Genomic DNA, 115,301 nt, shown 5'->3' on the forward strand with positions numbered 1-115,301 from the left:
TTTTCTGAGGTGGAACATTTTAAAAATATTTTAAGATCTAAATCGTTTTTCGGATCAGTGTGCTGTTACAATATTATGATACAATACGTAACGAAAAACCTGTATACTATTTTAAGGAATGTGACCATCCATTAAGCGCCGGAGTGTTCGGGAAAAGACATGTGAAGCCACGTGATTTAACAGTTACTTGTTGTATGGAAGACCGTTGTAACCATCTTGCACCACAGACACCAAAACCAATATCACGTAATGTATATTACCCCTAGTTTTCTATTTTCTGTTTGTTGTGTAAATAAAATGTTATATCTCAATCTCTTATTATAATAGTCACTACGTGTTAGTTATGTCGGCTTTAATTGGACATTTTGTATAATCTTTGAAGAACAGCTGTAAACACTTTGACAAATTATGATATATGTGTGTATTAAAGAATGTTTTTTATCACCGTTACCTTATGGTCTGACTTCTATGGATTTACAATTTTATATTTTGTCATATAACCTATTTGTAAACTTAAACTTAGTCAATCCGAAACGCGTATCTAACTTATGTTGTTTTCATTTTATATTTTAAGATTTCAAGCAGTGTTAAGGAATGTGTTTCATTTGCAATAGTATAATTAACATTTACTTTTACTGACAAATGATTACGCAAGTAGGACATTTAGACCCTTGACCCCACGAACCCTTAAGATATTAAGATGACTTCTAGACTCCTTGACACTTAGACGTCATTTTACATGACTTTTTGACCCCTAGTGGGTAAAACATTTCGACCCCTATCTCAATTTTTGTATTATAGAATCAATCATAGATACTTCGAGAAATAATTTAAAGCAAATAGCAAATATTCTAATAATTTTCATAACAGGACCCGATAAGATATTGAAAAGTTAAGGTTAAGCAATAATTAAACATTGTTTTTATTATTCATTTAATGTTATGTTACATTGAACTGTAGGAAAGCTACATAGCAGTTATAATATTTGATTTTGTCAATATAAAATGCTTGGGCATAATACAGACCCAAGACTAAAAGTGAAGGAGTTATGATAATGATAATAACGATTTGTGCATTGCGTGTTCATATATATCTACAATTTCTACAAATTTAAAAAGATTTAGTTTATTTTTCTGTAACAAACACATGTATGTTACATTGGCGATGCATTATTTTACATGTCTACTTAATTTATGTTACATATTGAATAGACTTGTCAAAGTCAAATTTGTCAAATGGTCTCATTTTTATGGTATGCTTCACAATATGAATTAAAAAAACAATCAATAATTAAATGTTTGTAATTTGAAAACGATCTTCTTGATTTCCATTAAACGTATTTCGAGAATTGCATGTACTATATTTTACAACTACAATGTACATTATGATACGTAGAATTGTAGTTATGATAACAAAAATGATATAGTCTAATCTATTTCTTATATAATTTGTAACATGAAAAATTAAGTTAATTTCCTTTACATATATTATATCTCACATTTCATATATGCATTTTCCCTCATATGCTTCAGCAAACACAAGTAAAGAAATTATTAAATTATCTTAAAGTCAATACATGTTCCTCTTCTTGTAAACAAATTTACTTTTTCTGTATTTTCGTCTTTATGCATATTTATTTTTCGAATTGAACGTCTTCACGTACAATGTAGAATAAGGGGTCGAAATGTCCGTATAAGTGTCTTAGGGGTTTAAGTCCCATTGGTCGAGATGTCTTAGGGGTCGAGGTGTTAAGACGTCGAGGTGTCAAGGGGTCGAGATGTCATAGTCATGATTTAAAAAGATCCGAAAATTTCATCCGTTCGTGGTACTTCTCAATGACCGTTTTGAAGTACGGGTGGTATACGACAATTACATTTCACTAAGTAAAGAGTGTTAACCGTCTTATTTCAGACTGTGTCAAAGATTTGGTTTTAGTTGTTGATGATACGTCCAGAATTCAACCCTTTGAAAACGCTGTGCATTCGTTTTTGCAAAATGTTGTTTCTAGTCTCCCTATTAGTACAACAGATATTCACGTGGCTCTCGGGATGTTTTCAAATGACTTCCTACCTATATTTGACTTTAATGATCACCCCTCGAAAGCAGACACACTCCATGCTATATCAACGCAAGTGTTTAGAGGTGACCAGCGCGGAGATACTAAAGAAGCGCTTAATTACATCATCAATCATGCGCTGACACCTACATCCGGTGATAGACCGAACGCACAAAACGTTGTTCTTCTCATAACCAGTCATGATACTGGTCATGATCGAGAGCTATTGTGGAAAGAGAACCAGGTACATATGGCGGCAGATGTCATCTTGGTTCAATTTGGACATGCAGACTTCAAATACCTGGCCTCTGGTAACAATCACAACTTCCACCTTTCTTCTGGGTACCAGATATCGCAAATAGCTCAAAATGTCACTAATTTGATTATGTGTTAGCTCACAATAAACGAATAAAACATAATAAGCGTATGTTTCATTGTTTGAAGTTGAGGGCAATCATACCGGTTTTGTGGTTTATAAACATGTGTAAAATTAATTGGATAACAATAACGTGTTCTGCCTACATGTACTACATTCAGTTGATAATGTATATGGACAGTACGTTTATCACATAAACCGCGCAGGAGTGTAATAAAGCCATTTAATAAATACGATATTACACTACAGCCTGTCCCATTTAAAATGGAAATGAATAATAAACCATTTTTATAAACAAAAAAAAAATGTCACGCTCGAGATTTTCAGGCTTTTTCTCCAAGTGTCTACTTTTGTTGTAAAAGCAAAGTTTGATTTCTCTACGTCAAGTCTCTGTTGTTTATTTTCCGTAGCCATTACCGAAGTACTATTCATTTGAAGATGAACGGGAGAAAGCACGTGTCAGGTTTCTAAAATGACGTTCTCGGGGTCGTTTCGTGATTATTTTACAAAGTTGGATCTACAAGATGTAACAGATTAGTTGCGATGTATGATACAACATAATTATGAATATTAAGCAACAAGAACATCGAGTAGACATTGCACTTATTTTTAAGCGAAATAGAATCCCTATGAATTTCGAAGTAGATCGTTATAAATGTCACGACACGTTCGCATTCGGAAGATTCCTTCATTGCCAGTTTCTATCCAGTTTCGTTGATCACAATTTTTGACTTCAGAAATCCTCTCGATGACTACTACACTTATGAGCTATGATCCTGATTTTCTTTTAATCTTTTAATGATAATCTGTCTCATAATTAAAACATTGTCCAATATGTGGAGTTATCTGGGTTAGCAAATGAAATATGTAAATGAAACACATCATTATAAAGTATGTTTCAAGAACGGCCAATCAACTTCAGTTGTCAAAAAAATGGATTCCTGACGAAAAAATCTTTCAATACGTCAATTGACAATAATTTACGGCAATATCCGGTTATCTCCCTCCCGGGGCAGAAAAAAATCTTATCGACTTTTTATGACAACCTTGTGCTAAACCTCACTGATCTGGATCATTTAGGCGCTTAAAATATATCATACACGCATGCACAGTAAAAATCAAAATATTTACTTATCTTGCGCCTGCTCAGTTCTGTTAAGTACATGTGACAACTGTCGATGTAAATATCTTCTTCTTGAAGGTTAACAGAGAATAGAAACAAATATATATTCCTTATATATTTATAGTATAGCTGACGGGCTAAATCGTTGTACTACTTGGTACATCTATGTAAAGGTCCTTATCTGGGACAAATTACTTCCAGACTTTATTTGGGGTCCTCCTGGGCTCCTTGCCGCTGGCTCTTGTTGCTGGGTCGGGTGGGGGTTGCGTTCATTGAACGCCGCCTTTCCTTGTTAATCTTGTTTATCATATTTTCTACTGAATTTACTGAAAATTGTCATCCGAGGACGTCTACACCAAATAATTGGCTTTCGTGTATGTGTTCGGTTCTTTTATTCTTATAGGACCTTGTTCTTTCCGATTTTGCCGGTGCGTATCCTGGAGGATGTTAAAAATTTTCCGTCTTAAGTTTTCTTCCCTGTACCTGTACTCTTATTTTTACTGGTTCCTGCGACGACTACGGGTGTTCCAGGCGCGTCTCCGATGAACTATCTGGGTATAGGTCCGACAACTATGCAGCTGTTTTTGGCAGAAGATTTGCAGATTCCCTTTGTCGTTGGGCAAAGTTGGAAGATCATAATCAGATGAAATGGTGACGATATCACGTGCAATATGTGTAGAGGCTGAAGGCCTAGATTGCGGAATTGGTGGTGGTCCGGTAAAATTAGATTCAGTGTTGTCGTCTACACTCGAATTTGATTCGCTCCCTGCGTTTGTTAATTCTGGTTCCACTGTCCGGTTTCCCCAGTTTCTCATTTCCAGTTTCCAGCTGTCCCGGGCCAGAAAGGTGGGTCATCTAGAGTATAAATTGATCTCATGAGATCAAAGAATGACACATATGTGTTGCCTTTGACTTCAGCACGCCGCATAATCTCCGCCCTTGTAACCCTTCAATTGACTTGATTTTGTTCCGGACATCTTCCAAAAGTGGTCCTTAGCATGCTTCCAAGCCCCTTCGATTCTATTTGTATGTACCGAAATTATGTCGCATTCTCGGGTAGTGTTCTATCAAGTTTGCTCATATTAATTTGATCAATTAATCAAAAACTAAAAATAGAAATACCTTTAAATGTCTATTTCTACAGAAATAATTGATGGAAGATCACCAAACTTTGTCTGTAGCATTCTTGGGTAGTCTTTTATCAAGTTTGCTCAAATGGACTTGATTCGCCCCTTTAGGCTCTATAGCTAAAAATAGAAATGCCGTTAAATGCCTATTTCTAGAGAACTAATTGATGGATGATCACCAAACTTTGTCTGTAGCATTCTTGGGTAGTCTTTTATCAAGTTTGCTCATATGAATTTGATTGGCCCCTTTAAAGGGCCGCTTAAGCTAAAAATTGAAATACCTTAAAATGTCTATTTCTACAGAACTAATGGATAGACGATCACCAAACTTTGTCTGAAGCATTGTTAGGTAGTCTTTTATCAAGTTTGCTCATATTATTTTGATTGGCCCTTTTAGGGGCCGCCAAAATTAAAAGTAGATATACATTTAAACGTCTGTTGCTACAGAACTAATTGATGGATGATCACCAAACTTTGTCTGTAGCATAATTGGGTAGTCTTTTAGTAAGTTTACTCATATTAATTTGATTAGCCCCTTTTAGGGGCCGCTAAAATTAAAAATAGAAATATGTTTAAACAGCTTCTCCTACAGAACTAATAAATGGATGATCACCAAACTTTGTCTGTAGCACTTTTGGGTAATGTTTTATCAAGTTTACTCATTTTAATTTGGTTTTCCCCTTTTAGGGGCCGCTTAAGCTAAAAATAGAAAAACCTTTAAACGTCTTCTACTTCAGAACCAATTGATGGATGATCACCAAACTTTGAAGCATTCTTGGGTACTCTACTATCAAGTTTACTTATATTAATTTGATTAGCCCCTTTTAGGGGCCGCTAAAGCGAAAAAAAGAAAAAGCCTTCGAAACATCATTTCCCAAATGAAATAAATTTATGGATGTCACCAAAAATTTTTAGCTTCTTAGTTAGTATTTTTCAAAATTTGGGGCATTTAAAAATTTTATTAAACCCCCTTTTTAAACTTTAAAACTTTAAAAGCCCCCGGTATGCATTTCTCCAAAATTTTTGTTTTTTAAAATATTTTATGCTCAAATTTTAAAATTCCCAATATATTGACCCTTCCCAAAACTTTAAAAGAGTTTTTTTTTGGGGGAGCGAATCAGGGCCACCTTGGCCCCTCTTTTTTTTCAAAAATTTTATACATTTATACAGCTAGCTAAAACCTTCCCGTAAAAGTTCTGGGCCGGGGCTGAAAAAAGTTTAAAAAAAATGAAAAGAGTCAAATTAAAAAGGGAAATGATTATATGTTTTGAAATTTTTTAAAGAAAAGAGAAAATATGAAAACCCTAAAAGGGAAACCCAACCCCGGCAAAATTGAAAATTTTTTAATTTTAAAAATCCGCAGGGGTTTTTGTTGGGGTATGGCCCCGGGTTTTCTGGAAACCCTTTAAAGTGAAAACGTAAGTGCCATTCCATGAAAAAAGGGGATATTTGGGCCCCCAAATAAAAAAAAGGGTGCCATAAATCCAAAATAGGGGCCCCTTTTTACCCAAAGGGTTTGTGGAAAAATGGGGGATTATGGATAAGTTTAAACTAGCAAGGTTTTTATTTTTGGCATGTGTTGTTTAAATGAACCTTAAAACAAAACAGTAGGGAAGATTAAAAGAAACAGGTTTTGTTTCTCTTGACCTTGGGGGAAAAGGGGTGAAATTTTTTGGGACGGCAAATCAAAACTCACAATGAGAAACATTTTGTGAAATATAAATTTAAATCCCCCCCAAAGCAATGTAAGAAGTTTGTCCGAAAAAGCGTTTTTTTTAAAAAAAAAGCTCTCCCCGTTAATTTCACCTTTGAATAAGAAAACTTTGGGTTTATGTGGCAAAGGGAAAAACGTTTTTCAAAAGGTGGTGAAAATTCTATAAAAAAAATTTTAACAATTTAAAATTCCTCCTTTCAATTGGTAAAAAAATAAAGGCCTTGGACAAACCAAATTTCCTAAAAATTTAATTTTATTCCAGTTTACCTTACCTTTTGCCCAAATAAAAATTAAAAACCCTTTAAATTTAAAATTTTTCACAAATTTTTGTCCTTGAAAAGGGTTCAAAATTTTGTGAGGGCCCCACAACCCCCAAAAATTTAAATTGATTTTATAGAATGGTCCCCCTTTTAAATTTTTTCCATTTTTTCAAATTTTTAAATGGCCTTAAAACCCTTTGGGCCTCTTAAAAGTTTTTTGGGGGAAAACCCTTGGAAAATTTTGGGTTCGCAAGGGAAAACTGATTTTTGCCTTGCGCCCCTCCGGGGGCCCCAAAAAAATTTGGGTTTTAAGCAAAATTTGTTTTTTGGAAAAGTTTATTATTGGGAAATTCCCCCCTTTTTGAAGGGGAGAAAAAAATTTTGCCTTTCCGGAACCAAACGTTTTTTAAAGGAGGGGGGGTTAAAATTGGTGACCTTGAACCTGGAGGCCTGGAAAAATTGCCAGGTTTGGGAGGGCAAAATTCATTTAACCATGGGTGGGTGAATTCCCCCCCCCTTTAAAATTTAATTTTTAAAAAATTCTTCCCCTAAAAATGTGGAGATTGCTCCAAAACAAAAACTGGAAAATTTTACCCTCTTAGTGACTTTTTTGTTTTTTTGTTTGTTTCATTTTACGGGTTTTTTTAAAAAGTTATTTTCAGTCATATAGGCGGTAGTTTCCTAACCATCGTTCCTGGAGAGTTACACCAGTACTAGACTACCTTCCTCCGCGCTAACTACCAAAGCATCTCCGGGATCGAACCCACGCCAGAGAGGTAACTAGATTAGAAGTCATCGACTCTAACCCCTCGACCCACGGAGGCGGACTATCTTTAGTGACTTGACCTTGCATATATTGACCTAAAGTACATGTTGTCACAGCCGTAGTCATGATAATGACCATTTGTAATTACAATCCCTCAATAAATGATGATTAAATCGTCATATACACATCTTCATATTTTTATCTAAACTTTGACCTCTATGTGTGACCTTGACCTTGGTGGCAGGGACCTGAATTTTGTGCGCGACACTCCGCCTCACAATGGTTAACATTTGTGCCAAGTTATATTGAAATCCCTCTATGCATGTGGAAGTTTTGCTCCGGACAAGCGTTTTTCAATGAGCTCTAAGTGTGACCTTGACCTTTGACCTAGAGACCTAGTTCATGTGCGTGACATGGCTTCTCATAATGGTGAACATTTCTATGAAATTTCATTAAAATCCCTCCTAAGTGTAGGAGATATGCTCCGGACAAAATCTGGATATTTCATCATCTTTAATGACCTTGGCCTTGTATATATTGACCTAAATTATATGTTTCACAGCCATAGTCTTGATAATGACCATTTGTGTTACGATCCCTCAATAAATGATGACTAAATGGTCCATAAACACATCTTCATATTTTTATCTGAACTTTGACCTCTATGTGTGACCTTGACCTTGGCCGCAAGGACCTGAATCTTGCGCGCGACACTCCGCCTTACAATGGTGAACATTTGTGCCAAGTAATATTGAAATCCCTCTATACATGTGGAAGTTTTGCTCCGGACAAGCATTTTTCAATGAGCTCTAAGTGTGACCTTGACCTTTGACATAAAGACCTGGTTTATGTGCGCGACACTGCTCCTCATAGTGGTGAACATTTCTATGAAGTTTCATTAAAATCCCTCCATACATGTAGGAGATATGCTCCGGACAAAATTGGACGCCGCCCGCCCGCCCATACGCCCGCCCGGCCGCCAGGGGCGGGCCCATAATACGTTCCGTTTTTCAAACGGGCGTATAAAAAAATGCGTGTGCCCTAAACGAGAAAACAATGGGCGGAACTAAATAAAATGGAATTTTGAAAGGGAATCAGAGGTTATGAAAATCTGGAAACAAAGTGCTCCATCGGAAGCATAAATCACAACAAAATTACGTGAAAATTGCAGATTCGGTTGTGTCGGGGGCCGCATCCTGTGAACGTTGCCTTTGCCTTGTTGATCTTTATTCTTGTTTTTTGATTGAGTCTGTACATGAGGGATAATGAAAACATGCAACTACCGTCACGCCCACTGGCACCGGCTTGAGCGGAACTCAATTCTCAACACTTAATAGTGCTGGCATCAATGATCCCGAAGGACCAGAGAAATATAACAACACTGAAGTGAAGTACAGGGCACTTTTTTACAGCTGCCACACAGCACTTCACACCTGCTGTTGTGAAGTATAAAAATCTAGAAACAAAGTAATCCCTCGGAAGCATTCATCACAACAAAATTACAGGAAAACTGCAGACTCGGTTTGACTGAATCTGTACATGAGGGATAATGAATACATGCAACATCCCTCACGCCCCCTAGCACCGGCTTGATAACTCATATACAAATCTGGAAGAAGGATGATGCCTCGGAAGCATTGATTACAACAAAATCACATAAAAATTGCAGAATCGGTTTAATGAGGGTTCATTTAAGGCACCTATTGGTCAATATATAGCCCTTGAAAAGTAAGTACAGTTTTCTATGAACAGTGTATACAAATATTGTAACTTTTTTCATTGGTCGTTAAAATCAGTTAAAAAATATTGCGTGCAGCTCGGATACGAGTAATTCCGGTTTATGCTATAGAATACAAGGCAAACCGCTACAATGATATGTTACAAATTAGGGTGTTCCCAAACTTTAAATATAATATCTTTAGTTGGGTTTAACGTCGCACCAGCCCAACAGAGGTGATATTGCGACTTTCAAACCTTACTGGTGGAGGAAGTACTAACAAACATCTACAATATCACAAGTGAAATTTTAATGTCGGGTGCCGTTAGGGAGTTGTAAAAAGTAACCCGGTTCTTCACTTCAGTGTTGTTATATTTTTGTGGTCCACAGATTCAGCACTTTTAAATTACGAAAATTAAGTACATGTACCACTTAAGCCGGTGCTAGGGTGCGTGAGGGATGATGCATCTTATCATTATTGCTCATGTACAGACTTAGTTAAAATTCTCACTGCGGATGATCACGTGACCAAAATCGTACAATGGGCTCATAAAATGGCGGCCAAAATGCTCGGTAAAAGCAGTGAAATTGAGGTAAGCATACAGTTAACGTTAAATTTATATGTAAAACTAGGCCGCACGGAACTTCTGTATAAAAACCACGTACTATTCTGTTTTTGGTTACTTTGTAGCTCTCCCTGTTTAGGCCTGAAAGTCGAAAAAATTATTTTGGGTGATGAGTACAATGGCCGAACAGGTACTAAAATACGTTGTTTTCAGTAAAAGAAACGCATTTTGAGCAAAATTAGCAATGACATCTTGTGCACAATTGGAAATTTGCCCGTCAAGAAAAATTTCCATCCTTTGTAAAGTTGCATAACGAAGTTGTGCATCTTTTTAAAAACTAGTACAATGGCCGAACCAAATTTAATGAGTACAATGGCCGAACGATTTTATTGCCTGTGCTATTTCGTCATATTTTTTTCATTGAATTATGCTTGTTTCTCGCTTCCTGTCTTTGAAATCATACAAATATGATATTGAAAGTGAAAGTTGGGTAGGAAGAAGTATTAAATTAAATGAATTCAGTTTGCTTGCTATACAATGTCATCTTGATAGTATTTTGCTTTGATAACACACGTGTACATCAGCGTAAAAGTATTTAAAATACAAAAATAAAATACAAACATTTTGTTTTTTTTATTTTTTGTATTTCAGACGCAGAAAAAGTGGTTCCTTTAAATGAAAAGCAAGTTTACGTATATCTATGGAATATATACATGTAATGAATATTATATGAGATTTTAAAATTGTGCTTATAGTATCGTTAAATACTTCACCACACCATATTAAGTAATTCAATATCTTCAAAATTCTTATGTATTTATTTGCCGGCATTATGGCAAATCGTATAGAAGACAATCAACTTCATGTCGTCACGAGCAGGTTCACAAGGGGAAGGCACATTGTGGGACATTGTTTCTAAGTTTCGGTAAATTGCAAAAACATAGGTCTGTAAATTACATATCATACAAGAAGTACATAGCTGTCTGATATTTCTACATCTTTGTGTGGCAAAGATGGAAAGAACACAAAGAAATGGTTACATAAAGAACAAGGGTGCCATAGTCACAAAATACGCCCCTTTACGAAAAAGCTTTAGATGGAGATGGGGGCATTATGGATAAGTGTTATCTAGCAAGCAAGTTTTTATTCTTGGCACTGTGTTGTTAAATGAACCTTAAAACAAATCAATAGGGAAGATATGCACAGAATGTGTGACCTTGACCTTGGTTGCAGGGACCTGAATTTTATGCACGGCACTCAGCCTCACAATGATGAACATTTGTGCCAAATTATATTGAAATCCCTCTATGCATGTAGAAGTTTTGCTCCAGACAAGTGTTTTTCTATGAGCTCTAACTGTGACCTTCACCTTTGACCTAGAGACTTGGTTTATGTGCAGGGCACTACGTCTCATGGTGGTGAACAATTCTATAAAAGTAACATTAAAATTCCTCCATGCATGTAGAAAATATGCTCCGGACAACATCTGGATATTTAATCATCTCCAGTGACCTTGACCTTGCAAATATTAACCTAAATTAAATGTGTAACACCTGTAGTCATGATAGTTACCATTTGTGCTACAATCCATCAATAAATGATGACTCAATGGTCCCTATAACCATCTTCAAATTTTTATCTGAACTTTGACCTCTAAGTGTAACCTTGACTTTGGTCGCAGGGATCTGAATTTTGCATGCGACACTCAGCCTCACAATGGTGAACATTTGTGCCAAGTTATATTGAAAACCCCCTATGAATGTAGAAGTTTTGCTCCGGACAAGCGTTTTTCAATGAGCTCTAAGTGTGACCTTGACCTTTGACCTGGAGACCTGGATCATGCATGGAGCAATACATATCATGGTGGTGAACATTTCCATAAAGTATTATAAAAATTCTTCCATACATGTATGAGATATGCTCCAGACAAAATCTGGATATTTCACCATCTTTAGTGACCTTGACCTTGCATATATTGACCTAAAGTACATGTGTCACAGCCGTAGTCATTATAATGACCATTTGTGTTACAATCCCTCAATAAATGATGATTAAATCGTCCCTATACACATCTTCATATTTTTATCTTTTTTTAAACGGGCGTATAAAAAGTACATGTAATTTAATAACTAAAAAATTCTGATTTAAGATTTTATTCTAGGGAAATACATTTCATTACAATTCTTAATCTTTGAATGAGCTGAACTGATATTTACTTGAAAATTAAAATATAATTAAATTTCTATGAGAAAGTATTTACATTTGATAAGGTAATTACTGTATGATCTTTATGAACAAATACCAAGTCTACAGAACACCATAGTTATCACAGTTAAGAATCTTGACCAATGAATGAAACATGTGTAAATAAATGTTACATTCTTTACAACATACTCAAGTCCAAGAAAGAGGATTATTTCATGCCCTTTGATTAAATTCTATTTTTAGATCAAGGGGAGTAATTGTGTAAGTCATTTATGAACAAAGTAATAACTTTGTTGTCTCCCTTTGATTAAATTCTATTTACAAAATCTGGATATTTCATCATCTTTAGTGACCTTGACCTTGTATATATTGACCTAAATTATATGTATCACAGCCATAGTCTTGCTAATGACCATTTGTGTTACAATCCCTCAATTAATGATGACTAAATGGTCCATATACACATCTTCATATTTTTATCTGAACTTTGACCTCTATGTGTGACCTTGACCTTGGCCGCAAGGACCTGAATCTTGCACGCGACACTCCGCCTCACAATGGTGAACATTTGTGCCAAGTAATATTGAAATCCCTCTATACATGTGGAAGTTTTGAAGTAATATTGAAATCCCTCTATACATGTGGAAGTTTTGCTCCGGACAAGCATTTTTCAATGACCTCTAAAAGTGTGACCTTGACCTTTGACCTAGAGACCTGGTTCATGTGCGCGACACTGCTCCTCATAGTGGTGAACATTTATATGAAGTTTCATTAAAATCCCTCCATACATGTAGGAGATATGCTCCGGACAAAATTGGACGCCGCCCGCCCGACCGCCCGCCCGCCCGCCGCCAGGGGCGTTCCCATAATACGTCCCGTTTTTCAAACGGGCGTATAAAAAGTATTAAGAAAACGACATAAGGTAATCCTGGAGCAATATATTGCCCTATTATTTGCAGCGGCATACAATGTACCCTGTGTGTTGAGAAATGAACGCATTACTTATGTTCCTTAAAGGATTCAGTTGAAGTACAAAATTTCTTATGAGATCAAATATTATGAAACCCGGTTATAATAGCTCCAACACCGTTAAACATAACATGGAAGCCATATTTACTTCAATATTATGATGGTATTGTCGCGTGCCGGCAGTACAGGGCTTTAGCAGGAGTTGTTTGTTGATCTATTTTTGGTAGCGCTTTCTTTTGCAATCTTATAGGGATGTTACTGCACTAATGGTTCGAATTAATTAGGCAAAGACTTTGAAGATGAGTCCTCTAATAGCAGTTGAACCAGATATGTATATTAAAAATGTAGAACAAATCAGATGTACACTTCAACAAAATTTATTTTGTGTATAAATAAATTAATGTCAACACACAATATAATATATAAGTTATTATATATAGCAGCAACTGTCACAATTATTCACAGTGAAAAGATGAGCAATGTTCATTTGTAATTAAATACACACAGATATCAGATATTTAGATGTTAATACAACTTATGAGTTTGTTAACTTATGATACTTATGAATAATTTACTTTAGAATAGCACAGGATGCATTTAAATCAAAATTTCGCTGATATAATCGCGTATTAAATTAAGACGTTAACGGCGTTCCATAAAAAATATATGCAAGTCAGTGAACCGTAGCCGCTTATATCATTCATCAATAACAGCAGAAAAATAATGTTCAAAGTCAATAAATATTAATTATATAATGCGAGATAGTAACAAATTATGATGTAAGTTCTTATAAAATGAGTATCTTGTAAATAAATCGTCTTTCTATAAAGAATCTTGCTTACTAAAATTAATGGCGCTAGACCGCAGACGAATTTATACAATAAGTTAAATGGCCGCCAAAATTTCTAATGCTTCAAATTTTCTAAGAGTCAAAGACAGCGTAAAGGGATGCTGCTTCTAAGAAAGACAAAACTAGACTGACTCAAACGGCTGATTTCGCCGTATTTATATGAAAACGCCCAACCACTGCCCAAAAGTGGTTGGAATGGTAGAAAAACGATCAACAACCAAAAATGGTTGACGGCTGTCAGACAAAAATGATCGGAAACGATCATAAACTGATCGGACTTAACTTTACTTTAATGGAGGAAAATTTTAGAATAATAGAGCTATAAGCAAATACAATAATGACTATTTCCAAAAATTCTCTACCTTTTGTGATGTTATTTCTTGCGTACCAAAACGGAACATCTTCTGCCTACTTAGTGTTTACAGAAACTAACCGATGCAACAGCTATAAATAGCCAATAATGCAAAGTACAAAATGGCGGCTTACAGTAAATTTCCAACACATGAAAATTACATTTCAAGGAAAATACAGTGAAATATGTGGAATTTAACAAAGTTACTTGGCAGTTTGTTAGAGAATTACATTCTTCAACTGAGGAAATCAGACTTTACATAAAAATACAAACATTTAAGGAATTATGACAGCTTAAAGTCAAGATTAAAAGGATTGTTTACAAACAATTACAGCTAAAGTGTCACGGATAAGGATTTCTTACACATAAAGTACCAGCAGCTAATATCATTGGTATAACCTGTTTAAATGAGCTAAAGTGTGTTGTTTAAAATGTCAATGCACAGTTCATTTTTCATTTTATGCCTTGTTAAAGTCAACACCTGGTACTGGATTTCACAACCCACTGATAAAGTAAAGTTCATGTAGGTAAGTTTTCTAAATAAATAATTGTTACACAGTTCACAGTTAAATTATTGATTAATGCCTGATACCCGGGACACATCATTACCCCCTGGTTCTTATGGCTAAACTCCTGTTGCCATACATTTAACACAAGTTAAAATTTTAAGATTAACATATTAATTATCACAAGTTGTTCGACACAGAACATTAAAGTCAATAAAATATTTTTTGTAAAAAATATTCAATATGATTACATGCACTTGAAATAATATAAATTCAATAATCTCAAGTGACTAGAATATGTCAACTTTACAGTTAATACTTTTAGAACGTCACTGTATATCACAAAGTTTATATACACTTCCTTTAAATTGTAAGTCTATTTCTCCATAATTGCAACATAACTTTATACCATAATAATCAATGTCTATACAGTCTTCTCTCAAATATTACGTCTAAATGTTCACTTTCAAAACATTAAGTTTATACACAATTTGAAAACGTCACTGTATTATTTTCCAGTTAATATACTCAATATATTGTAGTTTCTGATTGTACGCATTTAAAAACATCACTATAAATATTTAAGTTCATACACATTTGAAATGTCACTGTACATCATAAAGTTCATGCACGTTTGAAACGTCACTGTACATCATAAAGTTCATACACATTTGAAACGTCACTGTACATCATAAAGTTCATACACATTTTCTTCAAGTTAATAACATGTACAGCTTATTTTGTAATTTCTGATAATTCACTTTTGGAGCATCACTGTATTGTCTTAAAGTCAATACAAATTATATGTATTCAACTGTATTTTCATTTGTTCACTTTTGTTAAATCGTAATAAATGTCCATGTTTGTGTTTTAAAATCACATTATAGTATTAAGCAGGTTGATTATTAAAAGTCCATCAAATACATCTTTATTGTTATTGTTCAGTTCACATTTTTTAACTACACTCTTGAATGCTTGTTTCGATTTTTTGTTTTCCTTATTTTCTGAATGTTCATTATGATGAGGTTCCTGTTGTTGATGTTGTTGTTGTTGCATGATCGTGCATACGCGCTCAATTTGAAAAAGCTTCCTCTCCACCCTGACGAGTTCATCTCCAATTTTATGAAGGGCTTTTTCATTACTCTGAACAGCACTTGTATTACAATTTATGGCATCAGCGATGAGTTTGGCGGCATCACTGATGGCCTTCGTTATGTTGGGTGTCGTACCTGCTTCTTGGTCTTCTGTCTGTTGCTCCCTGTCTGTTGTCGTCTTTTGTCGTTTGGTTGGTGGTTCCATTCTAGAGCTGTCAGATTGTAAATCTTCCCGAAATAAGGGGTCGTTGGCATAGTTTTCTTGCACAACTATTTCATCAAGACAGGGTGTGTTAAGTGGACTTCTCCGGTTAATTACGGGTGTGTTCAAAATTTCGTCCATTAAGTTATTGTTGGTGTCTTTCTGGTTAGAATGGAAATCCGTGGTTGTGGTCTGGAATGAAAGCAGGTCGTTACTATTGATGGTGAAGAGCTGACGTTGATGGCTTAATTGTTGATTTTGCTGTGGAGTTCGTCCTTGTTGTGGTAGTTGTTGTGTAGGTCTGTACGACAGTTCAGCTAAGTCGTGCTGAGTTAGCATAGGCAGTGTCTGAAGAGGGGTCCTCACAGTTGGCTTGGTTATAGCTGGAGTGGATGGTGGTGCAGTGGCAGTCTTTCCCAGAACTGTTGTTCCAGCCATCCATTGTGGTAACACCATGCCCCCTGAAACTACCTCCTCGTCCTCTTCATAAAAACAATCGTTGTCATCTGGCCCCTCTTGGATTTGGTTCCTGGCGTGCCATCTAAGGGACTCATCCCTTGACAGCTGTTCCATGTCATCATCCCCAATCTGGTACGGATTACCAGCCATGTGTAAGATCTTTTTGTAATCGGGAGTACCATAGCGACTTTCCTCCTCCCTATGTCTCGTGTATTTGGTTATGTGGTCCATCAAGGCTTGCTTATCCAGACAGCGGAACCCACACAAAGAACATGCAAACGGTACTCTATCAAATGGTACATGATGCTTGAGTATGTGTGCAACCATTCTACCTTTTCGCTGGACCTTAGTGCACCTCTTGCACTTGTATGCTCGCCCTCTGTTACGAAACTGTGACAGAGACATGCCAATCTGAAAGAATAAGAAAGGATTGTTCAAGTGATAGTCACATTATATCAAAGGCGGTGTGGCTCACTGACTCGAACGAAGAAGACTTCTTTTTGTTCTTAGACAACCGTGTCGATGCCCTTCCGTGTTATTTAACGATGGTTGATGTATTAGTCGTCGAAAATCGCAAAGACTCACAAATTCGCAATGACACTTTCGCTCATATGGTATTTACGCGAACTTTATTTTCATGTTTGAACTTTACGACCATGTTACTGACAGCAAACTCGGGCTAAAATGTACGCGTTTCTTAAAAGTAAATTTGACAGTTTATCGTTTGTCTAAAATTTTCTGCACTTTAATGTTACACAGTCATTGTAAACACATATTTATCTTAATGAATTTTTACAAAGAACAAAACGTTTATTTTCATCACATAGTCTAAACTAACGATATACACAAAAAAGTACAAAAAACAAAAGTTTTATTTTTAAGTTATGTAATATATATATACACAATCATATATTCATGTTACACATTAACACAATATTTGATAAAACCGCGTAATCATCTAACATGATTTTAACTTCTTGGCTAACCGATCTGCCCAAAGCGGTGGACTTTTTCCCAGATACAACTTAAGCTTATTATGATGCACAAGTCTTTCTGTCCCCTTTTCATCAACCTGAAGTACAAAGTTGATATCTGACATTTTAGTTTTAATCACAAATGGACCATCATATGCCTTTTCCAGCTTCGGTGTTACGCCAACTTTTCTTGTCTCATGTAAGCACCATACCAAGTCACCGGCTGAATACTTTGTGAAGGACAACTTAGCATCATAGATTTCTTTTTGTCTCTTCGCATTGGCACCTAAATGTCGCCTGGCAACCTCGTGTGCGTGAAGCATTTTATCCTTTAGGCTCTGTACATAATCACCAAGATTTGTGACTGTACCAGCTGTGCCATCCACGTGTTGAAATATAAGGTCAGCAGGTAAACGAATTTCTCGCCCAATAGTCATCAAATTTGGGGTCAACTTGGTTGTTTCATTGGGAGTTGACCTGTATGCACCTGCTAAACAACCAAGGTATAGATCCTTCTCATGTTTGAAGAAAGTATCATCATCCTTCTCAAACGGTCCAATGACTTGTTTTTCCTCTTCTGTCTTATTCCCGGTTGATGTCGTAACCTGAGCTTTTATCTGATCATGTGCTTTGTCTCCGGTTATCAAGTTAAATGGCATTTCTTTAATATCTAACATATTTGCGATATCTACCCTACGCACACTTTTAAGAATTTCACTTACTATTGCATTTTTCTTCTCAATGATGGTATTACCTTCACTTTCTATTTTCTCTGCCTTGCCTATTATAGCATCTTGCCTTAAAGAAACTGGATGTGAAAATGGATTTAAAACTTGAACTTGGAATGTTGTGGCTTTGTTGATGTCAACCGAAGTACTGGCCATCATTAGTTTATAATTTGCAGCAAAACAATCTGTAGGTTCAACAAGATACTCAGCTTCTTTGTCAATGTCATCTTCCTCGACTCTATTGACATACACATCAATAAGCATCTCAGCTTGCCCTGGTATTTCAACATTTTCTGCGACTGATACTTGTCTGGAGCTGCAGCCCTTGCCTACCTGAAAACATGGTATTTCAACTCCCTGAAGAATAAGTACATTTCGACTAAGCAAAAGGTCAGCTGCTTCCCTACCTTTGCCACACAAAACGTCGACCCCTATCAGTACGTCATCTCTGATATCCGCTACAACTGCTTCAGTTTCAAGCTCCAACGACCCTAGTTTCATCGCGAATGTTGCCTTGCCATATTCCTTTATTGGCGCCCCACCTGCACCTCGCAAACATGCTGAGTCCTTCAAAATCGGCTTCTTATCTTTGCTTATCTTGCTGTAAACACGAAATGAAATTACAGACTTAGATGCCCCAGTATCTGCTGGTAAAAACTATCGGTACATCTTCAACAGATCCTTGATATAAATACCATCGCTCATGTTTCTACATTGCCTAACTCTGCTCTTTCCTACAACCTCGAATGGCTCATTGACAGATTCGTCTGCCCCCATGCTAGTTACCTGCCCCTTATCATCAGCTGGCACCTCACTAGCTTCTGCAGACCTGCCAAATCCCTTCGCTCTTTTATCAGAGTACCTTTCCTCTCTAGCCACGGTATCAATATCAATGTTCTCTTGGCCTACTTGCTCTAACAGGACCCCTCTTCGGCCGCAAGAGTTGGTCCCATGAAGTTTAAATTATCCCTAGTGTTGCTATTCAAATCATATTTAGAGGTCTTGTACCTTGGTTCTGGCTCTGCTGCTCTTTCTGGGCATTCTCGTGCAAAATGTCCCAGTTTGTGACAATTGTAGCATTCACTACGCTGTTTTGAATTATGTTTCTGTCTACCTTGACCAAATCTATCTTCGAGCCTTTCTAGTCTTTCTAGAACAGTCTCTAACATTTTACGCTCACTTGTGCCTTCGAGTGTGTTTACAGCACGAGATGAAGATTTCTTAAAATAACTATTTGTTTTATCCTGTTGATTACTGCTGTGCAAGTTGGAATGGTTATTTTCTTTTGGTACAACATCATCTGAGTTTTTATCTGTCCACTGACTTGTTCTTCTAAGGTTTTCCCTGTTTCTTCCCTCTCTATTTCTCCTGGTCTGTATGTAGTTGACCACATGAAAGACAGCTTCGTCTACTGTTTCTGGTTCTTTACCATATTCAACAGCAAACCTTATCTCGTCGTCTCGAAGTCCGTCAAGGAACCTACGCACCAGGTCTTCATCTCTTGTTTTCCTGTCTCGGAACCCGTGCGCCTTATCATATAGGACCTTCAATTCTGCGGCAAATTCTTCAGCAGTCTCACCAACCTTTTGTGATCTTTTGCTGAACTTAGAAGCAAATAGTCTTGGTGTCTCAATAGTTCTGTAGCGGTTGTTAAGTTCAACCTTAAGGTCTCTATAACTATGTAGAAGTGACGGATGTAGCTGTGAAAACACAAAATTCGCTGCGTGTCCTTCGATTCTCGGTAAAAGCTGGTCAAGCATCTCATTCTCGGTCCAACCCCATCTCTGCACAATAGCTTCAAAACGTGTAATCCAAACAACCCAATCTTCATTACCAGTGAATGCTGGAATCTTAACAGGCATGCTGCTATGTGAGGCTCTTGAGTTGTATGGAAGACCATTTGTGTAATTACCTCTATTGTACCAAGTTGGATCAGCATAATAAGACTGATAAGCATTGCTGTCATAAGCATTGTCATTATCAGTGGAGCTGTAAGGGGGTTTGTATCTACCATAAGTTTGTACATGGACTCTGGGTACGAACTCACGATAGTGGGGGTAACTTGGGGTAGTTGTACATTCACGATTACCATTCTGGTTTTGCGTGTCACCTACACTGTCCATTCTAATTTGTCGTGAATCAGCATTATTGTTAACATGCGTGTGTGATTGTGTATTTTCCATGTTGTTGGTACGAGAATTTGAAATAATACTATCAGGTTGATTGTTGCTATTATTTGCCTGCAAAGTCGACTTTCTTAAGTCTTTCAACTCTAGGACTACATCTCTAAGTACACTTGTTACATCATTCATCATGACTGACATCTCTTGTATAACCACATTTTTGTGAATCACCATTACCTGTTGTGATCTCCCTCGATAGATGGATACCAGCATCTGAGTCAACGTCTAAATAATCTGTGTCACAACCATCAGAAGGCTCATCATTACAACTTATATTTTGATTTTCTTTAAAAGAAATAATGCCTTCGCTATCTACACTTCTTGGTTCGGCCATCTTAAAACAAAGATGCTATGGTAAATCTGGATAAATGATTCTATATACTTGGAAGTGTTGGTTCGATCACTGGATCTGACGTGTTTTGAATCAGATCCCACCGCTTTCCACCACGAAATATAGTATGTCGCGTGCCGGCAGTACAGGGCTTTAGCAGGAGTTGTTTGTTGATCTATTTTTGGTAGCGCTTTCTTTTGCAATCTTATAGGGATGTTACTGCACTAATGGTTCGAATTAATTAGGAAAAGACTTTGCAGATGAGTCCTCTAATAGCAGTTGAACCAGATATGTATATTAAAAATGTAGAACAAATCAGATGTACACTTCAACAAAATTTATTTTGTGTATAAATAAATTAATGTCAACACACAATATAATATATAAGTTATTATATATAGCAGCAACTGTCACAATTATTCACAGTGAAAAGATGAGCAATGTTCATTTGTAATTAAATACACACAGATATCAGATATTTAGATGTTAATACAACTTATGAGTTTGTTAACTTATGATACTTATGAATAATTTACTTTAGTATAGCACAGGATGCATTTAAATCAAAATTTCGCTGATATAATCGCGTATTAAATTAAGACGTTAACGGCGTTCCATAAAAATATATGCAAGTCAGTAAAACCGTAGCCGCTTATATCATTCATCAATAACAGCAGAAAAATAATGTTCAAAGTCAATAAATATTAATTATATAATGCGAGATAGTAACAAATTATGATGTAAGTTCTTATAAAATGAGTATCTTGTAAATAAATCGTCTTTCTATAAAGAATCTTGCTTACTAAAATTAATGGCGCTAGACCGCAGACGAATTTATACAATAAGTTAAATGGCCGCCAAAATTTCTAATGCTTCAAATTTTCTAAGAGTCAAAGACAGCGTAAAGGGATGCTGCTTCTAAGAAAGACAAAACTAGACTGACTCAAACGGCTGATTTCGCCGTATTTATATGAAAACGCCCAACCACTGCCCAAAAGTGGTTGGAATGGTAGAAAAACGATCAACAACCAAAAATGGTTGACGGCTGTCAGACAAAAATGATCGGAAACGATCATAAACTGATCGGACTGAACTTAACTTTAATGGAGGAAAATTTTACAATAATAGAGCTATAAGCAAATACAATAACGACTATTTCCAAAAATTCTCTACCTTTTATGATGTTATTTCTTGCGTACCAAAACGGAACATCTTCTGCCTACTTAGTGTTTACAGAAACTAACCGATGGAACAGCTATAAATAGCCAATAATGCAAAGTACAAAATGGCGGCTTACAGTAAATTTCCAACACATGAAAATTACATTTCAAGGAAAATACAGTGAAATATGTGGAATTTAACAAAGTTACTTGGCAGTTTGTTAGAAAATTACATTCTTCAACTGAGGAAATCAGACTTTACATAAAAATACAAACATTTAAGGAATTATGACAGCTTAAAGTCAAGATTAAAAGGATTGTTTACAAACAATTACAGCTAAAGTGTCACGGATGATTTCTTACACATAAAGTACCAGCAGCTAATATCATTGGTATAACCTGTTTAAATGAGCTAAAGTGTGTTGTTTAAAATGTCAATGCACAGTTCATTTTTCATTTTATGCCTTGTTAAAGTCAACACCTGGTACTGGATTTCACAACCCACTGATAAAGTAAAGTTCATGTAGGTAAGTTTTCTAAATAAATAATTGTTACACAGTTCACAGTTAAATTATTGATTAATGCCTGATACCCGGGACACATCAGTATTTCTAAAATTCTAATGTGTTTCAGTTGTTTCAGAGCAAACAACCATGGCGGATCAACACCGTTTCAGGCAGTCTGTTCGCGACAAAATCTGATTAAGCAACACAAATTATTCACTCAATAAACTTTATTGACGTTTCTGCACGTGATAAAAATATGATATCAAAATAAAGTCTGATGACCTAATACAGGTGTAAGAAGCACTTTTGTGACGATGACTAGAACAAACAAAATAGATAAAAACAGAATCCTTAAAGAAAGCCCAACACGGCAAAATTGAAAATGTTGCAGGCTCGGTTTGATTGAGCCTGTTCATGGACGGTATTGGAAAGTGCAAGTTACCGTCCACGCCCCCTAGCACCGGCTTAAGCAGAATTAAACATTTAAACATGAAATAGTAAAATTATGAATTTAGAAACATCCGCAGATGTGTTAATACGGCGGTTATCATGGAACCTTCAATGTGACACTTCCGTGCCATTCCATGAAAAGCGGCGTATGGTCCCCAAGTAATAAAAAGCGTGTGCCCTAAACGAGAAAACAATGGGCGGAACTAAATAACTTCGCACTGATGCAGTTTTGCTCCGCCATGGTTGTTTGCTCTGAAACAAATTAGAATTAGAAATAGTTTATTGATGTAAATATAGCTCTCATGTTGTGTTTAACGGTGTTGGAGCTATGATAATCGGGTTTCATAATATTTGTCCTCATAAAAATGTTGTACTTTAATTGTACCTATTTAGGAACATATATAATGCGTTCTCAACACAAAGGGTACATTGTATGTCGCTGCTTATAGCAGATAATGGGGCAATATATTGCTCCAGGTATATCTAATTTCTTTTTCTTAATAGCTTTTCTTTATTTACATGTAACCATTTCTTTGCGTTCTTTCCATCTTAGACACTCAAGCAGTATGTAGAAATATCAGACATCTATGTACTTCATGTATAATATGCAATTTACAAACCAATGTCTTTGCAATTTGCCGAGACTTAGGCACCATGTCCCACAGCATGTATGGGGTACCTTCCCCTTGTGTACCTGCTCGTGACGACATGAAGCTGATCGTTTTCTATACGATTCGCCATAATGCCGGCAATTAAACACATAAGAAATTTCCAATTCCTGTAAAGATATTGAATTACTTAATATGATGTGATGAAGCATTTAACGATAATATAAGCACAATTTTAAAATCTTATATATACATTACATGTATATATTCCAAAGATAAACGTAAACATGCTTTCCATTTAAAGGAACCACCTTTTCTGCGTCTGAAATAAAACAAAAACAAAAAAAACTGACTTTATTTCCAAAATAATTGAAACATATATTTGCTAGTGAAATAAATTCTATATAATGTACATGTTTGTAGCGAGAAACAAGCATAATTCAATGAAAAATTTGACGAAATAGCACAGGCAATAAAATCGTTCAGCCATTGTACTCATTAAATTTGGTTCGGCCACAATATTGTAATCGTTTTTAAAAAGATGCACAACTTCGTTAAGCAACTTTACAAACAACGTATTTTACTACCTGTTCGGCCATTGTACTTATCACCCAAAACAACTTTTTCGACTTTCAGGCCTAAACAGAGAGAGCTACAAAGTAACCAATAACAAAACAGTACGTGGTTTTTACACACAAGTTCCGTGCGGCCCTAGTTTTACATATAAATTTAACGTTAATTGTATGCTTACCTCAATTTCACTGCTTTTACCGAGCGTTTAGGCCGCCATTTTATGAGCCCATTGTACGATTTTGATCACGTGATCATCCGCAGTGAATTCTGGAAACAACTGATCCCTCGGAAGCATTAATCACAACAAAATTACAAGAGAATTGCATGCTCGGTTTGATTGAGTCTGTACATGAGGGATAATGAATACGTGCAACATCCCTCACGCCCCCTAGCACCGGCTTGAGTGGTACTCAATTCTCAAAATATGATAAACAAGATCAACAAGGAAAGGCGGCGTTCAACGAACGCAACCCCCACACGACCCAGCAACAAAAACCAATGGCAAGGAGCCCAGGCGGACCCCAAACAAAGACAGGACAGGGCAAAGACAGAGCACGGACAGGTTAATCATTAAATGATAAATAATTTGTAACTGATTAGGAATTCAAAGAAAATAATAATAGGCCCACAAAGGGTAAGGGGACAGGAGACCGGGGGAAGGGGGGGGGGGCGTAATCAAAGAAATAAGAACTAGAGGCAATGAGATACTTACCGTAGACAAGAAAACAACAAGGGACACAAGTAAAAGTGTCACCAAAACAGTATGAAACAACATAGACATACATCTGAGGAACACAGTGGGCGCCGCCTTGGAACGGTCAGCAGCATAATAATATCTGCTGGGGAGTTTAAACCGGTTAATGGTGCACCAAACCTCGCTCTTAGCCCCACCATGTTCCTATAAACTAGACAGTGTAAATAAAATGAATCCCCGCCAAGTGAAATTCTCAATGATCCCGAAGGACCAGAAAATATAACAACCCACACGGCATCTGAAATTAAAATTTCACTTGTGATATTGTAGATGTTTGTTAGTACTTCCTCCACCAGTAAGGCTGGAAAGTCGCAATTTCACCTCTGTTTGGCTGGTGCGACGTTAAACCCAACCAAAGATATTATATTTAAAGTTTGGGAACACCCTAATTTGTAACATAGCATTGTAGCGGCTTGCCTTGTATTCTATAGCATTAACCGGAATTACTCGTATCGAGCTGCACGCAATATTTTTTAACTGATTTTAACGACCAATGAAAAAAGTTACAATATTTGTATACACTGTTCATAGAAAACTGTTCTAACTTTTCAAGGACTATATATAGACCAATATGTGCCTTAAAGGATGGAACCCTCATTAAACTTAGACAACAGACATAGTCTCGTATGTTAAGGTGGACAATATTTTTAGAGGTAATTCCTACCGGAAGTATTCTCCGGTTTCCGGTTTCACATACATTGACATAGAGCGGAACGGGGAACCTGATTTAGGAATTGCCGTCTACATGTATATTCTTTCGTAAATTACAATTACTTAGGACTTAAGGCCACTCCTGGAGGATAAAATCATTTAAAAGTATGTAAATTCCAGTTGTTTGTATGTGTGTTTGACTCATTTGATCTTTTTGTTGATGCATTTCAAGAGTATATACTAAGCTTCATTGTACATGTCATGACGGTCTCATCTTTCGGACCTTTTGGGTGATTTCTGACTTTCCGGCTTTACTGCGGTAGTTTGCATGTAAGTTAGGATTTGTTTATAGTCTTTATTCCATGCGAAAATCCGACGATATTTCCATCCGGTGGAAAATTTTGACACCGAGAACGGACATACCAATAATTTTCGTACTTGAATGTTGCGTACGTCTATAACAATATAACAAAAAAATGTTGTTTTTTTTTTCATTTATTTTCCAATATATGGATATTTTTATTGCATAAATAACAACGTTAAACGCATTTTAGGTCAAATCAATGCCACTAGCACCTTTGATTGTTGGTATTTGATGTACACAAAAAAAAACATATTTTTTCACCTGTCCTGAATACATATCTTATTATATTATGTAAGTATGACCTATATATAACAAATTTACAGTTACAAAACCATTATCTATAGATTGTAGAAATCACTTGAACATAGAAGGCGACATGTTGTTTCCTTTCTCTATATGTAAGTGTTTTTTGTTGTTTTTTATCTTTATAAAAATCCGCTTTTGAACAATGTAAAGAATGTCATATAATTATGTAACCGTGATCGTGATGAAATTATGGACTACATAAATCAAAATAGTTTCATAATTCACACCGGTGAGCGACTTAAGAGAAAATTTTAATCCCGCTTTGAAATCCTATTTATTCTAGAAACCTTTATACAGTATTTTATAACAACATTTACATGTTGCCTTAGGCATTAAATGACATAGAATAATGCGAACATTTCGCGTTAAACTAGAAATTACTTTTTTAAACCGCATATAAGTAATTTTGATAAGGTCATATTCCAGCCGCAAGTTCTGTTTGTGTTACAATTGAAGCGTGTGTACTCATGGTTGACCTTGCTGTCTTCAAATAACTTGCTTCTACCGCTGTGGGTTCAAATCCCGTCCGGAATTGTTGGTTCCTCTTTGTACGAAAGCTAGCACACGGAAGGTCGGTGGTTCTACTCATATTCCCGTTCGTGCCTGAAATATGCACGAATGGACATATGAGGTCGTCTTTCTCCACTCAAGCTGGAAAGTCGTTTAATGAACCTTTTTGTGTCGGTGTGACATATAATCTGATTATAAGTGTTGAAATTATTGTGTCACAACTGTTTAGATTATATTCCTGTATGTATTTTTATTGTATATACACATGGAGAATAAAATGCTGTATAATTCATTTATACGGCTGCAGTAAATAGAAACAATTTAAATATTATATGTGTGATATTTTTCCATTTTGAAGGTGCTTTAGTGTGCGCCATCACAGTGTTTGGTTGTAATGATATTGACACGTCAGCTTGTGAACAGATGTTTAAACAGCGACCTAATTTTTGTTCGGACCAAACAATTGCTAAAACTGCGTGTCCTGCTTTTTGTAAACTTTGTCGTAAGATATTGTCTTTTAATGGTTATGTTCTTGCATAAAATCTGCACACGCTGGTATACATTAAAGGAGGACAAAACATGCATTTACGGATCAATTTTCGTAACTGCACGTGTTTTGATATGCGTGACTTGGAGCGCAATGTAAAACAGCCTAATGCAATGACGGTCCCGTAGTTTTACTGTCAAATGACATCGCACAGGAACACAAACAGTTTGGCATAAACACTGATTTCTGCAACGGAATGGGGGAATTAGACGTATATAATATACTTTAATACAAAAAATAGCGCTAATGTACCTTTTTTCGTGCATTTTAATTTGCAGAAGCGGTCGGACTACTTTGGACATGGGCTTTAAATGTACCCTCGTTATTCTGCAAATGTTAATACATTTAAAAGGTTCATTAACCCTCTAGTATTGCAAGAGTTGTTAAAGATATCAATTTGTAAGTGTTATCAACTTCCCACTTACCGCTACATTTATCGTGTATAATGTTAAGTATATTGAACTCGAAGCTGGTGAATAATTAAGTATATATATGTTTGATCTTCGATACCAAGTGAAAGCAGACTCGTATTCTAATTTCACAAAGAGTGGTCGGAGATGTTTCCTAAACTTATTAACAGAAGGTGTGGAACGCTTAAAATCATATTGCCAATTTTACTTTTAGAGCATTATTCTTTAAACCATTGTAACAACAACAATAATAATGATAATGATGTAAGTAATAAAATAATAATTATAATTTACCCGTGATAAATAAAAAATCTTCTAAAAGTGTTGTAATTATTTCAGCTATTGAATGCTATCATTGTAATGGAACAGTACTGGACACGGATCATTGTAAGACAGTAAAAACATGTCCTGAAGGATTCGTAAGTTTATTTTATCCTGCTAAAGTTTTGAAATAGACCAAGCGTTGATTGGTTCGTTGTACATCGGTACATTCCGTCACTTTACGTCAGACGTCTGTATAAATTTTCCCATAGACTTTAATTATAAGAAATAATCACTAAACCAACAGAGTATTGACGCTTCTAGAAAAATGGCATGCTTGACACATTAAACTGATCTTGATATATAAGGTTGACCAGCCAAATATTTTGCTATATGTTTCTAAAGATGAAACACCCACGCCCCTTCTTATTGAAATTTCTGCCGATCGGACAGGACTTCTATATACTTTATGCAAATATCCGAGTGAAGAATTAGTCTAGAGAGACTTGTGAAACAGTTTATTGTTTTAATGAAAACAATACTACATTAGTTTTTTTTTACTAAACTTCACATTGTCAGTCATGCACTTTGTGCAGCCGATCACTGACAATATTACAATGTAGTATTTTTACCTAAAGGACAGACCTAATCTGAAGGGTATTTGACTGTTCAAAAGAAGACAAGGAATTTGCGGTCCTATAGATATTACTTCTATAATTGCCCTTAGATGTACAATGTTTATGTGTCGTTTATGTTCACTATCAAAGCTATAATGATTACATTGTATTACAAATTCTGTATGAAGTTTCAAGTTAAAAGAAATACAAACACTTTCTGTAACACAAATTTTATTATACCAGAACATTAATTCGTATCATATCGCATTGGACAGCTTTCATAAACAGATTTAAAAGCAGGTAATGATGAATTTGTATTCAAAATGTATAAAGATGATGGTACGTAAATTTGGTTTATGATTTGAAGGTGTGCATGAGAAAGGAACTGAAATCTATCTATGACGGACATCACGAATATGAGTTGACATGCGCAGATAAACAGGTGGGTGAGGTTAAATAACTAAACATCAAATAATGTATTATCACACTTTTTAACTTTTAAATTAAAATGAAAAATAATATAATAAAGGAAGACATGAAAAATGTCACTTGAATATTTAAACGGAAATAGTACTTGGAAGGTCCATTAGTGAACCGTGTCTAAATGTGACACACGTTTAAAGTCTGAAGTAAATTCTTCAAGTCATCAAGAAGAGGCAAAGTAAAAGATTATCAATTTTTATATAACATTCTAAGTTTTAATTGAAGATAAACAATTTTGAGACTAAGATGATAGAAAATTTAACTTGAAGGACTATAAGTCTTTATAAGATAAATTTGATATGTTAATTCCCAAAAGCTGTCAGAATTCTGGACACAGACCTTGCGGTTTCTATTTAAACATATCTACAAAGTCTTTGACAAGACCATATCTTCTATGTTTTCTATCAGTTCTGGAACTGTGACTCTGGATATTTCTAGATGTTTCGACAATAAAAAACAACCATGTCGCTTTTCTCTAGCTGAAAGAAAGGAAACATTAATACATTTATTCTCTCCGTGAACTTGATATTAAACCACATCAAAAAGATATAATAACATTCACAAGAACTTCTTGATATATTTCCGAATTTTGTGGCAATAATGTTTGAAACTATGTACAGGTCAAAATTGATAACACAACTTTTCTGAGGTGGAACATTTTTAAGATATTTTTAAGATCTCAATCCGTTTCTGATCTTAAATCCAGCAAGTCTGCTCTTACACTATAATGGTACAATACGTAGCAAAAAACCTGTATACTATTTTAAGGAATGTGACCATCCATTAAGCGCCGGAGTGTTCGGGAAAAGGCATGTGAAGCAACGTGATTTAACAGTTACTTGTTGTATGGAAGACCGTTGTAACCATCTTGCACCACAGACACCAAAACCTATAACACGTAATGTATTTCACCCCTAGTTTTCTCTTATATGTTTGTTGTATAAATAAAATGTTATATGTATGACTTTACAACTGACGTGTCACTCCATCTATTATTACAATTATAGTTACTACGTGTAAGTTATGTTTGCTTTAATTTGACACTTTGTATAATCTATGTAGAACAGCTATAAATCTATGAATTGTCTTTTATTTATTAACAAAACAACAATTCAGCATGATTAATTTGTAAGATAACACTTTGACATATTATTATATATTCGTGTATTAACGAAATTTTTTTATCACCGTTGCCTTCTAAAATTTTACAATTTTATATTTTGCCATATAACCTATTTGTAAACTTAAACTTAGTCAATCCGAAACGTGTATCTAATTTATGTTGTTTTGATAATGATAATAATGAAGTCATTTCATATTTTAAGATTTCAAGCAGTGTTAAAGAATGTGTTTCATTTGCAATAGTATAATTAACATTTACTTTTACTGACAAATGATTACGCAAGTAGACATTTAGACCCCTTGACTTCTCGAACCTCTAAGATATTAAGATAACTTCTAGACCCCTTGACAGTAAAACCTCTTTTTACATGACTCTTTGACCCCTAGTGGGTAAAACATTTCGACCCATATCTCAATTTTTGTACTATAGAATCACAGATACTTCGAGAAATAATTTAAAGCAAATAGGTAATATTCAAAAAAAGGATCCGATAAAATATTGAATACGTAAGGGAAAACAATAATTTAAAATCGTTTTTGTGCCCCCACTATAGAGGGGGGGGGGGGCATTTAGATTTACCCTTGTCCGTCCGTCCTTCCATCCATCCGTCCGTCCGTCCGTTTTCTTTTTGTGCCGCACGTAACTCAAAATGTAATTGACCTAGAGTCATGAAACATGTTGATCAGCATGTGAAGTTGTGCACCTGGGTATTTTCATGTGAATATTTAGTATTTTTAGAGTTATTGCCCTTGACTTAGTAAAATTTGTAATTTTCAACTTGTGTCGCACGTAACTAAAAGAGTATTTGACCTAGAGTCATGAATCCTTACAAGATTGTTGCTCAGCATGTGTAGTTGTGCACCTGGGTATTCCCGTGTGGATATTTTTAGTACTTTTAGAGTTATTGCCCTTGACTTAGTAAACGTTTCCAATTTTCAACTTGAGTCACACGTAACTACAAAAGTATTTGACCTAGAGCCATGAAACCTTAAAAGATTGTTGCTCAGCATGTGTAGTTGTGCACCTGGGTATTTTTGTGTGGATATTTTTAGAGTTATTGCCCTTGACTCAGTAAAATTTTCCAATTTTCAACTTGTCGCAGGTAACTCAAAAAAATATTTGACCTAGAGTCATGAATCCTTACAAAAATGTTGATCAGCATGTGAAGTTGTGCACCTGGGTATTTTTATGTGGATATATTTAGTATTTTTATAGTTATTGCCCTTGAATTAGTAACAATTATCAATTTTTAACTTTTGTCACACGTAACTAAAAAAGTATTTGACCTAGAATCATGAAACATTACAGGAATGTTGCACAGCATGTCTAGTTGTGCACCTGAGTATTTCCGTTTCGATATTTTAGTATTTTTAGAGTTATTGCCCTTGACTTAGTAAAAATTTACAATATTTAACTTGTGTTGCACATAACTCAAAAAGTTTATGACCTGTAGGCCTGAAAGTTTACAGGAATGCTGGTCAGCATGTTTACTTATGCACCTTGGGGTTTTCTTGTTGATTAATTCAGTATTAGTAGTATTTGCCCTTTACTTAACAAAATATTTTTAGTTTTTAACTTTGGCACACCTAGCCAAAAAAAATTTGACATAGAGACTTAAGATTGACAAATCGGTGGAGTGTGGGGGCACCCGTGTCCTATGGACACATTTCTAGTTTATTATTCATTTAATGTTATGTTACAGTGACCTGTACGATGGCTAAATAGCAGTTATAATATATTATTTTGTCAAGCTTTATACAGACCCCAGGCTAAAGGTGAAGGAATTATGATAATGGTAATAAAAAAATGCACGATTTGTGCATTTCGTGTTCATTCATACCTACAATTTCTACAAATTTGTAAAGATTAATGCTACTTTTCTATGATAACAAACACATGTCCATTGTATTGGCGATGAATTATTTTACATGTCTATTTAATTTATATTATACATGTATATTGAATTGACTTCTTAAAGTAGCGGTGATCTCATTTTGTGCCCCCACTATGGGGGGGGGGGCATTTTGATTTACACTTGTCCGTCCGTCCATCCGTCCGTCCGTTCCCTTTTTGTATCGCACGTAGCTCAAAAAGTGATTGACCTAGAGTCATGAAACCTTACAAGAATGTTGCTCAGCATGTGAAGTTGTCCACCTGGGTATTTTCGTGTGGATATTTTAGTGTTTTTAGAGTTACTGCCCTTGACTTAGAAAAAATTTCCAATTTTCAACTTGTATCACTCGTAACTAAAAATATATTTGACCTAGAGTCATGAAACCTACTGGAATGCTGATCAGCATGTGTAGTTGTGCACCTTGGGATGGTATTTTTGTGTGGCTATTTTTAGTTTTTTTAGAATTATTGCCCTTGACTTAGTAAAAATTTACAAAATTTAACTTGTGTTGCACGTAACTCAAAATGTTTATGACCTGAAAGTTTACAAGAGTGCTGGTCAGCATGTGTACTTATGCACCTTTGGGTTTTCTTGTGGACTTATTCAGTATTTGTAGTATTTGTTCTTTACTTGGGCACAAGTAGCCAAAAAAAAATAGACCTAGAGACATAAGATTGACAAATAGGTGGAGCGTGGGGGCACCCGTGTCCTATGGACACATTTCTAGTTATAGTATGTTTTACAATATGAAATAAAAAAAATACCAATCAATAAATAAAGGGTTGTAATTTGAAAACGATCTTCTTGATTTCGATTAAACGTATTTCGAAAATAACACGTACTATATTTTACAACTACAATGTACATTGTGATACGTAGAATTTTCTCTTCCATTTCTTATATAATTTGTAACAAGGAAAATAAAGTTAATTTCAATTACATAATATTAAATTTCACATTTCATATACGCATTTTTTTCCTCATAGTTTGAGTGAAATATTACCATAATATGCTTCAATAGCAAAGTCTTTGGCAGTAACAAGTAAAAAAAATTATTCAATTATCTTAAAATCAATACATGCTCCTTTTCTTGTAACCAAATTACATTTATTTTATATTTAGGTCTTTATGCACATTTTTTTGTTTCGAATTTAACGACTTCAAATACATTATAGTGTAAGGGGTCGAAATGTCCCGTCAATTTAAGAGGTCTAAATGTCTACGGGGTCTAAGTGTCATTGGTCGAGATGTCTTAGGGGTCGAGATGTCTGAGGGGTCGAAGTGTCTGAGTGGTCGAGGTGACATAGAGTCATGATTACTCATCATCGGTAAAAATTCCGACAATTTTATACGTGGTTCTTTTCAATAACCGTTTTTAAGTACGGGTGGTATACGGAAATTACATTGCACTAGGTAAAGAGTGTACATCGTCTTATTTCAGACTGTGTCAAAGATTTGGTGTTAGTTGTTGATGATACGTCACGAATTCAACCCTATGAAAACGCTGTGATTTCGTTTTTGCAAAATGTTGTTTCTAGTCTACCTGTAAGTAAAACAGATATTCACGTGGCTCTCGGGATGTTTTCACATGACTTTCTACCTATATTTGACTTTAATGATCACCCCGCGAAAGCAGACATACTCCATGCTATATCAACGCAAGTGTTTAGAGGTGACCACCGCGGAGATACTATTGAAGCGCTTAATTACGTCATCAAGCATGCGCTGACTCCCACATCCGGTGATAGACCAAACGCACATAACGTTGTTCTTCTAATAACCAGTCGTGGTGCTGATAATAAGCAAGAAATGTTATGGAAAGAGAACCAGGTACATATGGCGGCAGATGTCATCTCCGTTCAATTTGGGCATGCCGACTTCAAATACCTGGCGTCTGGTTACAATTACAACTTCCACCTTTCTTCTGGGTACCATATATCGCAAATAGCTCAAAATGTCACTAATTTGATTATGTGTTGATGATCTGAATTAGCTCACAATAAACGAATAAAAAACATTATAAGCGTATGTTTCATTGCCTGAAGTGAGACGATATTAATAAAATTTCAGGGATATATATAAATGCAGGTTTTGTGGATAAAACAATGTTAAGTCTTGTTTTTTTAAGCATGTGTAAAATTAAATTGATAACAATAACGTTTTCTGCCTACATGTACTACATTTTGTTGATAATGTATATGGACAGTACGTTTATCGCATAAACCGCGGCGCAGGAGTGTAAAAAAACCATTTAATAAATACGATATTACACAATAGTCTGTCCCATTTAAAATGGAAATGAATATCAAACTGTTTTTGTAAACAAAACAAAATATCACGCTCGAGATTTTCAGGATTTTTCTCTAAAGTGTCTACTTTTGTTGTAAAAGCAAAGTTTGATTTCTCGACGGTAAGTCTCTGTTGTTTATATCCGTAGCCATTACCGAAATACTTTTCATTTGAAGATGAACGGGAGAAAGCACCTGTCTTGTTTCTATAATGTCCATGAGGTTCTCGGGATCGTTTCGTGATTATTTTACAAAGCTGGATCTAAAAGATCTAACAGTTTATTTGCGATGTATGATACAAAATATGAATATTAAGCAACAAGAACATTAAGTAGAAATTGCACTTCCTTTTAAGCGGAATAGAATCCCTATGAAAAGATCGTTATAAACGTCACGACACGTTCGCATTCGGAAGATTCCCTCATTGCTAGTTTCTATCCAGTTTCGTGAATAACAATTTTTGACTTCAGAAATCCTCTTGATGACTCCTACCCTTATGAGCTATGATCCAGATTTTCTTTTTAATCTGCCTCATAATTAAAACATTGCCTGCCCCATATGTGGAGTTATCTAGGTTAGCAAATGAAATATGTAAATGAAACACATCATAATTTAATATGTTCCAAATCCATAATTCAAGAACGTCCCTTTCAATTTCATTTGTCAACATAACAATGTTTACAAGAAAAGCATTGATGCAAAGCATCAAAGGGCGTCCAAGTAAGAAAAGCAGCAAGTGAAGATAAACTAGTAGACATATGATGACAAAATATTCTTATACACTTTTCAATGGTTAATTGGTTTTTACCAGAATTGTAAATCACTTATGAATGAGCGTGTTCATTATGAACTTTGATTGGCATGCTAGAGATTAGAATATTACTTTTTATTTTTCTTTATGACCGTGGTTATTAATAGCAACGGATATACATGTATACAATTATTTATAATCCATATGTGTAACGCATGGTGAACACGTACCACACCTTTGTAATTGTCCCTTATTATGTTATCGCTATTAGCGAAGACCCCCTATTAAGGTATCTGTTCATACTTAGTAAAAATATGACACTGGTTATATTAACATGTTGATTATGTTGAGCATAATTGTTTATTATACAATAATTGTAATATCTATAAATTTTAATTAGAAAAATACAAATTTTATGAATATTGTTTTCTTTTCTTTTTTGTGTTTTATGTTCTATTTTAATACTGAGTTTTTATGTTTACGAGCGTACTACTCTTTTTTTTATTAAAATTGTAAAATAAATTTTAAGAATTCAATTGTCATATTAACTGACAATTATAAGTCAAAACTTAACTGGAAAAAGTCAGTAAATGATGGTTTATCTTTCAATATATAATATTGTTTATTCTTAAACCATGTACATGAACATTTGTATTTTTCTTTATCATTTTTTAAATTATCAATCAATTGAATAATTCATAAAATCTTATTTGTATTCCTCGGCATCTTTACTAAACACGGATAACAAATTAAATAAAATGTTTCAAAGTTGATAATGTCATATAAATACCATAAAAATGTACCCTTTTCTAAATTATTGTACATATTTATTGTTTCTATCTCATATAGATAAAATGAAACATGCTATTGTTGTTGTTTTTTTTTTTTTTTTTTTTTTGTTGTTTTTTTTTTTTTTTTTTGTTAATTGTAACGATATCAACCATCTACTCCAAAAACCGGGAGAGACCGGACAATAAACGTGTGGTACTATTCGCCGGTCACTATAGACCGGGAGAGACCGGGAATTACCGATAGGAGTGATAAATAGATATATCTATAAATAGATTTTCGGAATATTTAGGTCATCAACTGATCATTCTAGGATACATGTACAACAACAATAACATACCCTGATAACCCACTGTGTACTACAAAATGATAAATAAAAAATTCTGGAAACAAATGATCCCTCGGAAGCATTAATCACAACAAAATAACATAAGAATTGCAGACTCGGTTTGATTGAGTCTGTACATGAGGGATAATGTAAAAGTGCAACATCCCTCATGCCCCCTAGCACCGGCATGAGCGGTACTCCGAAGAGTGCGATTTATTGACGGAAAAGGTTATTTCATTTGAAAATGTTTGCATTGCGAAATTCTCCAGTTTGCTATTCATTGCAACATATCGCGACATTTAATTCTTAATTAATAATCAAGCACCCTCATACCGATCGGAATTATCGGCTTTTATTATGACCGACTAAAAGGCTCGAGAAGTTGCTGTCACCCTTTCACAAAATCTGATTTCATTCCATAAGAGCGCCGCGCTTCGGCACGGACGCCAATAACTCTCGAAAGTGGATTCCTGACGAAAAAACTTCAATACATCAGTTGACAATAATTTACGACAATATCCGGTTATCTGCCTCTCGGGGCAGAAAATTATAATCGACTTATTATGACAGCCATGTGCTAAACCCCACTGATCTGAATCATTTAGGCGCTTAAAATATATCACACACGCATGCGCAGTAAAAATCAAAATATTAACTTACCTTGCGCCGTTTTGTTAAGTACACGTGACAACTGTCAAAGTAAATTTCATGAAGTAAATATCTTCTTCTTGAAGGTTAACAGAGAATAGAAACAAATACACACTCCTTATATATTAATAGTATAGCTGACTGGCTAAATCGTTGTACTACTTTGTACATCTATGTAAAGGTCCTTATCTGGGACAAATTATCTGCCGACTTTACTGAAAATCGTCATCCGAAGAAGTCCGCACCAAATAATTGGCTTTCGTGTATGGGTTCGGTTTTTTTTTTCTTATGGGACCTTGTTTTTGTCCAATTTTATCGGTGCGTATCCTGGAGGATGGCAAAAATTTTCCGTCTAAGTTTTCCTCCCTGTACCTGAACTCTTATTTTTACTGGTTCCTGCGACGACTACGGGTGTTCCAGGCGCGACTCCGATGAACTGTCTGGGTATGGGTCTGATAATAATGCAACTGTTTCTGGCAGAAGATTTGCAGATTGCCTTTGTCGTTGCGCAGCAGTATGGAAATCATCATCAGATGAAATGGTTCACGTGCAATATGTGTAGGTGCTGAAGGCCTATATTGCGGAATTGGTGGTGGTCCGGTAAAACCAGATTCAGTGTTTTCGTCTACACTCGAATTTGTTTCGCTCCCTGCGTCTGTTAATCCTGGTTCCATTGTCCAGTTTCCTTGTTTCCTGCTGTCCCGGGCCAGGAATCAAACAGTGGGTTGGTGTAAAAATACTGAGGTGGGTCATCTAGAGTATAAATTTATCTCAGAAGATCAAAGAATGCCACATATGTGTGCACGCCACATAATCTCCGCCTTGTGACCCGCCCATTGACCTAACTTTGTTCTGAACATCTTCCGAAAGTGGCCATTACCATGCTTCCAAGCCCCTTCGATTATATTTGTATGTACCGTAATTATGCCCCGGTTACTCTATTTTAAAAGAATATTTGTGTAAGACAGAGAAATGTCTGTATCCTTATTTGTTAAGTTGCAGTACGCAGACCACCCATCGCTGTCAATTGTGCTTCCCTTTTGCACGTGGCGCTCAATTAATAGGATAATTGTTGCATTGGGTCAGTCCTTTACAGGATAAAGTATAAGAGTGTTTGAACTCCTCTCTACCGTACCAAACAACCATACTTATTTCAAAATGATAACATAGTTTTTATTTAATATTGCAATACATGCATTATTAATTTTTCAAAAAGGCAGTATTAACAGTATTAAAATTGATAAATACAGAATCCCTAAAGAAAGCCCAACACGGCAAAATTGAAAATGTTGCAGGCTCGGTTTGATTGAGCCTGTTCATGGACGGTACTGGAAAGTGCAAGTTACCGTCCACGCCCCCTAGCACCGGCTTAAGCAGAATTCAACATTTAAACATGAAATAGTAAAATTTTGAATTAAGAAACATCCGCAGAAGTTATTTAAAGGTGTATACATGAGTTAATTACGCACACATATCAAATTAATGCAAAAAGGCATATTAAATAGTGAATTAGGTACCTAAGTTTTTGTTAACAAATGTATCTGTATAACAGTTATGTAATATTATGCGTTGAAAATATTGAAAGAATTAATATTTCATTGTAAAGACTGCTTACTTTTACTTTTATTAGATTTCCTTGGTAAAATTTCACTCTACCGCCAAAGAGGAAATTTCATCTCGCATTGGGGACCGCAACATATGACAGATATTATTAACTTTATTATTCAACTTCGGCGGTAGGCAAGCGAAGCCTGATATTCCGATCCCTGAATATTTCTCTTATGAAATATGTCCAGTCAATAGCCTTGGTATTGTAGTGCACACCGGCTGAACGAATACGAGCCTGAGTGATAACCCATCAAGGTAGCATTAAAAACACATTAAAATGTCCTCAATACAGAGCTTTGAATTCTCGAAGAAAAAAATCGTCCTGATCGCAACCTCATGGTTTATATTTTTATTACATCGAAGAGTGGCTCCTGAGGGTCTACCGGCCCTTTGGCTTTGCCTCATGCTATCCAAACATCCGTCCTCGCATTGTGAGCAAGGCAGCTACTTAAAAGCAAAGTATTGTCCATAAGTCATTTGTTTAAGGCAGTGTCATCCTGATTCATCAATATGAAAAAATTCTGCATATGATCACATATGTGAATTTCTTCAGAATTTAATATCTTTTTCTGTAATTTCCCGCAGCAATGCTTGAACACGCCATCTATTGGAGAACTGAGGGAAGACTACAACATCAGGTACGAATCAAACCGCGTAGTGAGCCCTGAAAGAATTATTTGTAAATCATGTAGCAAGGGGTTCATAAGTGATTTAAAATGATAAATTAGATAACCTAGTTTAATATAAATTGGAAGAAATTCTATATGCTCTACGGAATGAACTTATAAGTCGGGTAGGGGTTGTGTTCATTGAACGCCGCCTTTCTTTGTTGATCTTGTTTATCATATTTTATACATTTATACAGCTAGCTAAAACAATTCAGTATATGTATCTGGCCCGGGACAGAAAACAGATAAAATATGAAATGAGTCATATAATAGCAAATTATTATATGTATAGAATAGAGAAAATATGAATCTCTAAAGAAAGTCCAACACGGCAAAATTGAAATTTTGAATTTTGAAACATCCCCAGATGTGTTGATATGGCGGTTATCATGGAACCTTAATTGTGACACGTAAGTGTCATTCCATGAAAAGCGGCATATGGTCCCCAAGTAAAAAAATGCGTGTACCCTAAACGAGAAAACAATGGGCGGAACTAAATAAAATAGCATTTTGAAAGGGGATCAGAGGTTATGAAAATCTGGAAACAAAGTGCTCTCTCGGAAGCATAAATTATAACAAAATTACGTGAAAATTGCAGACTCTGTTTTGAGTCTGGACATAGGGGATAATGAATACATGCAACATCCCTCACGCCCACTGGCACCGGCTTGAGCGGAACTCAATTCTCAACACTTAATAGTGCTGGGATCAATGATCCCGAAGGACCAGAAAAATTTAACAACACTGTTCAAAGTGAAGTACGGGGCAATTTTTTACAGCTGCCACACAGCACTTGACACCTGTTGTTGTGAAGTATAAACATCTGAAAACAAAGTGATCCCTCGGAAGCATTAATCACAATAAAATTATGTAGGAGAATTGCAGACTCGATTTGGTTGAGTCTGTACATGAGGGATAATGAATACATGCAACATCCCTTACGTCCCTTGCACCGGCTTCAGCGGTACTTAATTCTCAACACTTAATAGTGCTGGCATCAATGATCCCTTTGAAAGTATCTTTGGAAAATTTCATGCTATTGTTCAATTTATGCTTAATCGATAATTAATATAAAAATCTGGAAGAAGGATGATCCCTCGGAAGCATTAATTACAACAAATTTACATGAAAATTGCAGAATCGGTTTGACTAAGTCTGTACATGAGCGATAATGATAAAGTGCAACATCCCTCACGCACCCTAGCATCGGCTTAAGCGGTACTTAATTTTCAAAAATTAAAAGTGCTGAATCCGTGGACCAGTAAAATATAACAACACTGAAGTGAACAACCGGGTTACTTTTAACAACTCCCACACGGCATCTGACATTAAAATTTCACTTATGTAATGTTGTAGATTGTGTGTACTTTCTCCATCAGTAAGACTGGAAAGTCGCAATATCACCTCTGTTGGGCTGGTGCGACGTTAAACCCAACCAAAGATATTACATTTAAGGTTTGGGAACACCTTAATGTGTTACTTATCATTGTAGCAACTTGCCTTGTATTATATAGCCCCAACCGGAATAACTCGTATCGAGCTGCACGCAATATTTTTTAATGATTATATAACGTTTTTGGAAAAAAGTTACAATATTTGTATACACTGTTCATAGAAAATTCTACTAACTTTTCAAGAGCTAAATATAGCATACTTAGACCAATAGGTGCCTTAAAGGACGGAATCCTTAAACATTGACTTCAGTCTCGTATGTTCAGGTATGTACACAGTGCCAGTGATATAAGTACATACGTCTGAAAACAGTTCTGGTGTTATCATTGTTGGTATTTCATGTACACACAAAGATGACCATATTTTTCACCTGTTTTGAATACATATCTTCTATATTATGTAAGGATGACCTATATATAACACGTTTATAGTTACAAAACCATTATCTTTAGATTGTAGAAATTACTTGTACATAATAGTCGCCATGTTGTTTCCTTTTTGTATTTTCTGATCGCAAGATCAGTAAATACATAGCTAACATCCACGGTCTAACACAAAATTTCCTAACAGACCTAACAACGCAAAGTAGTTCTCACTCAAAACTGCTTAAAAACCAGCAATTTAAAAGACAGATTTTTTAATGTAGGCATTTAACGAATTACAGTGCATTGAAAGTTCAGATTAGTCAATAGAAATATGAGGTTACAATCACAAATTTCGCGGATGAATATCATTTTAATTAATGAAAATGCTATTTTTAGCTATGTCGATTACTGAATACTCCAGGGCGTAGTACACAAATAAATCTGACTGCCGAGTAGTGGAATATATACATGTCGGACTGTTTTGGCGAGAAGAGTTTCGCTAAATTATTTTTATCAGTGTTAAACAGGTTTAGGAAGTAGCCACGATATGCAAGGATAAAGTGTGTCTGTCATAAAAAATGAATTTTGATGCAACTCTAGTCATGCAAAATTCCATATGTATCAATCTCAAACTGTTATAGAAAAAAAATCTTAACGCAGTCGCTGCGTAAGATGAATTATAGTATATAAAAATAAACTTATATAGGAAAATACATACAGATAGTCAGTATGATTTAGATTGCAAAGATCAGAAAATACCACAGAGCTTGCAGCCCTTTGATTTCATATGTAAGTGTTTTTTTATAATTTTATTAGTATAAAATCTATTTTTGACAATGAAAAGAAAGTCATATAATTATGTAATTACGTAACCATGCTTAATCGTGATAAAATAATACTTCAAATTATGGACTAAATAGCATACAGTTAAATTAAAATAATTTTATTACTCACATCGATAAGCGACTTTAGATAAAATTCTAGAAACCTTTATATTTTATAATAACATTTATAATGAAGACAAAGTTACTTGTTGCCTAAACAAACAAAGTAACAAGACAGTTTAACTACATGTATTATTAGTATCTATTTACTTACCTTAATGACATAATGAAACCCTACAAAAAAACGAGAATATTCAAATAACACCTGATCTGTGCACTAATGAATTACAAGAGCGTAGCGGTTGGTATATTTGAATGGCTTCGGAATGCATTCTTATACATGATAAAGTACATAAATGAAAGGTTTCTTGTGATTTATATTGATAAATATTGAGTTATAAATTTGATGTTTGGATAGAAATACAAAAGAGCATGTAGGTAATATAGTTACCGCACTCGGAATAAGTCTGCATTGTATTTACAGACCCGAAGGCCTTTTAAAAACCTCGATCGCTACGCTCTATCGGTCTTCAAATCGCCACCGGGTCTGTAAATACTATGCAGACCTATTCCTCGTACGGTAACTATTACATAACACATTTACATGTGACACAGACATTAAATGACACAGAATAATGCGAACATTTCGCATTTAACTAGAAATTACTTTTTAAAACTCATATAAGTAATTTTAATAAGGTCATATTCCAGCCGCAAGTTCTGTTACTGTTACAATTGTAGCTTGTGTATTCATGGTTGACTGCTGTCTTCAAATTACTTGCCACTACCGCTGCGGGATCGAATTCCGTCCGGATTTGTTGGTTCTTTTACGGAAGCTGGCACACGAAAGGTCGGTTGTTCTACTAATATTTCTGTTCGTGCCGGAAATATGCTCGAATAGACACATGAGATGGTCTTACACCACTAAAACTGGAAAGTCGTTAAATGAACCTTTTTGTCTTAGTGTGACATAAAATTTTGATTATAAGTTTTGAAATTTAAATTTTATTGTGTCACAACTGTTAAGCTTATCTTCCTATATGCATGTTTATTGTATATACACGTATAATTAAATGCTGCTTAATTCATTTATACGGCGACAGTATATAGACACAATTTAAATATTATATGTGTAATATTTTTTTATTTTGAAGGTGCTTTAGTGTGCGCCGTGACAGTGTTTGGTTGTAATGATATAGACACGTCAGCTTGTGAACAGATGTTTAAACAACGACCTAATCTTTGTTCGGACCAAACAATTGCTAAAACTGCGTGTCCTGCTTTTTGTAAACTTTGTCGTAAGTAATTGTCATGCCCCCCCCCCCCCCATTGGAAAAAGAGGGTGTATAATGTTGTGCTAATGTCGGTCGGTCGGTAGGTCTGTCTGTCCGCCGGTAGACCACATGGTTTCCGCTGATTATCTTGAAAACTATTTATCACAAAGTCTTCATATTTCACATACCTAGTGATTGCTCATAACTAGTAGATGACCCCTATTAATTTTTGAATCACTAGGTCAAAGGTCAAGGTGACAGGACCCTTAGATGTCAGAATGGTTTCCTCTGATAATCTTGAAAATATTCATCACAAAGTCTTCATATTTCACGCAGTAATTGGTCATAACTAGAAGATGACTCATATTGAATTTTGGGTCACTAGGTTAAAGGGCAATGTGAAAGGGGCCTTAATTGTCAGAATAGTTTCCGCTTATTATCTTGAAAACTATTCATTACAAAGTCTTCATATTTCACATAGTAATTGGACATAACAAGTAGATAAGCCCTATTGAATTTGCGTCACTAGAAAACAGGGGCCTTAAATGTCGGAATGGTTTTCGCTAATTATCTTCAAAGTCTTCATATTTCACACAGTGATTGGTCAAAACTAGTAGATGACTTATATTGATTTTTAGGGTACTAGGTCAAATGTCAAGGTCACAGAGGCCTTGAATGTTCGAATGGTTTCCGCTCATTATCTTAGAAATTATTCATCACAAAGTATTCACATTTCATTTAGTGATAAGTCTTAACTAGTTGATGACTCCTATTGATTATGGGGTCACTAGGTCAAACGTCAATGTCATAGGGGCCTTAAATGTCAGAATGGTATCCGCTGATTATCTTAAAAGGTATTTATCACAAAGTCTTCATATTTCACATAGTGATTGGTCATAACTAGTAGGTAGATGGCATCTATTGATTTTGGGTAACTAGGTCAAAGGTCACAGGGGCCCTTAAGGTGAGCTTTGGACACTAGGTCAAAGGTCAAGGTCACTCTGGGCCTTGAATTGTAGTATGGTTTCTACTTATTAATTTGAAAGCTATTTATCACAAAAGTCTTCATATTTCACATATTGATTGGTCATAAGATGAAGATGTCCCCTATTGATAGTAAGATCACATTGGCAAAGGTCAAGGTCACAGGTGCCTTAAATATCAGAATGGGTTTTACTCATTATCATGAATAAATATTCATATTTCACATATGGAATAGCCATATGTAGTAGATGACCCCTATTGATTTGGAATCACTAGTTAAAAGATCAAGGTCACAGGAGCCTTAAACGTAAATGTAGTTTCCGCTTATTACGCTGAAAACATTTATCACAAAGTCTTGATATTTGATATATATTTTAGTCATAATGGGATCACTAGTTCAAAGGCCAATAACTGAACACTTCCATGTACCCATTTTTGGCAAGTTTCTATAATAAAATTACAAATATGAGCCAAGTCATAGAAAGGGGGGCATATGTGTCGTTCGACATTTCTTGTTTTATAATGGCTATGTGTTTCATAAACTGCCCACGCAGGTATACATTAACGGAGAACAAAACATGTATAAACGGATAAATTTTCGTTACTACACGTTTTTTGATATGTGTGACTGTGAGCGCAATGTAAAGCAGCTTAATGTAATTGCGGTCCCTGTAGTTTTACTGTTAAATGGCATCGCACTGGAGCACAAAAAGCTTGCAAACGGATGTTTGATCTTCGATAAAAATTGAAAGCAGTGCATTACTCGTATTCTAATTTCACAAAGAGTAGTCGGATATATTTCCAGTTAATAACAGAAGGCTTGGAACGCTTAAAATCATATTGTCATTTTCGAGCTTTATTCATTAAACCATATGATAATAACAACAACAATTATATAATAATATAAATAATAAATAAAAGAAGATACCAATGCTTAAGCAAAATCTTTAAAGAAATAGTTGTTTTTATTTCAGCCATTGTATGTTATCATTGTAATGGAACAGTACTGGACACGGATCATTGTAAGACAGTAAAAACATGTCCAGAAGGATTCGTAAGTGAATTTATCCTGCTGAAGTTTTAAAGTAGATCATGCGTTGATTGGTTTGTAAGATAAAGGAATAACACATTAAAACGATCTTGTTATATAAGGTTGACCGGCCAAATGTTTTGCAAAATGTTCCAAAAGATGATAACCACACGCCCCTTTTCACTAAAATTACTGCTGGTAGTACATGACTGACTTTATTAATGTGTCACATTGAAGTATTGGAAAGCTTTCGTGAACAGTAATGATAAACTTGTTTTCAAAATGACTTAAGATGATGGTACTCTATGGTTTATGATTTGAAGGTGTGCATGAGAAAAGAACTAAAATCTATTTATGACGGACATCATGAATATGAGTTGACATGCGCAGATAAACAGGTAGGTGAGGTTATGTATTTAAAAATCAAATAATACTTTATCAAACTTTTTAACTTGTAAATTTGAAATAAAAAATAACATAATAAAGACAAACAATGAAAAATGTCACGTGCATATTGAAAGGAAAATTATTCCTAGTAGATTCATTAGTGAACCTTGTCATATGTGATGCAGGTGTAAAGTCTGAAGTAAATTCCTTAAGTCGTAAAGAAGAGGCAGAGTTAGAAATAAACAATTTGTATATAAATTCTAAACTATTAGTTTTTTAAGGTGAATTTGATAGGTTAATTCACAAAAGCTTTAAAAATCGGAATTCTGGACACGGACCTCGCGGTGTGTAAGAAAGTTCTCTTTAAATATATTTACAAAGTCTTTAACCAGAACATACCTTCTGTGTTTTCTATCCGTCCTGGAACTATGACTCTTGATATTTCTAAAAGTTTTGAACAATACAAAACAGCCACGTCGCTTTTGCCTAGCTGAAAGATAAGGTCGAAATTAATACATTTAGTATCTCAGTGAACTTGACATTAAACCATAAAAAAAGATATAATTCCCTTCGCAGGAATTTGATATTTTTCCGAATTTTGTGACAATAATGTCTGGTCAAAGTTGATCAGACAAACAACCTTTTCCTGAGGTAGAAAAAATAGCATATTTTCAAGAACTGAATCCGTTTCCTTTTTTAAATCAAGCAAGTCCGTTCTTATAATATTATAACAAATTATGTAACAAAAATCTTGTATACTGTTTTAAGGAATGTGACAATCCATTAATGTTTCGACATTAAAAAAAACAACCATGTCGCTTTTTTTCTAGCTGAAAGACAAGGAAGAAATTAATACATTTAGTCTCTCCACGAACTTGCTATTAAATTCCATTAAAAGATTATAATCTTCTCGGAACTGCCCTTTGATTTATTTTAAAATTTTGTGCATAAATAATGTCTGAAACTTATGGTTACCGGGCCCAAAAATTGATCAAACATATCTATTTTCTGAGGTAGATAAAAAAAATAACATATTTTAAAAAGAACTATAATATTTACGGGGGAAGGAAGTGTTACATGAAAGGATGGATTTTCTTTGATAACTTGTAAAGGAGTTCTTGTGTATAACCTGTTACGGAGTTCGTCGGAAAAACCATCTGTATATACTACAAAAAAAAATCGTTAAAAAATGATAATTTTCATATTTCAAAATGAGTTTTAGGTGCCTAAACTTAAAACCGCAAAAATAATTTAAGCTTGTCTTACAGATTTCTGTTGAATATAGGTTTAAAAAAAATAATTCACAGGGCCATTTTTCATCGCCTCGTTGGCTCCATAAATATAGGAGTTTTCAGTAAAATTCCAAAAATTTTTTGCCAATTCACAAGTATTTGACCGGGTTTTTTTGGTCTTTATCCTTTGGGCCCTAAAATTTCCCAATAATAATGGGAAAAATTTTCAAACATAAAGCAAACCCGGGTAAAGATTTATAAACCCGAAATTTTTTGAAAAGCCCGGGTTCTTGTATAATCTGAAATGCACAAAGTTTTATGATAACTTTTCATTGGGCCCGTTTTGTTTTTGCGCTAAAAACACGGCACCCTTTTAATTTTTTATTTAAATTTAAAGAGATTGTAAAACATTTTAATGAAAGTAGTACGTCTAATCTTTTGGCAAAAAATTTGGTATATAATGTTGGTTTTAACCCCTTTAAATTTTTGTTCAAATGTATTTTTCTTTTCCCCCCCTTTTTTTTTCTATTATTTTTTTTTTGAGGCCAATTTCTTGACTGGGGAAAAGGGGGGTTTTTACTGGTTTTCCTTGCAGTTTCCCGGTTTAGGCAGTTAAAAAAACCCCTTTTGGCCCCCTTTTTCGTTTACCAGGCCCAAAAGACTATTTTTTCCCCAGGAAAACATCTATGTTTCTTGGGATCCCCCTTTAAGAAACATTGTTTTCTATGTAAAAAAAGCAGTTTTTAAAGTTCCCGGATAAAAATTTTCAAATTTTTTCTGTTTTTCAATTACTTAAGGGGAAATTTGGGCCAAATTACAAGCAAAACCCCGGGGGAAATTTTTAGTTTTAATGCCCTGCACAAAAACTGAAATCCCTTCTAAAGGGAAATCATATTTTAAACAATAATTTGCAGATGACAAGGGAAAAATTTTGGGAAGTTTTAAACTTTTTGAAAAAAACAGGGTTTAACTTTTCTTATTTACTGAATTATATTTAAAAATAAGAAAGGTCCGAAAAAAATGCATGAAATTTTTTAATAAATTTTGTGCAAAGGTGTTACATCTCAGGCCTTTATTCCATTAAAATGTAAATTAAAAGAGCAACATTAAAAACATGGTAATGCTGGACAGGTACCTAACTTTGTTCTGTCAAAAGTTTGCACTCTTTGGTAGACAGATTTTTATTTATTTGTTAAAAAGTGCGATTTTGTGTCGGGAACTGCGCTATTTTCTAATGAAACCAGTAGTCGGCATTTATGTACGTGATAAAATGTCTCTTTGAAATACTCAAATATGGTATTTTCATGTATATTTTTCTGCCGATGTTTGATGAGTATTTCCCCTATGTAATCTTAGTGGAGGAAACTCTGCTACTTTTGCTATTATGATATATATGAAAAATATACAGTCAAACTTAGTTCGCTCGAACCTGGAGGGAACAGTTCAAATTTGTTCGAGAGATCGGTTAGTAGTAGAGCAAAACCCCCATTTGAAATTTTTTTCTGGGATCTACTTTTTTAAAAACAAAAGGGGTGGAAAATTTTCCCGGTTATTTTTTAAAGGGATAAAAATAACAAATTACTTAGCCCTTTGGTAAGGGGAAACAAACTTTATTTTCTGTTAAGAAAGGTGGGGCCCTTTAAAACATGGGAAACTGAGAACAAAGTGTCGTTTTTAAAAATTTTTGTTATGTGGTTTACCCATTTACCCGCTGAATATCAGTGGGCCCCTGGGTTCCCAATTTTTTCTGTAGATGATAGCCCCATCCCTATTTTTCCCTTTTCCCACACTTAAGACCCCAAAGTTTTTTTCCACTTTTTGCAAAAGGATGTCGTTAAATGCATTGCAAAAATGATTTTTAAAATTTTTTAAAAAGATAAAAAAAAACGCCAAAAACGTGCCGGGGAAAAAAGCGGCAAGAAACACACTTGGCAATAAACAAAAAAGTTATCGACAGAACTCTGTGATCATCTTCAGCCGATATCACAAAAACTCCGGGACATTTGAAAAATCGGTTATAAATCTGTTATCCGATGCTTTATGTATGAAATTTTGCATTATAATTAGATAATTATGTATGGCAAGGATGAAGACCAGAAATACACAGGTCAAAACTTGTGAATTGGCAAGTAATTTGGATATTTTAATCAAAACTACCAAATTTGAAGCAAGGGGCGATGAAAATGGCCCGTGAATAGGCTTCGACACATAATACAAGATGTAAGACAAGCTTAATTATTGAAGTTTAATTTAGCACCTAAAACTCATTTTTAACGATGAAAATAACCATTTTGACGAGTGTTTTTGTAGTACATTTTTGTATATTCAGATTTTTTCCGACGAACTCCGTGACAGTTATCACAAGAACTCCTGAACAAGTTATCATAAGAACTCCATCCTTCGTGTAACACTTCCTCCCCCGTGTATTGGTTTCCGATTTTAAATCCAGCAAGTCCGCTCTTATACTATTATGATAAAATATGTAACAAAAAACCGGTTTGTTGTTTTAAGGAATGTGACCATCCATTAAACGCCGGAGTGTTCGGGAAAAGACATGTGAAATCACGTGATTTAACAGTTACATGTTGTATGGAAGACCGTTGTAACCATCTTGCACCACAGACACCAAAACCTATAACGCGTAATGTATTTTACCCCTAGTTTTCTCTTCTGATGAATGACTTTACCACTTACGTGTCCCTCCATCTCTTATTATGATAGAAAATATGTGTTAGTTATGTCGGCTTTAATTGGACACTTTGTATAATCTGTAGAACAGCTGTAAATCTATTAATTGGTTATTTTTTTATTTATTAACAAAACAACAATTCAGGATGATTTATTGGTAAAATAACACACTGATATATTATGTATAGGTTAAAGTTTATTAGTACGTATTTACAAAGTTAAATTGGTCAGGTGAGGCTTAGTGTTTTAAATTATTTTCATAAACAGTCAATGTACTAGACTAATTAACAGTTTTATAATATATTTCTGTATGAAAGAATATTTTGTTTGTTACATCACCGTTGCCGTATGCCCTGGCTTGTTTGATTTTACAATTTTTATATTTTGCCATATAACCTATTTGTAATGTTAGGCAACCCAAAACGTTCATCTGTTTAATGTTGTTTTGATAATGATGAGGAACTCATTCAAAAATTTTAATATTTCAAGCAGTGTAATTAAGTGGTACTTTTAAATGACCGTGTTTATGTACAGGTGGTATACGGCAATTACATTTCACAAAGTAAGGAGTGTTAACCGTCTTATTTCAAAGACTTGGTTTTAGTTGTTGATGATACGTCCAGAATTCAACCCTATGAAACCGCTGTGCTTTCGTTTTTGCAAAATGTTGTTGCTAGTCTCCCAGTTAGTAAATCAGATATTCATGTGGCACTCGGGATGTTTTCACATGACTTCCTACCTATATTTGACTTTAATGATCACCCCTCGAAAGCAGACACACTTCATGCTATATCAACGCAAGTGCGCTTAATTACATCATCAAGCATGCGCTGACACCTACATCCGGTGATAGACCGGAAGGACATAACGTTGTTCTTGTAATAACCACTCATAATTCCGTGATGCTAGAGAGATGTTGTTGAAAGAGACTCAGGTGCATATGGTGGCAGATGTCATCTCGGTTCAATTTGGACATGCAAACTTCAATTACCTGGCGTCTGCTTACAATTACAACTTTCATCTTTCTTCTGGGTACCAGATATCGCAAATAGCTCAAAATGTCACTAACTTGATTATGTGTTGATGATCTGAATCAGCTCACAATAAACGAAAAAAAAAATATTATTGTATCTTTAATTGCGTATAAGTAAGACGATATAAACAAGAGCCATGTCAACATGGCCATCCCCAGCCGAATGTGTTTGCTCATTGGAAGAATGTATATGTAGTAAAGCAGAATAATTCCATTTTAAGAGGTCTTTTGGTAATGAAAACTGATGGCTATAGTGATTACAGATTTGAAACCTATGTGAATACTGATGGTTGAAAATAACAAAGGGCAATAACTGAAAAATAATACAGGGTAGGTTATCATTCTTGTGTGCTGCATCGCTCCTCAGTAAAATCTATCCATCTATGAAGTTTCAAGTTGATACCTCAAATACTTTTTGAGAAAAAAATTGAATTGAAAAATTAAGTATGAAAAATAACAAAGGCCAATAACTCAAAAATTATAAAAGGTAGAGTTATCATTCTTGTGCACTGCACACCTCCTGAGTTAGATCTATGTACCTATGAAGTTTCATAATGATATCTCAAAGGCTTTTTGAGTTATGCTCTGGACAAAAATTTATTTTGAAAAATAAAAAAGGGCAATAACTAAACAATTATGCAGGGTAGAGTTATTGTTCTTGTGCACTGCACTTTTCCTCAATGAGATCCATCCACCTATGAAGTTTCAAGTTGATACCTCAAATACTTTTTGAGATAAGCTCTGGACAAAATAGTATGAAAAAGAACAAAGGGCAATAATTAAAAAATTGTACAGGGAAGAGTTATCATTCTTTTGCACAGCATTCTTCCTCAATACAATCTATCCACCTATGACATTTCATGTTGACATCTCAAACACTTTTTGAGTTATGCTCCACTCGGGTGAAAAATTATGTATGAAAAATAACAAAGGGCACTAACTCAAAAATTATGAAAGGTAGAGTTATCATTCTTGTGCAGTGCACACCTCCTGAGTGAGACCTATGCACCTATGAAGTTTCATTTTGATATCTCAAAGGCTTTTTGAGTTATGCTCTGGACTTAAATTAATTTTGAAAATAACAAAGGGCAATAACTCAAAAATAATGCAGGGTAGAGTTATCATTCTTAAGCACTGCACTCCTCCTCAAAGAGATCCATCCACCTTTGAAGTTTCAAGTTGATACCTCAAATACTTTTTGAGATAAGCTCTGGACAAAATAGCATGAAAAAGAACAAAGGGCAATAACTCAAAAATTGTATAGGGAAGAGTTGTCATTCTTGCGCACAACATTCCTCCTCAATAAGATCTATCCACCTATGACATTTCATGTTGACATCTCAAACACTTTTGAGTTATGCTCCACTCGGGTGAAAAATTATGTATGAAAAATAACAAAGGGCAATAACTCAAAAATTATGAAAGGAAGAGTTATCATTCTTGTGCACTGCACACCTCCTGAGTGAGATCTATGCACCTATGAAGTTTCATGTTGATATCTCATAGGCTTTTGGAGTTATGCTCTGGACAAAAATCAATTTTGAAAAATAACAAAGGGCAATTACTCATAAATCATGCAAGGTAGAGTTATCATTCTTATGCACTGCACTCCTCCTCAATGAGGTCTATCCACCTATGAAGTTTCAAGTTGATAACTCAAATACTTTTAGAGATATGCTCCGGACAAAAATGTCGGACGGAAGGACGGAAGGTCGGACGGACGGAGACTATTTCTATATCCCCCGCCGCCTTTTCGGCGGGGGATAATAAATATGGTTAGAGATGCATATGGAGATTATGCACGGTTTCTGTTCTGGTTCATAAGTTCCTAACATATTTGATAAGGTTTGTAACTACATTTACTAAAAAAGAACATTAAGAACATATGAGGAAGCATGCATATATTTATATCTTACTAAAAAACCGTCATTTTATTTCTTTATTTTATTGATGGGTTGCAATGTAACTATATGGACCAAAATCATGTAATTTTGTTGTTTTTAATGCTTCTATCACTTTTTTCATTGTATTTAAATAATGCAAATTATTTCGCAAAATGGCAAAGTAATTAGATTAATTTTAAGCAAGTGGCATTGCTAAATATCCTTAGAAGAAAACCACTCGATGAAATTGCATATACTAGAAATTTAATATTGTTAAGTTAAATAACAACTTACTAAATCCTTAACTAAAATAGAAACATTTTTTCCATGTCAACGGAACAAAGTACGCAAAATGAAAAGTAAAATACGAAAAAAGAGAAAACAAATTTCACATTCATTTAAAGGATCTCCACTGAGGTTAATAAGCCTAAAACATAAAATTTTAATTTTTCACATAGATCAACTCGAGCTATTATAACAGAAATATAAATAAAATGTAACTAAGAAACATACAGGAAATACATTGAAAATCGTATGTTTGTGCTATTCTCTGTCCGATTCGAGTGAAAAGCGTTTAAACACTTTTCAATTTTGGGTCATTTTCACTATTATAATTATTATTTCACTAGTATAATTATTATTTTGGAAAAACGGAACGAGCTAATGATCTGGAAGTTTGATCATAAGTTATAAGTATAGTTGAGTAATAATCTGAAAAAAATATTTCCAGTCCCGTCATGTCAAAAAACCTCAGTGGAGTCCCTTTAATACAAGTATATAATGCAAGGGTGGACCCGGACGAACTGAATAATCGTGCGGATGATAGCCAACACAAGCTTTAAATTTTAATGAATCAAAACTGGTGCACAACAAAACTTGCGTAATTTGTATGTGACCCTCAAGTAAACAACATGAACTATATTAGTCTTTCACCGACAGAAACCTATCTTCTGGACCGGACGGCTTCGGTTTAGACAGGTTTCACTGTATTATCACATAATGTATTAATTTTCTAAAAAAAATGCTAATTACTAGACTTACAAACTGGGCAGACGAAAATTCAGAACTAGTATACAATCGATATGGATTTCAAAAGTCAAAATCAACTTATGATTGCGAATTTGTTCTCTATGATATTACATTAAAACAATGCCAACGTAAAGGAAATATTTTGTCGCTTGTCTGGAATGTGTAAAAAAAAGTTTGACCGGACAGGGGACATCAAACGTAGACACCAAGCTTATTACAGCTAAAAATCAATGTATTTAATTGTGAAGTATGTTTTCTGGTATCAGTCGGTCTCAGATTACGTTTCATCAATATTTGGAGTAAAACAGGGAGACCCAGCTAGCACCATCCTTTTTCCCTTTTATTCAGTGATATTCTATATATTATTAAAAGAAAGATAAATGACATAGATTACTGAGTATTGATAATGTAAAGATATTTTATTATTATTCGCAGATGACGGTGCAATGTTTGCATATGGCTCCAAAACTTTAAAATAGATGTGAATAATTTTGAGACCTACCACAATACCGATCGTTATACATTATATGATTTCTATATCAATTATTCGCGAACTGACAGTCATTTAGGTATTTTGGTGTTTATTTATTCAAAATCACACGAAGCAAATAATTAAACAAAACACCATCTCTTCATAACTCCTTGTTAATAACGAATTAGAGTTGTCAATATCTCAGAAACATACTTGTTTGATTTCGTGATTTGTCTACACTTAATTATTGCGCGGAAGTATGGGGTTATCATGCTGTACCGGATATTGAGATTTACTACGAAGTTTTGTAGGAATATTTTATGTGTAAACCGTTCCACAAACGTAGAGGCAATCTACGGAGAACTGGGAAGGGCACCAATAAATGATTGTTCTTAAGTACTTAATTAAGTTGCTCATGTTAGATAGGGTTTTTTTTTCATTTTGGATGCAGAGTTAGGGCACAATACAATATGGTAAAAAATGAGCCATTCAAAAACATATGCACTCGTTAATCATGGTTTAGTGTACATTTGGCAATTAATTTCCAACATTCAAATTAATCTAAATATTTTTTTTAAAAGAATATCAACGTTGATATCCGTCAATAATTCACTTTAACTCGAAACTTATTGTTTGTTTAAGCACGAATGAAATTAGAAAACTATCTCGATTTTATCCAAGAACCAAAAATTAGAAAATCATAAACGAAATTCATACATCACCTCATGATAAACTGATAATCAACCTAACTAAGAACAACTGATAGAACATATTTGAATTGCAATTCAAATAAAATTGAAAATGAATACTATTTTTGACTCATTTGTAGAGAACTACGAATGAAATACTGAAAACGCTTCTACTATATTTGGCCTATAAAACAAAGATTTACCAAATTATTAAGAACTAACCGGAAAACTTTCATTCATATGTAATACTGATTTGCTTAGAAATTAAATAACACTCCAATAATATATGCTCTTCAGAAAATGTGAGTATAAAAGTTAAGTGTAATCCGTGTCTAGCAAATAGCTTAGTGTAGTGACTCTTGCAAGCTTACAATTTGATAGGTACATTGATTAGTATTGAATCGAGAATGTAAATCTAATTTAGTTAGTTTTTGTCTTTTTCACTTATTCGATTATTATTGATATTCCGAGTGGTACTTTTGATTATTAGTTGTTTGTTTGTTTCATTTTACGCCTTTTCCAAACAGTATTTCAGTCATATAGGCGGGTAGTTTCCTAACCAAGAGTTACACCAGTACAAGACTACCTTCCTCCGCGCTAAACTACCAAAGCATCTCCCGGGGATCGAACCCACGCCAGAGTGGTAACTGGATTAGAAGTCATCAACTCTATCCCCTCGACCACACAGGCTGTGATTATTAGTTAAGAATTGCTGCACTTTTTAGCTCGACTATTCGATAAGAATAAGTAGAGCTATTGTAGACACCCGAGCGTCGGCGTCGGCGTAACCACTTATGTTAAAGTTTTTGTAATAGTTCAAATATTTTCAAAGTCCATTGACATATGGCTTTGAAACTTTGCACACTTGTTCACCATCATGACCCCAACCTGTAGACAGGAGGAGGTAACTCTATCGAGCATTTTGACAGAATTATGCCCCTTTTTCGACTTAGAATTTACGTTAAAGTTTTTGTAATAGTTCAAATATTTTCAAAGTCCATTGACATATGGCTTTGAAACTTTGCACACTTGTTCACCATCATGACCCCAATATGTAGACAGGAGGAGGTAACTCTATCAAGCATTTTGACAGAATTGTGCCCCTTTTTCGACTTAGAATTTACGTTAAAGTTTTTGTAATAGTTCAAATATTTTCAAAGTCCATTGACACATGGCTTTGAAACTTTGCACACTTGTTCACCATCATGACCCCAACCTGTAGACAGGCAAAAGTAACTCTATCAAGCATTTTGACAGAATTCTGCCCCTTTTTCGACTTAGAATTTACGTTAAAGTTTTTGTAATAGTTCAAATATTTTCAAAGTCCATTGACATATGGCTTTGAAACTGTGCACACTTGTTCACCATCATGACCCCAACCTGTAAACAGGAGGAGGTAACTGTATCAAGCATTTTTTTTACTATCAAGCACTAAGAATAGTCCTACCGACCGCTCTTGTTGGACTTGCTGCGCTCCTAAGACTTACCGCACTCCTTGGACTTGCTTCAGTATATGAAGACTTGCTGCAGTATTAGATTTGCTGCACAATTTGACTAGCTGAGCTCCTTGAACTTGCTGTGATCCTTAGACTTGCTGCACTACTTGATCTTGCCGCAGTATAAGACTTCCTGCAGTATTGTTTAGACTTGCTGCAATACAGGATCCATTACTTGACCGGTAAGTTGCTCACCAACACGGAAACATGCTGAAAATAAGCTTTCGGCAATATCCGAGCATTTCCCCCAGGGCAATTGCCTTTTTAAAAAAAATGTAATAGTCATTCCGTAGGTCACAATAATCTTGGTCACTCAGACGCTTGCAAGAAATTACGTAGTCATGCGCATTAGTTTAAAAATATAAATAAACTAACACAGAATTCCTTACCAATGACACCATTTTAGGTAGATAATAATTTTCCCGCTTCTTGCGTGAAAAGTTCATAAACTGCCTCTTTAGTTGTTACGTATCCATTGTATGATTATATCAATACTATATACATTGTATATAGTTATTGTCCGACAATATTGACCTGGCACTTTATTAAGTTTCGAAAAGGTTATTCGAATGAACACTGACAATTCAGTATCTGTAGAATATATCAATATATTTGCTAACTTCACTCGTCAGTGAGGTGTGTTGTATAGGACTACCGATCTGGAAGTCTCTGGTTCGATTCATCACGTTACGATTTTTTTATTAACTTGCAAATATTAATTTGAAATCTCTTAATTACACCTGGTTTTAGAATATTTTTAAGTGGTGTTTTATACACAATTATATTTTTATATCATTGCAGTATCTTCCAACGGTTTCCTTTGTGACATAATGTCATCTTTTCTGTAGCGCGCACGTTATAAAAACAGTTATTAAAATACTACACAACAAAAAAGCAATAGTTTTAAGAGAATGACAATTTTGAGATTTAAATAGAAAAGAAAAATAAATCGCTGAAATGGGATTCGAACCTACCGGTTTACGTCGACATTCTTCAACCCAACTGCTCTAAGAGGGATTTTAAATTTACAGCATTTTAACAAACAAATATTCACATTCATATCGATTTTCAAATAGATCGTAACATTTACGGAATATACCGACTATGGGGTCAAATCATGCGTGCAAATGCATGAGTGCCTGGGCAATGTTGTTGGACAATATAAGCGATCTACCGGTATCGTTCTTTGCTTACTTAGCATTTATGATAGTTAACTTCAATGTTTACTATTGAAAATCATCATCTGACGATGACCACAAAATATAGTTGATTTTGCTGTAAGGATTTGTTGGAGTCTTTTTACTGATTTACGGGATTTACCTTCCTAAAGCCTGCCGGGTGACACACAATGTCAGTTTTGTTCTTTTCGCGTAGTACAGACTTTACAGACTCAGCAGGAGTGTGGTCGTATTTTCTGTGTTGCTTTTAGAAGACATAGGTAGTTGCACCGGACATTGAACGGGTTCATCTATTGAACTGTCCGAAAATAATTCGCTAAGCAGTGCAGCTGTGAAAGGTTTTATTTGTCGAGGGGACGGGTTGTTTGTGACCTTTTCGCTGGAATGATACCATCATCCGACGGAATTATCAAATGTTTCTCTGGACATATATCTTTCATCTGTATAGGTTCGGTATCCACAGACAGAACGTCCTATTCACTGCTGCTGTCATTTCTGCTGGCATCTGTCATGTAAGGTTCAACATTCTAATCTCCTATGTTATTTATCACCGTTCCCGGTCACGAATAGAACAGTGACGTGGAGTAATGGTATTGAGGTGGACCCTCCGATGTGTAGACACTTCTAAACAAATCGAAGAAATGTTCATATTTCTTCGATTTCATCTCCGAGCGCCACATTATTTGGCCAAGTGCCCCTTCCACTGGCTTGCCTGGGTTCCGGACATTTTCCGGAAATGGTTTTTTGCATTCTTCCAGGCTCCTTCAATTTGGTTGGTGTGGACAGATACTATTTCTCCAGTTTCCGTATTTTTGTATTTTTTCTTAAACGCATACTTGTGCAAAACCGTGAAGTGCTTGTAACCTATGTCATTGAGGTGACAGTAAGCTGTCCAACCGTCGCTATATATGGTCGAGCCTTTTTCAACATAACGTTTGGTATCAGGGTGGCATTGACCTATTCTCCACAGGGTACAGTATAATGGTGTAGAAATGACTCTCCACCATACCAAAAAACCCATACCTATAAACAAATATTAAACGTTATATGACATATTATAATTCTAAATAGCAACAAATCGCACGTTTCTCGCATAGGAAATTTATCTTTTTATATATTGAAGCAAATTTAAAATGGAAATTTAAACCACCTTTTTGAACTAACGAGTCTGAACAATATTAAAATTTTATTTCGAAAAATAGCATAGGATGCAAAGTTTAAAACAAATATATAATAAATATGTACGCTACTTATTTAGCATGAAATAGCTGATTAATGTAATATATATATATTTAAATTTATAGTTGTGTTATTGAAATAAACATTACCTTTAATCCCTTGTGAGGGTGGCACTTCACTCTTCTTCTAAAGAGAGATTCGTCGATTTCTATTTCAGCCCGAAATTTTTTATGTGTTACATTCCTGTGGAAACGTTCTTTGAATAGCTCACGAAGAAACGATGCCCAATCTTAAGCAGTAGATTTATAGTTTACGCCCGCAAAGATAGACGTTTGTAAAAGCGTCATTCCATCTAAATAACATCGTATCAACATAGAAATATCTTGGACGCATAGTTTAGAACTTTCGAAAAATGAAAAGGTTCTGATAGCCACCTCATGGTTCCGGTTCACGCTGCAGCGAAACGTGGCGCCGGAGATTCTGCCCTTACGCTGACACCCCTTCATGATTTCCGATGCACCCTTCTGAAGATTTTGTACACGGCATGCTTCTCACTAAGAAATGGTTTGCCATTAACCATTCATTCAAATCTTGATCGTCTTGGTTGAATAACGTGAAAAACTCTAAGGGTTGTACAGATCTCTGATAGTTATTTCTCTTGGCGTCAATTTTTTTTTCTGAAATTTCCAGGATACGGCGGCAACGACGTGTCCATCTTTGAAATAAATTAGTGAACTGACCACGAGCTAGAATTTCAGGCCTTATACACATTCATCACGTGATGAAGATAAAAGCAACCTTTCCGCTTTTCTACCTTGGGTTCAAACAGGGTATGCATACACAGTTGGTATACATGTACATGTAGTTAAATTTATAATGTTTATAAATGTACGGATCGGAAATACAAAATTTCTTCAATCAGTTCTAAAATACGTGACATTAAACACTGTCAAAGGGCAAATGCATCGGGAGAGTTTCCGACTATGTGAAACTAGCGTGGGCAAACGTCCCGGGGAATTTTGAATTTGACTTTTTATATTTAATAGGATTCATTCTGTTCGAAATTATTTTCACATACTTTCCCCCAAAATAATGCGAAGCCCCATTTTATAAAATACAATGATTCCCGAAGAAAACCCTCTTTTTGTTTCAAAAATATCCATAAATCGTAAACAGTTCAGTAAATTTCATTTAAATGTTTGCATACAGGTTATAACTGACTGATATGATAAATTTTTAGTTATTGTGTCCATTAGAAAGGTCATCCTATAACAAGAAATCAACCAACTGGCTTAAAATAGATGACACGTGTCAACTGATAACAAAATGTTGAAAACCGAGACCACAATTTGTATGACGTCGTAGGAACTTTGTGATAAAATGTTGACAAGATCTTTGTTATTTCTTTGTAAGTATTAACATATATTTTTGTTTGTTTGCCATTCATGACAAAAAACTGCGTGTGTAACCAAAAAACACAAAATAAATCTATTAAATATATATATAAGAGTTAAAGAAAGTTCAGAAATATTGGTGTTTGTTCTTTCAATAGACACTTATACATGTACAATGTGTATAAAATCTTAACATAACGTTTTGTACTAACAACTAAACCTCGGAATGATTGGTAAACACCAGCAACTGTCAATCTATAAGTATGGAACCTATGTCATGTATATCTAAAACGAAACCTACTTTCTGTGTCCAATTATGAATTTAGACTGGTTCATTCAAAGTTTAAGGGGCTACACATTTTCAATATATCCTCGTATAGAGATACATGCTGGTCTGGCTTATTTGGTTGGAGTTTGGATGCGAGGTATTATATATAATGATGCGCATCCGAACGACAAACAATGATTTTATCAAGCGATAAAATCACCGATTTGGATATATTATTTCGATTCTAACACGACATCAACAAACAAATGCTGCCGTACCTGATATTAAGCTAAATTGCGCCTGATTAGTTTCCGTACTTATTTTTAGCGCGTCAGATTTTAATGCATAATAACACACACTTCTTTGTTCAATACGGAAAAATTTGGGTCCTGTAAGAATACTTCATTACTTACACAATATGCGCACTTTTTATTAGTTCTTAGTAATGATAATGATGTTTCAGTTGCCAGCGTTACCTTGGTGACGTCACAACAATGTAACGACATTGACACAGGAGCTTGTAAACTCCTACTGGTCCAGAGACCAGACTTATGCTCCGATCCAGTCCTAGCCAAATCTACGTGCCCTAGATTTTGCAAATTGTGCCGTGAGTATAATTATACAGCAGAGGTTCATTAAGTCTCTAAATTGCTATTACATGTACTTCTATTTCTCAAAATCATTTTTTTTTCAAAAACGTTATACATGTATTTAATATACTACACTACTTTCAAAAAGCTGTCGTAATAGAACTACTCATGTTTGTGTTTCAATAAAGGTAAAGATTGTAGAATAAAATTCTATGGGTATATATTCTTTGTTAAAGGCTTATTATGTCTCAGAACTGGTGCCAACTTTTTTTTTGTATCTTAATACAGCCTTCAAAAAATAAACTTATTTTCCATATACATACACTATTTTGCTACTTTTGCTCTGTCAGCAATTAGTGTAATTATAGTGAATATGTAATTTGTATGGAAGTCAAAATACTACTTCGTTCATATTTTTGCTCCTTTACGACACATAACTGTATGTTCAGTACTACTTTCTTTAGTATTGAAGGATGTAACGTGTTCTAAATGTATTATTGAAACACATTATTAAACACATGTTTGACATTTCTAAAGAATTAACAAAAATAAGGATTTCCTATGCATAATGTGGCTTTAAGAATATATAGTATAACATTTGGTATCAATAGTAATATATCATATCTACATGCACATACGCTAACTCTAAGAGTATGAACATGAGATTGAACATGTTCTATTTGTATAAAAAACATTATCTTAAAGATTATTTTTTAACTTGCCAATTTGAAATAAACGTCATAAGCACATATTAATTTAACTGTATATGATGTTTGATTTTTGTGGTGTATATGCATACATTCAGAATATGTTACACAATAGCATCTTTCAAATGAATGACACTGACATAGCGAAGTGACATTCCAAGGGTCGTCACCATATTTTTTTCTAAGAATAATATTGAGATTATGATCTTACGTATTTTTCATTGTATCAAAACAAAACATATTTGGGGCGAAGAAATTGTAATCATACAGATTTCTGTTTAACATTTCTGTTTAACATTATAGCCGTTGAATGTTACCACTGCAATGCTACTGTGTTAGATTATCACCTCTGCAACACTACAAAACTATGTGCAGAAAACGAGGTAAGGCAACTCAAAGTTCTTTATATTGGACAAGCATAAAATATGATTAACAAGTTCAACAAGGAAAGGCGGCGTTCAATGAACGCAACAACCCCCATATGACCCAGCAACAAGAACATTAAAAAAAAACTTGGCTGAGAATCAAAGTATTGGTTACTAGAGAATTACCTGCTACTGTCTTTTGACAATTTTAACAGGCGAAATAATGTTTTAATTTTTAATACCAATTCTATCAGGCGAGATAATGTTTTGATATCAATGTTTTGATTTTTTTCAGACGAGATAATGTTTTAATATCAATTTTATCAGACGAGATGATAGTTTGATACCAATTTTTATCAAGCGAGGTAATGTTTTTTATATTATAGTTATCAGGCGTGATAATATTTTGATATCAATTTCATTAGACGAGATAATGATGACCCATTTCGTCACAGATCGAATATATAACACGTATGTGATAAAGTCGTCAGTAAAAGAGACAATTGTCGTATGTAATTTGATGACAAATTTATATTCGTATACACAATTCAGGAGTCACTAATATAAACACATACTATATCAAATATGCTGTATAAAACAACAGAACAACAAAATAATTGCATATCAGAAACACCATCATTGTCCCTCCATCAACAATCATGTCATCACTATCATCATCGTACTAAGGCTATCAACACCTTCAACGAAAACGTAATTATTAGTCAGACGATTATCATCATGGACAGCAGTAAAACAACTTTATCAACACCATTATCGTTATCATCATTGCTATCAATGCTCATCAAAACCATCATCAGCAACATAAATGATTGAAATCATTATGTCGGTTATCACCATCTCTGTCTTCCACTCGGTACGTGCACGTCTTTGAAAGGCATTGACAGAAGATCTGCGACAAAGCCAGTTGAAACCTACATTATTTTAGTACTTTGTGCACCCACTGTATTTACTTTGTCTGTAACTGGATATCAACTGCTTATGTACTAACTAAAGCCTGGGGAAGTAGCCGAACAAAATGACAGGGACGATGATTTAGGATACTATAGCATTCGTGAGTCCCAAGTACGAAAACATCGTTGTTGTAGGGATTATTCCCCTAAATACACCTATTATGTTTGTCTTCAAATGAATATTAACATAATTGTAAAAAAACATGGCATTTTATATACAGGTAATATTCTTTATAACTTACAGGTATGTATGAAAAAGGAGTTGAAATCGTTTGTTGACGGACATCATGAGTATGAAATGACGTGTGCTGCAAAACAGGTATTTTCTTGATGACCTAAAACTTTACTGAGATATAACAAATAACAGTAGTCGAGGAGGCTTAGACCTCTGGAAGAATTAAGCACCTGTACATTGCATTTATAACTTTCCCACTATTTTAATCCGTGAAAACCCAATTGATTCAGATGTCCGCCATTTTGTTAAACATTTTTTCTTGTAGCTGACCTCATTTTGATACATTGCCAAACATTTTTTAAAAAAAAAAGGCAAACGGGTGTTTCTTTAATTATTCCTGCCCATGAAGCGCATGTTATATCTTATTGGTCTTTATTTAAAACATTTTTATTCTCTATACCCAAAGTGAAAAGATGAAAACATGGAATTGCATGAAAGTTTGATATGTGACAAAACATTAAATAAAAAAACCTAAAATATGCAAGAAAAGTGAATTAAAGGAAAGGTAACTCAAAACAAGAGAGACGACCCTCATAGCACCGCCTGCGTTATCAGTTACGGTGACCATCATAGTTACCTTACAGTAATGAGCTATATACGGTGATAGGCAGCATCAACGGGGTACGGTATAGGCTGTTTTGTATTGTACTCTGAATAGGTAGTGAGTTGAATACGCACAACAATGTGGTAATAGTTTGTCAGTCAATCGTTAGTATTCTAACTATAATTTAAATAGAAGATGTCCGGAATTTGTTGGGTTTTTATTTATGAAAAAACTAATCACGCTAACCTAAACGTTTAATAATGAATAGAAGTATGATAAAGTATTTCGTTGTTTTTGGTTAGATACAATTTTCTATTATATTTAAAAACAGATATGTGATGGTGGAGGTGACTTGGTCATTCCATTTGGAAAACGTGATATTGAATCACGAGATATATCGGTCACATGTTGTGCGGATGACCTTTGTAATTATCCAAAAATCACTGCAACAACTTCAAAACCATCATCAACTTCAACCGGTACGCATCAGTTATTTGTTTTATCATTGAGAATATGAATCGCTTCTAGAAAGATAGAAAGAAATTTTGAAAGAATATATTTTTAATCTTTAGAAATTTGACTTTTGCTACAGTTATTTTATACATGTTATTAATACAAGAACGTAATGCTCTGTCGTAATGGGCTGCAAACCTTGCTGTTCCGTGTTTATCTTTTATAGTTCGCACAAAGATACAGAGCATATTTTTATTATGTTCACATCTTCGATCGTAGAATTATACTATCGTATTATGCTAATATCGCCACTATAACATTCAATAAGTATCCATCACTAGAAAGAAAATAACACAATCATTTAGTTTTTTTACTTATCAATATATTTATTAGCCCTAAAAACGATTTTCATTTTTTTTATTGTAAAAAATAGGTTGTGACAAAGACATTGTTTTCCTTGTTGATGAAACATCCGCTGTTGTAAGTACGCAACAGCAAGCCGTCATTCAAACTATTATTGATGTCGTGAAGAAGTTGGACATTGGGGTGCAAAATAATCTAGTTGGTCTCTATGGTTATGGCGACAATCTCGATCCAAAATTCGATCTTCAACAGAACACTGACAAACTAAGTCTACTGACGGCACTTCAGTTTCAACAGTTTCGTACCAAAGACCGTACCTCTGATATACATGACGCTATCCATGGTCTAACCCATCACGCATTACAACCAGGTTCCGGAGATAGATCCAACTACCCTGATGCAGTTGTCCTTATCTCGGATTCAGCTATTTCCGGCCACGTTCATGGTATGCTTAGAGATCGCTCTGACCTCCAGAAAGCTAGTCACGATGTGATCATTGTAAGTGTTGGTACCCGGTTTCAATCTCTAAATGGACACAACCTGGAGACATTTGCAACTGATCAAAATCACATCATTCACGTTAATGATATGTACACCTCTACAAACCTCGTAGACTCGATTGTTGCATTGTTGAAAATATGTTAAAAAAAACATTAAAGAATAAAATGTAGTGAATGCTTGTTAATTGAGTTTTACACAAAATAAGAAATACATTATTGTTAGTGATTTATCCAATATATATACTCACTGGAAAAGCTTAATACTTTTGCTTGGCTTCCAAGTAGACTGTAAAATATTTCCTTCGGAACATGCAATTACTTGAATATGAAAGTCAACATTGTATCCTCCATTACAGTGACTATATCATACTTCCTATAGTGCTTTTTTCTTTGTTTCATTTCTTTTCTAGTTTTGGTTTACCTGGCACAAACAGAGAAGAGGTCATATGGCAATTTTACTGGTGAATGAAAACCTTAAGTGCCCTCTTTGCATTATTTCAGACACGTACGGCCACCTGATTAAAACCATCGGCGTTCCTGTAGCTAGTTAAAGGAACAGATGTAACGAATAAAGCAGCATCATATCAAACGCCAAATTAAAACGAATATCCTTGTTACTTTGTATGTTTTAAGCGTATGATAAGCAGTCAAAAAAGGTTCATCTGTGAGATATCAAGAGACATAAACTTGAAAAAAACTTTTCAAAATATAATGTATATAGTAAGATATTGAATTTGAGCAAGAAATTAGCATTGCTAGAAAACGTAACAGCTCTTCTTCTGTGTAAAACCAATTCAAAACCTTTGGTTTTTTGAATATTTTTTTATTATTGTTACTCTCTGGAAATAATTGAAAGACCGTTATTAAGTGATGTATTGCCTATTTAAATAGTAAGCAATTAAGGAAAACATATTTTTTGTCCCTCGAGGTCTTTTAATTTTCAAAACATTGTACTTAACCTTAAATTGTAATGGTATAGTCGTAATTTGGGGATATGAGTTATACATATATTACGGTGACACTGAGGTGGCATTTGTGCCTTTTCTTTATCTCGTACTCACGAGATACTATGTCGTGGCCAAGATATACTTAGTCGTGCGCACGTGATAATAAAGTGGAGCAAACGAGATACTATGTCGTGACCACTAGTTACTAAGTCTTGGTCACGAGTTACTAAGTCGCGGCCACCAGTAACTTAGTCGATTGCACGAGATACTATGTCGTGGCCACAAGTAACTAGGACATGCGAACGAGATAAGTTAGTGGTGTGCACGAGATACATTATCGTGGCCATCAGTAACTAAGTCGTGCGCACGAGATAATTATTTGACGCGAACGAGATACTGTGTCGTGGCTTAACTGATAGAGGAAGATCTCATTTTTGAGTAGAACTACCGGGTTACATAAACTAGTCAGATAGCAATCTCACTAAATCAAGATCATCATTTTCGCTCCGCTACACTTCTTTACCTAGAGAAGGGTAGTGGAGCGACATTTTGATGAGACTGATCGGATAGCTTCCCCTCATAAAAGAATCCAAAGTCCATAGCGAGATTCGAACCCACAGTGGTAAGGGGAAGTGGGTTGAAGTCTATAACCTTAACAACTCGGTCACAAACGCCCACCGATATTTACGTGAGAACAGCCCATGGCAAATTCTATATGTGTATTTTTAATATTTGACACCAATTCTATATAAGTTTAAACGTGATTTGTGACATAGATTATTTCAATAATATCAGTTGGTGAAAGCCAAGAAGGACTTAAGTTCAAGTACTAGTAATATTTCAGTACTTCAAACAAGTAAAAATAACGACTTTCTTATCTTGATAATGTACAAACTTGTATATACAAACTTTGCAAAATTAAAAATGAGGTCGACAGGACTTTATTTTGTTCTCTGTGAGTTATATATTGTTTTAGTTCATTAAATCAAGTAACTTTGTACCTTTTTAGTATCTGATATAGATAACGATCTTTTTTGAACATTAAAAAACGACTTTAGTAAAAATGTTTTAAAGAATTGGATGTTATTTATTCATACGTCACAACGGAACGCAAATATATGACCGCGTCACAACAAAACCAACATAGTGGGTTTGCGACCAGCATGGATCCAGACCAGCCTGCGCATCTGAGCAGTCTGATCAGGGCTTACCAACTCTATTACAAGTGGAGAAACTGACAGCAAACAGCATGGATCCTGATCAAACTGCGCGGATGCGCAGGCTGATCTGGATTCATGCTGGTCGCAAACCCACTATGTTTATTTTGTCGTGACGCGGCTCATATTTAAATCCTTAAGTACATGTGGCGTGGTGCTTCCTATCATAAGTAGATTTATCTTCATCATGTCAGTTCAGTTTATAACATGAAGGCACACGTGGTAGTTTACCCTCGGGATCACGACAGTAGATCTAGGACAGTGCGCATTTCAGCCACCGCATCGTTCCTGGCCAGGCTGTCACTTCACTATTGCTGACACTTTCGGAAGGAACTGGTAATTTCTGTACATTCCAGAGTAAGGATAAAATGCGAATGACCGAAAAAAAGGATTACATGGTTAATGATAACGAAAATGACCTGCATCGTCCGGGAATCAAACCGAGACAGCCGATTCACAGTTCAACGCTTTACCTATTGAGCTAATCGGGTGGTAAAATGTAAGATCGTCTTCAAAGATTTCATTAATACCATTTCAGGTGCAACTCTCGACAGCCATTTATGGTTTCTTGTATTATTCACTTTCTTTTCTGTCTTTGTTTCTTTTCTTTTTACTTTTTTTTTCTGGGGTGGGGGGTTAACAAACAAAGATACCTATCAGGTATCGAGCTGATTTCTTGTAAGCGGTATAAAGTGTTTCCGTCATGGGAATCGTGTGCCAGTTATATGGTCGAAGTATGTAAAATCAGTGATTTTTTTTCCATGGCAAATATAAAAATCCGACTTAAAATTGCACACCATTGCAATCCTAAACCTGCCTGGCTTTTCCATTACCAAAAACTGATTACCGCCTGTTTATAGGTGGTCTGCAAGGTCAAACCCTCGCAAGTAGACCTTTAGTGACCACAGTGTGAGTTCCCTGAAACGGCTGATTGCGACAATTGTTGATTTTCCACCAGAAGCAGACAACCTAGTAAACCTTGGGGTGCAAAAATCATTTTGTTGTAGACATCCAAAGTTAATAGTTATTTTCATAATATCTTAAAGTTTCATTATCCTATTTAATGTTGCTCATTTTCTTCTTGTTCAAGCCCTATTCTTTTGAACCCTTATCAATGAATGATATTTCTCTTCCATTATCATCAAGAACTTATCTAGGGATATGTCAAAACTTATGGAATATAACATTGATTGATCATGCAAATGTTATGCAGATAGGAAATGTTTGGAGATGCTTATTCAAAATTGAGGACATTAAGCAGTTTTAATCAATCAAACGTGTAACATTTTGGGATTTCGGATATCAATATTTTGGAGAAACTCGATAATTCAAAGGAATTGTTGTTGTTGTTCTTTATGGATGTTGTTGTTGTTGTAGTTGGGTTGTTTGTTGTTGTTGCTGTTGTTGTTGTTTTCGGTTTTAGTTTTTAAGTTGTGTTTTTGTTGTTGTTTTGCTGTTGGTTTTGTCTTTTTATCTTGTGGTTTTTGTTTTTGTTTATTTATTTTTTGTTGTTTGTTTTTATTATTTTCATTTGATATTGTAGGTACAATATTAACTGTTGTCTTGACACAGTCAACATCCCCAGCTTGTGATGATATTGACACTACAGCATGCAAACTTATGGTTTCCCAAAGACCAGACCTTTGCTCAGATATAACACTTGCTAAGTCAGTGTGTGCTAGGTTCTGTAAATTATGCCGTAAGTAATGTATATGTTTTATTTTTATCTAATTGCCTTGCAATATAACAATAGCGTTTTTATTTATGTTAATACAGCGGCAATTTTGTTATACATTTAAATCAAATGTGTGTTTATACATTAAAATGTACACAGGGAATGTTTTGATTTAACTAAAGAATCTGTCTTCTTGGTCTTAGATATACACTTTCATAAAATTCGTCCCACTAAAATTTAGATCGTAAAAGTAAGATCGCCATTGACATTGAACTTGGTTAATTATTAAAGTGACATTATGCCCATCCAAGGGTATATAGTGAGTGCACAAGTGAAGATCAAAATAAGTTTTCATTTTTCATCATTCCTTTTAATTTAATACATAAGTTCGCATAAACAATAAATAACGCACAGATCAAAACAAAATTTCTGTAAATATCCATAAGAATTTACCTTTAACGCTTATTTTAAAAAAAAAGAGTGGGGCAGTCTTTTTAAATTTAGGCAGAATTATAATTTTATCCTAAACATTTTTCAACTGTTGGTCAAACACAATTTTGACAGTCAATCTTTTGAAATATAAAGTCAATTCAGCTCATTTTGACTATGAAAATATGAGCATAATGTCACTTTAAGCTTACACGTGTAAAATTACATTCAACAATAAAATAATCAATGTTCACAGATAAATGCATTGTTTACGCGAATAACAATAATTGTTAAAAGAGTAGTTTCAGTGTATCAGCATCCTTAACGCGACTATAAGCATTGTTCACATGTTTAAATAATAGTAAGCATGATCAACACGGACATAAATATTGGCAACAATCTAAACACAGACATTAACACTGGTTAGACTGATATAATCATTGTTAACACGGTTATAATTATTGTTAACGCATTTGGATACAAGGATGTTTTCATTGTTAACTCGGATATAATTATTGTTAACATGGATGTATTCATTGTTAATAGGATATATGCATTGTTAACACGGATATTTTCATTGTAAACAGGGATATAAGCAATATTGAAACGGTTTTTTTATTGTTACTACGGAAATTATCATTGTTTACACGGATATAAGCAATATTTCCACGATTCTTTTTTCATTGTTACCACGGAAATGGTCATTGTTTACACGGATATAAGCATTGTATATACATTTGTATATATATGATTGGCATGGCTTATTTCTTATTTATATTTTAGCGGTCGAATGCTACCATTGTAATGCGACTGTGATGGACTATCACCTCTGTAATACAACAATGCTTTGTCCGGAAGGAGAGGTAAATTTTTAAATGTTAAATGTTGTATCAATTTTTACACATGCATATATCTATATATCTTAAACTTTGGTAAGAATAAAAAATAAAAGTTTTGTTTTATCATCAGTTTGTAAAATACTTGTCATGATCAGATACACGAAGGAAAGTGTTTTAAGTCACGAGCTTTACTTGTTTCCCAAAAAAAACTTTAGTGTCGTGTTTGCATTTAAATTTGAATAGTCAGAGTCATACAAAAACACCGTCTTCAAATAAACCCAAAACATTTATAACACAAATGATATAGAGAATCAAATACTCTTCTCTTTAATAAGTCAACTTTTGGACTATTGATGTATGAGCACGTGTTTTAAATGTTGCTCTTTTAATATAGATAACTATAACTGGCATTTGCATATTATATACGTACTGAAACTATGTCTAAGGTATGACGTCATTTTAGGTTTGTATGAGGAAGGAGTTGAAATCGTTCATTGACGGCCATCATGAGTATCAAATGACGTGCGAGGCTAAACAGGTAATCCTAATAACCTAAATGTATTACTTTGTTAACGTTAATAAACTCTCTATGAAAGTAAAAGATTAACTCTGGAATTATACACATTTTCCCCCTAGCTTATTCGTAGGTACTTTTAAAGTTACAGCTTCGAAAATAAAGAAAGAAGTTAGCATTGTGACGGGTAGTGCACCGTTAAGCTACCTACAGATTATCCGGGAAAACCCACATTTGCTGAATAACAGATAACATCTATTGCACCTAGATCTAAGGACCTAGATGCAAAGAATCACGACAATGCAGTCAAGTTGATAGGATTTTAACACAAGTAATGAAATATTAAGATAACAAACAAATCAATGAAATTTACAATTTTCGTATCAAAGACATCAAAAGCCAGATATTTATTATTGAATAATGTTACCTCTAAACTGTACGGCTGGCTACTCGAAGTATTGTTCGCGTTCATTTTTTATTTTCACTAACTTGTAGTACTTATAATTACCATATGACATGTAGTATCTAAACAATTAGCTTTGCAAAGCGATGTAGGCTTAACAAATATAAACTTAAATAAAATTATTATGATTTAATTAAACACATTCTGGAATTCAGATTTGTGATGGCGGAAGTGATCTTTCTATCCCGTTTGGAAAACGTGGCGTAAAGCAGCGTGATATCTCGATCACGTGCTGTGCGGAAGACTTTTGTAATTACCCTGGTGGTCCACAGCCGTCGTCTTCATCAGGCAGGTTTTTATGAAAACAAATACCTGCAGAATAGGATTTTAGATTTTATGAATGTAATTTAACTAAACGGCAATTAAAACCTACATTATTTAAATTAACTATTTTTTTGAGGGATGTTATTTGAGCCTGTGGTGTTTAACAATTTAAGTAGAGTTAATATATCTGTCCTTTTTTCAAACCGAAAATGACTTAAGCTTGAAATAAATCAATCATAGGATGTTGGACTTACTTTTATTATAAATTTGATTGAAGCTGTTGTTGTGTTTTACAATTCTTGATTTCTTTGATTTCATTATTGTAGGATGTCCAAAGGATATCTATTTTCTCGTTGACGGAACATCACAAGTTGTACACAATGAACAAACGAACTTGATAGGTGCTTTATTAGCAATAGCAAAACGTCTCGATATTGGCATGACGGAAAATCTCGTAGCACTTTACATGTATGACCAGACCCTGCATGAAAAGATTGGGCTTCAACAAAGCACTGATGAGGCTAGTTTGATATCCAACTTGCAGTATGTGACACTGGACGGTCAAGTTCGAGGACATGATACAGATGGAGCTATTCAAGACTTAGTGAACCATGCACTAGTACCAAAGGCTGGGGACCGCTCTAGTTTTCCGGATGCTGTTGTGCTCATCACCGATTCAAGAACCGCACAATTAGTTCATCTTAGCATCAGTCAACAAAGAGAACTTCAAGGCGCAAGTCATGACGTCATTGTATTGAGCGTCGGGCCTCGTTTGAATACGCTTTGGGGTGGATTAGCTGGTTTGGATGGTGAAAATACAATAGCGACAGATAAAACACACGTGATACACGTCGACAATTTGCATAGTCTTATGAATTTGGTTGATTCACTTGCAGCTTTATTAAACAAATGTTAACTGTATTTCCTATAAGCAAATGCGTTTAGATAATATAGTTTGCTTGTAAGGCTTTAATGTGAGTTTAGTTGTTCACTTTAAATATCAAACTATCTAATATCAAACTTTCTTCTAGTGTTAATTCAAATTCAAATAAAGCTACCAAATTAAGATATTGTTGTTGCTTTTATGTTTTTCTTTCGGTAGGTTATATTTGTGGGATGTGGTGGTCGGTGGACATTTCACTAAATAAATCAGATAAATGAGCGTAAAACCAACATTTCATAAGCTACATTGTTCACATATTTATTTTGAGTTCGGCAATGATCGTTGTTTTTCTATTCCAGTGACATCTTTTTATTATACTATAATCGGGTCATCAAGGGCTTATAAGCCTTATATATTAAAAATGCTTTTTTATCAAACTCTCTTTGCCTCTAAATTCATGAAAATGAAATTTCCAAGTAATCCGGAGTGGATTGTAGTTGCTTAATCTTTTAGGGACATTTACCCTAAAAAGTTATTACGATGTTTCTTGCGATTAAAATAATGTTCATTATGGATGTAGGGCTTGTAAGATGCTCGTGAAGAAAAGCAGTGTTGAATGCGAAATATTTTGTCATGAAAAGGAGAAACGTTGTTTGTTTCTAGTAGCAAACGCGGCGATATTTTGTACTCGTTATTAATCACTTTATTTAACTGCTTGCAAAAATAAGATAGACGGTCTATATAGGCAACGAGTACCGTGTCGGAATCTGTGTGCGAACATGAAAGATAAAAAAGTGTTTTTTAGTGGGGCTGGGGAGATGATGACCATTGAAGTGAGCGGATACTCCACATATACATGTAAAACGTATATCTAAAATACGTAGTTACACAAAACTATGAAGTACATTTGATGATAAGTGGGCGCAAAGGTCGAACGACATAACGCACATTGTTATCCTGGCCCCTCTTCTTCTTGTTGCTTGAGGTCCATTAATTTGATAACTACACATGAACGGAGCAAAAGACATTGATATTTTACACTCTGCCGATAAATTATTACGTGTCATAAAATTGTTAACTCTTTAATGAGATTAAAGTAAATGGAGCAAATTAGTACATATTTCATTTAGAAATCAGTTATATACTTGGTAAGTCAGAAAGTATTATATCCTTTAAAAACTTGTTATATGAATAAGGCTAATATATGTGACAGATTTTACTAATTTGACTAAATAGTCCCATTAAAGTAAAATTTAACGTCAAACAAATTGCAACACAAGCTTTTTTACATTTGTAGTTTGTTATACCCATCATATAAAACAGGTAAAAACCCTATGGCAAACCAGTAAAAAAGCAATTCAAATTTTGCATTTGTTTCGAGTTTTTATATGGCTCTGCATGTACACCATACACAGAGTTTTATACTGTAACCGGTGTCGAGGTAAACAAAAGTTATGAGGCCGCGCGATTTAAATATATCAAAATTTACACATTTACTACTTGGAGTTGGATTTAGAAGCTGTTGTGCAAAGTATGTATAATTTTTTATATTATATTTACTTGTTTTTACAACTTTTAGCCTCGTACATGCCCAAATATCAAATACAATGAATGAATTGTAATGGGTTTTCGCGTGTATATAAATCATCGTTTGTCGTTTAAAACAGTAAAGATTTTGCAATTTTCATGAGATATAAATAATCATTAGCCTATATATTAACATTTCTTTTGATAATAAGATGTTTATGAAGTAGGAAAAATAAAAATAAACAAATTTAAGTTCATCCTGGGTAGCTTCAAAATGTAACTACGGAAGCGTGTTTGGGTAAACAATGCACGAAATCTAGAATAAATTGTTATGAATTTTAGAAACTTAAATGCATGATATTTATTAACAGATCATTAGTTTTTGGTATAAAAATGTCAATGTGTATGATAGCTACTATGTTTTTATTTTAATAACATTTGGAAGATAAGAATTGAAAGGTAATACTGAGCGTGATACGAGTATATTATCTTTTTTATATACTAGTGATATATGAGATGTCAGGGGAGTCAAAACAGATACAGAATTTACAATGATTATGTAATTTCAAAATTGTGATTCCAAAAAAGGGAGAAAACTTATTTTATAGTCACAGTAAGCAGTTCAAATTGTTGTTGAGCTCCATGGTTTAACCAGAAACATAGATAACATGCTATCTGTGTCTCTGGTTTAACTAAATTGTGCTACAAATATTGATGAGGAGCTATATTCGGAGTTAACTGTTGCTTTGCCAGTGGTAATAAATCCCCAATTTGAGTGTTAAATTCTTTGTACAATTTTACAAACACATGAGATAAGATAGTTTCAATACAAACGTAATGAATCAGAGATGTTTGTGCTAATATGGATATCTGTATGTCAATCTACACCGTCTAAACATGCCTTTCTGTCCGTCTGACTCTCTGTTTTTTGTCTTTACCAAAAAAAAAATTTGATAGTTGTAAAACTTGATTCTGAGATACTGTTAACATCTGCCTATCTTTAAAAGGGTTTGCTTTCCTTTCCTTATGCTGTTCGTCCTATATTTATGAAAACTACAGCATATGGTCTGTGAATCATATTTAAAGTATTGGCCTAAACGAACAGATAACTCATTTATATGAAGTGATTGATAAATAGTTCGGGTGCTTTTTTTGATAAGCCAAAAATGAAAGCCCTGTCATACCTACAACCATGTGACCACAGGGGAAATGCCTCCTTTTATTTAATTCTGTTTCCTAATAACAGTTACAGATGTAATTTAAATATCTGGTAAAAAGTGATAAAAAGTGATCCCTCAGATGCATTAAAAAGCAAATTAACATGAAAATTGCAGAGCCGGTTTGATTGAGTCTATATATGACGGATAATGAAAAAGTGCAACATCCCTCATGCCCCCTAGCACCGGATTCAGCGGTACTAAATTCTCAACACTTTAAAGTGCTGGATTCAATGATCCCGAAATATTAGAAAAATATAACAATAAAATGAAGAGAAGTACAGGGCAACTTTTTACGGCTGCCACACAGCACTTCACATCTGCTGTTTTGATGTATAAATATCTGGTGAAATAAGTGATCCCTCGGAAGCATTAGAAACAGCAAATTTACTGAAAATTACAGGCATGGTTTATGAAAGCTGTATTTGACGTTGAACATACATTTTGCTCTATAGTGCACCCAAATTTAATTTATGCATTTCTCTGAAGAGGACTCCACTTTTTGGGTAAAATTTATTTGATGAATAGTATTATTTTTTTAAGACCAGACAATTTTTTTTGTAATCTCTTTTTAATTCCATTTTAGATGACTGGATGTAAAGCCGAAATGATAGAAAAGAGTATTGTTATCATTACGACGAGAAGAGATAACTGCAAGAGACCATAATATGATAAGAAGTTCAGAAACAAGAAAAAAATGTTGAACGTATATTTATTTAAGACAATAACTGTGTAAGTTGCAGAAAGAACATAAATTTCGTGGCGATGTTGGCAGTAAAGTTGAAACCTTCGACTTTCATGTTTAAATCAAGTCTTTGTGTAAAACAAGACACTTTAAGCGTGAAGTAAGGTCCTAGGAAGAATCAAAGGCGTAAATGGCCTCATGACAGCTAAAATACGTTACCACCATTGTTGTAACAGTAACAGTTGAACATTTCAAGACGTTCTTTTCATGAAAAGTGCAAAAACACGACTTGCAAATCTAGTGAAAAGACCATCGAAAACAGCAGGAGAAAGCTTTTTAACCACTATGCAATACTTTGAAAGTTATTGAAAGGATAACTTTTTTTTAAAGGTGACTAGGTGTAGTCGAACTAATGAGCATTATGAGAGACATAGAGATGTGGAGATCACTTTTAAATATCTCTTTATATAATAAGGAAGAAAACATAAATAGGTTAAACAAGATGTGATGGCATTCAATTTCAAAGGTGAAATATTTTTTAAAGCAACCTAAATGATCCATGACATAAAACTGGCATTTGTACATATAAAATTCTAATTTTGAATCATTACTAAAGACATAACTACAGCTCATTTTTCAGCATTTATTCTTCACTAACTTAAGTGTTGTGCAATATAGATAGTTCGACAATCCTGGCGATGATAAATGAAGTTATTTTTACTAAATCATATTAAAAGTGATAGTTTGCATAACATTTATGGGTAACATTTGGATGGATGAGACTTTGGTAACGTACAAATATGTTAAATGACACAGCAAAAGACTAATTAACGAGTTACTTTCAGAAATTGAGTATATTACCAGATGCATTGTTTGTTGTAACTAAGTTTGTTTTCTTTATTTTCATAAATTTTTCCAAAATATTTAAAAAAAATGCTAGAATAATGTTAATGTAATTGATGTAACGTATGTTACATTTTGCTTTTAAAATGTCTTAAGTGATTATGTTTCATTATTTATATAAGTTTATGTGATATAAATATTATTTGAACCTCCTTCCAATTGTAAATATTAAGTATTTTTAAGATAATGCAATTTGAACGTTTTGCATTATTATTATGTGTGGGTGGGGTAATAATCTTGTGTGTCACAAGTGAATAAATAATAAAAAAGAGGCCAAACCTGTTATTATTCATTGCAAATTCTATTTTTATGAACACCAATACATGCTGGCTAAAAAACTACCAATCTATAACAGAGAAAGACAAGACAGTCGCCACATATATATTAAACATATTACGATATTATATTACGATTTTTATGCCTGGACAGGTACCTGTAAACTACCTGCCAAAAGTCAAGTTTCCGAAGGTATATTTTTTTAGGGTTTTACTACAAGGTCCATGCATATATATTGATTGCAAAATACTAAAGAAAGCTTGTGTTGCAATTTGTTTGATGTCAAGCTACATATACTCATAACTTTAGTGGCCTAAAAGTACTAAAAAGTAACACTATTAAAAACACTTCGGAGCCCGTTATATCACTTGTAAACACATTTTGGAAAAATACCTCCTTTTGGGATGAACATGTCGGAAGTGAGAGTGATTCCACATCTGCGTTTTTGCGGGGGTGTTTTGCGGGGGTTGGGGAGGTTATAAGTATCAATGTTTTACAATATTGTTTACTATACACATTACCTCCGTGGCAAAATTGTTGACTTTAAACTTCTTGCCCATTGTCGCTGTGGATTGAATTCAAGCCAGTGTCTATGAAACCATTCATATTAAAAGCTATCCAGCTAGGTTACGGACCGTCAGCGGTTCTATTCAGGTGCCCGTGCATGCTCCACTAAAATAATTGATAAGTCGTCATTTGACCTCACTGTGTTGGTACGACGTATATCACAGCAAAAAAACATTACATAACGTTTAAAACATCAAATATCTATAAGTAATAGATACTAACAAACTGTATGAGAGTGAAAAATGAAGATCATCCGTCCGTGATTTATAGTCCTACATACAGCTTTAATTGTTGTTCTTTTTAATTTTTTAGAATCCCGAACTCCTAAAACGACAAAATTGAACGTGTTGCTGGCTCGCTCGGTTTCCTTGAGCATGTTCATGAATGAAACTGGAAAGTGCAAGTTACCGTCCACTCCCCCTAGCACCGGCTTTAGGAGAATTAAACAATTAAATGCGAAAATGGCGAAATAACCGCTAATAAAAACCCTATACATATAGGAAACGATTTTTTTCTTCTTTTTTATTCCTAGAAATTTTGTTTCGGTATTTGATAGGCAATTATTGGTACCTTCATTTGCAAATCTTATAGGACCGAAGAACTGGAAAAACTGCGATAGACAAAATTTAATTATTCTTTTTCAGCCTCTCGGATTTTCTTTGACAATTATTATGGGATTGTAAAAATATTAAAGCTGCACGCCCCAGATGAGTGGAAAGTATTTCAATAAAATTAAACCTGTGAAAATGTACTAAGATTTTTAGTAAAAGTGTAAAGATTCAAAGTTCTAGTATCAATTTTAAACATGTTATGTGCGATTATTGACCGATTTTTCAGTATTTATAACAATATTTCTAACTGCGTTACTAACGCAGTAAAGGATATTTTTTTTGCATATTTTGTCCTCTTTTTTTAGTAATTTACGTGTGTTGTAAGTGCCATTGATATCTTGTAAATTGCTTCCTTTTGGTTATTACACGGAATAATACTTTAAAAACACATTTTTAAAATTTTCATAAAAATTAGCATGAATCTGGAGACGTGCCGCTTTAACATTGATAAACCTCATATAAATAAATCGTTCAATTATAAAATCTTTTGATGAAAGAGTGGAACACATTATACTTTGTAAAATCTTTAAGATTAAAAACGTCTCTGCACCTGAATATATGGAGGACAACTATTTTCCTTTAGACTTTATCTAAGGTAAATTAGCAGAAACCATTTACTATTGACATGGCTTTATTTTTTTTGTTAAAAAATAAAAGAGGATATAACGTTTATTTTCTGTGTTAAAAAAATATAATTTTTTGTAAAAATGTCAAGAAAATATGCTCATTTTTTCCCTTTTTGTTTTTTTAATCTTTAATGAAAAACTTGGTAAAATTCTTATATATCATAGTTTTCATACTATTGATTAACATAGACCAATAAAGACAATCATTGTTATAGGCGTGGGATATACTTGCATCATTGCAGATATTTAAAAAGTGTCTCACTCAACACAACATTTAGAATTGAAGAAAGAATGCAGTGCCTTGATTAGCCTTGTAACTATTTTATCTGATTTTGTAACAATTATCTAAAGGGAAAATATAATGCCTTGCATTTTACTGCTAGAAAATAAGTAACAATCGTTAACCCGTTGCTAATGAGTCAAGTAATTAATGACAACACCAAATGGATGAAAATAAAGTATTTATTCTGTTATAAAACTAAATAACTCATCCAACATATAAGATAAAAGAAATGTGTGCAAACGCAAATAATAATCAGTGAACAAATCCGAGTAAACAGCATTCAAAAATCTATGTGCATAAGCAGGCTAAAACTGCAGTTCTGTCGATTTTTTCTACCTTTTATTTAAACATAAACTTGCATTCGTGTAGTTTCAAAGTAAGATCTGTGATAAATATACCTAAGTCATGATACATTGCACATTTAAGATAAAACCTTACAATTTACTATGTCACTTTACAAAACAAATTGATGGCAAATTTCATGGAAAAAATTTAATGTTAATTCAAGGATAAATAATTTGGATCAGTACGCAAACCACGTGGGCATTTCTTGATCAAATTAAATGGATAAAATTACCTGTAAAAAACCCATTATGATTACATCTGAATTTAAATACCTAGAAAATATACTGGTAATCAACTGGATACAACTGTTGAGAAATTATGTGTGTGGAATTTGTGGTCAATTACATGGATAAAAATTTGTGGTAAATCAGCTTGAAAAAGTAATGCCGGGTAAATCTAATGGATAAAATATGACTAATAAATCACATGTATAAAATTAACGTGCATGGCATCTTCTAGAAATGAACTATGTTCAAGATGATTTGGCAAGAGTAAAACATACAACAAAATAACATTAATGTGATCATAAAACAATTATTCTTGGTTAATAATGCGTCTTAGACATGACATGCATGATTATTTACATCTGATTTAAATATGATTGAAAACAATTAGGAAACCATTGCTATAATCATGTGACTTTTTATCTTAATAAAATGAATCAATATTTTCAAAAAAAAAAGAAAATTTACTTTTAATTTCACTTTAAACATTTTTTTTATTTCTTAAATAGTTCTTTTAACTGGTATGAATAGGTGGTATTTATTTGAAAAGTAATGTTTGTGCATAATGATAAAGCAAAAAAAATGGTATCTTATGTAACGTACTAGCACACAGCATAAAAATAGCAAACATAAAAAGAAATCTGGGTATTAGAAACAAACTTTACATACAAACCAAAACAAACATATCACTGACATAACATAAACATACAAAAACATTCTTATCATTTAAATTACCGAACACAAGATAGGAAATATTTTCTGTGATAATATTTACTACATTTTGCACTATAAATTCAGGTACCGGCCCTATTGTTTTAAGATGCATATACATGTATAAACTTGATAAAAATAGCCTTTCGGATATACTTTTACGATGCTTGCACATACAAGCACATTGCAACAAAAGCTTGTTAATTAGGCAATTTTCAAATAAAACGAAATTTATCTACAATTTAAGAATAATCAATGCATATTCAGGTACAAAAAGTAAATTCAAGCATACATATGGTTTTAAATAGTGATCAATACATCTTAAACGAGTCAGGTGAAATGAAATGTTAAACAAGAGGACCAAGATGGCCCTAGATCGCTCCCCTGACCTATCAACCACATCCGAGCAATGTATTAGACAAGCATCCTGACCAAGTTTGATGACAATTGAGTTAAAAATGTGACCTCTAGTGTGTTAATGTTTTTCCATATTTGGGCAGTGTGACTTACCTTTTGACCCCAGGTTACCCATATTCAAACTTGACCTAGAAATCATCGAAACAAACTTGCTGACCAATTTCTAGGATATTTGGATACCAACAGTAGCCATAAGAGAGTTCACAAGATTTTCTATTTTTAGCTCCTGTGACCTAGTTTTTCATCAGAGATACCCATATTTGAACTCCTCCAAGCAATTAACTTGACAAAAGCATCCTGACCAAGTTTGAAGAGAACTGAGTCAAAAATGTTACCATTAGAGTATCAACAATGTTTTACATATTTGGGCAGTGTGACCTAGTTTTTGGACACCAGGTGATCCATAATCGAACTTGACCTAGAAATCATCAAAACAACCTTCCTGATCATTTTCCAGGATACTTGGATCAAAACTGCAGCCACTAGAATGTTAACAAGATGTTTCTATTTACAGTCCCTGTGACCTTGTTTTTGATCGGAGACAACCCATATTCATACTTGACCTAGAAATCATAAAAACAACCTTCCTGACAAATATCCAGGATATTTGGATCAACACTGCAGCCACTTCAGTGTAAACGAGATTTTTCTATTTTTAGTTCCTGTGACCTAGTTTTTGACTGGAGATAACCCATATTCAAACTTGACCTAGAAATCATCAAATTAACCTTTCTGACAAATTTCAAGAATATTTGGATGAAAACTGCAGCCACTAGAGTGTTAACGAGATTTTTCTATTTTTAGCTTCTGTGACCTAGTTTTTGACCCAAGATGACCGATATTCAAACTTGACCTAGAAAAAATCAAAACAACCTTCCTGACAAATTTCGAACTTGATCTAGAAATCATCAAAACAACATTCCTGACAAATTTCCAGAATATTTGAATTAAAACTGCAGCCACTAGAGTGTTAACAAGCTTTTCTATTTTTAGCTCACGTGACCTAGTTTTTGACCAGAGATGATTCATCTTCGTATTTGTCCTGTATTTTATTAAGACAAACATTCTGACAAAGTTTGATGCTGATCCAATCCAAACTGTGACTGCTAGAGTGTTAACAACCCAATTGTTGACGGCGAACGACGCACTATGCACGAAGACGGATGCCGGACATAGCCCCATCACTATACCTCACCTTGACCACTTCGTGGTCAGGTGAGCTAATAACAATTACATATTTTACAGCCTATATATATGTATGAAAAGTAATCATTGTTGCCCTTAGAGTATTTTTTTCTATAAAATTCATTTCTGGGAAGGGCTTAATCTAATGTTGTTAACCCATTTGGTTTTTGTTATATACTCATCGTTTGTATAATATTTGACATGTATTTCATGCAATAAAATATGTTTAAACTAAATGAAACCTATGACACGTAAATTTTTCATTCGCAATTATTTAAATCCATTTCACAATGATATGTACAATACTTAGGGCAATGTGACTTTAAATCCCTATAAAATACATAATTATATATAAATTTCCCACTCTCTACATACAGTCAGGGCTGATAATCGCCGTTTAAAACGACGCACACCCGCCATACACATAACATAATATTTCAAAGACACACATCATTTATATATTAAAAAAACATTTTTACGATCATATTGCAGTTTGGATTAATTTTTTTTGTTTGATCAGAAATAGTCATAAGCGTTTTTGCTGGAACGTTTAGATGAGCGGCGAGCAGCCTCCATATCTTCACTATGAAGAAAAGACGGATTGTCATTACCGTAAGCAGACGTCTCCTTGGTGACCTTGGGTAGTTGATTCTCTTGTTCTTCTACCTGCAATTAACAAAATTTGAGGTCGTATATATATACATTGAAGGACAACTTTTCTTTGGTAGATAAATAATTTGAGCCGCGTCATGACAAAACGAACATAGTGGATTTGCGACCAGCATGGATCCAGTCCAGCCTGCGCCTCCGCGCAGTCTGAACAGGGTCCATGCTGTTCGCTATCTGTTTCTCTACTTGTAATATGGTTTGTAAGCGAACAAAATGGATCCATGGAGACTGCGCGGATGCGCAGGCTGGTCTGGATCCATGCTGGTCGTAAACCCATTATGTTGGTTTTGTCATGACGCGGCTCATTTAATACAAGAGTGATCAGTAATCACATGTGTCGCCTCATGATGGCCAATTTCATGTTTGGACAAATTTTGTGACAGACGGACAGACAGACGGACAGTGCGCAACTTGACTTGGTACTGATAATACCTGAAAAGTTTGGATAAAATTGCACCAGTAGTTTATGAGGAGTAGTCTGGACAAGCTTTTGCGTATCTGGCAACACACAGAAAAAAAACACCTTTTTATCAAAGGGCCATAACTCGGCCAAAAATCATTTAACCAGAAAACCCGTGCAATATGTGCAAGGACTTGAGCTACAGATCAATCCTGTAAAGTTTCATTGAAATTGCATTAGTGGTATAAGAGAAGTAGTCCGGACAAACTTTAAAATTAAAAATTATTAAAGGGCCATAACTCTAACAAAAATCATTGAACCGAAAAATGCTGGCAATATGCACAACTAGACTTGGTACTGATCATTCCTGTAAAGTTTGGATGGAATTGCACCAGTAGTTTATGAGGAGTAGTCTGGACAAGCTTTTGTGTATCTGGCAACACACAGAAAAAAACACCTTTTTCTATCAAAGGGCCATAACTCGGCCAAAAATCATTCAACCGGAAAACCCGTGCAACATGCGCAAAAACTTGAGCTACAGATCAATCCTGTAAAGTTTCATTGAAATTGCATTAGTGGTATAAGAGAAGTAGTCCGGACAAACTTTAAAATTAAAAATTATTAAAGGGCCATTACTCTGACAAAAATCATTGAACCGGTAAATGCTGACAATATGCACAACTAGACTTGGTACTGATCATTCCTGTAAAGTTTGGATGAAATTGCACCAGTAGTTTATGAGGAGTAGTCCACGGATGTTCTCACAGGACAGTAATTATGTGGCTACTCTATTGTTCTCTCTATTGTTCTTTTTAGCCACACAAAAGAAAATAGCCACATAAAAGCATTACGGAATGAATGACATCAAAGAGCCACATAATTACTCTCCTGTGAGTGCGGACAGACAGACAGACGGACAGACAGGCGACGGAGAAGTGATCCCTATATGTCGCCACTACTCCGTAGAGGCGACACAAAAACGAGTTATTTCCGCGAGACTAAAGGATCCTCTTAAAATTCATTAGACATCAGTGTAATGCCACTGTTGATAAATATGGATCATATTTTGAACTAACTCATGTTTATGAAAAGACCAACACATATAAAAAAATGACCGGTGATAAACTGTTCTGTATCTGATTTAATAATAAATTTAAAGTATACTGACGAAATATAGCAGTTTAAACGTACAGATACCAATGCGAATTTGACAATATTTAAAAAGGTGCATAATTATAAAAAAATCCCGCTTCCGTTAAGGAGATTTTCTCGATGTGTTCCCTTCTGTTACATCTACCACAATAAAGGATTCAACTCAAAAGGCTCACATTTATTTTTAAATCAGATACAGAACAATTTTAACATAGAATTGAAGCTTTTTAACTGGTATTTAAAATATACGAATAATTTTGATATGCTGTAATGATACAAATTCCAGTAGGAAAAATCAAATATAAAAAATAATACATTTGATTGTATGCATAGTACATATACAATACAATACAATACAATACAATTAATGAACAACCCACGGCAGTCTAAAATGGTCATCTTTACAGAAAACTTATTACAGTACTAATGTAGATATACAAGCGTTATATATAAACATTAAAGACGAAAACATGCTATTTTTTAATTATAAAACACTTGACATACTCATAAAGATGCACACACATTGCAGTTTGATTACATATAGTTTACAAAAAGATATACACAATTAACATTAAATATTGCATATAAAGACAATAAAATAAATACAATAACCATTACATTTGCCAAATAAGATTACATATAACTTGCAAATATAGATAATACGTAATGATTTACATATATACAGCAAGAAGTTTCATAGACATAACGTATATTACATAATTTGCATACAGATATACAATTTGTCTACACATGGCTCTTTACATAAAAAGATAGCATAATTATGATTATTATCATACAGATGTAATGTTTATAAAATCATAATAATTATCAAGCACATATTCTATGTATTTAGGAATGACTGGTGGAAACATTTTCAACTTCAAGAATTCCCGACTTCAAAAGTTGAAATCGTGAATTCATGAAGTTGAAATCGTGAATTCAAAAGTTGAAATCGTGAATTCATGAAGTTGTAATCGTGAATTCATGACGCTGAAATAAATTGTAAATTCGTGAATTTCGTAGGTTGAAAAAAACGTGAATTCATGATGTCAATATTGTGAATTCACGAAGATAAAATCGGCAATTCATAAAGTTGAAATGTCCCCACCGGTCTTCCGTATATATTAGAAATATATAACATGAATTCGCGACAAGAGAGAATGTAAGGTGCAAAGAGAGAAACGACAGTGATTTCAGAGGCTTCTTTAAGCTTTATAAAGAAATACATGTAACTGCAAGTCTATAAAGAAGAGTTCTACGATAGGCATGCATATATACTTTTGCTAAAACATGCTAAAACTTATCAAACAGGCATTTATATCAGGAATATATTTGCACGTCTCACCCTTAGAAAAATGTTCCATTATCGTCTTGATATGCATAGTTGTACTGTAAAATGTATGCAAATATAAAATTAATTATTTTGGGACACATCGATCAAGGGTGCGTAATATGGCGTCGTATATACCAGCTTTCAATGAATAAAGATCCCCTGGATCATGGTAGAACCAACAATTTTCGTAAGCTTGATGAATAGTTTGCAAAAGGGACTCCACTGCGATTTTTTGACTTGACGAATTGGAAAATATTTTTCGACATTAATGTTTCGTCTGATCTATGTCTAAACAAATAGTCTGTGTGCAAAGATTCAATCCGTTTTTTTTTTCTCAGAACAATTATTCTGTAATTGTGAATAATGACGTCAAATTGGACAGAGATTTGCACTCAAATCGGGCAAAAAATAACACAAAATACAATTTTCAATTTATATCTGAATATAATTTTTAATTATCTCTTGCATATCTTTCTGATTTGTGTGCCTCGGTTAGCCTATGTAAGTATTTCAAACTTCAGTTGTTTAGGGTATTTAGGCTTCTGGACCTCAGTGAAGTTCCTTTAATTTTTTAAAGTTCTTAACGAAAATAAACTCTCATTTGGTAATGAGCAAATAATTCGAAGTCAAACACCTAAAAACTCGGTAAGGAATGCCCAAAAGTTAAAGGGTTTGCAGTGTTAAATGTTGAAAGCTTATTAAAACAGTAAATGGATAAAAAGAACTGCTTAAGATGTGTTTTGAAAGCAATTTGTAGAAATATAAAAAGAACAACTGGTTAAAAAGCATGCTATTAAGCAAAGTAACTATAATTTGACTTTTTGTCATTCATCGAATATTGTTCAGGCAAACTTATGATTAATCGTTTGCGTATGTGTTTTATGATTACCGTGGTCGGTCTTTTTTCAGGGTTCGAAACTATGACAGAACGGCTGCTGAAAATGGTTTTTATTTAAACAATGTTTTTCTTTTGTTATCCAGAGGTGGTCTTTTAAACAGGTTTGCCTGTATATGTTGTTTGACAATGTTTTGACTTTACCTTTCCAGTGTCCTTCCCGCTTGTCTCATTTAGAGACGATGCATTTGTTCTAAGCATATCATACTCGTTTTCATTATATTTAGGTCTGGGAATACTAAATGCCGTATCAGTATCGTCATCTATCGGAAAGTCTTTTGTCCTTATATTAGTACCAGCCAACCCGAGAGAACTATCGAAATCCATAGATGATAGTGGTCGTCTGCGATAACCGCTGTATCGATTTCTGTATCGTCTGCAATAGATATATTAATACTTAGTTAACCAAGTTTTTTATTTTCATGTCACAAAGATTTTAATCAAAATTAGTTCATAAAAATTCTGCACAATTTTTACCATTTTCAAGGCTTTATAAGATCAAATAAGCGTCAACATAACAAGAAATAATACTTTTATGAATAATGGATCATATAAGCAGATTAGTTGCGATGAAAATTAATTGAAAGCCTTTGTTGTGGACTTATTTATTTGCTTCTTTTGATATCTGATGATACCTCATAAGGTGCACAAAAAACATCCCTTGATGTTCCTTTCTTAAACAAAACTACTAATTTTCTATATGTACAATTTCACATTTTCTTAATTATTGTAAGTAGTCCCATATCGTTTAATCAATGATTACATGAATACCGAGTAAGAAGAAACAGTGTTATTTTGCGGATGTAATATCTAAGATTCAGATTAATCAGACATCTTGATTTGTACTGATGAATATGCTTTATAAATAATGTATAAGGTACCTGTACATTCCACATAATCCACAAAGTAAGAAAAGACAAACGCCCCCTACACTTGCTCCCACTGCTATGGCAATTATCTTTAACTCTGTAATAATAACAATGATAATGATAATAATGTAAATAAAATAAAATGATAATAAAGAGATGATAAAAATAAAAATTATCAATATAGAAAGAAATGAGGATGATGATGATGATGATGATGATGATGATGATGATGATGATGATGATGATGATGATGATAATGATGATGATGATAATGTTAATGACGATGATGATGATGATGATGATGATGATGATGATGATGATGATGATGATGATGATGATGATGATGATGATGCAATCAATTACAATTATAAAAAATGATGATTTTAATACTAATGATAATATCATAAAATGGTTGTTGATTTTATTGTTATGTAAGGCAGACTTGTGTTTCACTGTCTTCGGTACAATAGACACTTTAAACATGATATGTTTTCATTTCATCTAGTAAAAATACAAAGATACAAAACTTATACTGAAACATGTACAATATATCATAAATACAAACAGAAGTATTTTCAAAAATCTTTTTTTTTAAGATGCCAATTTAAAACGAATTCCAAGTCAAATTAACCAACTTCAAATTAAACAACAATACTATCGAGTGCATGCATTATGTGTGATATAATACTTAAACATTATCATGAATTAAAAAAGTTAACAAGGATGTTCAAAGTTTATTTACTCTCTGCTTCAGAATTCTCATTTTCACAAGTTGGTCCTGTCCATTTATCATCGCACCTGTAAAAGATAAAATAATGCATTTTTATGACAATTTGAATCATGTAATTATCATCTTCAAATCAATAGCCACATGAGGTGATATAGTATCGACTGTCTACCTAGTTTGTAAAGAGCTGATGGTTCTGTAAAGAAAGCTGCTCATGCGTGAAATTATAGATGGATTTGTATTTGGGATATTGCTTCACCAAACATTAGAAAACATTATTACAGGCCAATTTATTCAAAACTAAAACCACATAAATATACTTATTATTAAATGAAATTGTGACTTTTTTACATTAAATAAGACGTTGCTAATGAGGTCTCTAACACAATACAAAGTGAATCTTTAACTATTCACACTTACTTGCACAGATACATTCCCTCTGTGTTACCATGTATACATTGTCCACCGTTTTGGCAGGGACTGGAGTCGCACATATCTAAATAAAAGTTAGTACATGTTCTTTTAACCATCGAAGAATAGAACAAATATCGTGAATATATAGATTGATAGTGAAAAATACTATTGATCATGTAGTTCAGTTATTATGTTATGTATGTACATACATTTGTATTAATAAACATAATTATTTCGTACTTTCGCTTGTTATCGTTTTACTCGACTGATGTAAAAATGTCTAAACAATATTAATAATTATTTTTTCTTCTGCATTGTGTTTATGGTTACTTTCAGTCGAATCATTTTAACTGAGAAATATCTATGCTGGGTTAAATATGATATTTGATATATCAAGATATTTTACAGGGTATTAGACACAATATAAACGGTTATATTATAAACTGTTTATAAACGACCATATATAACGGATTCAATTATGCTTTCTTGAAGTATTTACAACTGATGTGCAGCAATCGCAAAAATAATTAGGAAAAAAATCACAATCAACATAAATGCTGTAGTAAATTGTATATATTGAGTAAATATAAAAAAGCAAGGGTTGAAAAGATTATGTTGCTCTTGGCTGCCAAGAAAGTCACAAACTTAATTCTAGATTAGGTGCCAACAACTAGACCCATATACCTACCTACACAATTAGGTTTTTCGTACCGAAACCCTGGTTCACAATGGCACAAGTAGCTCCCTGGGTAGTTTGTACAATTTTTTCCTCCTATACACACTGTAGATGGTTTCGGACTACACTCATCAATATCTGTGAAATATTCATTATATGTTGTTTTTTTTTCTTTTGTAAAGGTCATATATAAAGGCATAAAGGTTGTTATCTATTTTAGTTTTTAAAAACTCATTACACATGTAGGCCTATGTGTTTCTTCATCAAACTTTCCTTGTATTCGATAAAGCATTTCTACATAAAATTGTTATCTTGAAAAACTTGGTATAATTTTGAAACAGCGTTCTTGAAGGTCATAACGTTTATTGTTTTCCAAGCCTTTCGACAATGTTCGGTGTTTTCCGGTGAATTAACAAATGCATACATTTACTATTTTTCATAAGAAACGGAACTTTACAACATACACCGAATTTTCACACTTGTTTGATTATTTTTCAGAAAACTCTTACCTTTACAGCTTGTATAAGGGTTGGCCCATCCACTAAAGCCTTCCCTGCATATACATGAATAATCTCCATTTGCAGATACACACTTGGTTGATATATCATCGCAGGTTACAGATCCAGGCATATTACAGATCCCTCCATCTTTATCTATGTTGAGAGAACAACAAAATGTCTTAATTGAAATTGATACTTAAACAAACTAGGCGTGTCGCCTCATGATAGTCAATTGCATGTCTTAGCTATTGCGTTGCAGGAGACACAAAAATCATTAGCAGGACAGTACGCAGTTTTGTTTTTCAAGGGCAATAACTTAGCCAAACATCATTCAACCGGAAAAGCAGAGTATTATGGGCAAGTATTTCAGATACAGATTAATCCTTTAGTTTTTTATGGAAATTGCATTAGTGGTATAAGAGGAGTAGTCCAGACAAATCTTAAAAATCAATATCATTAAAAGAACCATAACTCTGACAAAAATCATTGAATCGAAAAATGTTGATAGGATGCAAACTAGACATGGTTTTGATCATTTCTGTAAAGTTTTGGTGGATTTGTACCAGTAGTTTCAGAGTAGTTTATATCTGGTAACACACACAAAAATCATTTTGTATTGAAGGTCCATAACTCTGTCGAAATTCATTCAAGCGGAAAACCTGTGTATTATGAACAAGTGCTTAAGCTACTAATCAGTCCTGTAAAGTTTTTGTTTATTGAAATTGCATTAAAGGTACAAGAGATGTAGTCCGGGCAAACATTTTAAACACATTTTTATTCAAGGGCCATAACTCTGCCAAAATTCATTCAAGCAGAAAACTCGTGTAATATGCACAAGTACTTTTGATACAGATCAATCCTGTAAAGTTTCATCGAAATTGCAAAAGTGGTATAAGGACAAATTTTCAAAATAAAAATAATAAAGGGCCATAACTCTGACAAAAATCGTTGAACCAGAAAAAAACCTAATGACTTGGTACCAATCATTCAATTTTGGATGAAATTTCACTATTAGTTTCTGAGAAGTAGTCAAGACAAGCTATGTGTAGCTGGAAAGTAAAAAAAAAAAACACATTTTTATTCAAGGGCCATTCCTCGGCCAAAAATCATTCAATCGGAACAATAGGTGATATAGTGTCGCAAGTACGTGACGTACAAATAAATTTCGTAAAGTTTCATTTAAATCACATCAGTGGTATACGAGGAGAAGTCCACACAAACTTTGAAAATCAAAGCAGTTAAGTGTCATTTCTCAGAACCGGAAAGTCGATTATATGCACAAGTAGACTTGGTACTGATCATTCCTTTAAGGTTTGGATAAAATTGCTTCAGAAGATTTTGAGGAGTAGTCCGGACAAGTTTTCTGACGGACGAACAGACGGACGGAAAGACGGATGTTCTTACGTGGCTAACCTTTTGCTCCTTTTATTGTTCTTTTTAGCCACACAATAGAAAATAGCCGCATAAAAGCATTACGGCATGAACAGAATGACATCAAAAAGGACGAACAGTTACCTATTGTCCCTCTAGCCACATTATTACTGTCCCGTGAGAGCGAACAGAGAGAAGAGTGAAGTTATCCATATATGTCGCCACTAATCTGAATGGGCGATACAGTAACTCGCTCGCCAATCAAACTGATATACGTCAAAAATATGACTTAAAAGCAAGGGTCTAGAATAAATATAATTTTGAGTATTTTTGAGTAAAGAAATGATTGCGATTACCTGAAAATATTTTAGAATCCTTCGTAGAAATCTTTACAACTGCATTTAAGCCAGGAATTTTCGGTGAGACGAACCCATTCTCTTGTCCTAAGTTGTTAAAAGTGTTATCTAGACTTGCTGTTAGGTTCTCTGTAGGTACCAACTGGTTCATGTGTACAATATAGTCCATTTCGTACTTGTTAAATGATGATGTATCACGCTTTTTTCTAAAATGATACAATTGTTGTTAAAGAGGGTCTCTTATTTTACAATAACTATTGTCTTATTTCATTGGTTGCGTTTAACTCGAGGGTCATTTCAAAATATCATGAACCAAAATGTTAATTATAGATAAATGTTAAAGAAAACGTAGGATTAATGTTGTCCTAGTGAGTGTGTTAACCGTCAGGATATCCTAATCTCCAACTCCTTTTCTGACGATGTACTCCTGTGTGCCGCTTTTCTCACTTGTCAGGTTTGGCCGTACGGGAACCTACTCTCTATTTACGCCGCTCTCCCTTATTGATTATTATCAAAGAAGCATCCTGGTGTTATTCTATACTGTTCTATAATAAAAACTCCTACATAATTAAGAAATCCAAATTAGGAGTTTATATCTCTTACATAGGGTTTCAGAAACTATTCGGTATAATAAAAAGGCTAATTATGAAAATAAATACAAAGAGATGTAAATTCCTAATTAGGTTTTGTTATCACCAAAGTAAGAGTTATAAAGTTCTACGTAGGAGTTATACTTTCACTTTCTCCTTCGTAGAAGTCACTGAGTCCTTAGCAGATTTTTTTATTTACTACGTAGAGTTAGGGGTTTCTAATTTCCCTTTAGAACGACAGGAGTAACAAAGTCCTAATTAGACTTTTTTTATCTCCAACGTTAGAGTTATAAAGTTCTACGTAGAAGTTATAATGTAGAGAAAATCAGAATTCCTAAAGAAAGTCCAACATGGCAAGATTAAAATTTTGCAGGCTCGGTTTGATTTAGTCTCTTCATGGACGGTACTGAAAAGTGCAAATTTCCGTCCACGCCCCAAGCAGCGGCTTAAGTAAAATAAAACATGTAAACACGAAAAATGATGACATTTTGAATTTAGAAACATACGCAGATGTTTTCATACGGCGGTTATCATGGAACCTTCAATGTGACACAGTGGTATCATTCCATGAAAAGCGGCGTATGGTCCCCAATTAAAAAATGCGTGTGCCCTACACGAGAAAGCAATGCCTTTTTATTCAATACATAGAATTAGGATTTTTTAAAGCTCCTTCACGGGACGGTGGGAGTATTTTTTAAAGTCCTTATTTGACTTTTTATCTCCATCGCAATAGTTAGGAAGTTCTTCGTAGGAATCATTAACTCCTAATTGGCCTTTTTATTTCACACAAAGGAGGTATTTTTCAAAGAACATTATGAATAAGCACCAGTACGCTTCCGTACACTCTTACGCATCCGCAATATGTTGGCTATCATTGTATAATGTTAATAAAGACGAACGAGCTCGAGTGTTAAGAAGAATATGGCATGATTTATCATAATGCTATGCCATTATAATCATTTTCAAATTCTTAGTATACATTCAAAATATCACATACCGTGAAGATGGAAGGACAATAAAGGAGACAAGTTCCACAAAATAAACACTTCCAGGTGTAGAAACACTTCCAGATGTACTGAATATGCTGGTTAGCTAAAACAATAAATAATATATCAATTTGAGGAACCAACATCATTTTTGCCATTGTAAATTGTTTGTATGTTTTTTGTTGTTGTTGTTTTTTTTTTTTTGTTTTTTTTTTTTGGGGGGGGGGGTATACAAATTTTTGTCATTTTCACTTTGAAAAGCAAGAACCAGTTGAACCGGATGATGCTCCCCGATGTTGGACTCAGGAAAGTATAAAAAATGAAGAAAGGGCGAAAACTCCAAAATTAGGCAAGGCAGAGTTATGTTTTTTTACACGGCACTTCTATTAAATGAGATATATCTATCTGTAAAGTTTCGTGATGATATCTCTTATAGTTTCAGAGTTATGTCCCGGGTAAAATTCAGGAGTTGCAGTTCTTTCTAATGAGATATATCTACCTATAAAGTTTAATGTTGATATCTCTAATAGTTTTAGAGTTAAGTGCGGACAAAAGTCAAAAAGTAAAAATAACCAAAGGGCAATAACTTCAAAACAAGGCAAGGCAGAATTATGGTTCTTTAGCACTACATCTCTATCCAATGAGACCTATCTACCTACAAAGTTACATGTTGATGTCTCTTATAATTTTAGAGTAATGTCCCGGACAAAGTTCAAAGTGTCAAAATAAACAAAGGGTAACAACTCCATTGTTATTGTTCTTTTACAATGCACACCTTCTCAATAAGATCTATCTACCTACAAAGTTTCATGTTGATACCTATTCGGTGAACATCACCAAGTTCAAACTGGGCTCTTGTCTTCCTTGAGTTCATACCTGTACAAAGTTTGATGTTCCATCTATTAACTTGCAAAAAAGTTATCGATTTAATGACATCCAGTACCGTCTTAGGTCGCTCGTATGTATAATATTATATAAATACTTAAATACAAAATGTGGTATAATACCGACTTAAATTTTGCTACATTAGAACACTTTAGTGCATCTTGTTTAAGTACAGCTCGTTTAAATAAAAAAACTCAATTATTTCCGGTATAATGTACTTCTTCTACATTAAAGCAGCATGCCTTCAGAACCATACTCATATTCACGAAGATTTAGAAAATGTATAAATAACACTCAACCCCCCCCCCCCCCCCAAAAAAAAAAAAGAAAGAAAATGAAGTCAAAACATGCAAAAGTAGCCCTTACTGCGTAAGTCACGCAGTGGAAATAGGTGAAAAATTCTGTGCAAATTCGGCCAATAATTGCACATCATAACATATAAGTAATTTAATATTTTTACCTTCTTAAGACCTTACTTTTTTCTAAGTATCATTCTCTTAAAATATATCGGCTCATATGGAGGCATGCAGGTTTAAAACACGTTTATATACAATAACAATCACATGCTGGTAAATTTTAAGAAGCTTTAAAAAAAACTTTGTAAAGTTTAACATACCATGTTGACGCCGAGTATATTAAACATATACATAAAATCAAAACGTTCACCATCAATGTGCGTATTTCCTAAAGATTTTATTATTAAGCTGCTAAAATTTAATCTGATTTAGCCTTTGCAATCAAATTATGCAGTTGGACAAGACTCTTTAAATGTTCATAACTTAGTTTTTCCTAATTTTATATTGAAATCCCTGAAAATTTGGATAGATTGTTCAAAACATGGCATATTTAAAACATAGATTCAGTGTGTAATTTTGAGACTTACATAATCAATCATTGGCTTCTTCAGGTCCTCTTTAGTCACTGATGGTGTTGCTTCGAACACGAGAACACCTCCATAGGAATGCTTTTCTAAAATGTATGTCAACATAATAAATATAAACGCAATCAAATATATATAACAAAACGAGTCCCTGCTTGCCATTGTATAAGATCTTTTGGTTTTTAGTTCGATTGTGTTGGAAGCTATTAGCTTATTGAAATACTCTCGAATCTGTTCCTGGAAAACCAACCCGTACTAATAAGCAATGAATGTAAAGTTTCATGCTCAAAAAACAACGTCTTTGACAGGGTTTGAATCCAGGCGGTCAGCAATCCTTAGATTACTAGTCCGATCCGTTAACCACTCGGTCACGCCGCCTTTTAATTTCAATATTTCAGTTACGTTTACCAAAATGTACATGGAAATATATACATGTATGTATCAAATATACTGTTAACCACTACTGTTGCTGTTCAAATACACTAAGAAAGCTAAACAAGTATTTCATTCACTGGGTGTACATTAAAAAGCATGTTTGTAAAAAAAAATAACGCTATCTTAAAATCATATACACTGTATACAGAACATCTTCAAATGAAAGAATCTTAATTAATTCCTTTGTAAGCAGTTATATTATCTTTATTTTGCAATCTGACTAAAGTTCAGATCTACTTATTTCTTTTATGTAAAAGCGGAACGTTATTTAAAGCTGATTTTAATCAGATTGCTTTATTTATGGCGAAGTTCACTTTAAGGCATATTATACCTCAGAAATCTTATGTGTCGTAAAGGTAGCAAAAATTAAACAAATTACTATTTTGACTTCCATACAAAATACTAATTCAATAGATATACCATTTGCAAACAGAGCAAAGTAAGCAAAAGATAGTTTATGTATATGGGATTTTTTTTTAAAGTTTATGTATATGAGATTATTTTTTTTTTTTGGAAACTGTGACAAAAGAAAACGGTATAAAGTCTGTGAGAAAATTATAGCATTTTTAAGGCATAATGGGCCTTTAAATAAATTTCGACCAATTCTATATTTGATATTTGCCATATGGAAGCTGTCATTGTTATTGTAATAGGGATGAAAGGTGCAAAGAATGATTTATTGGAAACATTTCAACGATCGATGATAAATCAATAGATCATGTGAGGTTACATACCTTTAACATTAACGCACTTTCCACCATTTTCCGTAAAACCAGGCATACATAGACAATCTGCGGACCCAATCGTATTTACGCAATATTTGTTTTGGCGAGAATCACAATAGGAAGAGTTACTGCTACACTCGTCAATATCTGTTTGTATTTTATAATAATAATTACAAACATTACATGTGTTAAACGTTCTTTTTCACTTAAATAAAATGAAATAAAAAGACACCTATATATTATGAAATTTTGACTTTATAAATTGTGGCATTAATGCCTTACTGCAACGAAAGAAAACTTAACAATGAAAAAGAATGCAGAAATAACTTATGTACGTACCTTTACACGTGTTGCCATCAACTTCGTAACCCTTTCTGCAACTACACGTATAGCCACCTATTGTATTATTACAAAGCTGTCCACAATTTGACTGATTTGTTCGACATTCATCAATATCTGAAATATTAACATGTATCTGAAATAATAATATATACACGTGTACCTTAAAATAAAAGCATGTATCTGAAATACTAACATGTATCTGAAATAAAGGCATGTATCTGAAATTAAAACATGTTTTGGAAATAAAAGTATGTATCTGAAATAAAAGCATGTATCTGAAATAAAAACATGTATCTGAAATACAATCATGTATTGGAAATATAGACTTGTATATATCTGCTGGTTATTACTTTTTCCTCGATCATTTGACAACTTTTAGGCCTTTTTGGAAGAATAACTAAAATTGTTGACTTTGAACTACAGACCATTCGGTATTGTGGAGTCAAATCTCTTTAGGCAAATCGGATTTTTTTTCATGTGAGAAGCTAGCTCATTAGAGGATGTTGGTAATGGCCAGGTGCCGCTTGTAAATAATAAAATGAGGGAATAACATTCAGGTTTTTCTCTAACAGGGTTTTTCGAAATTGTCATGTTATAGTATCGGAGTGACTTTATTTCAGAGGGAAGGCTGGCGGGTACGTCGAACCAACATTGTATAGGTCATATGGCGATTTTCAAGCTTTTCAGGTGACCTTCCGTGGATTATTTGAGGCACTAGAAGGCGCCTGAGTGGAACAACCGACGTTCTGTAAGCTAGTTGGATAGCTGTTATACATGGAAAAATCCAAAGTCGATGTACTGATTCGGGCCAACAACGGGGAGAGACGGCAAGTGGTTTGAAGTCAACATCATTCACCACTAGACCACGGACGTCCCTTTTGGGTGACTCTTAACCAAACATAAATGAGAAACGACAAAATACGCACACACAAATTTGTCTTTACCTTCAAACAATAAACCTTTCAAACATTTTAATTAAACCAATCAATATTTTCAGACTGAAACACATATTAAACCTTATATGAACGAGTTCTTAGTATCAGCGGCTGTTAGAATAAGATACTATTCTAACTGTTTAGAGTGATGTCAGTCAGCATACGACTTACTAGTGAGCCCTTAACAACACAAAACCCTTAACCTTTTGGATTCGACCCGTTAAATGTTTATGAGTTGACTCGTCGGTCCCTGTCGGGCCCTTAAATGGTGTATACTTTTTTAAGTGTTACATATCCCAAGTTGCCTGAAGAACAAAACCATATTTGATATTTTCCTATCAAAAGACAAGGACATGTTATTTGGTCACCAAACAATAACTTGCTTTCATATTTCATCTCATTGAATCAAAATACGTATCGATCACGCCAATAGAAAATATCATGACTTATCGCTCAGTCAGTTACCAATTGTAAGCACTATAAATCCATACCGACTTAAATCAACATGCCACATAATTTCGAAGCAATACTTCTTTACTTACCATAACATTTAACTCCATCGCCTGTAAGGCCTGCCGGGCATGGACCGCATGGATTATCAAGTGTACCGTTGCAAGTAACGTTCTCAAAACATGGATTTCTGTCACAAATATTCACCTTTTTCTCGCAATAAGTTCCGTTTTGGGTCTCTGGACAAACACATCTAGCACGGAAAAAGTTGTCTGTAATAACAATGGTGCTATGAAAATTTCACGATTTTCTAAAACAGATGCAAAAGGTTTTTCAATTATTAAAAAGGTTTGTACATGGCGATGGTAATTCCAATCCATCGCATAAATCAAAATTCGCAAACATGTATATTTTGAATGCATGGTTATTAAGATTTCTTGCTGATGCAATGTTTATTTTCTTTTTGATAATATTTGCTTAGTGTGTAATTGTCTAACATGTGCATGAATGGAAGAGATCACTTTAATATTGATTTGTTGGGGTTGTTTCGCATTTTAGTTCTATTTCTACATAACTACTTTATAACAGAGTCTTAAATTGTACAAAACCAACTTGCAACATGCGACTTGAAATCGCAGCATCATCATTTACTTGGTCATTTTGATATTGCACTTCTTGTTATATAATTTCATGTATAAATATGCCATCGGTGGAACTTGACGAGAGAGACGCCTACCAGGTAATTCTATTACTATTCTATAACTATCATTTTATAACATGTTTTTTATAATGTTTTAATACTGGATATAGAGCATGTTAAATGATTATCAGTTGAAGAAAGAAGTCCTGAATTTGCAGTAATGTGTCGTAAATGTACCAAAATGTTAACAAAGTAATATTTTCACTTCCATTCAAAGTACTAATTCACTATAATCATACCAATTGCAAACAGAGCAAAAGAAGCAAAGATGGTTAATATATATGGCAAATGAGTATATATTGTTTTTAAAACTGTAACAAGGTACCAAAAATAAAAATGAGAAATAAAACTAATAGCATTTCCGAGCTTCATGGACCTTTAACATACAGTTTTTTACTAACCGTTCACTGGACCGTCTATTTGGATCAAGGAGTAATCACACTGATCAGCTTTTTCACACCCGCAATAGTAAATGTTCGGCTGGTATTCCGAGTATGCATTCAAAGAATCTTTCGCCATTATTGTAAGATCCACCATTGAATTTCGCAATGACTGTGACACATTCCAAGAGAACATAGTGTTATCTATAAATACAAAACGATGTATTGAATGACGCTCAAATATTGTACAATATCGATGACCATACAATTCGCTGAATTCATTCAACAAAATCATCATACGAGGGTATGATGATTAACGCACTTTTAAGAGTTTATACTTAATTAAGCATGGGATATCTCTACTATGACAAACGAGTTTCGTTACATGTTAAATGACTCCTTTGTATAAACCTATGATCATGAATCTTTTATATATTATCAAAGAACACACTAACCGCATTTGTATGACTTCGATTCTATGTTAGTTTTACAAGTGACTTGCACAACACTCTGCTGCTTGAATTTTAATTCTACAGACGTATTTTTGCTGTATCCAACATAAAGTTCATTCGGAATTTCAAGATTTGGTGGCATGTTATCTGAAATGAAAAAGAAAACAATAACATATATCAATTTATAGAAATATCAAAAAAGGCTTGGAAGTTTTACATTTTTTGGATTATCATTTTACTGCAATCTATCCACATAAAACCCGCCCTGCATCCATCATCCTACCGCAACACCTCCTCCAAAAATGCCCTAAAAATGCCCTCTTATACTACTTGCAGTGTTATATGACAAAAATGTTTTAAAAAAATAATTTAGGCCATGAAAATATGTTTTTCAAAAAGTGCATATTCTAAGAAAATGCTATTTTCTATAGCTTTTCAGACTCTATTTACAATATTCATATCAAATATGAAAAAAAGCAAGAGCAGAAAAGCATCAAAACATATGTACTTATGACAATTATATAGATAAATAGAGGATATTTGTTTGTTTGTGTGTAAGATGAAATTTTATTTCATCGAGTGGGCTTTAAAAACAGTATTCTCACGAGTGGCGAAGCCACGAGTGAGAATACTGTTTTTAAAGTTCACGAGATGAAATAAAATTACATCTTACACAACAAACAGACAAATTTTCTTTTTATTTTATGCTTAAAAACAAGTTAAAACGAAATTTCCATAATTTTAACGTTAATATTAAAACTGTTTCCCCCATTGAGAGCCCCATTTATTCGGAATTTCTCATTAAAAAAAAAGAAGTCTTGAGCTGAAAAATAAGTCCGCCAATCAACATTAAATGACGGTGATATTTATTAATTTTATTAAAAAAATATGAATGATCGCTTGTTTTGATAATAAAAACAAACAATTCTTGTAGGAGAAAAAGTCCAACCATCCATCCATATTTCTGTTACTTAGTGCGAATTTATATTAGACCTGGCTTTGTAAATTGTAAGCGGCAGCCATTTTTTAAAGTTGTGTATTTCATGGTAGGAAAATAATTGTGTAAGATTCAGAGGGATATAATTTGGATTTGTTAGTCATACACATTTTTAAAAGAAAGAAAACTTATTTGAGGATTGTAACAGACAAAAAATAAGTGTTGACAGATGTGAAAACATTCAGAAAAGGAGCTAGGAAAATGGAAAACTTGGAAACCTGCTCAAGAACGCTGGGTTGATTTAACTTATTCTTCGAGTTATGGCTGTCAATGCTTTCAATTTTTCATAAAGCATACGGCAGTTATTGCCCGTAGGATACTTTTATATGCCCAAATGTCATCAAGAGCAGTTTTGCATGGGGAAGGAATGTATTTTTGAGACTGTCAAAATGAAACAAAAAAACGAAATTTGGTGATTGGAATTTCATGAATTTGAATGAATAGAAGTAAGTTTTCTTCTTTTTATTACTTTTGACATTTAAGTTATTAATCAATTTCAGTTTTGCTTTTTCTTTAAACAGCCTGACATTGTCAGAATTGTCAGCAAAAATAAAATTGAGGTACCACATGGGGAAAATCTTAAAAAAGTAGTTTCGTCATTGAAAAGAGTGAAATTATATTTTGATAATTTTCACTGTGAAATTACCAAATATAATTTTCACGGATAAATCAGTAATCCACAGAAAAGCATAAAATAAATACTTTTCATTGCAATTGTTCACTTTAAAATAAGATGTGTAATACCTGCTTCTTTAAATATTTTATACTGAAAAAGATCATACCAATTAATTCCTTTTCTTTGATGGCGTTTTCTTCAGTATCAAGCGACATTTCACCAAAGTCTTTTTGGCAAGAGCCTATAGTATCTACAATACATGCTTTGTTCCCCTTGCAATGAGTCAAATTCAAACCATGCGTCTTATTACAATTGGTAATCAAGATGTCAGTAAAATTAGCTGCATCAGCAATGAATGTGACCGGTCTAGCTTTGGCTGGATCATTGAAGAATGTAAAATTACGCCCGCTCGTACTCGAATTATAATATCCGAAAAGGGATTCATTTTTCGTCAGCATCCCTGAAAACGAAGATAAAATGCAAAATGGTCATTTTTAATACTATCATTTCTTTATTTTTAAGTAATACTTATACGTGTTTATTCACAGAAGTACCGAGCTTGTTCTGAATTTCATTTTTCTTTTGTTATAATGGTTATAAATGCAAAATGAATCGAATATATAACACACCTTACACGCATCAACACATTTTCTTAAATAGAATTATTTCTAATAATATTTTTTAAAGTTGGTATATTAAATTTATGTATTCAAATGTAATATCTGAGAAATGCGACCAATTATAACACATGTATAACAAATGTTGAACAAATGGAAAGTAAAAGCAGGTTTATAAAGAAGTTATGGTATATACATAATTAAAGAAATAGTCTTCGTTGTCTGGCAAAGACAGAAATCTTACAAATAACAAAACGAAATGATTGCCTATACAGTTGTATGTGCTCTTAAATCCGAGTTTGACGTTTAGACAATGTTTTATGGTACGATAAACCAGAAAATTAAATTGAAGTTAACAGTACTAAACAACCATTTATGACTATATGATCTGCTTTTAATAATTATTTCATCTGTCTGTGTTGAATAATTACTTTAATGTAATTGTATTGATAATAAAAATTATAAATAAAAATCAAAAACAATTACAAGATTGTCCAAAGCTGTATAGCGTTGTTTCATTTGAGTCGGCGGGGAGAACTGTACCATTCTTCTTTATAAAATCGTCTGTACTGATTCCATTGTTGTTTCCGAGAAGCCCAGACGTTTTTCCTTTAAAAGGTTCATCTTTTGGTACTGATAAGACGATACTAAGGATATCACTAACGCCAACCTGATATTGAAAATTTATCATTTTATGTTCATATACGCACATCATCAACGTGCAGCATGTGGTCAACTATTAAATTCGCAAGATATTTTCATTTTAGTAACGAAAAACGATGAAAGTTTTGTTTCTGATAAACAAATCGTAATGAGTTAAAGGCATACATAAAATATTTCTATACGATATTTACCCTTATAGTTAATCCAGACTTGAAAATTATGGAAATTGTTGCATTGGACGAGGTGATGGACCCGTCATCAAAATCAAGGTTTAAAACTTTAGAGCTAGAGAAGGTGGTGTTCAGGACATTGTTGATGTATAGGTTTGCTGTCTTTAATGTTCTATTCATCAACAAGAGCTCTATCTTTGTTTTCCCAACCTCCTTAAAAGAGAAAATAATAATTACAAAAATAAATCAATGTCAAAAACATGACAACACTTTACCATTGAGAGGGAAAATATCAACACATTTGCAATATAAACCTTATATCTAACACATATTTTCATAAATGACTTAAAATTGATAAGAATGTTTAAAACATTTATTGTATCATAGTTTGAGGACCTTTCTGTTATAAATGTGTCAGAGTGCGTTAACTGGAGTACAGGTATTAATTACCCGCACACCAGAGCATGCCCATTGATCGGAGTTTACTTATTTAGACGACAAAGAAAGGGAGTGCGATAGAAAAAGTCATATTCAGATACTCTTTCATTGGTTATAATATTGTGACAACAGGAAAAGGTGTTTTATTTGCCGATGATACAAAAGAGATAGAACATCAAAACACTCGGCATTCTGATTTATACTCGGGGGATACGCCCCTTCGTACAAATCAGATAGCCTCGTGTTTCGATACTCTTGTTATTGCATATACGTAGAAATAAAAAAAATAATTAAGCTTTACAAATTATTTACCTGAGCAGCAAGTCCAGTAAAAATGGTTGCAGACTTTCTGTCATCAATGTGCTCTGTTCTAACTTGCACCTTGACTGATCTAAAATTAAAGAGAAAGGGAAAATTTTAAATTGTTTTACAAGTTAATGTTATGAAGCTTATCTACCAATTCTATTTATACAAATCTAGAAACTGCACAGTTTCTTGTTTGGTTGGTAATAATGACAAGAGTTTCAAGAGTTTATTTCAAATTACATTCGGGCAATATGCCCATGCGTACACAGTATATAAGAAATAGAGATACAGCGGTATAATATTATGTCATAGTGGTCTGATCTAGAATATCTATAAAGTCCCTTTATCATTCATTGGAATAAAATTCTATAAATTAATACTTTGCCCTACACAAAATTGATCGCCATCGTGATAAAAAAGACATCATCATCGTTGTCGTAGTCATCGGCACCATCACTATCAACTTCATTGTAGTCATTATCATTATCAGTATCTTATTTCATCATCATCATCATCATCATCATCACCATCATCATCATCATCATCATCATCATCATCAAATTAATCACCATTATCATCATCATCATATTCTATCTTAATCATCATAATCATCATATTCTATCTAATCATCATCAACATCATTATATTCTATCGTAATCATCATCATCATATTCTATCGTTATCATCATCATCAAATTCTATCGTAATCTTCATCACCATCATCATCATCATCATCATCATATTCTGTCGTAATCATCAACATCATGGTTATCATTTGCAATACAAGTATTACATATATAAACATTACTTTCCAACAAAATATATAAGTAAATAACATACTGTGATGCGTCATCTAGAGACAATAGAGTGTACTCTCCGCGTCCATTAAATGTATAATTCTTGCCATCTAATGTCGTAAAATGAGGGTCACCCCATGACAAAGCTGCAAGAAACAAGATAAGCAACATTAACATGGCAAGAAAAAATGTTTTAAAATCAAAGGCGTTCTATAATTTGGTGACTAAATAGTATAATTTTGCGTAAATTGTCATACATATTTAGAAAGCAGGCAATTTGAAACAAAGTATTATCTAGAAATGTAAAACATTATTTTCATAGTCAAATGTATATACAATTAACGTCTTCCGGTTAGACAATGCTAGATTTATAGAAGATGTACTGTAATGTTATATTTGAGCCGCGCCATGGCAAAACCAACATCATGCGTTTGCGACGAGCATAGATCCAGACCAGCCTACGCATCCGCGCAGTCTGATCAGGATTCATGCTGTTCGCTAATAGTTTCTAGTAATTTAAAACAAATCAGATATTAAACACTCACACCAAGTTGGTGGTAGATAACTGGAGCAATTGTCAGATGGACTTGTTTGGTAGAAAACATTACAAGATATGTTTTCGCTGTTGTTACAACAAAGTTTGTAAGCATTTGTGACGTTGACAGTCTCTAAGTAGCCTCCTCCAGGGTATCCTTTAATAAGGCTTCCATACTGACTACTGAAATAAGAGATAAATAAAGTTAGGATATTTAATATAAAATCGCCATATTACAATTATCATTCAAACGCCATCTAACATTCATCATAAATTTGTTATGATCATAGAATCCACATGCAACGTTCATATTAAAGCAATAATTATAAAATCACAATGTTATTAAATTCCTCATGCTTATAAACTGCCATGCAACATTTGATGATAAAATTGTAATGCCACATTTATAGTCAAAATCGCCAAGTAATATTAACCATATAAATCAACATGATCATAAAATGGTAAAGCAACATTCAGGAATATAAAACCGCCATGTATCATTGACCATAATATGGACATGATAAAACTACTGCAATTAACCAATCTAAATATAATCGCCATGTAACATTGATCATTAAGTTGACATATATAACATTCATCTTAAACTTGCCATGGGTCAGTTTTGATCACAATGTAACATTCGTCATAAAATCGCCATAATACCGATATATAATTGAAAATTCAATCTATACGATTCAATAGAGGTAAGAAAATCTCTGGCGCCTGTGTCAAGAAGATATGCATGAAGTTGGTCAAAACAAAAAACAAAACAGAGAGTGGCATTGTTTAATATTTTCAATTGGTATAGTTTTTACAGTAATTGAAGATTATGTAAAAATTAAAAAATATGAGCCGCGTCACAACAAAACCAACAAAGTGGGTTTGCGACCAGCATGGATCCAGACCAGCCTGCGCATCCGCGCAGTCTGATCAGGATCCATGCTTGTGGCTTACCAAATCTATTACAAGTGGAGAAACTGATAGCGAACAGCATGATCCTGATCAGACTGCGCGGATACAGGCTGGTCTCGATCCATGCTGGTCGCAAACCCATTATGTTGGTTTTGTCGTGACGCGGCTCATATCTTTTATTTGCAAATGCCGTTTTATATCTACTTTTATTAGTTTAAATAGGCTGTTCACATACGATTTATTAATAAACTTATGTTATGTTGTTATGTTTATAGACATTCCAAACTGAAATTTATGTTTATAGACATTCCAAACTGAAATTTATGTCTATAGACATTCCAAACTGAAATGAATGTTTATCATATTATTTTAACTATTTATATTTATCTATTAAACCAAACCTGTAGTGACATAGTTGACGCCTCTCATTGGGTTGTTTGAATCTGGGAACGTATTGCTGCACGGTTATTCCTTTTATAGTCTTCTTGCCCTCAAACTTGAACCTTGTATCACGCATGGCTTGGGCTTCACTACACGGGCATGGTTCTGAACTTTCTACATTGGTTTCCAGAGTATTCACCGCAGCAAGACATGCTAATTTTGCTTTCCATTCTACGGAAGGTGATGTTGCATTAAATATCCATCGACCTTTAATACCTGATGATTAAATTACAAAGGTTTTTAAGATAGTTACTTTGGAAGTAGTTTGTTGCGAATATATTTGTTTCAGTCTATTTTTACGGAATGCTGGATAACATTACAGCTTACTATTCTTTCCTCTGTATAATGCTTTAAATTCAAAATATTTTAATTCGTGTTGAGTCCGCGTACATATTGTACAACATTTAGAAAGTAACACTGACTGTTAGAATGGTGTTCCTAGTCTGACTTAAGCAGTCAAATCGTATTTGTTTTGCGTGTGCGAGCGTGCGTGTGCATGCGTGTGGCTTAAAGATAATTTTAGGACATATCCCGGCGGTTGGTGCAAATGTCTCCTCATCCTTGGATTAAACCAGATACCCATTGATTACTAACTCAATGACTTCCTACTGAACTTAGACTGTTAGTTCAATGATATCATGATACTTAGTTCCTTTATTTGTATAATACCAAACTTTTTTGGTTGGGTTTACGTCGCACCAACACAGTCAAGGTCATTTGGCGACTTTTCCAGCTTTACTGGGGAGAAAGACCTCAGATGCCAGGCCATGCATTATTTCAAGCACGATCGGGCACCTCGGTAGAACCACCGACGTCCCCTAAAGTGGCGGGATAGCTTCCTCACATGAAAGAATGCAAAGTCCCTGTCTAGATTCGATCCCACAGCGGTAAGGGGCAAGTGATTTGAAGTCAACGACCTTAACCACTCAGCCACGGACACCCTACTAAACTTTTTCCTCTATTTTCTAATCAAATAAATATACGATGAGTTAGGTGCAAGATGGGTATAAAGAAGACACAGTAAAATTCCTTTACTTTTTTTCAAATTACTTCATCGTTCTTGATATGACAAGATGAGTATAATCTGAATGACTTGTTGTTCATACTTAAGTTTATACTTAAAACTGTCGCCATTTCTCCTAACGTGGCACTTATGAGATAACTTACTTGAGTCATAATTCATCATATTTGCCGACGTGAAGTTATTACTATCTAATGTCATCAGTTTGTTCTTGTGATTAAAATAGTAGCCAGCTGCCACAATTCTATCAGAAAATGTCCTCCACGTGAATATTTCTTGGTCGTAGTTAAACATCATATACGTGTTTGATTCTGTCGCACCGATGACAACTTGAAAATCTGCAGCCTGTAGTTTTGATAACAAAATGTAAAAGAAAACACTGAAAAATGGCATTACTGAAATAATACTAGTACATCTCATCATGTGGGACAATCAAAAAGGTGCTTGTGAAATGTACGAACGATCGATGGTTACGTTTCAACTTCATGAATTCCCGATTTCAACATACAGAAATCACGAAGTCACGATTTCATCTTCACGAGTTCAACTTCATTAATTCATATTATGAACTTCATGATTTCATCTTCGGGTATACACGATTTCAACTTCGTAAAGATAAAATTTTGAATTCTTGAAGATGAAATCGTGAAGTTCAAAACGTGAATTTGCAAAGTTGAATTTGTAAAGTTGAAATCGTGAATTCAAGAAGTTAAAATTGTGAATTCACGATGATGATATCGTGAATTCAAGAAGTTAAAATGTCCCCACCGGTCTTTCGTAGAAATGTGTTTACCATTTCTGTGGAATGCATAGAGGATCTTGAATTAGTATAGGTTTAATGCTGAATTTCTTCAACGAGTTATAATTTATACTTCTATAATAAACACACACGAATATGTTATTCTATTCATCACATACATAAAATTAGAACTGTTTACACAGTTAAAAAATGATTGTTTTTATTGATGCGCTCAAAGAGTAACGCTATCATTTAGCGCGTCTTTACCTTATGTTTGTTAAATTAAACTCAAATGATGGCAGGTCAAAATATATGACCGTGCACGACCGTGAAATTCCATTTTTATGGAGTCACAAAAGCGGCACGGGTATGTATAAAAGTTCATTTTTACCAAATGAAAACACCCATTCTCCATGAATAGTTACGATTCTACAAACCTCAAAATTTGCGTTCTGTGAGTAAGGGTAAGGTACGGCTCGCTTCCAAGTCACCACTATACCTGTCCTAAAATCAAACATAATTTCATCATTAGTAATTAGTTATTGCCCATTATAACTTACTTTTGTTCTATAGCTCATTTTAGATCTATCAGACTTTTAATTCTACAAATTCGTCTTATGATGTGATGATTATTGATTTTGATTCTCTGCGTCTCTTTTCGTTCACAGTCTTATTCTTTATGATTACTCGTAACGTACAGGTTTCAATCCCTTACATCTTCTATCAAACTCGCCTTCTAGAATTGCTATGAACATATTCACAACTAAATGTATATATACAACCTTTAATATATTAAAAAAATATACAAACATATTTAATAGAATTTATATTCAAACACTTTAGAAAATTAAAAGAAAAACACGTTACTGAATTTCTATACGAACCTAAGGCTGTTTACTTGTAGATGTTTAGCTATATTTTCAAGATCTTTTCCATTCAATTCATTTGTAATTTCGACATCACTATTCGTTCCATGTATTTCAATATCCGCCCACAACGGTGCAATTATTGGGACTTCAAATCGGTCCCAGCCGCTAGATGTCGCTGGAGGATATGTTTCGTTAATAACATTCCCGAGAGTTATATATCCGTTGATACTGACCTGAAAATTATATCCATAATTTATGTATAATCTAAACTTTGAAATGTTTGTAAAAATCGCACTAGTAGGTTCTACTATTTTAGAAATAAAACTTTGACATAACAGGACAAAACTCTATGAATATGGGACGTGGGCTCTATTAAAATGTGGAAGATTTGACGGAGGAAACAAGTCGAGTTTTCTTTTAATTATTATCATTATTATCTCTAACACATTCTTGTTGTTGTTTGCCAGCCGAATTTTATGTGACATTGAAGACTTTGTGTTTTTAATTGAAGCACAGTTTTCAAACGGAACCTCGATTGATGGTGGAGTAATTGGTGCCAATGATAGTGTGAAACATTCCACCTGTGTGGAACCCCTTTTACATTTTTCAGAGCTATTGATATAATAAAAGAAACCTGGGTTAAAATGACCTATTCATGGTCCTTTCTTTTTTTACTTAATTATGTATTTATTTATTTATTTCTTCAGATATGTTCAGATAATACTGTGCCCATTTTTCTCTCTAAAATTTCTTAAGATATTGTAATCAAACTTCTATAGATTATCGCCACATATTGTAAGGTTTCTGTGATTCTACGCGTACGGTCATTTTGGTTAAAACATGGTCCTTGATTGTAGTGAATTTTGCGACCCAACTGTTTGTGTGTACGATAAAATGTAACCTTTAATTTGGTGCTTATTTCAGTCGTTTGGTAAATTATTTCAAAAAGTTATTAAATTTGACTCTAATTATCATGGTGAAAAATAGCTCCTTTGAATGAACTCACATTGCTTACAGTTTTCTAGGCCGATGATAGTATAGCAATATAGTATATTAAACTTACGTAGAACTTATTGTACATTCGGCCAAATAATGATAAGCTTTTGTTTACATGGTAAGGACCAAAAATCTCATCGTCCCCAGACTCTGTGTGTCCCACATTATCTACCGCTATTAAAACTTCCTCTGCAAATACAGAAATATAATTTGAAATTTCATTCAATTATGACCTAGAACTCACATGACTTGTCATTAAATAGCTATCAATTAGAAAAGACAGATTTCCCATTTTTATTCTTCTACTTTGAATGAGAAATAAAACTAATTGAAACTGGCCTAATTTCCGACAATTAAGTATGTATACCTTCGGTAGGTTATAACAAATGTGTACAATCCGTCTGAAGTTTAGAAAACCGTTACTTAAGAGCTGATTTTAATCATATTAATATACTAAAAATGGAACGGTAATAGCAAAGAAGCCAAATTTCACAAAGCTTACTTTATAAAATTATCAAGCTGGATCAAACTGATTGGATGACAGTGAATATGATGTCATATTTCTTACCTATACATTTATGATACCCGTCACCACGGTAACCATCTTTACATTTACATGTATAACTTCCATTTGTATTTGTACAGTTTGTATTTTTTGCACACGCAGAAGTTACATTACACTCATCAATATCTAGAAAAAAAATACCGAGACTTTATCAACATAATGTTTGAATCTTAACTTACCAGTAAAGTACTTTACTTTTTACACAACGAGTACAATTTATAAACGTCTAGTATACAGTAATAAAAAGAATTAGAATAAATATACCTACATCAAATTTGGCTTTCTTGATTTATGAATAGTTTTTAAGAAAAATGTAATTTTACCGGAGTACATTTTAGCGTTGCCATAGTAACGATTTACGACTTTTGATAAGTAAACGATCCTATTTGTCATTTGTTTATCTTAAAGTTTACTAAGTGAAATAATATATGAGTATAATAGTACAGGGTTATAACAATGTGCATAAATCGTCGTTTGTATACATGTATAGTATTTTTATTGTTACGAATAAATGTGAACCGCGAAAGAATAATGCACAAGTATATATGCAGAGTGCACAACAAGTGCAATTACTATTAATGGCAACGTCTCTCTATTTTTTAATCTAAGTACATGTGTATAAGTAAAAGAAAAACTATGCCCTTACCTACAAAACATGTGTCGCCTGTCCACCCTGGGGCACAAACACATCTATGATCTCCGGGAGTGTTCACACATGTAGCATTGTTAAAGCATACCGTGCTGTTAGAAACACATTCATCTATGTCTAAAAAACAAATTATAACGAAATATATAATAATTAGATAAAAAGATATAATAATTAGATAAAAAAGATAATTTCTATGCATTTGTTTATATGTTTATATGTAAGTATACACGCCATTATTGTTTATGGCAATAGATATTATGTTTGTGCCTTAATAAAATCTTCTTGAAAAAAAGTTATATCAACAAATCCTATATTAGATATAACAACTAACAATTACCGTCATTAATGAAAAGTCTATTAGACATAAAGGACTCATTTAATATGAAATTAGGCAAAGCCTATGAACGGGGAAGTCGTTAAAAAATCCTTTCATTCTTTCCGTTTTAAATGTGTCATTCGATATTACATACACCGCTTCCGTTTTCACTCGGAACACTCGACGATTATTACTAATCCGAAAAGTTGAGATTTGTTCCGTTATCGGAATACCCCGCCTATTATCATTGACATACATTGTAAATGGCGGCGCCCGACTAGAACTGACACTGAAAATTTTATTGATAGATATAGAATTCTATATATTTTTTAAATGTTTTTTTATTTGATTTTCTTTTAAATATTCACGTGTAGTCTATAGCCGGGCAAGCCAAAGCCCGGACATGCTTCGCGGGCCCGGTCTTTGACTTCCCCGTATTAGATATACCAACTTAGAATTAGCCTTTTCATTAATGAAATATTTATTAGACATAAAGAACTAACATAGGTTATATCAGTAAAGACTATATTAGATAATATGAAAAAGGCAAAGCCTCAAAGCGAGCTCGATGTACTTTTAACGTGAAATAGTATGAAATAATCGCTCATTTTTATTTCAAATGCAGTGACGAGTGCGTGTGACGTCACACGTACTGTGACGTCACACGTACTGTGTTATATGGCTCCGCCCCTGTCGTGAAATGAATAACGAGTTTTGAAAACGTTTATAAAACTTTGTTTATTTTATTTCACTCTATAATTTTTCAAGCGAAATAAAGATTATTTAAAGTGAAATAAATGAAAAACTTAAAACGTTTGCGACATTAAAATAGCGTACTTGATTTGTTTGTTTTGCACGCGTTGTTTGGCGCTACATTGTGACGTCACGTAAACAATACTTTAAACGTCTGTACAGCGTTAACGACTGAATAAAAGATATTGGTGTTCGAATTCATTTTCTTAGTTAGACCATTTTCTTTCATTCTAGATAGTTTTCACAACAAAATTCGACAAAAAAATTGTTTTTATTTATCAGATTTCAAACAAAATGGCGCCTTCGATTTTCATTTTTTATACACAGCTTCCGTTATTCTGGTTCCCTGTCCAATTATGGTTCCCATAGACGTGCGCGGGTGACCAGTCTACATGCACATCCGTTTTCAGCCAGAATTCCTCAGTTTTTATCGTTATCTTTAAATTCGAAAGGTTGCGATGTGTCCAACTCGGTACTTTGGACGAAAGTTTTCAAAACCATCACTTAGCAGGTACTCGCGTTACCGTAAAGCTCGCTTTGCGAGCAGGCCCTTCGGGCCAGCTCGTCGAGCTCGCTAATATGAAAAAGGCAAAGCCTCAAAGCGAGCTCGATGCACTTTTACGTGAAATAGTATGAAATAATCGCTCAATTTTTATTTCAAATGCAGTGACGAGTGCGTGTGACGTCACACGTACTGTGTCACAAATATGGCTCCGCCCCTGTCGTGAAATGAATAACGAGTTTTGAAAACGTTATAAAACTTGTTTATTTTGTTTCACTCTATAATTTTTCAAGCGAAATAAAGATTATTTAAAGTGAAATAAATGTAAAACTTAAAACGTTTGCGACATTAAAATAATAGCGTACTTGATTTGTTTGTTTTGCACGCGTGCTGTTTGGCGCTACATTGTGACGTCAAGTAAACAATACTTTAAACGTCTGTACAGCGTTAACGACTGAATAAAAGATATTGGTGTTCGAATTAATTTTCTTAATTAGACCATTTTCTTTCATTCTAGATAGTTTTCACAACAAAAATTCGACAAAAAATTGTTTTTATTTATCAGATTTTTCAAACAAAATGGCGCCTTCGATTTTCATTTTTTTATACACAGCTTCCGTTATTCTGGTTCCCTGTCCAATTATGTTCCATAGACGTGCGCGGGTGACCAGTCTACATGCACATCCGTTTTCAGTCAGAATTCCTCAGTTTTTATCGTTATCTTTAAATTCGAAAGGTTGCGATGTGTCCAACTCGGTACTTTGGACGAAAGTTTGTCAAAACCATCACTTAGCAGGTACTTTCGGTTACCGTAAAGCTCGCTTTTGCGAGCAGGCCCTTCGGGCCAGCTCGTCGAGCTCGCTAATTGAAAAAGCAAAGCCTCAAAGCGAGCTCGATGCACTTTTTACGTGAAATAGTATGAAATAATCGGCTCAATTTTATTTCAAATGCAGTAACGAGTGCGTGTGACGTCACACGTAACTGTGTTAAATATGGCTCCGCCCCTGTCGTGAAATGAATAACGAGTTTTGAAAACGTTGATAAAACTTCGTTTATTTTGTTTCACTCTATAATTTTTCAAGCGAAATAAAGATTATCTAAAGTGAAATAAATGTAAAACTTAAAACGTTTGCGACATTAAAATAATAGCGTACTTGATTTGTTTGTTTTGCACGTGCTGTTTGGCGCTACATTGTGACGTCAAGTAAACAATACTTTAAACGTCTGTACAGCGTTAACGACTGAATAAAAGATATTGGTGTTCGGATTAATTTTCTTAATTAGACCATTTTCTTTCATTCTAGATAGTTTTCACAACAAAATTCGACAAAAAATTGTTCTTATTTATCAGATTTTTCAAACAAAATGGCGCCTTCAATTATTATTTTTTTATACACAGCTTCCGTTATTCTGGTTCCCTGTCCAACTATGGTTCCCATAGACATCCGTTTTCAGTCAGAATTCCTCAGTTTTTATCGTTATCTTTAAATTCGAAAGGTTGCGATGTGTCCAATTCGGTACTTTGGACGAAAGTTTTCAAAACCATCACTTAGCAGGTACTCGCGTTACCGTAAAGCTCGCTTTGCGAGCAGGCCCTTCGGGCCAGCTCGTCGAGCTCGCTATAACCATTAAAAATCAACTTTATCATTAATGAAATGTCTATTAGACATGAAGGACTAACATAAAATATATCAGTAAATCCTTTATTAGATATTACCAATAACAATTTATTTTTCATTAATGAAGTGACTATTAGACATAAAGGATACATATTACCACTAACAATCAGCGTTATCATAAATGAAATATCTGTTAGACATGATGGACAATCATAGTTATGACAGCAAATCTTTTATTAGACATTAAGTGTATCATTAATGATATTACTATTGGACATGTGAGTAAACACAAAATGATAACACTATTAAATCCAACAATCAACAATTTTGGTTCAATAAAATAATTTATGGATAAAGAAGCTGTAATGACTTTTAAAAAATAATCATCAATAAAATTATCTAAGACGTTCAAAAATTATATTCATGATTTTTTTTCAACTTTATTCAGTCGATAAAGAATCGTGCTCAAAATTTCTGACACATGATCTACGAAAATTAACAATCAGGATAGTATTGTTTCACGAGGGGCAAATAACCTTTTCTTTATTAAGCAGTGTTTTTTTTTGTAATGATTACCTCCCCTTGTAAACATTTATTTTTATTTGTACGGTATAATATATTTCGACCTAGGGTTTATTATTATGTTAATAGTTCATGTTAATAATATCAAAATTGAAAATTTATTTGATGTTTCGTTATTATTATTGAAATTATTAAAGTATCATTAAATGTATAGAGCCTGACAAGCCTAAACGTTCTCTCTATAGTCTTGGTAGCTCAATTTTGATTTTCTGATATTAAAATCCCATAAAGTTTGAATGGACTCTTCCAAATTCAAACGTGGGCAAATCCATTTTCAAAAATCAGCAGGTTATGGTATAAAGAGATTTGCTTTTATTCAGCAGTAATAATATACTTACCATCACACATATATCCGTTACCAGTAAACCCTTCCCAGCACGTGCAATTATATCCTCCTTCTGTATCCGTGCAATTTGCATTCCTGTTACATTTATGGGTCTTTTCCTTACATTCATCGATATCTGAATTACAAAACATACATTTTTTTATTTCAATAGACGATTAGTATTTTGAGCTACGAGCAGAGGGCAAATAACACTGAAAGTAAACGTTACTTAACGTGTGTATTGGAAGTTAAACGAATTCAAACACATAAATATTATATAAAATCGTATTTTTTTTACCATATTTTTGATATACCCACTTTTTAAATTAAAAGAAAAACTCACTTTTACTGCAATCGTGTCCCTTCCATCCTGTCGTGCACGTGCACGTGAAATTGTTAACTTGATCGATACAGGTGCCATTATTGAAACATTTTTCACCCACGCAGTCATTAATATCTGGAAAAAATGATATATACAATATATCATAAACTATTGCCTTCAAAATCAACAAAAGAATTATTGATTAAAAATAATGTTTAACACGTACATGTATGCAGTGTTGGTTTTTGTTGTTGTTGCTGTTGTTAGTTTGTTGTGTGTGTTTTTTTGTTGTTTTTTTTTGGGGGGGGGGGGTGGGGGGGGGGTGGGGGGGGGGGTGGGGGGGGGGTAGTTTTTTTTGGGGAGGTGGGGTTGTTTGTTTTTTTATGAGGGGGGTTTATTTCACTTTTTTTTCCCCTTCTTTTATTTAAGAAATCTCTGTTTTTATTCAAAATTTGAATAGTTTGGCAAACTATACATCATGGACTGTAACTTATGTCCCTTGCACCTGCTATACTTAAACTGTCGTCTAAACACATGAAGAAATATGTTTACGTTACCGTTTAATTTGCTCCTGAGGATATTATATAAAGTATTAAATAAAACACACCATGTTCGCAATTTGTACCATTGTACCCAGGGATACAGGTACAATTATACATATTGACCATGTCGTTGCATGTAGCGCCATGTTCGCACGGGTTGCTCGCACACTCGTCTATATCTAAAATACAGGACTCTTTGTTTTATCATCTTAAATATATGAAGATTTTGTACCAGATTTCGTTTTGGTTTGTTTGTTTTTTGTTGTTGTTTTTTTTAGCTAGATTTCGCAGATGCAAGTAAAAGATTGAGCTAAAGCTGTAACAACTCTGAATATGCAAATCGAGATAAAACAGAATTATAAGAATGCATATATAGATAATTACTTACAGATATAAAGCGAAGAAAAACAGCTTATAGATAGAAATACATGACTGTTTTCTTAATTGCACTTTCGGTTAGAAATTTAATTTTGATTTTTAAAGTCAAAATGACGTTAGAAATTTTTTTCTTACAAATTTTTTCCCTTAAAATTTCCAATTACAATTTTTTGGCCTTTAAAAACCCGCTTTTTACAAAGA

General features: G+C 33.9%; 7 protein-coding genes and 1 pseudogene across 8 annotated transcripts; 5 read left to right on the top strand and 3 right to left on the bottom strand.

Moving 5' to 3' along the window:
- Nucleotides 1-116: 116 nt before the first annotated feature.
- On the top strand, nt 117-2,483 carry LOC132720848 (uncharacterized; the record flags this gene model as incomplete). The annotated part of the gene is given in 2 exon segments (XM_060705072.1): nt 117-246; nt 1,912-2,483. Coding segments are annotated over 2 exon segments (669 nt in total), but the record flags the coding sequence as incomplete, so codon positions are not given.
- A 10,558-nt stretch (nt 2,484-13,041) lies between these two features.
- Nucleotides 13,042-22,063, bottom strand: LOC132720854 (uncharacterized). Its single transcript, XM_060705077.1, has 2 exons — nt 21,732-22,063; nt 13,042-16,753 (listed from the first exon to the last, which is right to left on the bottom strand). Exon 2 carries the CDS (start codon nt 16,745-16,747, stop codon nt 15,464-15,466), a length of 1,284 nt encoding a protein of 427 aa, XP_060561060.1. The 5' UTR covers nt 16,748-16,753; nt 21,732-22,063; the 3' UTR covers nt 13,042-15,463.
- Nucleotides 22,064-25,974: 3,911 nt separating this feature from the next.
- On the top strand, nt 25,975-33,798 carry LOC132720849 (uncharacterized). Its single transcript, XM_060705073.1, has 6 exons — nt 25,975-26,022; nt 26,799-26,942; nt 27,737-27,816; nt 28,643-28,717; nt 29,527-29,656; nt 33,217-33,798. Exons 1-6 carry the CDS (start codon nt 26,001-26,003, stop codon nt 33,753-33,755), a joined length of 990 nt encoding a protein of 329 aa, XP_060561056.1. The 5' UTR covers nt 25,975-26,000; the 3' UTR covers nt 33,756-33,798.
- An 8,879-nt stretch (nt 33,799-42,677) lies between these two features.
- Nucleotides 42,678-49,139, top strand: LOC132720850 (uncharacterized). The gene is made up of 4 exons (XM_060705074.1): nt 42,678-42,854; nt 44,789-44,868; nt 45,168-45,242; nt 48,975-49,139. The coding sequence occupies exons 1-4, from the start codon at nt 42,776-42,778 to the stop codon at nt 49,122-49,124; spliced, it is 384 nt and encodes a 127-aa protein (XP_060561057.1). The 5' UTR covers nt 42,678-42,775; the 3' UTR covers nt 49,125-49,139.
- An 8,300-nt stretch (nt 49,140-57,439) lies between these two features.
- Nucleotides 57,440-58,616, bottom strand: LOC132720856 (uncharacterized; annotated as a pseudogene).
- Nucleotides 58,617-59,367: 751 nt separating this feature from the next.
- LOC132720851 (uncharacterized) lies at nt 59,368-64,670 on the top strand. The gene is made up of 6 exons (XM_060705075.1): nt 59,368-59,518; nt 60,236-60,379; nt 61,373-61,452; nt 62,650-62,724; nt 63,516-63,663; nt 64,071-64,670. The coding sequence occupies exons 1-6, from the start codon at nt 59,491-59,493 to the stop codon at nt 64,643-64,645; spliced, it is 1,050 nt and encodes a 349-aa protein (XP_060561058.1). The 5' UTR covers nt 59,368-59,490; the 3' UTR covers nt 64,646-64,670.
- A 1,639-nt stretch (nt 64,671-66,309) lies between these two features.
- Nucleotides 66,310-71,916, top strand: LOC132720853 (uncharacterized). Its single transcript, XM_060705076.1, has 6 exons — nt 66,310-66,402; nt 68,208-68,363; nt 69,552-69,631; nt 70,071-70,145; nt 70,740-70,872; nt 71,175-71,916. The coding sequence occupies exons 1-6, from the start codon at nt 66,333-66,335 to the stop codon at nt 71,762-71,764; spliced, it is 1,104 nt and encodes a 367-aa protein (XP_060561059.1). The 5' UTR covers nt 66,310-66,332; the 3' UTR covers nt 71,765-71,916.
- A 7,054-nt stretch (nt 71,917-78,970) lies between these two features.
- On the bottom strand, nt 78,971-114,929 carry LOC132720855 (mucin-like protein). 2 transcript variants are annotated; one of them, XM_060705080.1, is made up of 32 exons: nt 114,788-114,929; nt 114,202-114,315; nt 113,872-113,994; nt 109,759-109,878; nt 109,116-109,238; nt 108,615-108,736; nt 107,567-107,784; nt 107,120-107,186; nt 106,090-106,288; nt 104,883-105,138; nt 103,580-103,752; nt 103,078-103,180; nt 102,244-102,322; nt 101,515-101,706; nt 101,147-101,330; nt 100,210-100,503; nt 98,434-98,577; nt 98,000-98,182; nt 96,991-97,170; nt 95,511-95,627; nt 95,181-95,318; nt 94,015-94,100; nt 92,258-92,352; nt 90,671-90,876; nt 88,953-89,096; nt 88,456-88,581; nt 87,774-87,849; nt 87,369-87,424; nt 86,639-86,723; nt 85,902-86,133; nt 84,875-84,918; nt 81,836-81,974 (listed from the first exon to the last, which is right to left on the bottom strand). In XM_060705080.1, exons 1-31 carry the CDS (start codon nt 114,846-114,848, stop codon nt 84,877-84,879), a joined length of 4,338 nt encoding a protein of 1,445 aa, XP_060561063.1. In that variant the 5' UTR covers nt 114,849-114,929; the 3' UTR covers nt 81,836-81,974; nt 84,875-84,876. The 2 variants fall into 2 exon arrangements, with proteins under 2 accessions (XP_060561061.1, XP_060561063.1); XM_060705078.1 differs by lacking the exon at nt 84,875-84,918 and having other exon boundaries at nt 78,971-81,974.
- Between the last annotated feature and the right edge of the window lie 372 nt (nt 114,930-115,301).

The sequence above is a fragment of the Ruditapes philippinarum genome, unplaced genomic scaffold (genome assembly GCF_026571515.1).
Source record: "Ruditapes philippinarum isolate M1 unplaced genomic scaffold, ASM2657151v2 ctg6122_1_1_1_1, whole genome shotgun sequence".
Taxonomy (NCBI): Eukaryota; Metazoa; Mollusca; class Bivalvia; order Venerida; family Veneridae; genus Ruditapes; species Ruditapes philippinarum.

Coding starts and splice junctions, on each gene's coding strand:
- LOC132720851 (XM_060705075.1), top strand. CDS start 59,491: ATGTTGACAAGATCTTTGTTATTTCTTT. Junction 59,519..60,235: donor AAGATCTTTGTTATTTCTTT/GTAAGTATTAAC, acceptor ATGATGTTTCAG/TTGCCAGCGTTACCTTGGTG. Junction 60,380..61,372: donor TAGATTTTGCAAATTGTGCC/GTGAGTATAATT, acceptor TTAACATTATAG/CCGTTGAATGTTACCACTGC.
- LOC132720850 (XM_060705074.1), top strand. CDS start 42,776: ATGTTTAAACAACGACCTAATCTTTGTTCGGACCAAACAATTGCTAAA. Junction 42,855..44,788: donor TGCTTTTTGTAAACTTTGTC/GTAAGTAATTGT, acceptor TTTTTATTTCAG/CCATTGTATGTTATCATTGT. Junction 44,869..45,167: donor AAACATGTCCAGAAGGATTC/GTAAGTGAATTT, acceptor TATGATTTGAAG/GTGTGCATGAGAAAAGAACT.
- LOC132720854 (XM_060705077.1), bottom strand. CDS start 16,747: ATGTCTCTGTCACAGTTTCGTAACAGAGGGCGAGCATACAAGTGCAAG.
- LOC132720849 (XM_060705073.1), top strand. CDS start 26,001: ATGTTGTTTCCTTTCTCTATAT. Junction 27,817..28,642: donor AAACATGTCCTGAAGGATTC/GTAAGTTTATTT, acceptor TATGATTTGAAG/GTGTGCATGAGAAAGGAACT. Junction 28,718..29,526: donor TGACATGCGCAGATAAACAG/GTGGGTGAGGTT, acceptor TACTATTTTAAG/GAATGTGACCATCCATTAAG.
- LOC132720855 (XM_060705078.1), bottom strand. CDS start 114,848: ATGGTCAATATGTATAATTGTACCTGTATCCCTGGGTACAATGGTACA. Junction 100,504..101,146: donor ATACAGCTTTGGACAATCTT/GTAATTGTTTTT, acceptor CTTCGTTTTCAG/GGATGCTGACGAAAAATGAA. Junction 86,724..87,368: donor TGAGAATTCTGAAGCAGAGA/GTAAATAAACTT, acceptor TTATTATTACAG/AGTTAAAGATAATTGCCATA.
- LOC132720853 (XM_060705076.1), top strand. CDS start 66,333: ATGTACAAACTTGTATATACAAACTTTGCAAAATTAAAAATGAGGTCG. Junction 68,364..69,551: donor TAGGTTCTGTAAATTATGCC/GTAAGTAATGTA, acceptor TTTATATTTTAG/CGGTCGAATGCTACCATTGT. Junction 70,146..70,739: donor TGACGTGCGAGGCTAAACAG/GTAATCCTAATA, acceptor TCTGGAATTCAG/ATTTGTGATGGCGGAAGTGA.